Here is a 139,372-nt window from a genome sequence, read left to right as displayed (position 1 = left end):
TCAGAGCCGTTCCCTCCGGCTCCCTGAGAAGATCTGTGGGAACCCAGGGCTTGTCCACAGGGGACGAGCAGCAGAATTCAGCTGAATCGATAGTGAGAGCATGTCAGAGGCTTGTGAAGCCCACGTACAAACGCTGGGGGGATTAGCAACAGTGGCTTTCACTTCAGTCATGCCTGGCAGAAAATAAAACTTGCCCAAGCCAGGCACACCTCCACCTGCCTGGAGAGGAGGCTAACCCAGTCAAAGTAAGGTGTTTTTAATACACACATTTCATTAATTTAAATTTTTTTTTGAGTCTCTGCACACAGAGAAGCCCTCAGCAACCCCACCTCTTTATTACTGAGGAAGGACACAAAAACTTTAACACATTTCCATTTTTGTCTCTGTATTTTTCAAGTTTTTGAATACCAACAACAAGACACCCCCTCAAGCAAATAAGATAGAAACATTTACTGCCTGGCCAGGGCGGCTGCACCCAGACAATGACGAGGCTGTCACAACCAGGTCTGCAGCTACTGGGGGGAGAGATAATTACATTTCTCTAAGTGGAAAAGGCACCACGGTGAGAAAAAAGTGCCTACAACACAGCAATGACATTTTTTTTGTGTCAGTTATTGGAGCTGCCATAGGAAGAAGATCAATGCTATTACAAAGAGGCACAGCGCGCTCCCCTCATAGGCAGGCTCTCTCACGTGCGCAGCTCCGTCTCTACCCTAAGACCCCTGGCCGATGGCATGCAGGCACACGCAGGCACACGCGTGCACACCCGCACTCGCCAGCCGCGCACCCAGACCCCCCAGCCTGGGGCCACGCGTGCGAGCGGAGGTGGCCGAGCGCCAGGCGCAGCTCCCCTCGCAGCACCCACGGAAGGGCTGGGCTGGGCTGGGCTTGGCTCTCCGGGGCGAATTCCTAACGGCAGCGCCGGCAACCTCCTCCAGCGGCTTCGCGGCGCAGATGGGAACTTGGCTTAGGTTGGGTTCGGGATTTTTTTTGGTCTTCTTTCAGTTGAGGTAGCCGAGCCGTTGCGTCTCGGTGGAGCGCCCCGGGTGTGTGCAAACCCGCCTGCATGAGCACACACGCCTGCACGTGCTTGTCCACCCGGCAGGGAGGAAGGGCTGTCTCTGCAAAGAGGGAAGGACAACGAGCTCGCCAAAACCCCTGAAAAAAATTCCTGAAAGCTTTGTGAAAACACACCTTTGGGTGTTTTTTTTAAATTATTATTTGTTTGTTTGCAGTTTGATAAGAGAGGTTGATTCCTCACTTCACACGGGAGAAATGGAGGAGAGGGGCTGTGCTTCCGGCCATGAACCTGGAAATAGGCTAAGTTCAAACTTTACCTCTATCCCCTGACATATTTTGCAGGGTTTTCCTTAGGCTTTAGTGCTACTGGTGACCCACTAAGGCAAGCCATGACTGAGTGCCGTTTTGTTTATTTGTTTGTTTATTCTCTGGTGGCTAATATAGCCACTCCTTCCCTTCGTGGGATGCTACGCTGCTCGGCGTAACCACTTGTTACACAAAGCTTAGCCAGAACTCCTCCATGTCCATCAAAATGGTTGGAATGGGCAAATAAATGTGGAAGTCTTACTGAGACAGAACCTGCAATGCAGCCTTACCAAGGAGGCTGGCAAATGCCCACGTGAGAGCGTGGAAGGGAGGGAGGGGGCAGACGAGGCTCAGAGGTTGCATGACCTTCATTTTCTTTGGAAACTGGGATAAAAACACCCCCTAAGCATTGACTTCAGACAGGTTATCCAAGAATACCTGAAAGGTGATTGTAGCGAGGTGGGTATTGGTCTCCCCTCCCAAGTTACTAGTGATAGCACAAGAGGAAATGGCCTCAAGCTGCGTCAGCGGAGGTTTAGATTGGGTATTAGGAACAATTTCTTAACTGAAAGAGTGGTCAGACATTGGAACAGGCTGCCCAGAGAGGTGGTGGAGTCACCATCCCTGGAGGTACTCAAAAAATGTGGCACTTCAGGGCATGGTTTAGGAGGCCTGGGGGTGTTGGGTTGACAGTTGGACTAGAGGTTGATCCTAGAGGTCTTTTCCAACCTTAATGATTCTATGATTCTGTCACCACAGAGATCCGAGATCTGTTTGCCCAGGGGAAAAAATGACCTTCAGCTTTTCACAGTCTCCTTCACATGCGAGTCAACCCTTCCCTCCCCAAATAGTGCTCAACCCTGTCTCCACGAGACAACGCGTGCCGCTACCCCCAAGCCAGCCAAGGAGTAACCAAGGCACAGGAAAGAGGGCATCAAAGAGAAGTACAGACATAACACACCAGGAACCAGCTCCTGCCAGCCAAGGTGTGCATTTAAGGAAAGCTCACATGGAGAGCAACCAGCAGACCCAGCAAAAGGGGAGTGCCTCCTGAGCCACGTTTCCCTCAGCACAAGCTCATCCTCTGCCTCACTCTCTGTTTGGGAGCACCAGGAATGCAGCCTGTGACCTGGCGAGGTGCTACCATTGCTTTGCCTGTTGCACACACCCTGCCAGCCCTGCGAGACGTCTCTGCAACGGGCCTGGGACGGTCAAGGTTGTGTTGGTTGTGGGAAACTCTGAAACCTCCTTCTCTCTTGTCCTTCTGCCAACTGCCAGCTAGAAAGGCTTTCCCCAGCGATATCACCGCTGGGCACTCCTGCCTCCCTCCTCCATCACTCCCACTTCCCTGCCTCCACAGCGTGCCCCTGGCTGGGCTCACCCAGCGCATCTGGAAAAGCATCTCAGAAAAAGGAAAATGGGCTTTTCCATGTGGTTGCTGCTGTAGGGTTTTAAGCTAGACCCAGCTGCTAATGTGGCCCATGGCTAGGCTTTCCAAAAGTTTGCCGCCCTGAATGCATTCGCCCCAAGCACAAGAGGGGGGCAACTGCCCAAAGCAGAAGAGCAGGGCCAGGGCAGGGAAGGTGAGCGCTTCAGCAAGACCGAGCCCTTGGGAGGGAAGGGAGGAGAGTGGGAACACCTGAACTATCATGGAGGAAACTCAGGCTGTGAAAGCACAGCCTGCATGTTCCCTGCCCAGGCTTTTAGTCCCTCAGGTGATTAATGACAGTCTTGGGTAGAGGCGCTCAGCTTCCAGCCGGGGTGAGCTGCACCCTTCCACGGTGCCAAGGGCGCTGTTCTGGCTCACATCCGCTGTGCATCTGGCTTGACCTTGTTCTTGGCAATCCAGTGGCCTTGGACGCGTTACAAGCACTTACGCATAGGTCTTAATAACAGTAAACACACTGATGTGAGCAAAACTATTAGACTCAATTGAAATATTATCATTCCCACTAATTTTGCCTTTCATTTTAATCACATTCATTCAGCAGACAGATGAAAAAGATTATAACAAGGAAGGATCGGCTTCACACGTTTGGTTTTCCTCTTGCACTACGGACAGGGCTGGGGATGCGACCCCTGCCATCGCCTCGCAGCAACTGCTCTATAGGTCTTCTAAGCTCTACCTGGAACTATCCGAGCCTGGTTTTGAGACAGGAACTGTGATATCTGCTGAGGTTGAGATTCCTTGTGCCCCACCATCCTGCCTGGCAGCTAGCTGTGGCAAATGCTTAGAGATAAATGTACGGGAAGGAGTCAGGAATAAGCCTACACCTTTCACAATAAACCTCCCACCTTCCCGTTCATTTGTGGTTTAAGGAGTTCATGAGACAAAAGCAGCATCCAAACATCAAGGGCACTCCAGGAATTTGTGCAGTTCCTTTTTGGATCTGCCAGCAGGTTCAGCTTCTGTAGTACAAGGGGCAACGACTCCCACAACTCACTCAGACGTGGGGTGACCCGCTTTTTGCTTGGTTTAAGCTTGCTACCCACACACCCACCGGTTACCCCTGGGCTGTGGGAAATGGCAAACGATTGTTCCCCGACCTCCTTCAGGGTTCTGTGGACCTCGTGGTTTGCCCCATCTCCCCACCAGATATCCTTTTGTTTGATACGTTCCTAAGAGTGGCTCCTCTGCACCTCTGATGTGCTCATTTGGGCGGTAAGGCCCCGGACAGCCACTGCTGACAGGGCCCCTGCTTTTCGGGAGCGCCACCCAAGCCTCTGCCTGCTCCACAGCAGCCAGGGGGAAGCTCGCTTTAACGCGTTACATGGCGAAAGCGCCCCGAAAGGCTGAAGTCCTCCAGCTGAAGCACATCCGAACGGCCATCCGCCGCCCTCGCACCGGGGCGCTGGGAACACGCACCTCCCTCTGCCTGCGGGGAGGCGCCGGAAGCGCCCCCAGGGCGAGGCGTAACGCGGGCTCCAGCGCGGGACAAGCTGCCGCGCACGAGGCCGCACGCGGAACAATGAGGAGAAACCGAACAACTGCGGGGCCGCCTCCCGCCTCCGGCGGCTCGCCCCGTGCAGTTCGGGTTCTCTGGGCAAGGAAGGCGCAGGGCTGGAGGTCTGCGCGAAATAAATGCAAAAAAGAAGTATTTCCCGAGCTCAGAATAAATCTCCTTTTGTTTGCTTTTCGGCGCCCCGGCCGCCCCGGGAACGCGAGCGCGCGCCTGCAGCGAGCTCCAGCGGATCCCCCTCCGGGCGGGGCCTCCCGCGGGGCCGCGGCTCCCGAACCCCGGCGGGAAAGCCAGGGCGTCCCCGTGGAGACCACCCGCGCGTGGGGCCAGCGCCTTCGGCTCCCTTCCCCCCCCCCACCCCCGCCGCCGCCGCCGCCGCCGCCGCCGCCGCCCACAGGGCGCGGATCGAGCCCTCCCCTGCCTCGGCGCTCCCCTGCTCTGGCCTGGCTCGACTCGCTCGGCGCTCGGCTGGGGGCGGGGCGCGCCTCCTCCTCTCCCCTACCCCCTACCTCCCCCCCCCCCCCGCGGCGAGCAGGCGGCTCCGGCACGCGCCGCCCGCCCCGCCGGCGGCGGCGATGTCGGGGAGGTCCCGGGCGGTGCTGGCCGCCTCCGCGCTGCTCTCCGCCGCCACCGTGACAGCCGTGCACCTCCAGCAGCGGCGGGAGCGGGAGGTGAGTGGGCCCGCCGCGGCGGGGGGGGGGGGAGGGGGCGAGCGGGGCCCGGCCCCGCCCCTGCCCCTACGGCGGCTCCTGCGTTCGTGGCCCCGCCCCTCCGCCAGAGGCCGCGCCCCTGAGCCCGCCCCCTCACCTGCAGGCCTGGCCCCAGGTGTCCGGCCGGAGCCACGCCCCCACTCCTGGCGGCTCGGCCCGAGGTCTGAGGCCGGAGCCACGCCCCCTCGCATGATGCCCCGCCCCCACCACGCCAAGTCCCGCCCCCTTTCCCGTTCCCGCTTCGGACCTCGCGGCTGCTCCACGTGGCTCCGCCGCCCGCAGCGCCTTGACCCTTTACCCTCTGGCTCCTGCCCTTTTCACTTGCCCCTACCCCTGCGTCCTGCCCCTACCCACCTCAGAAGTCGGGCCCCTTGTTCCCGGTAGGCAGCCGCGTCCCCAGCACCTCGCCACCGTCTGCGTGCCAGGTGGACACCGGCACTGCAGGTGCTCGGCCATGCCCGGCCCAGAAGCCAGACAGGCACCTGCAGCGCAGTGCCCTCCCATCCCAGTGCCCTTGCACCCCAGAGCATGGCTTCCCCTGCTCTGCCCCCAGTGTTTCCCAATCCACAGACTACCCTTTCCCTGCATTTTTTTTTTGCCTTGGCACCTGCCTTTTCCCTGCTCATGTATCTGCACCTGCTCCCTTATCCCATCCCTTATCCCCTCCTGTGCATTCGCCGGCTGGGGCAAGTAGCAGTTAGGAGCTCCAGGGTGAGCTGCAATGGGCTCAGCGGAGAAGGTTTCCTCATCCTCTGTGTGTTACTTTGCAGGAAGGATGTAATCCTGCACCCTCTGTGCCCAAGGGCACCACCCTGGCAGCGTTCCCAGGGCTTTCCCCTGCCTGACCGTGCTGTCCGGCTGGTGCTTGTCCCTCCGGCGATGCACGTGCTCTGCTTTTCCTGAGCTCCAGAAATGCCTCCCGCTACAGGGCAAACAGCGCTGTTCTGTGCCATGCACCTGGCCCTGGCTCCTGTCTTGGTTTGACAGGACAGGAAGAGTGTAAGCTAACAAATACCATGCGATAATTAAACAGGGAAGTTTTCTATGCTACATTTACAGAAATCAGGTGATTCCTGGCAGGCACCCTGTGTGTAGGAGAGACCCACAGCCGGAAGTGTCAGGTCAGATAGTGAGTCCATATACAAAGAAATCCTGCCCAGGACTAAAAGTTGTGTGATTGCAGAATGGATAGGCTGCGCATGGCAGAGGTTTGGGCAGCGAGCGTGCAGGTTTAGACCCTGCCGATGCGGCAGGTGGGTGCTGCTAGGAGGTCACACATCTGATTTCTGCCCCCCTTGTCTCTGTCAGTGCTTGAGAACGATGGGTCTTGGAGGATGGGACTGATCTGGGTAAGGAAGGAGGCAGGTTAATTTGCTGCGCAGCTTGGAAAACATACTGGATGGCACAGGTAGTAGCAAGAGGAAGGCTTCTGTCTTGGAGTGGCGATGGGTCTTGGCTCTGCATTGCCAGAGCTGACACGTATGCTGCGTAGGTCACTCAAGCTCAGGTTTTTGCAGGTGGTTGCTGGCTAATTCAGTGTGCCTGCCTTGAGCCTCTGAAAACCTGTCAGGAATATGTGCTAAATGCTCCTAAACTACAGCTGAAATAAATGGGAGCTATACTTCAAGCATGAGCTGCAGGACAATACATGCTCTGGGAAAAATCACCCTTGGGTGTTTCAGTGAGACACCTAAGCTTAATGGATGTTTTTGACCTTAATCTTCAGCTAATCTCTCTCCTTCACCTCATAGAGAGAATGTGAAATTAAATTAACATTTACAGAATGTTCATATTCTATAGGGGTGACAGGCATAAAACAGTCTGCAGGTAAATGAGTAATGCCACAGTCAGAGCAGGATCTATGTATCATGAAGCAAGTAACGCTTCAGGCAACAGGCTGAACAAGGAATGTGAAACTAAACACTGAGTACCTGGTCAGGATCCATGCTGAGCAAGGCAGCGGTTCCCTGGTATGTAGAGACCTTGTTGTAAGTCATGTGCAAAACACAGGTGAATTAAGGGCACAGCTGCGAGTTTATTGTATGTGTTCTACCGGTGTATGAAATGTGGCACCATTAAAAGAAGTGGTGGATTAGCCAGTGAGTTGATATGGTTAATGCCCTCTGGTCACTTCATATATTTCTAATGATACCAGAAAAAAAAATAGGGACTCGCTGCCTTTTGCCTGTTCCCGTTGCTCTGTGCCGTAGTCATTGCTCACTTTGCAAAATAATGTTAAATTGTATTGGCTGTTACACCTGAGGTCGCTGCTGCAAGCTTCTGCCTGGGGAGCTCCTGGGTGTCCCAGATGAGACCGGGGTGGGCAGGTTTCACCCCCTGGGTCTGTTTTAACTTATTCTTCTGCAGCTGGAAGCAACTATTCCTGCGGAGGGTATCGGTGTTGCTGCTGTCGGGCTGCCAGCAGATAGGCAGTCTTGCTGAGTATCCTAGAGATGGAGGGGTCAAAGGATCCAGTTGGTCAGTGACAAAACCTCTGGGGGGTTTTGGGGCACAGATCCAGTGTCTATTCTTTGCTATCCATCCTAACACCCAGGTGTGGGCACGGCTTGTGAACTCTGCATGAGGAACTCATGACTTCAGAGGTGCGTGACCTGTACCTATGAGGATGGGTTCGCAAATCAATACTCTAGAATTAGAAATGATTGATCTCTCCAAAAGCTGGATCTGACGCTGATCTGTATATGATTGCAGGGATATAGGCATTCCTCAGGATGCTGCTGCTGCAGAAGCAAAGCCAAAATGATCAATTCTCATTTTTTCCAGCGATCAGTTTAACTCGCTATTCAGAAGCACTAAGGCTCAAAGCTTGTACTTCATAAATGAAGTCTGAGATTTTCTCTTTATAATTCTTCATCTTCAAGTCGGGGAATAATGGCTTCAGGTTTAAGGAACCCAGTTATTTAGATAATGTAAAGGAAATAAGTAACATGGATATTCTGCAGCCCCAGCGTAGGGATTATTTCTAGATTATCTTTATGCAAATTAATAAACTTTTGACTTTTATAGACTGATAGGCCAGGCACAAAGTGATTTGAGCTTGTGCACATTTATCTAAACTGATGCAGAAGACAAGCAGGCCTAACCTCTGAGAACAGAGGAAGGCAAGAAGATTAACGTTTTCATAGTTCTTTGTCACTCATGATACTCAAATTATAATGGTGTCTTTTGCAAACTGTGTGTTTTCAAAGTAAATGCATTCACCATCTGAAAGATTGCAGCACAGCTGGTTTTGTGAAGGAGAAAGTCACACTCTTGATGTAATTGTTCAGTTACATTGGATCTCCCCACATCTTTTCTTTATTGTTATGAACTAATAGTAGTTCATAATGAGTTTATGAGCTTTGTCTTTAACAATTACTAATTTGTAATCTGAGTTCAACTGATTGAAGCCGATGGGAAGGAAGTGGTTTTATTACATTAATTTCCAGAGAGAGTTTTGATTATTGGCTGACATATGCGCCTGTGCATTTTATTAACAAGATAAAATATTTCTTAAACTAAACCTTTCTATTTTAGTCTTGACAGGAGAAATAATTGCCTTTGAAATATGCAGTTATTGGCATTCTAGGTGAAGACTAAAACCTTGTGAGAACTTGCAAAATAATAATCACAAACACCTACAATGACTTCACGTTCAGCTTTCAAATAAATTGTTAGTGGGTGCATTTTGGCATCGTTCAAACAGGCCAAATAAATTATTAATCTTTTTATGCCATTAGGCTAAATAATTTATTCATATCTCTAGTATCCAATGGCTAACCTTGGTACCTGTGAAACTTTCTCATTCCTGTGTCCAAGCTGAGCGTGAGTTGGTAAATGAGGCAGGTGGATAATGCTTTAACTAAACATAACTTTGACTAAAATTTCTAAGTTTTAGTTGGGCTAAAACAGGACTGTGATCACATTGCTTCATTTAGATGTGAGCCAGGGTTGGCTCTCAACAATAATTTCATGGCTTTTACTAATTTATAGTATTTTTGTCCTCGTGTATTGTATTTTCTGATAAGCTTATGACTATTGCTTTGAAATTTAGTAAGTGTCTGAATATCTAAAAGCATATCTAAGAGCCTGCCCCAGGAGTTCAAGCCAAACCACCAAACTGGATGGGGTATCCCATGTTCTCCTTTGCGCTGTTGCTTCTCTTTGGTTAGCTAGTTCAGGGAGTTAAATCTGCGGAGTATGACTTCCTTTGTGAAGGAAGGAAAAAAGAGCTGTTTTCTGCTGTCTGAGCTGCCTGACCCTGGGGTGGGATGAGCAGCGTGGGGCTGGAGGGATGGCAGCAGCACCAGCTTTGGTTGGTTGAAGTTGCCAGGGAGCTGTGTCTCAGCTGGATGTCAGGTGCACAACTGATTAAACACTTCGCATGGTCCCTGTTTCTTTCCAGAGTTAGTGTCTGCCTTGCCACCTCCTTCGACCCGTGTCTGATCTCATCACCTTTCGCTCACATCACTCTGCTGCCTCACCTGTCCCCAGAGGTGCACATCTGGACTAAAGCAGCTGGTTCCCAGCTAGTCCCTCGCCTCCTTCTCCCCACCCCAATCTATGTCACCAGTTTGAGTTTCACTTAGTTTGTGTTCCCCTGGTGAGAGGTAAAGGTTAAACATTTCACCTAATTGTCAGAGTGAAAAAAAAACCCTCTAGGTGTGTGTGTGGTGGGGAGAGAGAGAGAGAGAGGAGTAAGGAGGAAACAAAAGCCAGCTAGGATTTTCTTAGGGCTTTTTATACCCATTAAAGGCCTTATCCACCACTTTGAAAATTGCTGCTCTGTGTTGCACATTTTATTTATAAGAAACATTTTAGGTAAAGGGGATATTTTTAAAATAAAGTGCCTTGCTTTTCAAGAGCCTGGCATAAGTAGGCTGTGGGACTTTTGTCCACCTTGTAGCAAGAGTTTACAAGGTCTCTTTTTTTAAAGTAAGACATGAGCAGAAAGAAGCAGTTGAAAACACATGGCAGTTTTTCTTAAAATAATTTCCAATTTGCCACCAAATTCTTTCCAAGCAGAATAAAAGTTTGGGGGAGATTAGTTCGATTTGGTAAAGATTTAGGGCAGAGGTAATAGGATCTTATAGATCATGTCCATCCTTCACAGCACAGGAATTCTGGGTGCATAGCATTTATTTGCTCGATAGCTTTACCATTTAGTAAACCCACCCATCTGAAGTGAGTATAAGTAAAGCACTTTTTGGTGTAGTACCGTCAGTGTATCAATGTTGGATTATCAGCTCTTGTAGTTTTACATTCAAACCATGTTCAGTGGCTGTGGCTATGGGTGGTGGCAGAGGACTTGCTGAGGCAGCAAGGTGAACAGCCCTGCAGGAGGGATTAGGGCTGGGTGGGGGTTAACCGCATTCAGCACCCAACAAGCTATGATAAACTCTTTCCCTTGTGTTTTCAGAGGCTGCACCGTGGAGTTCTCAGAGATCTGGAGCGTCAAAATCAGAAAAAGGAGAATATTCGCCTGCTAGAAGAGCAGATTGCTTTGACAAAGCATCTTATGGAAGAAAGAGATAAGGCGCTAATGGAAAAAGGGTCCCAGCAGTCCTAGGCACAGACCTGAGTCATTAGAAGCTTGATTAAAGACGTTTGGAGCTCATTGCTATTTAACTACATGCAAGTGTTTCAGCTAACAGAGGTAATCTGTGAAAGACTGTTTCTTTTGGATAGGTTATAATCCAGTCCCAAAAGCTATAGGGTGGACAGAAAACATTTCCTCTGTCATCAGTACTTTGTGGAGACTTGGCCAGCACATCCAGCGTGGATGGACTTGTCAATGAGGGGAGGAATAGCTCCTTGTTACGCAGACACTATCTAGAATGGCTAATAACGTACACATGAGTGGGCTGCTGAGCCGGCATGATGATGAAGCCACCAGGACCTCCACCTCAGAGGGCCTGGAGGAGGGTGAGGTGGAAGGGGAGACCCTCCTCATTGTTGAGTCTGAAGACCAGGCTTCGGTAGATTTGTCGCACGACCAGAGCGGGGACTCTCTGAACAGCGACGAAGGTGACGCATCCTGGATGGAGGAGATGTCCTACTACTGCGAGAAGTGTCAGAAGTGGATTCCTGCAAGTAAGCCTGCCTGTTGTGTTGCGTCTCGCTTGCACTACAGGGGTTGTTGTTTGCAAGGTGGTTACGCTGTCCTGTGTGCCTATTTTATGGGTTAGGTCTTGTTTAGCAGTATGCCATCCTATGTTGGAGGAGAAAGGCTGTCTCGGCGCTAGCCTGATGCTAGCGGTGTGCGTTAGGTGCTTTGATCCATGAACCGTACGGGTGTCCAAAGCTGTCGTTCCCTGTAAAGAAATGGGACTGTCTTCTTTAATTAGTAAAGAATAAGGGTATAACTTCAGAAACGTGCACACCCTCCCGAGTCTTGCTGCTAGTGTGTTTAAGGGACTTTGGCCAAGCAGTTTGGCTCACTCAGATAAAGGTAATGATACTTGTTGTAAAGCTCTTCCTGTGGAGGAAAAGGGCTTTGGGATAGTGTTACTACTTTATTTTTTTTCTTCCTGGACGGTTTGTCACATCTGTGGAGCATATGGCTAAATCTCAACCTTTATGGTTTCCTGATAATGTGAATTGAATTTAACTTTCACAGAAGCATGTCCAGCCTGTAGCAGCTAGCTTTGGGAGGAGTTTGGCGCAAGCTGCAGAACTTGATCCCTCTGCTACTGCTGCTTGGCGTAACGTCTGTGCTGTTAGCAATGTAACTGACTGACTTTACTTTCTAAATTTGGGATTATTGGATCTACTATTAGATCCAAAAGCAAGATATTGCTAAGGACTGTTTGGTTTGGGTTTGGGTTTTTTTGGGTGTGTGTGTGTTTGGTTTTGGGTTTGTATTTTGCTTTATTTGTGGCCAGAAATAGTGAACTTTTCAGGTGGCACCTGCCTTGCAGATATGTTAGAGCTGCCCTTTTTGCCGTCTTAGAATTTGCCAAAAGTTACTGTGTAGAAAGCTCCTCTCTAAGCATGTTAGTGTTTTGATGTTAATGTAATGGAACCAACATAGTGCTATTAAGGTATTATGCAGTTAAACGGATATATTAACTTGAAATGTATTAATAAAAAACAATGGAGCAGTGTTAAAGGTACCGTAAGATATTTCATCTTAGAGCACTTGATTTAACACTCAGTTTATTTTATTTTACAAAGATGTTCCTCTCTCTTGTTGTGGTGGAACAAATCCAAAGAGCAGGAAAAGCCAGTCACAGGGCAACAGTAACTAGATAAAAGTGTGCAAAGTAAATGAGCTGGAAGAGTGAAATACTGCTCTCTCTGCCAATTGTTCAGTTATACTTGTGAAAGTCACCAACAAGCTCAGACAAATGATCACTTTTTACATTGAATCGCCATCTAGAAGTTCTTTTAATCTACTAAGTGTGGGTGGGGTTTCCCCATCAGACGTAGGTGCAACTTTGATAGCTGGATTCTGCAATTCACTACAGAAACAAAGCATCCATATATTGCAAATGCTTGATCTGGTGTCGTTATACAGTAAAAAAGATGTCATACTGTTAGAGAAAGACCTTTCATGTGTGAATTTTCAGAAACGCTGTGGTCTTAACTGTTTCCTAGTCCTGTGATTTTATTTTTTAATTTTTCATATTTGTGTAAATTAAGCTCTGGTGAGTTTAGAAGTCCTGATTCATATAAGGCTTTTTTTTTTTTCTCTGCTGCAGAAACACTGAATTAGAGCCTGTAATTTTGGATGCATGGGGTTTTACAGGTGGCTCTATCCCAAAGGATTGCTTTTGTTCAGACAAACATTTATGCAGGGTTAGCTTTACACAGCAAAGCATATGCTGAAGTGCTTTGCTGATTTGGGATCTAATGTATCGAATGCACTCAAGAAAAAGTATTTGCTTATAATGTTGGGCTGTTCCTGTGGCTGTCAGTCTCAAGGAAAGAAGATCTTTTCCTGAGAGGAAAAATAAATACCATGAACACCTTGTCTGCTGCAGTGCATCCTGGAGGCTGCTGTAAACAAGGACTGACAGCCCTCCTTTAGTAACAGTTCGCAGGCAGGGAAAGAGAGAGCTGTAGAGACATGTAGCAGTGAGTGGAAAGACGACATGAAAGAGAAAGCTTGTGTATTCTTATAGCCTTTGCAGGAGCATACCTTTTTTTTTTTTTAAACAGGTCAACTTTTTTTTTTTTAAGTGGAGTGGGAAAACAGTTATTTATTGAAGCATATAGGTTATCCTGGGGAAGCAAAAAAGAATGAGAAGTGCAGCAGAAACAAGGAAATCCTTGGCTTTATACCTGCATTCAGATGTTAAGTAGAACGCCCCTTTTTTATGCCTGTGCTTTTCAGTTGGTCATTGCTGGCTGCTGCAACTGTGAAATGAATCTGCGCCTTCCATCGCAGCAAGTTCTGATGCTTCCTGGGAACCGTCTGGGTCTCTGGACTCTGGGAACAAGGCAAAAAGTACTTTTCTGCCTGATGTTGTAGGAAATACAAATCTCCTTTGCAGTACTTCTTTCCATAAAAGGATGAAGAAATTTATTTTTGCCATTCATTTTAGGTCAACTGAGAGAACAGCTCAGCTACCTCAAAGGAGATAATTTTTTCAGATTTACTTGCTCCGATTGCTCAGAAGATGGGAAGGAGCAATTTGAACGGCTGAGATTAACGTGGCAACAAGTAAGTAAAACATTTGTGCCAGCAGAACAACTACAGGACTTTCTAAAATTGTTTGTTGTGTATGTGCTACCTAGAAAAGGAGGATCAGGTATAGGTAACAACAAAAAGATATGCATGAACTTCAGAAATTAATTAGCTAATAATTAGAATTTGGGCATTTGGCAGGTAAATGAAAAGATAATCATACAAACCACAATTTTTTAAAATTTTTTTTTCCCTTCCCCTTATGTTGCTCATGAATTCATGGCTTCAGACAGGTTTGGAAAAGCAAAATGGATGCAATTTTACAAACAGAAGGCTTGCCAGCTCCCTGAACGCAAAGCTCCAACCTGACTGCTTACTCAATAGCAACAGTCCTTGCCGGAATTTGCTATTTCAGTCACTTGCACACCTGAGCAATCAAAATCCCTTGCATTATACAGCAGCCACCATATGGGTAGACTGATGCACATCATCTTGCCCTAAGCAGGGTGCTGGAGCATCAGGAAGCCAGTGCTGGCTGCCTTTGCATAAAATGAATTTGATCAGGCAGTAGCTGTTGCTCAGCTTTAAGTGTTTCCACATGCTGAGCATCAGGCAGTATGTGTGAGATGTCTCTTTGCATCCTTTGGGACAGTAGTGGTGTGTTGTCTCATAATAGATCATTTAAAACATCAGTTGTAACTCCTACAATGCTTTCTCATGGTGCCCAGTGCTGGGCTGTGCAGGAGAAAAGGCTGGCGTTGCAGTCTGTGGCTACCAGACTGGCAGAGTTTCAGCAAGTTACAGATCTGGAGAGCAAAGGCCGCTAGCATTACACCCAGGTCTCTTCAGAGTGGTATGAGGAAGGGACAGACAAAATCAAATGGGTGAGGAAGAAAGTTGGCTAGTGAAGAGCCTATCTCCCAAGGCTTCCAGCAGCCAGGGCTGCTGCTGCTTCTGGGTAAGTCAAATTGAGGGAAGTGGTCAAATCCTACTTCAGAAGTAGGAGAAATGGGGACAGGGATTTCTGGATTTTTTTTCCAGAGTATGTGGCCTCAACGGGTCCTTACCTTTAGGCAGTTGAAAAGAGAATTGCTTTTCAAGTCCTGAGACACTGTCCCACCTGACTTTGCAAAGACCTAGATAAATAGGTTTTTTTATCAAGCTACGAGGGGTTGTGAGGCAGAAATAGGGTACAGGGGCCATTAAGGCTGTCTGTGTTTCCTCATTTTTGCATCCTCACTGATGCATTCCAGAAAGCTATGGCCCACTGTGAGGAGACCCATCTTCCAAAGAAAAACACACTTCAAACTTCTCTGACAGTGAAAAATAAGTCCTTACTGGAAGTAGTATCCAAGTCGAGGCTGTGTGATTGTTGAAAGATGGTCCCAGCCCAGCTGGTTTTAGTTGTATTCAAATGAATTGGGTAAATGCAATTAACGGTTGGTCACTTAGGATTTACTTACAAAAAGGTGTGATATTTTTCAAACCTGCCTTTTAGTTTAGGCATGTAATAGGTCAGACGTGGATTTTGGTTTGTGAAGCACGTGAATGAGCTGTAAATGGATTGTGTTTAATGAAGATCACCTGAAGACAAATGTCATTCTTGTATACCCAGAACTATTAGTAGGTATAATATAATTTTACAGAGACTTTTCAGTCTGTTCAGCTTGAAATGTAACAGTAAGTATTTAGAAGGATCGTTGTCACTAGATGGATTATATAGTGAGATTACTTGTGACCATTTTTTGAAAAACTTTTCCCTACCTCCACACTACATTCAGATCCCAGCTGTGATATAATTCATTTATACAACTGCTGCAAAAGCTTGTATCTCAGCATAAACCTGCATAACTAGGCAGCTTGTTATTCCCCTAGGATGGAGAAATCTCTGGGAGAATGTGCATCTAACAATAGAAAGACAAGAATGGGCAGCATGAAAGTGGGAAGATGGATTGCAGAAGTTGCCTATGAGATGTTGCAAAACCAAGATATTTATGAGGGAGCAAAGATTTGTGTGTGTGTGGCAGCTGGGGGGGTACAGATCAGCAGATGAAATGGAAAAGATTCACTAGTATCAACACTTTCTGTTCCAGGTTGTCATGCTGGCAATGTACAATTTGTCACTGGAAGGAACGGGCCGTCAGGGGTACTTCAGATGGAAAGAAGATATTTGTGCTTTTATTGAGAAACACTGGACTTTCTTATTAGGGAACAGGTAAAGACGTGATGTTTCCCTTTGGTTGGTGAGCCAAAGGAATTAAAACCTATTATACAGATGGACAAGAATCCTGGTTAATTTGGAGATGTCTCTGTTGGGCCTCACTAGTGAGAAAATTGGAGGGCTTAATATTGAGAACCTGAATGTAGGCATGAGGGTTACTCTTGAGAAAGAATAAGCGTTTCTTAGTGGGGAAAAACAACCCTAAGAATGTCACACAGAAGTAATGTAAATGCATACATTTTGGGTTATTTCTTATCTCTCGGTAGGTAGTGTCTGAACCTGCAAAGCCTTTGAGTATTTCTAAATAGACACACAATGGATGGGCTAGTACTGATGTCACCAGGATTTAAAGAGGGGGAAAAAAAAGAGGTCCAGCAAAGTGCCATGTTACTTGATTATAAAGCTTGCACAGACCCAGTTTTCCAGAAAGAAAATTCTGCCTTGTCTGTTAATTTGTTTTGGCTCTTAATGAAATAGCTTTTACATAGCAGGCATTACAAACCACTGAAATGTGTGTGTAAAGAAAGGAGCTGTTGGAGTAAGAACCCTTCTCGTAAAGGGCAGCCTTCGCAGCACAGTGAGCTGTGTGCTGTAGAGGTGAACAGCACTTTTTTCCTGAGTGCGCTGAAGCTGTCAAACCCAAGTCTCGCTGTTAATACATGTGCTAGGGAGGCAGGAAAGGAACTGAGCAAGCCTTCACAGCTTCTTTTCTTCCCCAGGGATTTCTCTGTTGTAAGATCCGGCCTTTCCACTAACCAGATTTGCTCTTTGGCTTTGCTTTCATTGTTTGTCTGTGCCTCCTTGCTCTGTTCTCAGTTTGTTAGCATTTGTCTCCTCTGGAAACAACGGGGACCCTGACAGGAAGGCAGCTGGTGGCCCATTGTCCCTTGCTCAGGGAGCCATCACCTCCCAGGGTTTGCTCCTGCTTTTAGAGACCTGCCCTGGGAACTGGCCACTCCTTGCTCTGATTAAATTCAGGTGAAGTGATTACTGGCCTCAGACATAGTCACCCCACTTGCCTGGACAAGCCACTGATGGAGCAGGGACAGCTGAAACGTGTGTAGTGGTTCAAGGCATGCCATGCTTTACTTCCTTGGCATATTAAAGCACAGCTTATCAAGACTTACTGTGACGCTCTGAACTCTGATCTGCGGCACTTGAGTTTAATCCCCCACGTCTGAGGGCCAGTACCCCAAGATGTGTAACTGGCAACACTCAGACAGTAGCGAATACCTGCTTGGCCAAGCCTAGCCCAAGTACTGAAGTTTTTACCAGTGGAGGTGTGCAAAGGCAGGGAGGAGTCCCGAGATCCTGTGCAAATAAGGGTTTAGACTCTACACCGTGAACCTGATTCTCCAGTAGCCAAGGGATTACCTCCATTGTTGGGGCAATTTTTAAAGATTTATTCTTATGTCTTCCCCAAACAATGTGACTAGTTCTTACAGGAACAAAAATTGCACTGATGCCCAGTAGGTTGCACTGCCCTGCAGGGTAAAAGGCTTAAATGTGGCTCCCTGCCTCCCAAGTGGCCAAAAACGTGCTTCAAAAATAGTTCAGTAAGTGTGGCTGACTGGTGTGTTGACTAGTACATTGACTCTTCCCCATGCTGCAGGAGAAATTTTACAACAAGAGTCCCCAAGCAGAGATGTATCGCATGCATGTGTCTGTGGGACAAGGACACATACTCTGTTACCTTGCTGCTTCCTGCAGCTCCATTGTTATCGCAATTTATTTGTCAGACATCTAACTCTGCTTCTCTGCAGTGCCTGACAAGGCTGCAGCTATGGAGGGCAGAGTGGTCAGATCCCAACTCCCTTTGTAAATTCAGTCTGAGGGATCCTGTACTACAGCTCTGGGAGCGTGCTTTGCTGAATGAAATCTCAGAGTAGTCAAGGCAGGCATCTAAGTTAAGTTTGTCTTTCCTTCTGTGCAGAGTGATGCCTTTGTCACTACCTTTTCCTTGCTTCTGTCCTGTGCACCCAGAGTCCTGTTTGCCATCTTCAGTAATGGAATATGGCTCTGCAGTGTCAGGTCAACACAGCTATCGCTAGGATCCTGGTCTTGTATCATGAAATTGTTAATGAAGGTAGCAACGCCAGCATTTGAAAGCTGGGGGTTCCGGTGGCAGGATAGACCTCTCCTTTGTAGGCTCAGCGTATGGTGGCTCAAAGAAAAATTGTGTCTTGCTGTGCTGCATTTGCGTGGCATTTATGGAGCATGTGTACACAGCACTTTGTGCACCAGAGCCCACCAGTATGTTGGCGTTTTCCCTTCAGAGTGGTTCTGTTTGAAAAGAAATCAATTAATCTTTAGCGTCTTTGAGGATGGGGTGTAGGGAGTACATCATCCCCCTGCATCAGTGCCAGAGGCAGAAGCACTCTGTCCTTTCCGTCTTGGCAGAGGGAGGAGGCTTCAGGATGAAAGCACAGCTGGCAAGTGGGGACCTAAGGCTTGTTTTCCCCTCTCTCACCATAGGAAAAAGACCTCAACATGGTGGAGCACAGTCGCTGGCTGTCTCTCTGTAGGGAGCCCCTTGTTTTTCCGCTCAGGGGCACAGGAATTTGGAGAGCCAGGGTGGTGGAAGCTGGTTCATAATAAACCCCCAACAATGAAACCTGAAGGAGAGAAGTTGTCTGCATCTGCACTAAAGGCAAAAGGTAAATCTTTTCCCAGTGGCACGTAGGCTCCCAGCTGAGCCAGAGCTGGAAGACTTGGGAAAAGTTTACTTAAAACAGTGTGTTTATGTGTGTGGACAGTTATGGTGCACAAATTTTTTGTTTTTTCTTAGTTTAGCCCTGCTGTAATGCTTGATTTATGATAACAGCATGTTGCATATGCTGTAGTACGAGAAGCCTGTTATATTTTATTTTCTTTTTGCATTGTGCTAACCGATTTCAAGGCTTTTGAGTTTTGTTCAGGTTTTTGGTCCTGAAATCTACAATTTCTCTGCTCCTTTTTACCCTGGGGAGGGCTTTTTTAATGTGTTTTCCACACCAGATGCAAATTCCCTTCTGTGCAGAGGAGCAAAATTGGGGCTTAAATAAGGCTTTAATGGTGCATTGGCTCCACGTCCTGGAGTGAATTTCTTGTATATTTTGAAGATACATCTTCTAAGCTTTGTAGTGATTGTGTTTTTCTGACTGTAAAGTATGTACCCAGTGACTGCAGGAGCTCAGTGTTTGTTACAATAAGCAAACTACTTCTTTAGCAGCTTCAAAGCCACCTCTGGATCCCATCATTACTGTGGAAGGACTCAGGAAGCGAGTAAGCCGCAATCCAGTCGAATCGGCCATGGAGCTGAAGGAGAAGAGATCTCGCACTCAGGAAGCCAAGGATATTCGTAGAGCCCAGAAGGAGGCAGCTGGCTTCCTGGACCGCAGTACTTCCTCCACCCCCGTTAAATTCACCAGTCGAGGCCGTCGTCCCGATATTGTCCTTGAGAAGGGAGAGGTGATTGACTTCTCCTCCTTGAGCTCTTCAGATCGCACTCCTCTGACAAGCCCTTCTCCTTCCCCATCTCTGGACTTCTCTGCTCCTGGTACTCCAGCCTCACATTCAGCTACTCCCAGCCTTCTCTCAGAAGCAGACCTCATCCCAGATGTCATGCCACCACAGGCTCTGTTTCATGGTAAGAGATGACATGTTTTTTCTTTAATAATAAGCTATATGTAGTTGTTAAGGAAGATGTTTTTTAAAAAACAAAACAAAACAAAAACCCAAACTCAAAAAAAACCACAGAAAAAACCCCAAACTTCCAATGAGCTGCAGGATCTTTTCAACATAAGATGGAAAATAACTGGTAAAATTCTGTTTGTCTTAGTTGTATGTAAATCTTTTCTATAGCTGTATTGCCAGCTTCTAAGGTCAGAAAGTATCACCATTATCACCTTCCAGGGGATCCTGAATAAGCACTGGGTGGAAGATTTCACCTAGCAACTGCTGTACCCCTCAGCATAAGCATTTCACTTCAGCCCAGACTGTGCTGTTAGATAGCAGCTCTGATTCTGCCTCAACTGTTTCTTAAATGGGAGAAATTAGTTTTCATTATAATGTTTAGTTTTCATGGTAATGTTCCAGTAGTTCTATAAGTTCAAACAACCCAATTAACAAACGTTACATTTCAGTCAGGGGAAATTGGGGAAGCTGAGAATCAAGCACTTCTTGTTGGAAGGAAGGATAATCGAGTTCTGTAGAGGGACAAATCCCACGCTTCCGTGACTTGTAACTGCTCCCTCAGTTTAAACAGAACTTCTCGAGGGTATGCTAGCTAAAGATACAGCTCACCAGCCTGACCTTTTGATCCCCAGTCTTCAGGAATTTTCAACAATTGAACACTTGTCAAAGAGCATGAGCCATAGTTTTGGATGCCAAACTGCAAGACACCTTAGGAGCAGGATTGATTCTGTGTCCTGAAACCAGACTCCTGTCCAAAATCAGGTGGTCCAGAAGCATATAGAAAATGGAGTGTGTTGGTTAAACCTGCATTATTTCTCCTTAGCAGAAAAGTCCTGTGACAACCCTTTTTGAAGTGGGGCTTTGATGTTTACATTTTTTCCTGGAATATTTTGATCTGTTGAACAGATGATGAGGAGATGGAAGGAGATGGAGTCATAGACCCAGGAATAGAGTATGTGCCCCCTCCCAGTGGGACAGCTGGTGCTGGCACTGTGATAGCAAGTAGAAAAAAAGTGAAGACAGCCGAGCAGATCAAACAAGAGGTGGAGAGTGAAGAAGAAAAAGCAGAAAGGATGGAAGGTGACAGTGAAGATCCTGAAGAGTCAAGTGCATCGCTGCAGGTGAGGGGGCGAGACAAGAGGAAGCAACAGCTGGAAAAGGATGCTAAACCCAGAGCTCCGAAGCATACCTCTGTTAGCATCTATGAAGAAAAGCTGCTGCTGAAGAGACTGGAAGCCTGTCCTAATGCCATGAGCATGACCCCAGAGGCCCGGAGACTGAGGCGCAAGCTGATAGTCAGGCAGGCCAAGAGGGAAAGAGGACTGCCACTCTTTGACTTGGACCAAGTTGTGAATGCTGCACTGCTCTTGGTTGATGGGATTTATGGAGCTAAAGAAGGAGGTGTTTCCAGGTCCCCAGTAGGGCAAGCAACATACAGAACTACTAGCCAGGACTTTAGGATCTTGGACAGGTACCAGGTGAGTGTTTCCAGATCTAAGCAAGCTTTTGGCACTGGTTGTTTTAGAGCTTTTGGCGCATACAGCAGTGTCACCTTGAGGTTATCTGACTCCCAAAGTGAAAAGGATTATGTGAACAACTAATTTTAGCCTGGGGCTGCGTCCCCACCAATGCTCTCACAAGTCCCTTTCTTCTTGGGACATGCTTGTACAGCACAGTTGTCTGTCAGTGTCAGCACCACCAATAGCTATGTATTTTTACTCCAGCCCTGCCCGAACACTGATGGTGGAGGCCTGAAAGTACTCAAATAGGCGGTTGCTCCTTCACGCTATGTAGGAGGGAGTTCACTTGCAGCGCTTCTGAGTGATGCATGTGGCTCATAGGTTTGGGTGCTAAATCTGAGTGTGCACAACAAAGCCCTCTGAGGTGGGACTGTCATACTGTGTGTGTGGGTCCAGTCCATCCTGTCGGGTTGAAAGGCCTTTATTCTCTCTATGTTCATATGATTCCCCTGTGTTAAGTCATTGACTAATCTTCCTGTTCTGCATTTTTTTGTACATATAGACAATGCTGCCTGCCATGAAGGGATATCGACAGCAGACAACAAAGTTTCTGTATCGACTGGTAGGCTCAGAAGACCTGCTGACAGACCATAGTATTGTCAGTCCTTACACATCCCGTGTTCTGAAACCTTACATCAGGTACAGGTGGTCAGAGGTTGAGTTTGCTCTTGGCTTGTGAACGGACAGCCCACGGAGAGGACACCTTTCTTGGGCAGTGCTCCTCACTCATCCCTGAAGTACAACCCAGTATACTATGGTAACCCTGAGAGGATAGTGTTTTATTTAGCTGAGTAGTTAAACTGGTCCTGCATTGGGAAGGGGAATCTCCAAGAGAGGGCAGGGCAGAGAGGGAATCACCATAGTTGTTCAGTGCAAGTCATATCTGCTTTTGGGTCAGAACCATGATTTCCTTGCTCCTGCTGTACCGAGAGGTTGGCTTGGCATGCTGTGGATCTGGGAAGTGTCCTGGGCTCTGACACAAGGGTGATTTTGCTGAGCTGGGTGCTGTTTTCGCACAAGAATGGAAGACTCTGTTCTTTTGTTCCAAGTTGAGCATGTCAGAAAGTATTTCGTGGGCAGTACCCATTCAGCTGCAGTGGCAGTTATTGTTGCTCACTCTCCTTTTGTGTTTGCTTTTCATGTTACTGGCAGGCGCGATTATGAGACAAAGCCCCCAAAACTCAGGCTGCTGGCAGAAATCCGGGCGTATCCACACAGGAATGATCTCAACTGGAAGGCTGAGCCAGAAGCACCCATTGATTACTGCTATGTTCGCCCTAATCACATCCCTACTATAAACTCCATGTGCCACGAATTCTTCTGGCCTGGTAAGGTTCCTTCAGTACTTGGTTTTCTAAGAAGGAAGTGGTTCTGTTCACAAAAAATATTCTTGGGCCAAATTTTTCTTCAGTTGGTGTCTGGCTCGGTTCTTAGAAAACCATTATCTGATGTCATAGGAATGCAGTTGAGATGGAGACATGGGTTTGGTGCCTTTGTCTTTCAAGATCATTTAGAACTAGGCAATTAGGCCCTAATTAGCACAGCATTTATAGAAATAGGTTGTTTTGGGTAACACCATTGACACCAATAGGAGCAGCTGGTTACTAAAATTAAGCATCCAGTGAAACCTTTTGCAGACTCAAGGGCTGAAGTAAACAGTTTTGTACCAGAGATCAACTGTTCATTAGCTTCATGAGAAAGTTTCTTCCTAGCAGCCATAAGCGGGGTGTGTTGGCATGAAATTTGGGAATTGCCCTCACAACTGTAAGCGTCGCTGTGATGTCCTTTATTTCTCAGTATTTTCAAGGTATGGGAGAGCTTGGGTATCAATTTTTATGTCATTTCTTGAACCGTAGGCTTTTTGGGGACAGTGGCTGCCCTTTATGGGGGCAGTTATGAGGCTGTAGTCTTTTTCTGAAATAATAATAGTGATGTTGGTCTACTGCATGGATCAGCTTCTGATCAGCAAACAACGCAGGAGTCTAATTTAGAAAAGCCCAGTACAAACAGTACACACCTTTATTCCAAGTAACTGTTTGCTTTACGTTTTGATTTGCAGATAGTGATTCAACAGGGTTTGTAGTTCAGCAGTGCTCCTATGTTGTAGTCAGGATCAGAGCTCTTTGTGCTACTCATTGTACAATTTGGGGGGAGATAACATGGCATGCCTTCCCTTTCACAAGCTGTTTTGGAGCTAATGAGAGACACCTGCAATCCCAACAGAGGCTGAACCCCTTTGTCATAGTCTCTCCTCTGCTGATAATACATTTGAAGTTCTGGCCAAGTTGGGTCACACCTTCATTAAGTTCTTCAGGACTCACCCTGTTCTATTTAACATAAGGAGCGTGGGTGTGTTCCACCCGCCTGTGAACTGTTCATCATTAAATCAGAAAGCTGGCACTCCCATTGGTCTGCAAACAGGAATCAAAATCACTTCCACGGTGTAACTTTTCTGAGGCTGGGATTATATGATTTATTGCACCTTGGTTCTGTTTTAGCAGGAGAGTTAAGCAAAGAGATGATGCTTCAAGAGATAAAGCAGTGTCTTTGTGGACGCAAAGGGTTTAGCTTCAGGACTGAGGAGGGAGTGGGATGTGCAGCTGGGAGGGCATCATTAAGCTAGCGCTGTTGTTCAGAGAAATAGCTGTAATTCCACCTAAGTTTAGGCATCCAAAGCATGTGTGCTTGGGGGATGTTACAGTCAGTAAATGAGATCTTAGGTGTGCTCACTCCCATCACGTGAGAAGCTGCCTTCTCATAGTGATGCTCTCCTCGACTGAATTTTTAAGTTTTAGGCACTTCCCTGGGTGGGGTGAGCCCAAGCCTTAGTTCTTCCACCTCTCCAAATCCTTCCCGTCAGAGTTCTTGTTTTTCACAAGGCAGAAACAAGTTTGCAGGTAGTTACCGCAAATGAGCTGATGTGAAATAAGATTCCCCCTTGTTGTCTCTCACAGTATCTTGTGCCTTCATGTCCTAACGGGAAACCTCTCCTCAGCAGACTGAGTGGTAAACCGTACTGAGCTAAGCATCTTCCTACGTGAATAACTGTGCTGAGGGGACGGCACCATTTCATCAACGCCAGTTTGCTCAGGGCAATGTAGGGTTCCTGTACAGACATGCTGTAAGGCACTTCACAGTCAGTTGCAGCCTCAAGATAATTAACGTGTCTCCCTATTGCCAATCGATTCCTCCCACGTCTTACTCCACCCAGCTTACTCTCAAGCAAGAAAATAATTCACCCCCTTATTTGTGCCCTATGAAGTCTTGCATCTCATCAAGAGTGATAAACATTACTGGAAAACATACTCTGCTATTTTGTTATCCCACGTTCCAAATATATCTGCGATTGCCAATTTGAAGCTGAAACTAACATTTATGGCACAGCTCCGCTATGTCTTGCACCTCATTTAGGGCCTGTCCACACAAATTACCAAGCAGTCTTCTGTGCCTTGAACTGCACTGCTTGGCCCTAACATGCTGTGTGGATTCTCTTAGGCGGCAGCAGCAATGTGATTAGGCAAGGTAGCAAACTCCACTCAGAAGTCACCAGCCTCAGGTGTTTCTGTCCAGCCTCTGACTCACAGAAGCACCACTGCCTGAGAGGCTGCTTCATGCCCCAGGTTAGGGAATTTGTATGCTAAAAGCAAGTGTTTGGTTGAAAGCTGTGGTCAGGTTCACAGTGCAGCTCCACAAACAGTACACACAAGAGGAAAGAGCAGGAGCTCAAGGCCAGGTGGAGAAAAGAGAAAGGCCGGTAATGCTGCCAAAGCTGAAACCCAGTTTCACGTGTGCTGTGGCTGGAGAGAGTTTGCAGGAAAAACAGGATGGTTCACCCAGTGTATTGGGCTGATACACTCCAAACTGGCCCCCTTTGCTTGTCTGCAGGCAGGTACTTGGCATTTGCCAACTGGAATAGGAATGGTGTACACCAACCTGTTACTGGCCCAGCCCAGGTGAAATGAAGAATTAAACCCTTGGCCATTAATGTTTCTGCAGCCCTTAGGAGCCCCAGGGCAAGGGGCACAAACTTACTAGGACCCAATCCAGCAAACATATGCACATGCAAGTATCTTTATCCACATGCTTATTTAGAACTGGGTCCTTAGCAGAGTCTGCTAATAAAGCTCAGAATGCAAACCAAGGAAAGGTTAGTTGGGTGCTGAGATCATGTGGGGTTTGTTTGGTTTTTTTAGCCATTCTGTTTTAGAGAATATGCTTTTTTGAGCTTTAGTTTCATCCTTGAGTCATTTGGGGAGGAAGTCAGCTTTATTAATTTCTCCATGCAAGAATCCCCACTAGGAAGCAGGTCTCGTTTTCTCTGTGTGTTTTGTTGAAGCATCTCTTGATGTCAGAGCTTTGGAATAAAGGTAAAAGGAAGGGATCAAATGAGTGTTGGTAAAAGGCCTTTAAACCCTGAATTTCTGTGCAAGTGTGACACTTGGTTTGCCATGCTTTCAACTGCTGTTTCTCTCTTTCTCCATAGGAATTGATTTGTCAGAATGCCTGCAGTATCCAGACTTCAGCGTTGTCGTCCTTTACAAGAAAGTTATTATTGCCTTTGGCTTTATGGTGCCAGATGTGAAATACAATGAAGCTTACATCTCTTTTCTGTTAGTTCACCCTGAGTGGAGAAGAGCTGGGATTGCAACCTTCATGATTTACCATCTTATCCAGGTAATGAAAAAAGTCTCACGTTTCTGCTAAAGAACTAGCTCTCCCTTCTTCCTTGTGTGCACACATGCAAATATTAGAAAGTAATAATGCTTACACACCTGCAGAGATTGTCAGCAGCCCGTGTGAACGTTTATGGGGGGAAATCACTTCAAAAGAAGAAACTAAAATATATTTAGAAGAATAACCATACTGGACAGGTCCTCAGTTAGTGAGGTGCTGTAGGCTTTAGCTGTTCTGGGATTAACTTTGCATTCTCCAGTGGTCAATAGTTCACAACAGTAATACTGTAAATTTGGGGTTTAGAAGAGAAAAATGAGATAAGAGTGGGGAGATTCAGCTAGAATCTATCGCAGCTTTCTTGGCTACACCTGGAGGTTTATTCTGTGACCAGGGCTGTTACATTAAATCACTTACTGATCTTAATTGTTCACTTTTAATACTCTGGCTCAAATCCAGCTGAGTTGAATAAAAAGAATAAGCGTTTGCAACCTCATTCAAATTTGTTCAAACTAGCTTGTACTGGGCTTTGTTCCACAGGGACAATTGGGAGAATTAATCTGAGCTAACTAAACGGGTGGTATCAAAGTAGTTAACCTTCATTAAATCTCTTAATGAATGTCTGTTATTCAGGTGGCCTTAATTCCGTTCACTTTCTTGAATTAAATTGCATGAAAGCCAGCTTAATTTTGAGTAAGGATGCAGACAGATGTCCTTTTTGGAGCCCTCCTGTGCTTCTTCAGGGCCCGCACTTTAACCACTCCCTGAACTCTCTTGGCAGAGCTGCTTGTGTGAAACATTTCTTAACTTGTTTTAGTCAAGATGAGCTGCACTAGCAAAAACTCACCATTGAAACTCTTTTTCGTCATACTTGTTTGGCTGAAGAGAGGTAGGGAGTGCTGGCAGAGCCTTGGGAATAGTGATCTGTACCTTGGAAAGGCGGTTTCCACTGAGGATAGCTCTTCTGGGCCACCTCAGGGTAGCTCTTCTACCTACAAGGCTCTCTGCAGTATCCACGTCTCTTTGCTCTACGTGTTGACACAGGCCACTAACCCATCTACTTTAAATTCACCCCTTACATTTCCCAAGCATCTCTGTGTAAAGTGTTTAAGTAAATTGCTCTCAACTGTAGTCCGTTGATGTGAGATGTCAACACGTAGTGAGAACAGGCGTGAGCTATGTGCCAAGGTTTGCAGGGATCCAGCAGCTGGACTCGTGTCTCTCCAGCATAGTTGGGATATGTTGGCAAGTCAGCTGTAAAAAATCATCACAGCTTTCTGTAGGATGTATCACAGCCAATTAACCTAATTCTGCTTGCAGGTAGACTAGCATAAAGTTATCACACTGAGGAGAGCCAAGCAGGTTTGAGGCTGATTAGGCTTGCTAAGCAACGAGAGATCACCAGCATATTGTCAGCTCATGCAAGATTTATTCTTCTATTGCCAAGTATCTGTCAGTGGTGGAAGGCATTTAGTCATGGAAGAGAAGAAATGGTGGTTGTGACCTTCTGTTCCTGAATCGTCAGATTTATGTGCTGCTTTGCAGCCTGCTTGGGCTGACACCAGGGTCTGCTCTCTGTAGCTAGAATCACTTCCATACACTGGTTGGATTAAGGGTAATTCTCTGTCTCTTGGATCAGCGGTCCAGAGTTTGGGATGGATTCTTGGGAACAGCATAATCTAACAGCAGATGCGTTGATGCAAATGATGAGTTGGTTTTAGAAGTTACCCTCTAATGCATCCATCCCAGAGGACCAAGCTGCATCATCTTAAAATCTCATTCCAACTTCCTTTTCCCAAAAATTAATCCAGATAATTTGATTATTTTACCTTTTTTTATTATTTATTTATTTATTCAAAGGGAAAGATCTCTCAGAGATCTAAGGGGAGAGAAAAATCTACCATGGAAATTTCCTAAAGGATGTTACTGTTCCTACTTAGAGTTACAATACATTAAATATAAATAGAATGCTGTTAAAACACTAAATGAAAGCAGGAAAAAATTATTGTGTTGGCATCTTTGTCAGAGAGCTTCTGGTTAGAATAATCTGGGATCTTCAAAGTAACGTCAGCCCTGACATTTGCTGTCTGAACTGAATTCCCTGCCTTCCCAGGAGGCGAGTGCTGTGCCCTGAAGGATGGGAGAGGAGCTGGGTGGGATAGACAGGAATTCCAGTGTGACAGCCCAGAGGTGAGCTGGGGCTGCTCACGTGATCCCAGGGAGCTCAGCTCTGTTTGCTGACAGGAACGAGCGTGGTGCCTGATCCCCTGGCATGTTTTGTCTTTTCTTCAGGCCATTGTTAATAAGTATTTGAGATCAGTGCTGTACACAGAGATTAGTTTTAATTAACAATTACTTAGCAATTGACTATGGAAAGCTAACAAATTATAATCCAAAACCTGCTTTCACTGTCAGAGAGTCCACGTTTCCCAAAAACAAAGGCTCAGAGGAACGGCAGTGTTCCCTTTGCCTTTCCGCTGTTGCTATGTGCGGTAACTTCTGTGTCGAGGCCTGTGATTTTTCTCGCATTTCCTCAGTACCTTGAATACCTGAACTGGCGAATCTCTTCACCTCTGCATTCCCCCAGAGGCTGTCTCATTCTTTTGCTGTGATACCTTGTTGTTGTTTTTTTTATTTTTTCCCCTCTCCCCCTCCCTTGGCAGACCTGCATGGGCAAAGACGTCACCCTTCACGTCTCTGCAAGCAACCCTGCTATGCTGCTCTACCAAAAGTTTGGATTTAAGACTGAAGAATACATTTTGGATTTTTATGACAAATATTATCCCTTGGACAGCAAGGAGTGCAAGCACGCCTTCTTTCTCAGGCTGCGGCGCTGATCTGTTGGAGCTGTCTAGGGGTCTGCGAAAAGCCCAGACTGTCAAGCAAAGAACTACCACAGCTTTCAGCAGAAGACATTGGCTGGCATGTGAGAGCTGGATTGCACCGATGCCTTCATCCCTAGGACTTCAGATGTCAACAGTACTATGCTGTGTGCTGAAACTGCAGTCCAAGAGGATTGATTCCTATACTCCAAGGGGAGAGGCCTGGAAATCCCAACTGGGACATGCTGAAACCACAGGAAGACTGAAATTCTTTATGGGGAGTTTTCCTGCCACTGTTACTTTGGAGAGCCTCATTGACAAACAAAACCCAAACAAAAAAATACTTGTCACTTCAGAGGGGCCCCACAGATTTCAAATTTTGAAGCCTATCTGAAAACAACTGACAGGGTTTTTTTGTTTCTGTTTATGGGACATGAACATCTATGCTTAAGTCATCCACAGTATGTCTGTGTTTGGATTGCTTTGTTAGGAACAATATCTTGAATACGTGAAGGGAAATAAGATATTGGTGCATCTAGCTGGATGCTAACATTAATAAAGTTCTACACATGTCAGAACACCAATACTGGAACCATGTTTTAGGAATAATGAGAAGCGTGTGAATTCATGTGATCCCGAATGCAAGGCTCCGGGGAGATGTCTTTCTTCCACTCCTTCCCTACTGCCTTCCTTTCCCCTCGTTGACCCTGTGCTCAATGTGAAGTTCTTGTAGTGCGCAGTGTTTTGTGTCAGGCACAAGATGTCAAGCGAGTTTGTAGCTAGGCGAGGTAGGACATGACAGCTGCCAGATCAGCTCTTTGAAATCTTACAACCTACCTGCCAATTGTTGATGTTGCAGATCAGACCTTTGGGCACACCTCTAACCACAGAGCCAGCCTCACAGGCTCCAGCATCCACCTCCTGCTACAGATGCTCTGGCTAGAAGGAACCCAGAACAAAAGTCAGTGGTGATGTTTGAAATGCAGGCTTTGGTCTGTCTGTTTGCAGCTTGGAGGGAGGAGAGGGTAGAGGTGGGCCAGTTCCAGTACTTGGAAACATCTAGGCTCTAGGTATAAGTGAAGAGAAGAGCAAAGGATAAATGGAAATAACCAAGAATTAAAAAAATACAAACCCCAGTTTGTCTAGTAGTGGGGTCTTGTCCTTTTCCACAGTTCAGCAGCCTCTCTCTCCCCCTGACTTTTATTGCAGATGAACAACAGTAAGCTGGCAGTTTGTTCTGCTGCCTGACCGAAGGTCAGTCCGTGCATTTTAAATACAACTCACATCCACTGTGCTGTTCTTTTCACATCAAGCCCCATAGAGAGCTACACAACCAATGTGACTTTGTTCTTAATTCACTGTGTCTACCTGTTGGGTACCTGGCTATAGTAGTAGTTGCCCTAACGGCGTCTTCAGTTTGGTAACAGAAGAGAGATGGACACCAAGTATGTTTTTGTGTAGCCAATGTACATCCTCACCAAAACAAAAATAGTGTTACTGGCTGGGAAAAGGAACCTATCCAAGTGTTGTGTGCACTAACATGCTTTATGACTATGTGAATATTTTCAATGTTACTGGTGTTATGAGTTAGCTGTACTTGGAAAAAAATATGTCTTTATGAATGGAATTAAAGCCCTTCCCTTGGAAAAGCCTACTTGTAGTCATACTGTTTATTAAGCTGTCTCTCCATCATCTTATTTCATTGAAGCTTATCAAACTCTAGTATGGCTGATAGAGGATGCAAATCATGTGTGTGGCAGCAGAGGAAGGCAAGAAATACCTTATTTCTCTACTGGGCACCCGCACAGAAGCTGCACACATGTAGGCCCTAGCAGGCTGTTCCCTTGCCAGCCAGAATTATGAGATAAAAGAGAGCCTGAAGAAGATAAGCAGTTCTGTATCATATTCTCAAAGGTGACTTGGAAGATTTTTAGGAGCTTCTTGTCCTGTGCTTACGCCTCTGTGGCTTTGTCCCTCAGAGGGAGGATGCCAAGTGAAGGAGGTGTGAGAACAGCCCTGCTGTGCTTGCAGGCTGCTTGTTTCATCCAGGCAGTTCTTTTACCCCCAGATCCTCAAAGGCAATGAAGCGTCTTTGAGCCTTTGCACCTCAGCCATTTTGGATCTGTCTGTCACCTGGAAAAGTAGAAATATCAACATGTGCCTTCTTCAGGAAGAGTGGTAGGAATGAGTACATTAAAGATTGCAGGGGATGGAGATCAATATTGCTGTTCTGCAGGCTACAGAAACATGAAATTGCTTTGCAACTTCACAGGTCCACCAGCATTTATGTGGACTTAGCTTGTTGCTTGCTAATTTGCTTTAATAGGAAAATCAGCCAGTTAACTGCTGTACCTATTATATCCCACATACCTGGAACTGTAGGCTTAAGTTTGGATCTCTTGGTCTTACGGGGAGGACACTCTACACCCTCTTCTTTAGTGCTGCCTGTGAAAAATCTGGTGTGGCTTTGAACTGCTTTGCATGAGATCCTTCCCTGTTGTTCCTAAAGGCTTTGGTGAGAACAGGGTGCAAGTGTGGCTGGCTCGAGGATCACTTTGTTGATCCAGATCGTGCATAGTGAATAGCCACGGCTCAGAAGGACCTTCCTGATTTGCAAAGGGATCCCAACAAACCAGATCTGAAGGACGCTGGTGAAGGCCACGGTATCCGTGCATTGTTTCCCCTTGGCAACTCAAGCTTCTGTAAGAGACAGCTTGTTTTACTCTGCTGGCTATATGGGTGAGCACAGAGCACGGAGGCACTGTTCTGTGAGCAGGAATTCACACCCCCACTTTCAGCAAGCGTCTTCTGAAGACAGGGTGTTGAGGTCAGCCTCCTAGCCGGCACTATGTGAAGTTGGGTGTGCAATCTGATAGGGGCTGGCAGTCTTGGGGAAATGCACCAGGGTTGCTAAGGGAGCTCTACCTGTCCTCACTAGGTCAGCACCAGAATTAGGTAGCCTATGAAGTAGCTATAAAATAGCTGCTGCAGCCCCATTGGTCTTTTGTGGCTGCACAGGGACCGCTTCCAGCCTCCTCTCAAGAGAATGTTTCCTCCCCAAATTATGAATAATGAGAAGCCTGTATGGCCTGTAGCAGCTTAAGGCCATTGCTTGAATGATCACACACAGCTGGTTTTCTCTGCAACACATGAGGCTCCTCCAAGGCACGCAATGAAACAAACTGTGCTTTCAGTCCTCTGCTTGCCTCTTTGTGCCGTGGAGACCAGCCTGATGACTTATGTTAGCTGTGATTAGAAAGCCAGCATCCACCCCGCTTGATGACACAATTACTCCACGCTTCCCTGAGCTGCGCAGTAACTGTAGTGGTGACTGTGCTTGCCAAATGCAGCCCAGTTTAACAGAACAAAGTCTTCCTGGAGAATAAAGGTGGAACCTCACCCTTTTCTAAGAGCAGCAAAGCCCGAACCTTTCCATGTGCTTGTCTGAGCTTTGATACTTCACAACCAGGAAGCTGCCTGCTGTGGTCAGCTTATCACGCCCCGTGATCTACAGTAGCTGAGCTGGGTAAATACTGGGATCATTCTGTGTAGTAGCTGGTAATTTTGTACAGGTAATACTTTGCAGTTTACTTTGAAAGAGAAGTCTCTTTCCTGAGAGTCCTGATGTTGCACACACGTGCTGAACACTTCTTTTCAGAACCAGTCTCAGGGAAGAAGCAAAAGCCTGCCTGGTCCATTCATTGCCACCTACGGTGTGAGGATGTGTTTCTCTGCAGACCCACCCGCTTGTGGCGATAAGCTCTTAGTGACCGGTTGAGCTAAGCCATCTTTATCACTTGTCTCTGACTACTTTGCTTACACCAGCTTGCTCCAGGACGTAACCTGGCCCACGGGATTGCCTCCCTCCAGCCGTTGTGTTTTCTCTGGAGGAGACGCTCTCGGAGCAAACACTGCCTGCTGCATCAGGCGGTGCAGGAAACTGAGCCCCTGTCGCTGTGATGGATGTGTGGCTAGTTCTTCCCTGCAAAACCGGCTGCCTCCTGCCCCTGCGGCAGCGCGCCAGATCGCTGGGTCCCACTTCCTTCTCCAGGTAGGCAGCGTTAGTCAGGCGGGGGCGGCGCGCTCAGCCGCTCCTGCTGCCCGTGGCGGGAGCGAGCGGCCGCTGCCACAGCTCCGCGCAGGTCCTGCCTCAGCAGAACGCTTCCGGCTCTGCCCCTCTGCCGGCTCTGGCGGCACGGGAACGGCCGGACTACAGCTCCCGCCGGCCCTCGCGCCCGCCCCGCCCCGCTCCCGCTCTGCCCCGCGCGACCAACCGCCGCCGTTCGAACCGAGCCATGGCGGACGGCGCGGAGCTGGCGGCGGTGCTGCCCGAGGAATGGCGGCTCTACCTCGTCCCCACTCGCGCCGCCACCTTCCGCAATTGGCCCTTTACCGAGGGATGCGCCTGCACGCCCGAGCGGGTGAGCTCGGGGAGCGGTGGCGGTCGGCGGGTCGGTCGGCGGGTCGGTCGGCGGGTGCTGACGGGCCCTCCCTATTTCCCTCTGCCCGCAGATGGCGGCGGCGGGCTTCGTGCACTGCCCCAGCGAGAACGGCCCCGACGTGGCCCAGTGCTTCTTCTGCTTCAAGGAGCTGGAGGGCTGGGAGCCCGACGACGACCCCCTGTGAGTAGCGGGGGGTCCCCCCCGGTGTCCCCTGTCCCCCCCGGCCGGCCCCGGTGGCAGCGGTGGAGGCGGAACAGCTGCTGGTGGCTCGAGGTGCCAGACAGGGAAGAACGGCTGCCCGTGTTCTTGTGAGCTGCTTTTTAATCTTTTTTTCCTTCTTTTTTTCCCCCTTTTTTCTTTTTTTCTTCCCCTCTTTTCAGGGAAGAACACAAAAAACACTCTGCAGGCTGTGCTTTTCTCTCTCTTCAGAAAGACCCTACCAGCCTGACACTGCAGGAGTTCCTGAAGCTGGACAAAGAGCGAATGAAAAATGCAATTGTACGTACATATCTGTACTCTGACATTCTTCTACACCCCCGTGTCTCTGGAAGACTTCCTTAGTTTCTAGTCCTGGGATAGCTTAGCTGGCCTCCTGGTTCCTTACCGCAGTGCTGCCAAAGCGGCTCCTTGCTTCCTGGCTCCTGGTCCGCAGCCTTTGCCTTATGGGAGGCGTAGCCTGCTTTCCCCTTGAGGCTGAATGATGCTCTGTTGAGTGGTAGACAGTAATGCATTATTTTTGCTCTTTGCAGAAAAAAGAAATTTCTCAGAAGGTGACCGAGGTTGAAGATGCAGCCAAGAACGTGCGTCATGAAATAGAGAATCTGGTCTCCTAGGCTGCTGTAGCTTCTCGCTTGCCGGTGACATCTGCCTTGTACATGTGCTCTGGCACTGCCGATTTGGCTGGATGACTCTGTTTCCCGAGACTGCTTTCAGAACGGCTGTCTCTGCAAGAAGCAGACTGAATTCTTCTTCGCTCATCTAAGTCTGTCCGGGAAGTACCTGGGGTTTGATGCACTGCACACCTAATCTTTTTCTGCAGGGGTTCTCCTGTTCTTCCTGTTGGTTTAATTAAGGATTACTAGTAGTTTTATTTGTTCTTTATTTTTAAACCAAGCTGTTTCCATTTTGGAGATGCTGGTACCTCTGGCGCAAAAATTGTGTTTCTTGTAGGAGCTAGCGGGCACTTCCATTTTTATACTGAATATACCAATGCTTTTGTGTACTTTTGGAAATAAAGAGGCAAAGGAGTTTTTTAAAACTCCTTCAGGGATTTAGGATTGTGGCTAATAATGTCTAATGATACCAAATCTTAGTGTGCCTGGTATCCTTGCAAACTTCTGTTTGTAGTTGGCTGCTGCCTCGTGTTGGTGCATTTATAAATAAAAGTTGAAGGCAAAACAGCAAAGTAATTTTACTCAATTTTCTGGAGGGAAAAAACCAGACCTTTAATGCAATGATCCCCACTGAATGCAGTTTTAACTTCAAAACAGAAAATAAGCTAATCAAAGTACAGTGCTATTGCTCAAGTGTTGCACAGTCTTAAGCAGCGTTCATCAGGTCTTCTTAAAATGTCCTTGTGCCTTGGAAGGTTTGGTTGGTCCCTCTCCTTGTGCAGGTTTGGAAAGGAAAAGAAATCTTGCAGAATGGAGCGCAGACAACGAAGAATTGTGCTCCGACCCTGCTGGGAAGGAATGGGGGAATCTTGTACAGAACAGCTGGCTGTTACGGGACCTGAGATGATTGTATGGGGCTGTGAAGTCTGCAGACAGAACTGGACGCATGCGCTTAGGTGCTCCCGAATTCAAGGAACCTCCAGCTCCGTCTTGGGGCAAAGGCGGTTGCAATCAGACACTGGTGAAACCAACATTCCTGGGTTTTGTAAGTTTGTCCAATGTTCCCTGTCCAAGCTTACTTGCGAACAATGAAACAACTTCCTTATTTCCAGCTGTAACAGCCAAATCATAAGCTGATTGCCCTTTTGCATTCTTCTTTTTTATGCTTGCATTGCAGCTGTAAATGAAGAACAGATTGTTACTTAAAATCATTCCAAGTTACTGGGATTAGCGAAGTGGCCTGTAGGTAAATGTTGATGCAGAGTTACTTCAGAATTTCGGGGAGCCTCTTCCTGTGAGACACGAGCGCTGAGCCTTGGGCAGGCTCCGGCCCTTCAGTGTTGCCGACTAGATCTGTGCGAGCAGGCTGTGGGTAGCCTGTAGCTGAGCTAGAGGCCCGGCTGCAGTACTTACCGTAACAGGACTTGGATGCACTCCTCTCCTTCCAGTCCAAGCAGAACTGCCTCATGCAGAGCAGTGTTATTGTGCCTGCACAGGAGGAATGAGCAATATTTTGTTACCTAAGGAAACTGCCCTGGTATGTGAAGTGGTATAGCAAATTGAACTAAGGAAAACGAATAGGAGGATACAGAATATACTAGGAACCATCATGATTTCTGAAGGAGGGGTGGGAGGTTAATCCTCTCTTAAACTGGAGCAGAAGTGCTTTTTTGGTAAAAACTTCAAAAGCCCTGAGGCAGAGAAACAGTGCTCACTTACGGTCCTGACTGCTGGTCAATGTCAGCTCCTTTCTGCACGAGAAGGGAGATTGCTTCTGCGTGCTTGTTAAGGACAGCAACCGTGAGAACAGGTTGGTCCTCGTTGCTGATGCAGTTTGGGTCAGCTCCCTAGAAGGCACAGGAGAGGGAAGGTGAGCTGTCAAAAGCCATAAAGATTCTTCAGCTTTCACCTTGCTTAAATATTGCGCCAGTTGAAGTTGGCAAATGGACTTTATGCTCAAGGCAGAGAAATGTTCACATTGTGTGGTATTGTTTCTTCTGAAAATGTTTGTCTCCTAGCTCAAAGCCAGAGTAAATGTATGTAACAAGGGCAGTCAGGCTAGATCCCACAGTCAGGATGCACCTTACCACACAGCAAAAAGGTAGAGGTTATGCTTGGTTCTGCTATTCAGAGGACTTGACCCTAAACTATAAAATTAATATATTTTTCTTTCTGTACGGCCTTGACAAACCCAGAGCAGAATGCCTTACGCACTGGCCAAGCAGGAATTTGGGGAGAACATACATAAATGTAAAATAGGCTGTTTCTTCTCTAAAATGCTCTTTCAATCTGAAGACAGTAATTTGTATTGCAAGGATGTTGTCTCCTAAGCATAAAGTTGAAGTTGCATACAAGGCTAATATTCATGCAGTAAATGGCCAAAGAGTTGGAAAATTCAGCAAGTAATAACTTACTTCACTGAGCAGCTGTTCTACCACCGTGATTCTTCCTTTCCCATTTGGACCCAGTTCGTCCAGTAGTTTGGCCTCTGGCTGCAGAAACACAGAAAATAGCCAGTAACGTTTCACATGGTGAAAATGCAAGTAGGTGGGCCACATTCTGCCTTTGAGTAAAGGTGGAAAATGCACACAGTGGCATGAATGCAGTATAGCTGAGCCTCAGTATTACTAATCCATGACCCTTCTGTGGTAATGTCTTTCTGAATCTGAGCAAGCGTTGGATAACCCAGGCTAATGCCTCGCTGTTGAGGTCTTGATTCAGCAAGCGTAAAGCTAATAATTTCCAGGTACATCAATGCACCTCTCCAGGGCTGTACAAAGATCTGCTCAACACAGTAAAATTAAACAAGGGCACAAGTTCTTTGCTACAGAATTAAACTTTGAAGCTTCCAAAACTTGTGGAAGTATTTTATTTAACAAATGAATATGTTTTGCCTTGCAGAAGTTACTTAACTAAATCTTAAAACAACAAAATCTAAAAACTTTTTATTTTATTTCTTTCCACCAGCCTTCTACCTCCTTCCTCTCCCCTTTTGAAAGCCCAATCACTTGACCAAGCGTTTTTATCTCTGGACTCGTCACAAAGCTCTATAACTTCTTCCACCTGGTGAGCTGGCTAACTGACCCAAGCTTAGATTAATGCACGTTTCCCTTTTGAAATTTTCCATGCCATTACTGACAACCTATTTAGCAGGCATTGCTTCCATGATATTTGGTCCCTAGTGGAAATAAAGTCTTGCTTCTTGCATTAAACTTGTCCTTGGTTGTGCTGACATCTCAGCTTGATGGGGAAACTGAGTTGGTGTAAAAGCTTGTGTAGATCATCCCTGCCTGGTTCACAGTCTGACTGCAAACAGTAGTTCCAGTGCAGCCGAGGGTATGCCCTATGGAGTCAAACCAAGCAGTAAGGGTCAAGGGAAAACAATGATGCCTCCATCTGATGTTGCTTCTGAGAAAAACCTGTAACAAAATTATTCTGCAACAGTCTTTAGGCCTAAGGCTGTGTCAGTAAAACAGCATTGGACCAAAAATGTGAGCAACAATCCAGTTAAGATCTTAGTAGCAGCAATGTTTTGTTATTTCCAGTTCTGTAATAAACGTCAGCTACCCATTTTCAGGTTTTATGTTAAGTTGGACTTTTGTTCTCTCTCCCTCCCCATCCCCAATGACTGTTAAAAGCTTTCTGGTTTTACCCTTGGATGCCCTCCTTCATGTTAGTGCTGCTCTACAGGTAGTTTTTCCTGTACTGGCAGAATATACCTACAGGGAGCTTATCTTCTTTTTCTGTAAGTGTTCTTGATTTTGTTCTTTTTATTTTGCCTCTCGAATGGAAAAGATTATGATCTTCTTTGCCTACCAGAAAGAGAAACAAATGTTAATTCAAAGTCAGTATCCTAACAAGAGCCTGGGGGAGAGATCTGGAAATAATTTAGCCACAAAAATATTTTATTTTGTGTTGAAATGAAAGCAATATTTGTCAATTTTCTACAAGAGAAAGTGATGAAATATTTTTTGCACTTCAGACTGGTTTTAACAAAAGGTTTACACTCAGACAGACTTAAAAACTTGCTATTTTGAAATGAAGATTCAGTGAAATGTGGAGTTTGGGGAGTTTGAGTCTTTTTTTAACTGGCTGCAGCTATTCAACAGGCTTGACTCAGATTCATTAATTGTTTTGACTAAAAGCTTTACGATTTTTCAGTGCTGTTTAGCTCCCAAGTACTTCAGAAGACTAGAGGACCTTGAGTAGATAGGTACATCCATTATTTTTAAAAGACGTAATCAACCAATGCGCAGGAGGGTTGATAAGGAAGTGAAGTAGTATGTGGCAACCCTTTGAGCTGGTGCTACTAGCGTGCCTGGAATCAGTCACATTATGGATCCTCCAGAAAACCAGCTCCTAGTGCCGTGGCTGCCACTTGCCAAGTCTCAGATTAGAAGCACAAACTGGCAGAAACTTACACGTGAATTGAAGTATGTCAAATTGTATTATAGGAATTTCTGAATTCTAATGGTGACTTTGCAACTAGTTGATTTAATGAAAACCTAAGTCCAATATGAGATGCCTAAAATGCTGAGCTGTTACTGACACCAATGGGAGATGCAAGTTAAGCATCTCTGAAAACAAGGTCTAGAATGAATGTATTTCATCATTTCTTATCTTTGCCAAACGTGCTGAAGCTGAAGCCCCTGGCACAGCTCAAAAGTAGAGATAATATTGACATTTATAGCTCCTGTTGTAAAAGACTACGCAAAGCATCTTAAGTTTGATCACTACAATAAAGACACTGCTCTGAGCTGCAGCTGCAGTTTAGTGGCCTCTCGAGCTGTCCCCTAGGGATGAAGCATTCCCGTGAGCTTTTGGCAGAGTCTGTACATTGCTCAAGTCTGAACTCAGCCACATTTTGACACTTAAAGATCAACTAAAGTAGGCACAGAATGTGCCAGTATATTTGTTTGCCTGTCTGTCTAACCTTCCAAGCACTACTTCTGTGTTTTTGACTACTACGTGGTCTATCATAAAGACAGAGTGGGGGTAAAAAAATTCTCACCAGAACTAGCCTGGCCGCCGTCCTGTCCATGTCGGACTTCTCTTACAGTATTCAGGTAATGACTGCTGAACTTCAGTGGTTTATTAGTATGAATATCCTGTACAATCGTCAAAGGCAGGTGGTTAATCAGATTATAACAGGATTACGTGCTAATCTTAGTAGCACAAAACAGTGGTGTTGCATATGAAAAAATATTTAGGCTTTTAATACCCATCTCAAATTAGCACAAGACAAATTATTATATGTAGTTGAACTCTGTTCTGAGGTAAAATAATGTAGCACTATTTCAAACCTTGTGTTAGGTATTTGTTTTGATTTTTTAAAAAAAAGTGACACAACCTCACTTAATGAAATGAAGATGCTCAACCAAATGGAAGTGTGTCTACTACTTGGGAGATCTGATTAACTCCTCCCTTGTGAAATGTCGTGGTACACCTTTTCAGATACCTCTTGGTAAGGTAAGCTTTTAGAGATTCTGCACAAAAGATACAGTCTGAATTTTGGATCTTTGAAAAAGTAGATTTTGATCTCTGAAAAGCTGGAAATGAATATGTGGGTGGTTTTTGGAACACTGGAGGTAGGGATTTCAAGTGTTTGAATACAGTTAACAGGAGCTCTGGCAAACATCTCCAAACTATTGAAAATTAATGATTGTTTCTTAAGAGAACAATATGCAGACTGAAGAAAAGGAGGCTGTAAGATCAAGGGCTAAGGGGTGCTAGAGTGATGAAACAACATCAGCTGAATGAAGAATGTTTATATTAATAGCAAACTAATGAAACGCAAGATGATAGCAACATAACCATGAAGTCTGGCTTAATCAGATAAAGATACCTGTTCAGCCAGCTCCAACAGAAAAAGAAGAAGATTCCTTTCTCTGAAGCGATGAGTTAACACTCTCTCAACAAAAGAATTTCTTGTTTGGACCTGAATTTAAAATACATCAGCGTTACGCTGACTGGTGTAGCAACAGCTTTAGACCAGCTGTCTAACAATGGGCCTCAACACTCAAACTGACCTTGTTAGTAGCAAGAGCATAATTCAGTGTAATAGTGACTTCATAGTCATCCTCACGGATGGCAGCAGAATTAATCTAGAGGGAAAGAGCAGCTGTTAGTACCTCTTACAAAAAGTACACAGAAATAGTTTTAGGAATAAGTCCTGCTGACGATGTTTATTATGGAGCCAATACACAAAATCACGTGTGGCCTTTGCCTACTTGTGATATTGTACCAACACCTCCAATCTAACTCAGCAAGGGGCAGGTGGTACTTTGAGTAACTGGAAATATCAGAATGACTGAAATGCCAAATGAATCCAAAAGATGCAATAATGCTATGTTTCATGAAAGTTCATTCTCCACCCAGATTTTGCAGCTGCATGAAAGGCTGTGTTGTCCTTAGGGCTCCCTTCTCCAGGAGAACTGGTTGCTGCTTTAGTTGTACCACCTGCAGAGGCAGAGTCTCTAGTAAAACATGGGCAACTTTCTGTATCAATTCATTGGGAAGGCAGTGCTGGCAGGAAGACTATTGAAGTTACACATAAATCAGTGCAGATGGGACTATAAAGAAGTGGAACGAAGCTGGCAACGTTCTATTGCAGCAGGTTGAGAATTTTGAGGTAAGTTTAATTATATTTCTAATCTACAGGAAAACTGAAAAAGCAGCATTAAACCCAGATAGTTAGAAACGACTTTGAATCACTTCTGTTAGTTTTGGGGGCAGTGGTTTCAAGACAATAGGATGACAAAAAGCCAAGGCACAGCAGGAATAGCCTTCTCGTAGCAATTTAATATTTTTCTGGCATATCTTTTTGAATCCTCTAGCAAAGGAAACAAGTTGCAGTGGACCTATACTTCATCTCCATCAAGCAGATATCTTTAATATAATACTTTACTACAGCTTCTGAACATATCAGTGGACCTAACAGGTCTCAGTGGATATAGAATTCAGATGCAAAGTATCTGATGGAGCGTCATACCTACCTCCCGAAAGTGTAATCTGCCAAACAACAATTAGATTTCTGACCCCCAGAATTCATGAACTTTTCTGTAGTTGTTTCTGTGTGCTAATACTGGGTTTTTTTGACTGGTGTGTCACATCAGTCAGGACAGGCTAAAAAGTAGTAAGCTTGAACTGTAACAAAGTCAGACACTGGAAAAGAGCTTCCCAGCAGCTATGCCAGTTCCAGGGAGTTCCCAACCCTACCGCATCCCACTTCCAGCTGTGCACTGCCAACCTACTATGTACCACCTCTGATGCCCCTTTTTTCCCCTCCAGGGCTATTTGTAGCCTGGGTCATCCACTGATCCAGTCCACAGGATACTGTCACAAGCAGTTGTGCTGGCAGCACCTAGGAAGCAGTGTGAGAGGATGCAACTCCTTAACCCAGCAGGGCTGCCGAAGGAAGCAATACAGTACTGCAGCTGAACAGCAAGGATAATTGAGTGCAGAAATGGACTGCCTGGGGCAATTGTGAAATCTCCATTGTTGGTGAGTTTGAAAAGCTTCAAGGCAAACATGTCAGGAACAGTTTAGGCAGAGTTGAACCTCCCTCAGGACAGGGACCACATGATCTGTCAGTCATACCAGCCCGATCTTCTAGGACACTTTAGGAAGAATCTCCAGTTTCCACCTTCTTGCTATTACCCCTTCAATCATTTTAATGCAGTTTGGTGACATCCTGAAGACTACATCTCCAGTAAGAAAAGCAATACCCTGTTCCTATCATATTAGCATCGGTTATGCTAGAAGTAGACTATGTAGCCAAAGAGAATTGCTGCTATCTGCTGGTATAATCCAGCCTAGAGCAGAGGCGAGCATATCATGACATCCCATTTCTAGCAGGGCTTACTTCACTGACCAGCTACATAGATGGCAGTGATCTCTCCTTTTCCGTGATTGCCTGCTGTGGGATACTATAAAACCAGCTGAGCCAGGGCTTTCTGCCTTCTATCACTTCTCTTATAGCTGTGAGGTGAGAGAAGAATAGAGACTGCCATAGGACAGAAAGCAGAAAAAAAAATCTTCAGTGAAAGACTGAGCAAAAATGGAACAACAAACCAAAATGAATTACATGCAAGAACAGGTCAAGGTATAAAGAAAAGGGAGACATATATTTTTCCAGTGTTTATCTAGGAGCCACAATAATCTTTTCATGAGGCTGCATATGAAGGTATTACTCACAAGGTCCTTCCTACCTTTCCCATTTGAGGTTCTCCAATCAGTGCTCTGAATTCAAGGTTGTTCTGAGCATAGCTTCTGAGGTGAGCACAGATATGATCCAACTGTTTCCTCCAGTAACCTGATCAGAGAGAGTTAAGCAGGAGAAAAATCCCTGAAACTGTGATTAATGTTTCTTCTACTCATGTGGTAGATGATTTAAAAGATAGCATATTTTCACTGAGACAAAAAAATATCGGATTTTTCTTTAGAAAATTCATATGATCAAGAAGAGGAGAAGCAAGTTATAACCTAAAAAAAGGTGAAATACTTTCTTATCGATAGGTTATAATTCAGCCTTCGTGCACCCCTATACACAATTAAACCATGTCTTGGATTTGTCCTTTGGAATCAAAACTGTCCCCGTGTCAAGGAGAATCTCACACTATTCCACATCATTACAAAAAGTACAATATTACAACTAAGCAACTGTGCATGACTGAACTGACTTTTAGTTGATTTGAGATCACTGACAGGTAGCAATAAGCCAAATCTGAAAACTGCAGACATAGTAACTCAATCTATACAGCATTCTGGTCTATACAAATTATTCCCCAATAAATGCCTTTCAGTTATATATGGGAGAACATATTAAAAGCTTAACCATTCCTGCTCTTTTGCCTGTCAGGATCTCTGGGAGAGAGTCAGAATTTCTTTATGCTGGTACAGGGTATGAAACGTGAGGGGCTGAACGCGTCTGGATTCAAAACTCATCTTCACAGAATCACATAATCTTAAGCCATTTAGAGTTTTTGCAGTATTTCCCAGTATTTCTGCAGCAGTGTTCTGTTTTCATCATAGAAAGAAACAAAAGGACTTGTTCTCAGTCTTAGGTGACTATTATCAGGATCTGGCTACTTTTATTTTTGAGCATACTTATGGAAAGTACAGAGTATGATTAATTTTGTTGTAAATAAATTGTGTAGGCTTGGTCACCTTGTTTAACTTACACAATGAAGTTGCTCTGACCTTATCCTTTTCCTTCAAGCTCAAAACAGTGAAGAGAAACCAAATCAGAAGAAAAGTACTGCTCTGACTTTTACTAGAAAAGGCAAGTGCACAAGGATTTTTGTGCTTGGAGGACTGTTCCAAGATTGAACTGGTAGAAACTATGACAAACTAAAACAGCAAGTCTTATTTGTTAGGCAGCTTTAAAGGAATATAAAAAGACGGATCCTCAGAGCAACATGAATTGTTCCCTGCCATGGTCTCACATGCCAAAACTAATATAAGTTGAAAATAGTAATTAAAAAATTTAAGCTAACTACTGCTTGGTGAGTGATCCCTCCAGAAAAGTCAGTATTATTTGCAATAAACTCGTTCATAACTTGCCTAGATCCCCAGATTTTGTTTCAAAAAATCCAGATGGCTGGGAACATATTCTTGCACGTTTCACGTTTTATTACACCTAAAAGGATTTTTGGCAGCACTGATGGAATACTTGAATTCATGCTGTCAGTAGTTGATTACACCTATATCACACTGATTTACTGTTTGTTAGAGTAGAAAAGGGGAGGCTTCTTTGTCAAGTTTACCTGGTAAGTGACTTGGCCTTTGTTCAAAACAGACTGAAAGTACAGCAAAAAAGAAATACAGTACACATAACAGGATTAGTGTTTTGGTAGTGCCTTTTATTTCCTTGTCCTAACTGTTTGGTTTTTTTAATCTTCACAAAAGGAAAGAAGGTTAGTTAATGGCTGATAGGTCAAGAAATGAAAAAAACCAAAAACCAACCCCAACTTATCTCATCATTTGTATTTAAAAACTTTTATATCAATGTCTGATATTATTTGAATTGAAGAAAAAATTGACATATTTGGCATATATAAGCAAGATTTCCCTGGCTGATAGCATATGGTCTTGTTGATACATGTAGTTTCAAGCCATATGTACAGCTCAGCATTAAAGAAAGGGAAGAGCATGAAAGGCTTGACTTTAACAGACATTTATTGATTTGTAGAATGAAATATGTTCCTCAGTCCTTGGCAGGGTCTAGTGGAGAAATCATTACACAGTGTGACTTCGACAAAGTTACCTCTGCTAAATGGATAAAAATTAACATAGTTCAAAAGCAGTTCAGAATTTCTTCCCAACCTTCCCCAGTGAAAGGAGTTCTCACTCGCAAGTCAAGAGCTGTACTTCTGATAGAGATGTATGAATGTTCAGTGCTACTTTTTTTTTCCTCCTGTTCCAGGCCAATCCTTTATTATCTCTGAATAAATTAAGCTCCCTGACATGTTGAGTCAAGTGTTGTATTTCCTACAGTGATGTCTAAGAGAACATGCCACATTTCAGAGCAAAGGAGTAGGAAAACAGATTTCCATAGTGATAATTTTAAAAATAAAAGTGCATCATCTGGCTATTCGTACACGGAGTTAAAGGAGGAAATCCTAACATTCATTAATAACGTCTTCTACCCAATAGATAAATAACTCCAATAACAGCCTCTGATTGTAGGAAAGAGCTAGAGATGAGAAAGCGGATCAAAAAAAGTAACCATGGTTTGATGCTGTAGTGATTTAAAACTAACTTATTCTCCGGACTGCACAGCTGGACTGCCCTGTGAGATTAAAGACAGTTTTGCAAATTGGGCCATTTACTAGGTCCCTAATTAATACTGATGGACTGGCTTCAAGGGTTTGGGATCCAGATAGCTGATGTTGGAGTTTTCCCAGGATAGTAAAACTAAAATCTCTAAAAATTGCAAACTTTTTAATGACAGCCAACAGTCAAGTGATTCCACAAAGAACTAACTGACCAAACTAGGGGCTGTGAAACAAAACCATCTCCAGTGCTGATACAGTAGTCCGCATGGATGGTCTCTGCAATGAGTGATGTAGATGTACTGATACCTTTGTGGGGCTGGAAGATGGGGCCTACAAGAGCTCTTAAGGTTTCTACCAACCCTATTTTTTGTAATCCTGTTTAAGAATCCCTTTCTCTAGTTTAGTTTCCTTTGCTTCTGAAACTTCTATAATTTATTCCACAACAGCATCCCAAACAAGTTCTTCACATAGATAAGCCTCATCATATTCTTTAAGAGCTATGATGCCCTGTGCCTGAGAGTTCTGTTTAGCAATACTCCAGCAGGCACTGTCGCGGCACTAAGTGAGCATCAGGTTGCAGGGGGTGGTGGAGGATACTGGGAGGTGGGGTGGTTGTTCAGTGGTTTCCAATTCAAATATAGGACACCTGCCCTGATCTTGCAGGATCTGAGGAAATCAAGCTACTAGAAAATTAGTAAGGCTGCACAGGGGTCAGTAACCATAATTTTAATATTACTGATAGGCTTTCTTTTAGCTGTTGATGGAGAGCAGTGATCTGAACTCTAAGGCACTGCATTTACAAGTGACTGGTGGGAAGACAGACTTGTAAAGATATAAATCAGTGTCCTACTGATGTCACATTCCATAAACAATAATCTTTTCAAGAAAAAGCAAGGTCACACACTGCAGCTTTGTTTAGAAAACATACAGTCAAACTTCTAACCTTTTCCAGGACTAATGGCTGTCAGGAGAGGCTTATGATCACTCATCTTTTCCAGCTTTTCTTTTTGTGAAATCAGCTCAAGCTCCTTCTTTTCCAAGACTTTGCTAGATGGGTAAAAAAGTCCAATGGTTTGGGTTCCTTTATCTTCTCTTTCTTTTAGTTCTGCCCTTGATTTGGGCAAGGAAATAGGAGAAGGCTGCCAGGCAACTTGAGCTTGAAATTGTCTAGCCTGTGGGGAGTGGAAGGGAAGGAAAAGTGTAAGTAATATAGAGATAATTAAATGCCTTAGAAGCAGAAATTAACTAGACTAGTATACAAAAGTGTAAAGGAATGAAAAAGCTAGTGGGAAGAATCAGAAACAATTCTTGATTTTAATTACCAGTCTGTAACAATGAAGCAACTTATCACAAATATTCAAGCAAAAGCAAAACTCTTCATGACTGCCTGCAGAACGACATGTATGCTTTTGTAGGACAAAAGCTGGCCTCACTAAGTATTACAGTCTTTCTTAAAACAGAGGTTTCAAAGCACTGTTACATGTGCATGAAAGAATACCTTGTATCAGGCAGGGCACAAATAACTCACAAGTAATAAGATAAAAGTACTTAAAGAGCTAAAACTTTTGAAAAACTGATTGTTTCTCACTTTCCTAGTTAGAATAAGGCTGAATTAAGACCTTTGGCTAAGGCTACTTTTTGGCAGAAAGAAGTCCTCAGAATAAACATATCCCCGGTTTTGCCCTCACCATGCTCACAGACCGCAATGTTGTCTCAAAGAGGAAATGAATGGAGTTGTGCCAATCTCTACCTGCAGTGGACTAGCCTTTCAGCTGTGTTCAAACCTGGTTTCGTAATACTGTGTGTCTTACCTCAGAAGACCCCAGTGAGTCCCCAGCATCCATGAAACTGCTGTTCGAAGAACCCACCCCTGATGGGGGCTCTATGTAAACACCGCAGGACCCACAGAAGCGAGCGTATGGACGGTTGCTTGTACCACACTTGAAACAAGTAAAGTAGGATGGAGGAGGTCCAGGCTGGAAAGTTGAATGAAACACTCGTCACTACAGAAACATATGATGCACAGTTCAGGAAAGATAAAAGCAATGACATGAATTAAAATGAAGTAAAGTAGCACTACCTAAAGTTATTAGATTAGAAATATTAAGCAGGATACCAGAATGCTAACACATCGGCAGATGCAAGACAGTAAATCTTCAGCTATCTCAGCACTGTGCTATGAAGGCAAACATTTTTTCTGACAGATCTAGCATTTTGATATGTTATCTTTTTAACACACACTTTCAAAAATATTTCTTTTCTTTGGTAAAGCCCTGTCATTACTAGCGTGTGCTCTGATGTTGAATACTGACTGCAATTCTTTCCTGTTCAATTCTAACACTACCCCCACCACCCTGTGTCCCCTGGAACAGTACAGGACCAAGAGTTATGTATGCATACAGGGGAGTGTTTCAAATTTTATGTAGACTCAGCTCACAGAAAAAAACAAAATTCCCCAAGTGTGATCTTAGCTTGAAACACTATACTTATAAAAATATAAGCCAGAGGAAATTGTTTACATTGATTGTACCATGCAAAAGCTCTACTGTGCAGCAGTTAAGAGAAAGTACTTAACTTCAGTGAAGTTAATGAGGCCTTCAGCAAAAAAATGATTGCATGCATCATCTCATCTCTGGTGATTACCTGATCACAGCCCAGAGTAGATATGGAAAACTTGCATTAGGCTAGCCTATACTTTAACCTTTGATGGAGAAGTTACTTTGGCAGAGTACACAGCTATTGCATCTCAACTGATGCAATGAGCCGATGCTCATTGACCCATGGTAATTTGTTTAAATCTCTAAACCCTGAAGTCACTGACTGACGTGGGGTCAGGATGTCATCTAAGCCTTTAATTTTTCTTTATATAATCCCGTGTGCTCTAAGCAAGTATTTTGATAATAATAAGCTGTGTACTAACTGACAAGAATTTTGCAAAGATAAGTTTGAAATTGCTTCAGGTCACAGATGAGTAAAATCAGATTTGTCAACACAAACACTGAAAGCACATGCCTTGGCTCCACACCAGTCACAAAAACGGGCATCACATTGGTTAACATGATTGCATTTTGAGCACAAAACTGTCTTCCTTTGCTGGCTGGGATAAGGTGGTGGGGTATCTCCTCCAAACATGGCCTAATAAAATAAAAAAAGCATTAGGGAGAAAATACTTCTTACGAAGAAAAGTTCACAAGCTAACTAAGGTGACAGAGGAAAGCAAGTTGCTTCGATAACATACAGTAATGTTCAGCCTAAAAGAATTATTTCAACCTAGGATAAGCAACAGACTGACTTGGACCCAACCTGTAATTTTTTTCATTACAAAACCACAGTAAAATGTGGCATTAATTAACTTCTAAATATTTTTAGCAGAACTAAGTGTAAAGAAAATTATTTCCTTATCAATCATGTCCTTTTACACGGAGTATTTATTAATATGGCCCCACGTATAAGTAACTTGAAGTTAAGAGGGCAGTTTCTCTGCTGATAAACTTATATTTCAAACCCAGAATCCAACAGCTGTTTTTCTTTATACCTTTCTTTGCAGTAATATGGCACGGAGAGTATGTTCAGACAATGAGTTTTCTCTCAGTTTGATATTTGCTACATAAATTTTTTTTGCACTCTTTTACCTCATACAAGTTATATATTACCTAGCTTTCCCACTACAATTAACTTATATGGGTACGCCAGAGAAAACAGATTTTTCAGCTGAAACTTCTAGAGGTTAATTATAGATCCTAGTTAGGACAAACAGGTCTTAAAATGTTTTGTTAGGTTTTGCCTCAGGGCTTATGCAGTTTATTTTCTCTGCAAGTCAGGAATATGGATAAGGAACAGAACCCAAGAAAAATTATTTTGATCACAGATACTACAACAGCAAGTAAGCAAACACGAAATAGCCCTATTTTCATCTGTGGCCTGCACTGCAATTTGATCAATGTAACTTGGGGGTTCATTTGGAAGATAAGATTTACCAAAGCACAAGTCTAAACATATTCTAAATCTAAATTATTTAATAACCATTAATAGTTATACTAGCATTATTACTAATTATTAATTATTTAGGAATTACTATTGTTATCACTAATTAATCACTGTTACTAGTACAATTTCTGATAACTAGTAATAATAATTCAGTAAGCATTTAACTTTCTCTCTTAGCTACTACAGGTCTCACCATTCAAGCCATATGCCTAACTACATATGCAGCTACATATTAATATCTACATTCAGTGAAGCAGTTAAACATATGTTTATCTTAGGTAAGCACAGATTCCTACTGAAACTCACTCTGAAATGACACCTCAGTGGCTATACAAGAGACCTTGGCCTCTCGCCACTTACAGTTTTAGGACTCAGGATGTTGCCAATATAATCACAAGATTTTAACTTGCAAATCATTATTCTTCTCTCACTTCTGTATTTATCACAACCTGGAGCAATGAAGTGTACCATAAGGTTTTTATACAAGACTCATCTCTTTGGAAGTCAAAGTAAAAATCTTCTATGGAACCAAATGAGCAAGCTGAATGGGCAGTTGAAACAGACAGCAATTTTAAAGGGAACATTCGTTGTTGCTTTTCTCACCTCTGTGCAGAGTCACAGCAAAATACAAGCATAGTAGCTGTATGCACGTAGGGAAAGCAGCAAATGGAGATAAGAAAAATAATGTAAAAGAATATTTTATTTTCACAAAATAATTGAAATCAACAAGAATTATCTTCCTGATGTATATACTCAAGTTTTCTACTGAAATTGAAAATAATCTGAACACAAACAAGACTCCCTTGGAGCCAAGACTACCCATTTTCTAGGAGCCTTCTGAGCTTTCACGATGGCATTTGCAATCCTGACCCCCACAGGAGAAACCTGAAGGTATATGATACACTTATGGTTAGCTAGACATTTGCGATGGAGCATCTGGGGGAGCACTGGGCTTGAATATGGCATGGGGGAGGGATTCTCTGCTTTTGTAACATAGGCACACAGGGGTATGACTTCAGTTTTCCAAAGAAAAACAATGTTATGCTCTGATTTGATTAACCCTAGTGTGATTGATGCAAGAAGCCTTACCATCTGTATTTCAGGCAGTTTGCTTTCACAAGTCACACAGCGTTTGTGGTGAAGAGGATTTCCTGTGCCGCATGCCTGACAAATTACTTTTCCCTTTTAAATAGAGAAAGAATATATTTCACATGTCTTTGAAAACTATGAACAACAATAAAAAGAGGACTCGATCTTACAAAGTGCTGTGGTTATTCAGCCCTGCAGATAGAAGAGGTCCTTCAAGCCTGTGCTGTGGGCTTCAGACTTTAGTTAGGCCAAATTGCCCGGTCATCAAAAATCCACACATCTTGTTGACAATTTTTTTAAACTATGGTACAGTTCTCTCAGGAGATCCAGAATCAATACCTCCAGATCTTTTTATGTATTAGTGTGAGTTCTCTTAGTCACTGCACTCATAATAATATACCATAAGGGTGCCCTAAAAGATCTTAGCACAATCACTATCAACAAGTGAGTTTCCACCAGGGCTAAGAATAATGAGTCTGATATTTTGATTGTTGGCACTGCTTAGTTCAGGTCTGTCTTTGCACATACATGAAAGTTGTCATAAGACATTAAATTTGGGCCAACGTCTATAACCTGCTTTGACTTCAAGCTGATAAGTCCCTCAGATTATGAGTCTCCTTTGTTATGTGATAGTCTTCAGTCAATAGTTTCCTTTCAGCATCCTTTTCTTTCAAAAAATATTCCCTTGCAATTACCACAGAACCACAGAATGGCTGAGGTTGGAAGGGACCTCTTGAGGTCCAACCCTGCCCTGCTCAAGCAGAGCCATCCACAGTAGGTTGCCCAGGACCATGTCCAGACAGCTTTTGAATATCTCCAAGGATGGAGACTCCACAAGCTCTCTAGGCAACCTGTGCCAGTGCTCAGTTACCTTCACAGTAAGAAAGTGTTTCCTGATGTTCAGAGGGAACCTCCTGTGTTTCAGTTTGTGCCATCACCTCTGGTCCTGTCACTGGGCACCACTGAAAAAAGCCTGGATCTGTCTTCTTTACACCCTCCCTTCAGATATTTATATACATTGATGAGGTTCCCTCAAGCCTTCTTTTCCCTAGACTAAACAGTCCCAGCTCTCAGTCTTTTCTCCAGATGCTCCAGTTCCTTAATCATCTTAGAGTCTCTTTGTTGGGCTCCCTCTAGTATGTCCATGTCTGTCTTGTACTGGGGAGCCCAGAGTGGGCAATGTACTCTAGATACAGCCTCACTAGTGCTGAATAGAGGGGAAAGACCACCTCCCTTTATCTGCTGGCACCACACTTCTTAAATGCAGCCCAGGATATCGTTAGACTTTTTCAAGCAGATCCCTGAAGAGGCCGAAGTCTTCTCTTCTAAAATCCAGGGCAGTGATCTTGCTTTTTGCCCCTGCTCCTTCCTCTCAGGGTCCTGAACTCCACCATCTCATGGTCATTGAAGCCAAAGCTGTCTTTGACCTTCACACCCCCAAGACGCCCTTCCTTCTCTGTAAGTATGAGACCCAGCAGAGCACCCTTCCTCACTGGCACCTCTATCACTTGTATGGTTGTCATCAATGCTTTTGAGGAACCTCTAGATTGCTTATGCCCTGCTGTGTTGTTCCTCCAGCAGACATTGAGGTGCTTAAAGTCCCCCATGAGGACCAGGACCTGCAAATGAGGGCCTACTTCTAGCTATCTGTAGAAGGTGTCATCTACCGGTTCTTCCTGCTCAGGTGGTCTACAGCAGAAACCTGGTATGATGTCACCCATACAGTCATGCAAGCCATCCCTCCACCTCTCTGTGGTCGAATCGAGATCATAGCCCTGCAACTGTAGACAGATCTCTAATTCCTTGAGTTTACTCCCCATACTGCTTTTGTTAGTGTAAAGGAGCATAAGAGAGGGTCCTCAGCATGCTGATTTCACAGAAAGGGTCTGGGAGGGTTTCTCCATCATAATGCCTTAAGGCACTTCCTTGCTTACATGCAAATGCTTGAAGTGACCTCACTTAAGCCCTGTTTTGTTGATTAAGTGTTCCCTTTCACCCAAATCACCTAAGACCCTTTGCTTTGTCAGCCTTGTCCATCACTCCCTCACCAGGCTGCTGGTAACCCTCCCTCCCTGTATTTCTCATTTAAAATCCTTCTTACTAGCCCAGCTCTCCTGCTGGCAAAGATATCTTTGCCCTGTGGGGTGGAACCCATCTCTCCTAAGCAGATGTTGATCCTCAAACAGGGTCCCACTATCATAGAAACCAAAACCTTGTTGCTGACACCAGCTCTGCAACCAACTGTGACATGCAGTATCGGTCCTCTCCTCCTCACGCCCTTTCCCTTGAACCGGGGGCATCGAGGAGGGCCCCTACTTGGATGCCCATGCCCCTAGGTATGGAGTATTTTGTAGGGCAAATTTTGCCTAGTTAAGACCACTAGCACTTTTGGATCACTGATCAAGACTGCGCTCTAATGTTTTGGGCATACACCCACTGCCCAAGTCCTGCCAGCCCCTCTGTGCTAAACATTTACAATCGAATGAAGTAAGTAGAGTAATAAGGACATATTTAATAAACTTAAAATGCTTAGTAACACTAAGGCCATAAATCATGTAATCATAGAATATCACTCTGCTGAACACAGTGGGTGCATTCCTGTCATTCAGACTGCTTCATGATGTGCTCTTCAGCTTGCCTTCCTGAGCTTATGTGGTTTACCTTTAATGATTATTTCTATTCAAGGTGTTTTTAATCCTATTAACTCTTAAAGCTGACATAATGCAATTATGCAATCCCAAACTGGATCAAAATATTTGTAATGAAGTAATGTGTTAGAAAAATGCATGCCAGGAGGTAGATCACTATTTTGTTATATTTATTCTCAAGTACCTTTACGCAGTTGTTGGTTTGGGGCTGCAGCTGCGGAGCTATTGGCGACTCACATACAATGCAAGTAGGCGTGTTCATTGGCACGAGATGTCTGCATTCAAGACATGGTGCCATCTGAAGAAAAAGCCACATCACATCATGTTAAGGACCATAATGAGATCATTAAGGTTATTATGAGGTTTTCAGTATTTTCCTGGTCAGGGACTACATCAGCAGCAAAGTCACTGGCAACATAGCAACTGACAGCAACAGATGCTGATACTAATCCTGAAAGAGCAAAGGCCATTGAGAAAATATGAAGACAACTGGAAAGAGAATGCTTTACTGACTACTAAAAATATGCCAGAAAGGTACTAAGTTAATTTTCAGTATATTTAAAATGCTACTATAAAATATGTGCAGGTAGTTCATATCCTCCTAATTATGAACCTAATCTAAAGAGGTGCTGAATATTCTCAGTCATCACTTGAGCATTGCCCCAGACAAGACAACTTTCTGATGATACAGGAGAAAAAAATACACTATTGACTTGTTAGGTCAGGTTATTATCTCTTGGGAAGAGCTTAGAGAAGATGGTTACAGGCATCACTGTAAAAACTCGGTACTCTTACATATGGCCACACATGCCACCATTTAAGGTTTCAAGCATATTAGATGGATCTTCTGCAGCAATGACATAGGCACTAGTTACTAACTAACTGACTAACTGCACTAGTTAGCACTCGAATAAGGTGCATATGCAGGTCCTGAAGATGCAGTGGTTCTTGTTGCAGGATGAGGAAGAATCTGAATTTTGTTGTGTTCCTTGGTGCAAGTGAATAAAACACAATTTACTTTTTCATTGTTGTCCTTATTAAAATATATGGCACTTGAAACAATCTATGGTTAGCTTTGCCCATCATTTAAGACCTACATCGGGTCCACTGCTAAAGGTATCTAACAAAATAAAACAATCAGAACACTTCCCAGATGGAAGTGTGACTAAATACAGTTTTGCCAGCATTAAATGTGTAATTTGCTGAGGAAGCTGGTTTCTCCAAAGAGGATTTGTTGATTGTTATGATGTTTTGCTCACCTGTGCTCCTTCAGGGGATGGGAACCGATGTACTGGCACCGGTGGGAGAGGAGATCCACACTCCTGACAGAAGTGAGCCAAGGGGTCAGACAGGCGAGGTGCAGAACAGTGTGCACATCTGAAAATAAGAGGAAACTGGCTGAGCTTGTTTTGGTATTTTACTGCTGCATAATAATGATTAATCTGGAACCTGGTGTGACAGGACTCAGGCCGCTTTCTCAGTTGTAGTTTCCAAGCTATGGTTGTCCACCAGACCATGCCCCAGCATCCATGATATGAGGTTCCGAACTCTAAACAGCTTTGCAGGACAGAAAGCTCCCTGGCTGCTATGGAGTTTCATACTTTCTTCCTCACCATGTGAGGTAAACAAGTCTCCTGACACGCAATCTGTATCAGGCTTCACTGCTGCAATATGGGGAACCACTAATGTAGATACATAACCCTTTCAATACTGATAAGCACTAATGTTCTGTGAGACTAGTCCAGAGAGCAGTTTTCACCTACAGCAGCGAGGGCTGTACTCTAATTTGAAAAGAAGCTTTTCCTTTGATCCTATAGGTGGTAGGAATTTTTTTTAAAGGATGATGAGATAGTTGTTAACTATGTATGGTGAGATGTAAATATAACTATATGTAAGAGAAAGAATCTTCAAAGCCATACCTAGATCACATTCTCCAGTTATAATCCAGCCTGTCTTTGCTTTCCTTGTTTTTACAGACCCCTTCAGTATTATCAACTTGATTGCAAAAGGCAATTGCTCAGTTACTTTCCAAGGACAAATATGTTAAAAGGAGAAGTCACTTACTTGAGGAAATCTGTTTTCCTCTGGATCCTTGCCACCAGTGTGCTTGCTAAGCTTTTCCGGCTAGTCACTGCAGAAGAACTAGCAAACTGAAATAAAGGTAATTCTCTAGCCTTAGTAAGCAAATGTTTGCAAAATGCACATGAGAGTAGCAAATCGGCTAAAGATGCTATTTGAGACAAACTGCACTGAAATGCATTGCTTTAAGGAATATCTACCGCACTTGATTCCCACATTAGCTGCATTAAGGAACCACAGCTTCTTCCAACAAAAATAAATCAATGTCTTGCTATTTACTTCTGAAACAGCATTACTGAATATTAAGTTTTAAATACCAACTTGCCAACCTACAGCAGTAATTGTTTGCTAACTGCAGATTCAGTAATGTTTTAAAAGGGAATTAGTAGGAATGCAGGCATTGATAATTTGCTTTGCCTGGTTTTCTCCTTAGTGGTAATGGTGTACTGCTTTGGGCATTCCTATTCCTGTGTGACATTACCAGTAAATTTAAATTAGTACTCTATAATACAGCCAAAGTCATTAACTTCTGAGACATTATATGAGAATGCTCAAAAATCTTTACATCTTTATTTTTTTAGAGCTCAGTTCTGATGACAGCCTTTTACAGTTTTCCTCAACACCCCTTTGCTTACCTGTAACAACTCTCTTGGTGGTGCTGAGAAGGATTCCTCTCTGTAGTCTGTTGTTTCCAAATGACTGGCATGGAGCTGTGGTCCTTGCAGGGACCTGTTAGCAGTCTTTCTTTCTGTTTCCAAGCCTAAAATTATAATCCTGTTATTCGACTGTCATTCACTTCATGCAGTTAACATATATCTTAACATGACTATTACATACTCTCATTTTAAATTCCAATAGCTAAGCATATTTAAAAATGTATTTGACAACCAGATTTTGGGTTCAGATAAACTGCATAGTTACAAGAAATTAAATTAGAAGAAACCTCATTTCTCTCTGAAAGAGCTCACATTTTACTTCTCTATTTATGGTTTTCTTCTTTCCTGCGTGCTCAAAGAAACCACAGCTCCTAAGAGTAAATTAATGAGTAAACATTAATACGATTCCCTGCTCTTAAACAGTCCCATTGCCATCACCATGGAATAACAGGCTTCGCCTATAGATAAAAGCTTTCATTTTTGATTTGTGTATTTATTTTGGAATCTTACTGCAAGCAAACATCAGTAAAGAGCTCCAAATCCTTTGATTTGCAATCCTATCAATTTAACAGCATTTTCTGGCATGCAGGGAGACTGGACCTTGTTATGTTGCTCAGAAATGAATGACTTTTTAGTATGTTTTAAGAGGTAATGTGATATGTATGGAAGTTAATTTTTGTTCTCTATTCACAGTGTTGAGGAACTGAAATTGGAATTCCCAGATGATCTGTCTTCTGAGACGGTTTTGAAATTACCCATATTTTACCAGTTACCTAAGAGGAGCTAAGACAGAAGGCTATTTCAGTCTTATAAAGTAATACTATACCTTGAAATTCTTGGGGTGCTTCACTCCAGGCAGGCTTGATTTCCACATTCACTCCATTCTTCTTTGGTTTTGTAATAAACATCCCACCTTCCCTCTCCTAAAAAGTAATTCCATTTGAATTCCAAATGAAATATTTTGTTTTGCTCTAATCCTCTTTTCTATAGTTATTCACTATGATTTTAAAAGTACATGCTTATTTTCCATGCAAGCATTTGAAAATCTTAAATTATAAACATATTTTTAAAATATTTGACCCGAACTGGTAATGAAAGACCAGTGAAGTATTACAAAAAGGACTGAGGCAGCAAAGATGGGCAAACAGAGGTAATAAAATATATAAAAAGTATAGACAATCAAGGTTTAATCACTAAGTAATAGCATACATGCATCATTTTATATTCAGACAAGGAGTTAAATTTGCTAAAACTTGCCTGTGTGGTGATATCTTTTAGGAAATTCTTGTCATTTTCTTCAACAGAGGAGAGGATGCTTGGTTGCTTGTACTCTACCAGAAATACCTTTGTTACAACTGTACTCTCCCTGCAGTCCCTGAAAATCAATGTGCACGAAGCTATACACATGCCACAAACCCATGTGCATCAAAAAGTAAATCACTGATAAGCATGGCTCATTTGCTGGTACATCTCTTCCAAGCTTGTGAGTCATTATTTCAGTTAATAAGTATAATCCTGGGCAATACTCTCAGTAACTACTGCCTGGTTTTGTTCTTTTTTGAATTCATTTTCAGTTTAAAGTGTGTACACTAAGAAGTTACCAATAAAATGTGTGAATATTTTAATCCCTCAACATCTTTTGCAGGTGAAACTCTTGATACTCCTGTATCTGCTTTCTGGAGTAACTACTGTTTGCCAGCATCACAGAAAATAGAGGGGAGAGCAAGACTTTTCTTCCATTCATAATACCATATTCATTTTCCCAGCCAAGCAGCAGGTAGCATCCTATTCAATATAACAACTGTCACGATCTACCATTTATTAAATTACAGCAGTAACATTAAAATAGCTGTAAATGACCAAACCCTTAATTTAGGATTTATTGTCATTCTAGAGCATCTATTTAGCCCACCTGAAAATGTCTTAATAAAAACATACTGGAAACAAGTGTTAATCCAGGTAACAATATCAGAAAATACATATAGGCCTAGGTTTCTGGTGTCGCATTCCAGTGCAGACACAATCAAAGGCTACCTGTGGGTGCTAATAGTGGGGAACAGCAAGCACAAATCCCCAACTGGAGTGGAAGTTTCTGGTCCCTTGGAAATAAAAGATAATACAACGGGGTATGCATTCTCTGTCTATGTGTCCTCTCTCTGTCTCTAAGCATGAAGTAAGTTTGGAGAACGTGGCTGTGCAGCAAAATCCAGTTTTCTTTCTATGTACTATATTTTTACCTTACCCTTGTACTAACATTGTACTTAAGCTGTGAGGTTTAGCATTCTGTGCTCCTTCGGGAGAAAGTGAGCAGATTCCTGGGAAGACCAACTTCTATAAATCTGCTGAATCACTGGATGACCCAGAAAACACCATACTAGTTCCTCTGGCATTTTTTATGATCATGCTCAAAAGGCTGAGCTCTAAGTATAGTGTATTTTATTACTTTCTCACCCACAGCCTCTGCGGATCATTGGCCTACATCCACAGCCCAGGAGATAAACATCCAAGAGAGAATCCATCCGCACAAACACTTAATAGGTAAAAAGTGTTACAAGAAAGCAAAGTCAATGCAACCCATGACAATCACTTAGGTTGCACACTGGCTGGGGGAAGGGGCATCTCTTATTCACAAGGTATGGAGTGCTTTAACCAGTATGACTCAAAGCCATGACTGGGATATCTGTCCCTTGTCAAAATATATCTAAAATAAAACAGGATACTTACTTTGTAACTGCCAGTGCCTTGACCATTACTTTCCCAACTGGTAATATGATAGGACCCTTATACTTAAAAGTGTTATGCTCTCCACAGCCAGGTTTCCTAATCAGTTCTGGTTTACTTCCATCTAAAGTGTAATAAATGGAGACCTCAGGTGTATCTGAAAGACACAGAGAAAGTAATTAGCCAAACTGTATTCAACCTGTGAAAAACAAGCTTTAAGCTTCAAAGTACTCAGTACTGTGCTTGATTTTTGTCACATGAACAAAATAAAGCAGTTCCATAAATGACTGAATGCTTGGGACCAAAACTGTTTCTCCCATAAAAAATTAGTTACTCAAACACAATTTAATTATAAGCAGTATTTCTCTCCATAAAGTAGCTGTGCAATGGTTTTGTATGAAAACATTGCAATGGCTTGTCCATTCTAATGACATAAAAGCTATTTTCTCCCTCGGTGAAAAGTGGCATTTCAAAAATTGTAGGGAAAACCTTTGGGGTGAGCCCGGCCATGATACTCTCAAGCACTGGTTTTGCAGTCAGTGCAAAATGCAACAGCTTAAGAGCTTGATCTTGGAAGCAATTAACACTGCTAACATATATGAAATAACTCATGTCAATAATATCATTTGAATGAATAAAATTAAGTGCAAGGATATTTGGTGTATCAAAACATGTTGGTTAATTTTATAAGTTCCTTAAGGAAGTGGGCACTCATAAAAATCATAATTAAATGCAAACAAAAATATAGAGGCTAAAAGTTTCAAATGAACACATAAGAAAATGTTTTACATAGTCAAAGCTCTTATTCATACCTGATTTTATTTCTACGAAAGTATTTGTGTCTATTTCATGTTTAGACTTCCCTGGAAGAGGGATTCGAAGTGGTATGACCTGAGGAACTGAGACAGAGCCAGCTGTCATTTTTCTCAGCAGTGATCTTTAAAAAAGAAAAACAAAAAGGCAGACAGTAATTTTTCTAAACAGAAGAATGCACTGAGAAATACAGCCTTTTAATGCGATTCCTCATCTTCATTTGTTTCTCTTAAAAGACAGAGCACCATTCTTTAAACTGTTAGTTCTCATTAATGTTTGCATGATTTTCACATCGAAAAGGCGCAAGATCCTAATGACCGTCACATTTCCTACTTGTTCTCCTGCTTCAGAACTCTGAACAAAGCTTGAGATGAGCACTGTCACTTTCATTTCACTTTGGCCTTCCTTGCTCAAGTCTGATTTCCATGTATTCAAGTGAAACAGCTTTAGCATCATACATCAGTGATACATGGTAAGAGTGAGTGATGGTGAAGTATCTCAACCCTAACTGTGACAGATGCAGTGTCATTTTCTCTGCGGGAAGAACCAGCCTCTTGTTTAATCGTGGCCATCTGAATATATACAAGATGTCTTGAAAAGGACTAAAGCAAGACAGCTATTTCTAAAGCTTATCTCAGCTATCATATGCATTAAGAACATACCTATAAACTAGGTGCCAAAATGATTTATCATAATTTACATACTCATTATCATGTTACACAATTCAAGAGTGAAAACTTGCATTTGGATATGATAACACTTTACAATACAAAACGATGTATTCCTGATCCTAGGAATTGATACACAGGGCCAGGAAACATGTCTACACTGGAAGGATTTGGGTTTGTAACCAACCCTTCAATCCTCCAGAAACGTCTCTTAAGTTACTCATCAATGCAGACAGTAATGATTCAGCACGGGAGGTATTCGTTAGTCCACTCTCTCACTGGGGCTACGATGAGGTATGCCACAGTGCTGCCTGCAGCTGCCCGTCCCTTGGCTGGGTTGCCCGAAACAGCAGTTAAGGAGTGCGGGCAGCCCTCAGCCAGACTCCCTTGGGCTGCACGCAGCGGCACGGGAGACACAACGGCGAGTGGATCAGACCTTTACCTGACACGAGGGAGCAGAGAGTATTTTTCCTCAAGGACCCGCCTGCTCTTGGCACACCTGGACCAAAAGCACAGTGCCCTGTTCCAGCTTTCTGAGAGCCCGGCAGAGGTGGGAGACCACCAGTCCTGCCGGCATCCCCAGGGCGCCAAGGCCCTTGCCCCAGCATGGGCTCCGTCCTTGCCGGGTCAGGCCCTGCCTCCTGTCCCCTCACAGCCCACCCCACCCCACTCCCTCCCTGCCGTACAGCCCATGCACCCCGCTCGGTCCCACCGCACGAGCCTGACCACCTCACCCGATCCTGCCCCACAGCCCTGCCCACCCCACGCGGTCCCATGGCAGACCCTTGCCCACCCACTCAACACCCACTCGTACGGCCCCTGCCCACCCCACTCGACCTCCCCTCAGCCCTGCCCTCCCCGTTCGATCCCTGCTACTGAGCCCCTGCCCACCCCACTCGATCCTTCCTACTGAGCCCCACCTCCCCGTTACCACAGACGCCGCGCGCCCGGCCGCGCCCCCGCCCTCCGTCCCCTACCCCCACAAGCCTGACCGCCCATTGGTCCAGCGTCCCGTCGCTTAGCAACCGGCCTCACCCGCTTCCGCCGCGCGGCCCGGACGTCATCCCCCCGCGCCGTGTGTCTTTCCCGGCCGGCGGCCCGTTCCCATCACGCCGCGCCATGGCGGAGGTGAAGGTGAAGCCGGAGGCCCCTGACCCCACCGACATCGAGAGCAGGTGCGGGGTGGTGGTGGGGCCGTCGGGCGGGGGGGACCCGGGCGGGCGGGAGGTCGTCCCGGTGGGGGGGAGGGGGGTAGCGGTGAGGGACAGGATTGGGTATAGAATTATAGAGTCATTAAGGTTGGGAAAGACCTCTAGGATCATCAAGTCCAACTGTCAGCCCAACACCCCCAGGCCTCCTAAGCCCTGCCCTGAAGTGCCAGGTCTACATGTTTTTTGGACACCTTCAGGGATGGTGACTCCACCACCTCTCTGGGCAGTCGATTCCAGTGGGTTCCTCTGGGTACCTGCGGCTGCCCTAGTGCGTTTCTGTTCTTGGAAAGGGGAGTTGTATCTTTTCTTCATGAATTCATTTTTTTCCTAACAGGTATTATTTAATGGGTATTTGCATTCTCTGACTAGCTAGCTGCTCTTTCCCATCAGAGTCTTGTATAGCGAAACTTTACAGGGAGCTCTAAATCTATGTTGTTAATAATGAGAGGAACATAAAAGTAAAATAAAGCACCGTGTTCAGTGTTGTCACAAATAGCAACAATAGTTTGTCCAGCAGTTGCAAAAGCATATTTGTCAGCACAGGGAGTAGATACCAAGTTCCATCAACAGATACAACCAAGAAGCACTTCGTGGGTTACTTTCCCCCGAGTTGGTCTTTTCCGTCTCCTCTGTTCTGGCTCTAATACTGTTTGGATTTGGTTTTGGATGCCATAGAACATGATTTTAAACTTGCTTTTCTCCTTCCCCCAGGATTATTGAGCTGTGTCATCAGTTCCCTCATGGTATCACAGACCAGGTGATTCAGAATGATATGCCTCACATGGAAGCGCAGCAGCGAGCTATGGCAATCAACAGGCTGCTCTCAATGGTAGGGTGATCTCAGTTTCCTCATGTTACTTCAGCCAATCCAGAGCACTTCTTATGTGCACAGTCTACATGGCAGCAACCTGTTGGGCAGGGCTAGCAAATTAATTTTTTTTTATTTAGTGGCATTTGCTGTAATGTACTGTTATCATAACTTACTGATTGTTGTAAGCACTTATGATTGTCAAAACCGATTATGACATACCTCAGCATACTCTTTCCATTTTGTAATACAAAGTTGACGTGAATGTGTATATCCATGTGGATTTCTAGGTGAGGAAGCTACAACTGAGAAGTACTACATTTGGTTTTTTTGGTGTGTCTAGAGTTCTCTGGTCAACTTTTCCTTGTGTATTACTTTGTAAAGCAGAATGTGATACAAGGGTCTAAGTAACAGTCAGGTGTAAGTGTAGTTCCAGTGCTTCAGCAGGTGGTGTGGAAAGATGGCCACAGGTGATAACTGCAAGGTCCATTAATGATGGGGAGTGAAATAGCTAGAGATAAAAGAATGGATGTTAGCCCATGCTCTTGCATGTGAAGGTCTTCACCAAACCCCTCACAAAATCCTTAAGTTGTGGCTTACTCTGATAATGTGCAGGTAAAACATCTCAAGGAATTTTTTTGCACCTTCTGTAAATTTCCCACACCTCACTTTACTGTATTAGGAGTTAGCTGAAAATAAGAGTGAGGATCCCACTCAACTACTTCTGCTATGTGTTCAGGAACAGAGAGTAGCTGTTTAGTCTTGTTAGTTCAGCGTGGCGTGAACTTGAGTGTCAGCCGAATGTTTGGGGTCTTTAAAGACCAAGATTCCTTTTGGTTCCATAGGTAGCTGCTTCATGGGTTCATGGGCATGTGAAGTCAGGAAGTAAAGCAGACTGAGTGGTGCAGTCAAGAGAGCACTTTTGGAAAGAGGGGCACTTGCTTTCTCAGAAAGAGGGATGTTGGAAAGTATACAACTGAGCAAGGTGTGTGGTGTTTTGATGTTTTGCCTTTTTTTTTTTTTTTAATAACAGAAACTTCTTAGCTTAGACCATACTAGGTGGCAGCGGAAGTAATCTAATCTGTCTCTTTTTGGTCTTTCTGTTATAGATATGAGGCTTACCAATACATTGGATGTGAGCTTGTGTGTTTAATAACTTTTGAAAGGGCTGACCGGATTTCACAACAGGGCTTCAAAGACAGTGAAGTCTCTTGAATTTGTTTAAAACAGATGCCTTGGGGAGTGTGTGGGGAGATCTAATAAGTAGCTCGAATATGGGGGGAAAAACTGCAGTGGGAGCTCAGCCTTAATAAGCATCAGGTACTTCACTTGAGATAAGTTGCAAGTACTTGGTCTGTAGAAAAGCACTGAAGGGGATTATCTTGAGGTGTGAGCTCCAATCATCAGCATGATGCCAATCTTGGAGAAACAAGGCTGTAAGTATGGGGAAAGGATTAGCTGGCAATGAAAGAATGAATGTTAACCATAGCGTTGATACACAGTTATGCTCTTGGGCTTTGTCTAATTGCTTGCCTCTTCAACATAGGAAATAAGAATTTGCCTGGCCTAGGCACAGGTGTCAAGGGCAGGACAATGTTTCATGTGTGTGTAACTTGCCTCTGAGATGCAATGTTGATCCTGGCTACCAGTTTTCCAATGATCTCTACTTAGTAAAAAACAGAACTTTGCCTCTGGAACTCAGAATTGTTCCAAACTTGTTCAGCAGAGCTCCGACATGATTTCTCTGTAGCTGTGCAAATGAGCATTTTGGTGGAAAGGGAGAGCAAATGTGCTGGTTTTGGCTGAGAAGGGGTTAATTCTCCTCACTGTGGAGGTCGACTACGTTTCCAGCTTCCCACGCTCTGCCATGTGGCGGGGGGGAGGGCTGGGAGGGGCAGGGCCATGGTGGGAGCAGCTGACCCCGACTGGTCAGTGGCAGGTTCATTCCATACCATGTGACACCATGACCAGTATATTAAGCGGAGGCAGTTGTGGCTCGGGAGCGGTGCGGAGTCGGGTCGGCGGGCGGTGAGCAGCTGTGTCGCGTGCGGTTTGTTTTGGCGGTTTGTTCCCCTCCCTTCCCCCTCCCCCGGGGTTTTGTGCCTCTTGTTGTTCTCCTTTACATTGCATTTCTGTTGTTGTTTCTTTTAATTTTAATTATTAAACTGTTCTTATCCCAACCCACGAGTGTTACCCTTCTGATTCTCTCCCCCATCTACCGGTGGGGAGTGAGCGAGCGACTGTGTGGGGCTGAGCTGCCGGCTAAACCACGACAGTCTTTTTGGCACCCAAGGTGGGCCTCAAGGGTTGGAGATAATAACAGCTGCTGGTCACAGCACCATGTTGTCCTTTTTGCAGTTGGTGTTAAAGATTGGTGTTGGTTTGTTTAGTCTGCTGTGTTCTGCTGTGATTAGTAACGTTTTGCCTACAAGATTTGTTACGCAAACACTTGTTTTCAGATTTGTCTGGTATTTGGGGTTTTTGCCGAAACTGTTACTGTACTTCGGATACCACCTTGTTGAGGCAATTAGCAATTATACCTCCTCCTCGGAGAGATTTTACGTGGAGGAAATACAGAATGGTATCTTTGCAACTTTGTTGTATGATGTCTCTGCCTCTATTACAACAACCTTTTTGTATCTTAAACATCCTTGGGTAGTTAAGATCCACTTATTGTTAGTTTTTGGGCATGTTGTTTTGGTTTTGACTAAGCAACTTAAGAATATCACCCAGAAATCTGCCCCAAGGCTTGATAGTTACGAGTGGCAGGGCATGTGGGATAGCATGGGCAAACACCTAGGGCAGTGGGCACCCCCAGTGTTTTGGAGTTTGACCCCCGAACAAGTGCAGAATCCTAAAAAACTAGTAGAATATTTGGAGAAAGTATGTTGTTATGCTGGGAACTCCAGAGAGACACAGATAACTGCAGCATGCTGGGGCCTGGCCCATGCATACCGAGCCCTGCTCAACAGTATTCAGTGCTCCCAAGGGGAAGAGAATGTCTCTGGATTGAAGTGCAAAGTGACTGGCGCTGTAGTCACTCCAGCCCTGAGGACGGGCACTGCAGCCACTCAAACCCCCATGACAAGTACTGGAGCTGGCTCAGAGAATCAACCCATACCAGTACCAGTTGCTCCCATACACAAGACGAAATACTGGAAGCGGACATCAACTCATTTAGAATGGGATGATGAAAAAGCAGGGCCGTCACGGGGAGAGGAGGAAGAAGTCATAAATGAAATGGAGACCACCCGATCCTTGTCCTTGAGCGAGTTGCGAGATATATGAAAAGATTTCAGCTGTTGTTCAGGTGAGCACATAGTCACCTGGCTGCTCTGATGCTGGGATAATGGGGCCAGTAGCCTGGAACTAGAGGGAAAAGAAGCCAAACAACTGGGATCCCTTTCTGGGGAAGGGGGCGTTGACAAAGCAATTGGGAGAAAAACACAAGCCTTCAACCTCTGGAGGCGACTCCTGTCTGCAGTGAAGGAAAGGTATCCCTTTAAAGAAGATGTTACATATCGCCCAGGAAAATGGACAACTAAGGAGAAAGGCATCCAGTATCTATGGGAATTAGCTGTGCTTGAGGTGATTTATGGTGACCTGGACAATCAACCGTCATCCAAAGATCCAGATGAAGCTGAGTGCACACGACCCATGTGGCGGAAGTTTGTACGGAGCGCACCATCTTCACATGCAAACTCATTGGCAGTAATGTCCTGGAAAGATGACGAGACACCAACAGTGGCGGAGGTGATTGATAGACTCCGGGATTACAAAACAAATATCTCTTCCTCGCTTGTCTCTGCTGTGGAGAAACTATCCCAAGAGGTCCAGCAACTCAAAGAATATATGTCCTGCTCCCCACCTCTAAGGAGTAGTGTCTCAGCTGTTAGAAATAAGCGTCCTTTGGCTCAAAGGAGGGGATACACACCATGGGCCACCCTATGGTTCTACCTGCGTGACCACGGAGAGGACACGATGAGGTGGGATGGCAAGCCTACCTTGACCCTACAGGCACGAGTGCATGAACTGCAAGGAAGAACAGTCATTCAGGGAGGCTCTTCCACGAAAGCTGCTGCTCCAGTTTCCAGTGAGCAAGTCCCCAGACAGTGGAGTAGAAGTGCTGATTTTATTTCGAAGCGTAATAGAGGGACTCCTGATTCACATTTACAGGAAGTGAGTTGTGACTGCCATGATCAGGACTAGAGGGTCCCTGCCTGCAGCCGGGTGGAGGAAAGGGATAACCGGGTTTACTGGACTGTGTGGATCCGATGGCCTGGCACATCTGACCTACAGGAGTATAAAGCTTCAGTGGACACTGGTGCACAGTGCACCTTAATGCCATCAAACTATAAAGGGGCAGAACCCATCAGCATTGCTGGAGTGACAGGGGGATCCCAAGAGCTAACTGTACTGGAGGCCAAAGTGAGCCTCACCGGGAATGAGTGGCAAAAGCACCCCATTGTGACTGGCCCAGAGGCTCCGTGCGTCCTTGGCATAGACTGCCTCAGGAGAGGGTATTTCAAGGACCCAAAAGGGTACAGATGGGCTTTTGGTGTAGCTGCCTTGGAGACGGAGGAAATTAAGCAGCTGTCTACCTTGCCTCACCTCTCAAAGGACCCTTCTGTTATGGGGTTGCTGAAGGTCAAAGGACAACAGGTGCCAATTGCCACCACAACAGTGCACTGGTGGCAATACTGCACCAACCGAGACTCTCTGATTCCCATCCATGAACTCATTCACCAACTGAGGAGCCAAGGAGTCATCAGTAAGACCCACTCACCCTTTAACAGTCCCATATGGCCAGTGCGGAAGTCTAATGGAGAGTGGAGGCTAACAGTAGACTATCGTGGCCTGAATGAAGTCACTCCACCGTTGAGTGCTGCTGTGCCAGACATGCTAGAACTTCAATACGAACTGGAGTCCAAGGCAGCCAAGTGGTATGCCACAATTGATATCGCTAATGCATTCTTCTCAATCCCTCTGGCAGCAGAGTGCAGGCCACAGTTTGCTTTTACTTGGAGGGGGGTCCAGTACACCTGGAATCGACTGCCCCAGGGGTGGAACCACAGTCCTACCATTTGCCATGGACTGATCCATAATGCTTTGGAACAAGGTGGAGCTCCCGAACACCTTCAATACATTGATGACATCATTGTGCGGGGCAACACAGCAGAAGTTGTTTTTGAGAAAGGGGAGAAAATAGTCCAAATCCTTCTGAAAGCTGGTTTTGCCATAAAACAAAGTAAGGTGAAGGGACCCGCGCAAGAAATCCAGTTCTTGGGAATCAAATGGCAAGATGGACATCGTCAGATACCAATGGATGTGATCAACAAGATAGCAGCCATGTCTCCACCAACTATCAAAAAGGAAACACAAGCTTTCTTGGGTGTTGTGGATTTTTGGAGAATGCATATTCCACACTACAGTCTGATCGTAAGCCCTCTCTGTCAAGTGACCTGGAAGAAGAATGATTTCAGATGGGGCCCTGAGCAATGACAAGCCTTTGAACAGATTAAATGAGAAATAGTTCATGCAGTAGCTCTTGGGCCAGTCCGGGCAGGACAAGATGTAAAAAATGTGCTCTACACTGCAGCCGGGGAGAATGGCCCTACCTGGAGCCTCTGGCAGAAAGCGCCTGGGGAGACCTGAGGTCAACCCCTAGGGTTTTAGAGTTGGGGATACAGAGGGTCCGAAGCCCACTATACTCCAACTGAAAAAAGATATTGGCAGCATATGAAGGGGTCCGAGCTGCTTCAGAAGTGGTTGGTACTGAAGCACAGCTGCTCCTGGCACCCCGACTGCCAGTGCTGGGCTGGGTGTTCAAAGGAAACGTCCCCTCTACACACCATGCAACTGATGCTACGTGGAGTAAATGGGTTGCACTGACCACCCAGCGGGCTCGAGTAGGAAACCCCAGTCGCCCAGGAATCTTGGAAGTGATTATGGACTGGCCAGAAAGCAAAGACTTTGGATTATCACCGGAGGAGGGGTGACACGTGCTGAAGAAGCCCCGCTCTATAACAAACTGTCAGAAGATGAAAAGCAGTATGCCCTGTTCACTGATGGGTCCTGTCGTCTTGTGGGAAAGCACCAGAGACGGAAGGCTGCTGTATGGAGTCCTACACGACAAGTAGCAGAAACTGCTGAAGGAGAAGGTGAATCGAGCCAGTTTGCAGAGGTAAAGGTCATCCAGCTGGCCTTAGACATCGCTGAACGGGAAAAGTGGCCAGTGCTCTATCTTTGTACTGATTCCTGGATGGTGGCAAATGCCTTGTGGGGCTGGCTGCAGCAGTGGAAGCAAAGCAACTGGCAGCGCAGAGGCAAACCCATCTGGGCCGTCACATTGTGGCAAGATATTGCTGCCCAGGTAGAGAACCTGGTTGTAAAGGTATGTCATGTGGATGCTCACGTCCCCAAAAGTCGGGCCACTGAAGAACATGGAATAACCAGCAGGTGGATCAGGCTGCCAAGATTGAAGTGGCTGAGGTGGATCTGGACTGGCAACATAAGGGTGAACTATTTCTAGCTCAATGGGCCCATGACACCTCAGGCCATCAAGGGAGAGATGCAACATACAGGTGGGCTCGTGATCGAGGGGTGGACTTGACCATGGATGTTATTGCACAGGTTACCCACGAATGTGAAACATGCGCTGCAGTCAAGCAAGCGAAGCAGGTAAAGCCTCTGTGGTATGGGGGACGATGGCTGAAGTATAAATATGGGGAGGCCTGGCACATTGACTATATCACACTCCCACAGACCCGCCAAGGCAAGTGCCATGTGCTCACCATGGTAGAAGCAACCACCGGCTGGCTGGAAACATCTCCTGTCCCCCACGCCACTGCCCGGAACACTATCCTGGGTCTCGAAAAACAAGTCCTGTGGCAACACGGCACCCCAGAGAGAATGGAGTCCGACAATGGGACTCATTTCCGAAATAACCTCCTAGACACCTGGGCCAAAGAGCATGGCATTGAGTGGGTGTATCACATCCCCTATCACGCACCAGCCTCTGGGAAAATTGAATGGTACAATGGACTGTTAAAAACTACACTGAGAGCAATGGGGGGTGGAACATTCAAGCACTGGGATACACATTTAGCAAAAGCCACCTGGTTAGTCAACATGAGGGGATCTGCCAATCGAGCTGGCCCTGCCCAATCAGAACCCTTATGTACTGTGTAAGGGGATAAAGTCCCTGTAGTGCACATAAAAAATATGTCGGGCAAAACAGTCTGGGTTCTTCCTGCCTCAGGCAAAGGCAAAGCCATTCGTGGGATTGCTTTTGCTCAAGGACCTGGGTGCACTTGGTGGGTGATGCGGGAGGATGGAGAAATCCGATGTGTGCCTCAAGGGGATTTGATTTTGAGTGAAAACAGTCAATGAACTGAATGGCACAATGCGATAATATTGTGTGTCACCTCTGTGTTGTATCAATGATATCAGAGAGTGAGCCTCCCAACCCATGGAAGATAGACTGTGAAACAAGCAAAGTGCAGCAGTGATGGAACGATGACTGACTCGGCATGCAGCAACCCAACGCCACACACACTATCTCTCCCACCCTGAAAGACTGATACGGCAGATGGAGCCCAGAGTCATGGACTGGGTGAACTCAATGGATATTTTAATGGACACTTTACAGGGAAGGCCCATGAACTAAGGGAATGATGTCTGTGATTTATGTTAAAGGATGGGAAGGGGAGGGGTGGTGGTTGGTAAGGTTGTATTGCATCATATGGGACCTGGGCATGGTGTAAATGGTATGGAAGAAGGGGTGGAGAATGTGCTGGTTTTGGCTGAGAAGGGGTTAATTCTCCTCACTGTGGGGGTCAGCTACCTTTCCAGCTTCCCGCGCTCTGCCGCGTGGCGGGGGGGGGCTGGGAGGGGCAGGGCCATGGTGGGGGCGGCTGACCCCGACTGGCCAATGGCGGGTTCATTCCATACCATGTGACACCATGACCAATATATTGAGGGGGGGCAGTGGCAGCGCGGAGGCGGCGCGGCGTCGGGTCGGCGGGCGGTGAGTGGTTGCGGCGCGTGCGGTTTGTTTTGGCGGTTTGTTCCCCTCCCTTCCCCCCTCCCCCGGGGTTTTGTGCCTCTTGTTGTTCTCCTTTACATTGCATTTCTGTTGTTGTTTCTTTTAATTTTAATTATTAAACTGTTCTTATCCCAACCCACGAGTGTTACCCTTCTGATTCTCTCCCCCATCTACCGGTGGGGAGTGAGCGAGCGACTGTGTGGGGCTGAGGTGCCGGCTAAACCACGACAGCAAAGTATACAAGAACTTCTTGTCCCTCGTGCAATAGTAGAACTTAGGAGAAATAAAAGGAAGTGCCTAAATGTTGTGGGAAGGGTAGGGAATGGTATTTGTTGTTTCTGATGGCTGATGATAAGTGGATACTCAGAGGGGAAAAAATATCCTCAAGGGTGGTATTGTTTCCAGTGGTTAGAAATATTAGTTTTTCCTTTTCTTTATTCAGTTGACATGAAACAAGTTTTTTATTTTAGAAGTTTGGAAGATTCTTGCCATGTTCTGAAATGAGTTATTTGAAGGAAAGTAAAAGCATTGTGCCCATCTCTTCTAGGGACAACTGGACCTTCTCAGGAGCAATGCAGGTCTCCTATATAGAATCAAAGAATCTCAAAATGCAAGGTAAGCCTCGCATTTGCTGGATAAATATTTTCAGAACACAGTTCTGCAAATCACGCACAGCATTGCTGAGAAGACACTCAGCAGTGTAATATCGATTCTGTAACATGGATGTTACAGGACATAACTGCTTGTTTCAGGAGGGTCTGCTTAACGCCCCTGAGCTGATCCTGAAAACTGTTTTAAGTACAGTGGTTTCTACTGAACAGGGGATGCCATGGGACTGTAGCTCTAACTTGGTAGCAGAGTTCCTGGTCCCGGTGACAGCAAAGTGATCTGTCTGTACATATGTACATGCTCAGGTAGAATACAGCCGAAGCCTGACCACACCATCTGCAAACTGTGGTTCTGTGGTCTTCCTCACTGCTCATGTCACAGGATCAGTGCTGATATTTACAGCTGTTCCAGGAGGCCATTTGAACTGCTACTTATGCTCTTTGATTTATTAAAATGTACCTTCAAACCATGTCATGTGATGCCTATGTAAATCTGGGTAAAAGATGCCTTAGACACACTTTGGGGAAAGAGATATCCTTCAAAATTGTCCTCAGTACAGGTGTATCATCCTGTCTTTCAAACGCTTTAGAAAAAGATTGCTGAGTTCAGACTCTCTCAGACCAGTGAAAAGGCGTGTTTTAGAGTTGGGAGCAATCTCCCATCCCTTTGTAGGTGTTCTGTCTAAAGACCAATTATCCTAAACTATGCTCCGTGCTGTGTTTGACTTTCCACAGTTGCGTTAATATGTGACTCTGAATTCCCCGTTGTTATGACAAATTGAGTGACGGCTGCCTAGTCACTTTGCTTTCATACTGTGCTTTTTTCTCTTTACTGTGGCTTTCACTGGCAAGCTTGGCTTGATCCAGAAAGGTATAGTGTCATGTATAATATTTGCCAATGGCTGGCTTATTGTGTGGGGTTTTGTTGTTTGGTTTTGGGCGGGGTTTTTTGTGCATTGTTTTTTTTCATAGTACTTGTTTTCTGTTTTTTGAAAAAAAACTTTTCAAATTTTAGCCCTTTCAAAAATCCTGATGTCTCTCTTATTTTACAGTAAAATGAAAGGCTCTGACAATCAAGAGAAGCTGGTTTACCAAATTATAGAAGATGCAGGCAACAAAGGTAGTTTAAATAAATTGTAATTGTGAATGGTGCTAATTCTGTTTACTTAAGGAACTGTTCCCGTCCAAACTTTTTAATGCTTGTCCAAACAATACAAATATAAAATCTAGAGTCCCCACTGCTAGTGACTAGGCTTTCTCAGCAGTCATTGCACACTAGGGTTGAGAGATGCAAGGTGGAACTGGCTGCTGTTTTTTGTTGAAGCAAACACTAGTTACCTAAAAATGCAAGAACATTTCTGTGATGTATTCATGTTGGCAGTGAAATGGGGTCCACTTACAAGAGCTCTTGGAGGAGAGGTAAAGGGGCGGAAGGACAGTGGGGTGGTTGTGGGATGCATTTCTTTTGTCAGTTGTTGTCTTTTTTCCTTTTTTCTTTTCCCATCCCCTTCTGTCCCTTCCCTCCCTTTTGCTGGGAGTAGTAGGATTGAGGATACAGCCTGTGGTTGGCAAAGGAGTCAAGCGATGTTGTGATGTGAGTTTTGGACTGGGAGTATGTACAGAAACAGATGGCTTCTTCTATTAATTTCCATTCACTTCTCTGTTTTAAATCAGGTATTTGGAGCAGGGACATTAGATACAAAAGTAATTTGCCTTTAACGGAGATCAACAAGATCCTGAAAAACTTGGAAAGCAAGAAACTAATTAAAGCAGTTAAATCTGTGGCAGTGAGTATTTTATGACTTCTTTTTTAACCATTTCAAATGTTTGCTGCATGCTGTGTGTATTTGAACAGGAGACTGGGAGCAGAGAAACGTTGTTCTGCCTCCAGCTTTCGCACTGACTATGCACCAGTGTTTGACTCGCTGCCTTTAGTGTGCAGGTTTGGGGTGCAACAGATATGAGAGGCTACAATGTTTATTAAATAATCAACATACTACTAACAAACTGATTAACTGATTAAAAAAAAAATCTAATAAGCATGTCACTATTCATATGTAGTTCTGTCACTCTTCCCACCACTACTTATTACACACCATTACTTGTCAAATGGCAGTTTTAGGGCTCTCAACTCTTTATTGCACCTAACTGTTGTTAGTTCTGTTACTCTTCACAAACCCCTCACACTGCTCACTACTAATTTGCACTTCTTTTTTTACCATTTTCTCTGCGCTTCCATACCTGATCTTTAGGACATAAACCTAGGGGAGAGTCTGGTGGGTTTCCCTCCAGCCTACCAACAGGCTTGGGTCTGCAAGTCAGCTTCTCTGCTGTTCGTAGGTGTCCACACTCCTGCTGTCTGAAGATCCTATCCTCTCTTGTTCTTTGATTTTTATACCTTATTCTCTTAACTCTCTTTTCTTCTATCCTTTTCTCCTTTCTCTGCTCAGGCTCCTCCACCCAAATAAGAAACCTGCCTGAAATTGCTTTTTCCTCCATTGGTCCCACTGTTGCTGTACCACAATTAGATATTTCTGATACTGAAGTAATCTCAGCCTTTTATGTGGGACTAGCAATATGGTTATCTAGCTGCAAGTGGCCTTGCAAGGCTCCTCTCTGCCAGAGATCCTGAAACTCCCTTCAGTTATCTGGTTCATACTGGATTTGTATTGTTTACTTTAAACAATTTCTAAGACATTTGATTCTGTTTTAGTTTTGGTTCCCCTACTTTGTTCTAGTTACTCAAGTACTTTCTTATCACAAACAGTTGACGTAGCAGGGTACAGCTTATCCTTTTCCATACTTTTTCTCACTCTGTTGTAATGCTTCTGCAGTGTCCTGCTCTCCCTTACCTGCTTAATTACAAATCATTGGTGTTAGCGTGTTCTTTGGACATTCTCATGGTTTCCAGCAGAGATTCTGTCTTGTTGCAGGGCCTGGTACACCAGGAAGACCACTTGTCTGTGAACTCTTGGAAGTTCTATGTTGTGTGCCTTTTCTATGTGCTGGTCTCATCTGCACCTTGGAGGCAATATCTAGGCTTGCGTGTGTGCGTTTTTGGGGGGGCAGAGGTGGAATTAGTGGTGAGAGTAACTTCCTAAATAAAAATAAAATGGAGATAAAGAAGTTAGATGTAGAGAAGCGGTAGCTTTTTTATGTTTTTGTGAGAGGTGTTGGCTTCATCTAGTCATACAGGGGATGTAATGCTGCTAAAATTGCTTCAGCTGTTGCTGAGTAGTCCTTTGGACGACCATTGGCCTTTAACTGTCTGACCACTGATACCAGGACTGAAGCATTGCTTCCATTCACCCCGTTTAGGCTGGGCAGTAAGGAGTGGGCTCACAAGGGCTAAGTTTAGCTGCAGGGTTTAATCATGTAAGGGTCCTCCTATCATCAGTGCACAGGCTGTCTGTTGCAGAAGCAGTTGTAAGCCTCTCTGTTAAGTCTGTCTTTGCTGTCTTCTAAAGACACTTTCCTGCCCTCCTTTGACTGTAGAGGGGGATTAGTGCCAATAGGTTAAAATTAAACTCCAAGATCTTCACTGAGGTTTGTATTGTGTACATACTGTTAGTAGCATTCTCTCCTCTAACACGATGTTACAAAACTATTAGGAATCTGAATGCATTGGTCTTTTCTTTACCTCCATCTTATCTGTGGGTCAAATGTGTTAGTGACAGCTTGAGTCAGCTGGATTGCTGTGCCCAGGTTCTAGGAGCAATGAACTATCTCTTTTGCAGATATCTTCTTAAATCTTCCTTTCTTATTGGAAAACTTTCAGCTGTTAACAGCTGTGCACTTTTCTCTAACAGGCATCCAAGAAGAAGGTGTATATGCTGTATAACCTGCAGCCTGACCGGTCGGTGACTGGTGGGGCTTGGTACAGTGACCAAGACTTTGAGTCTGAATTTGTGGAGGTGTTAAATCAACAGTGTTTTAAGTTTCTACAGAGTAAGGTGAGTGCTACTACAAAAGTTACTTTCCATTTGTTTTGTGCAAATAATTCTTTTCTTTATAAAATTAGTGACAGGCAAGGCTTAAGTTTTCCATAGTGTTTCCCGTAACTGTTGGCCATTTTAATCACTGCATTGGCAAATCTGTACTGGATTGTATTTGTCACAGCAAGTGTGGTGGTGTTGCATTTTAATAATGCATATATTCACACCTTGTACAGGGAGTGAAGCCTTCCCTCACCGAAGTCCAATGACAAGCTAAGAAGCAAAGAACACAACCAAAAAACTTAGCAGAAGTCACTGTTTTCCCTGCAGAGCTCCAAACTTCTGAGAGGGTAGAAGGCGCTAGTCAGTCAGCTCTGCTTAGAAGATCATTTTCTCTAGTATAACTGCAGGAGAAACCTGCTCTCTGTTAAATAAGTCCTATGCAGATAGCAGTATTTCTTTGTTCCATTAAAATATATTTTAACTGGCACTAGGTACAGCAGAAACTTATTTTGTGTGTTTAAAAAAAAAACAAAAACCACCAAAAAACCAACAACCAACCCACACCCCCCCACGCCCCCTCCAAAAAAAAACACCAAAAAACTCACCAGAGGCTGATATTCCTTCCTATTAATCTAAATCACTGTGTAAATTTTTTGTCATAATTAGTGTAAAATTGTTTGGTTGTGCACTGCATTGTCTCATGTACATCAGTCTTAAGGACATGTTCCATAAATTATTTGGAAATTAACTTTTATGCTTCAGTCTGCCTGAAACTGAACCACAGAGGCGGCTCTTGGCAGAGAGTATTGACCATAACTCATCTTTGCTTTTCCTCAGGCAGAAGCAGCTCGAGAGAGCAAACAGAACCCCATGATACAAAGGAACAGCTCGTTTGCCTCATCCCATGAGGTGTGGAAATACATCTGTGAACTGGGCATCAGTAAGGTCAGAACAGATTCATCTTACTACTCAGAATTCTCAGTGTGTGATTAGCTGCAGGGGTTGGGTCCTACAGGTTTGGTGAGGATTTGATGGGTTGGGTCCTACAGGTTTGGTGAGGATTTGATAAGTGCTACAGTTACTGTATTGGAAGTGAGCTTTGCTGCTTTATTGCTTTTTGGGGAGGGTCATTGGTGCTGCTTGGGGTTCCAGGGTAGTTTGTACATGTGCTTTGTCAAAGACACATAAAAGAATTAGCATTCACATCCTTGTTGATGGGACCTGGGGTAAGTTTTCCTTTAACAATCTCAACTGGAATGTATTTTAGAATTTCTCTCAAGTTTGTCTATGCCCTTCAAGCAGTTTTAGGGGAGGGGAGAAAACTAAAAGGAGGAAAAAAAATCCTGCAATTATGGGTCACCATCAACAGGCATCTCTTCAGTAATCTGTCTTCTTTCATGATCGTTTTCCTGTAAAACTTGAAATGTATCATGCTAGGATGGTGTAGACACTTGAAGTGCATAGGGAAGCTCTTTTTGGTAAGCTAAGGCTAGTGTAGCCCAAAAGCGCTTGGAAGGTAGGAGGTATTGGTATTTGCTTTTCTTTTTGTATCTTTTGTATCACAACCCCATGAAGTGCCCAGCAAGAGCAGTGCCTTTGTCTGGGCTAGGTTAGAACTCCAAAGATTTGTTGCTCATGGTGTTTGCTTGTTTCCTCCTTGCAGAACTTATTGGCATGTGTCTTTTCTAATAGTTATTTTACAAATTTTCTTAGGTAGAGTTGTCAATGGAAGACATTGAAACCATTTTAAATACACTAATATATGATGGAAAAGTGGAGATGACTATTATTGCTGCAAAGGAAGGGACAGTAGGCAGTGTGGATGGACAGATGAAGTTGTACAGAGCTGTTAGTCCTCTCATACAACCCACTGGATTAGTCAGGACGCCCTGTGGACTCTGCCCCGTAAGTAACTAATTCTGTGTACAAATAAGTGGGTGCGTGCACACTTTGAACACAGTCGTGCGAACAGCCAGCCAGCACATTGCCAGTTATGCCTGTGAGTGATCCTCAAGGCTTTCTAAGCCAACTGTGCTTATGATCGTTATCTTTAATGCTTTAGCTATGGTGTAAGAGGCAGGTTCTTCAGTTTAGACCAGGATGTTTCCCACTTATATCCTGTCCCTTTACTGGACTGTATGTGAAAGGGTGCTGTCAAGTGTAGCCCGTTCCAAATTATTACATTTTCTGATCCAAGTTTGCCTATTTATTTTTAAATTTTGAATAATTATTTATTATATTTTAATTATATTCAATATAATAAAAGTTTTTTAACAAGCTAACTTATTTCTGTCTAGCTCTTGGTCTCTCCTGCTTGGATTGTAAACTGATACATAGATAAAACTTGCCAGTGTGTCCGTTTGCATCATTTACTACAGCAGAGTCTGTTTTGCTTCTGTTCCTCAGAGCTGATGTAGGACTTTCTAGATCTTGGCCTCTGTTAGACTTCTGCTTTTCTATGGCAGGAGGAGCAAAAACATGTGAGCATGTTACTTCCCGTAAGATTATATACAGCATGCTCTATATAATAACTGACACAGGGCTTTCTTTTACAGGTTTTTGATGATTGCCATGAAGGTGGTGAGATTTCTCCATCAAACTGTATTTATATGACAGAGTGGCTGGAGTTTTAAAGTGAAGAAAAACTGTAAGCTGGATTCATACTTCTCAGCCAAAGTGACAAAGCAGCTTGCTTTTTTTCAAAAGTGGACTTCTAAATCTGTGAGCAACTTCAGGACATGGAGTGACTTTGTTTTTAATGAAACATAAAGCAGCAACATGTCAGTTGCGTGAGCAGTCTTGTGAGCGGACTGGAAATTGAGTCAGTGCTGAAGATCAAGGCTGAAGTGGAAATGTAGATCCATTCTTGTACCAAAAACTGGTGGTGACTTGAAGACTGCCGTAGAACAGCTGGGTGGTGAAATGTCACTTCCAAGGATTGTGTCGAGTACTCCACAGATGTTTATTCTGAATGAGAGAAAATAAGTCATTAGCTGATCCAAACAGTTGCTACTGAGTGTTGCCAAGAATGAGATCCCAAACTTTGCTTTCAGACTAATGCTACTGGTGGGTGCTTAAAGCTGACACTTTTCTTCCATGATAGCTACCATCTAACTGAAGTCTAAGAATCCGATGTGGAAAAGATCCTAGATAGATCAAACAGAACTCACTGATTCTTTATCTTTCTTACTTGCTAATTTATCATTAAAACCCTGGGGTTTTTTTCTCATGTACGTCTGTGCTTCATTTCCTACATTGCTGCCATTGCCTGGTGATGTGTCTGTTGTATTTATTCTTTCATCTGACAGCTACAAGATGATCATCAAACGTGTTGGTGTGTTCTGGCAGCTGCATCATGTACATAGATATGTCAGCTGAAATGTTGACTAGTGTTCTGGGAAGATATGTTTTCCAGAATAGAAAGAGTTCCTCTGGCCTGATGTTACAGGGGAGATATTTACAGATTATCTGAATATCCTTAGGGTTGAAAAATATGCCAATGACAGTTGTTTGTACATAAACATGGCCTCTGGCCTTGGTTTGTGATTGGAGACAGGCATGATACTGGCCCATCCTCAAAAAGCACAGTCTGCTCTTCCTTCTTCCTATGATGTGGAGCCAATTTGTGTTTCTCTTAAGTGTGACCTCTCTGGCTCCTTCTCCATGTGACTCCAGACTGATTTGTGCTTGTGTATTGCCCCTGTATTGGCAATAACGTATAGACTGTGGTGGTGGTGTAAGCCTCATGCCCAGGGTGTGCTTGGCCACGGACCTCTTGAGCGCTGTGTCTAGTTTCCTCTGGCTATTGATGTCCATCTGGCAGCATTAGAGGGGCTATACTGTATTTGGACCTTTGTACGTTCAAATCCCACTTGGTGAACAGATTTTTGTACCAATGATGTTATGCCAATGAGTTACTGGATCTCTTCCTTAACCTATAATTAATCAACCTTTAGGAAAAAAAAGTCATGTCCTTTTTTCATAAATTAGAATATTGTGCATATATGGTACAGCCAGCGCTCTGCCATCTGGTGCAACGGAGGCCTGGAATGAAGTACTAGCAGGCAGGGCAGTGGAGGCACATGAACTGTCCAGAGGCAGCGTGATCCCAGTACAACTTGCTGCCTGTGGCTTAGCCTTGCTGTGACCAGGCTGGATCTCTACACAACTACTCATATCTTCATGATAGCCTCCTAGTGCTAGGAAGCGATTAGTGGGTCAAGTGCAATACTGGACCTGTTGCATCTAGCTGTTTTCAAAATTCCCTGTCTGAAAATAAGCTCTCCTGGACATTGTGTTGGGAGGGCAATGGTCAAGCACCTCTACAACTGACTTATCAGCATGCCAGGTAATCTGACCACGATTAGTAAACAGTGGCCTAACACAGAGAGATTTTGGAAGATAGCTTATCTAATAAGGGCGGGAGACTTTACATCAGCTATTTCAATATCGTCCAGGAGTTTGTACCTTCTAAAAGCAGTCTGGATCCCACAGAAGTGTTCAAATCCTGCTCAGTTCCTGTTTTCCTACTTAACAGCATGGGTTGTGGGCAGGCAGCTAATGGTGGTAAGTGCTGTACAAAGAATAATAAAAAAGGTTCCCGTCCTATACAGGCACGGTGCAGATACAGAGGCAAAGGCTCCTTGTTTGCCAGGAGGCATGCTGTCTCCAACTGGAGCAAGCAACTCGTGCTGATAAGCTGGCATGTCCATGGAAGAAGGGGCTTGATTGTATTAGCTCCTGTGAGCACCAACAGTACGCTTTTTTGTTTGTTTGTTTTTTTGCCGCGTTGTCTGGAGGTGGCAGGGATGCATATCTCTACAGAGGCACAAGAGCTCTTACAAAAGAGATGTGGGAGTGATGATGAGATGTTTGTTCTTTCTCTGCCTCCTTTAACCACTCAGAACACTGAAGCCTGAGGAAAATGCTGCTCACTTCACTGGGGAGAGCCTTAACCTCAGCTTCAGACACCCCTTGTGTGGCCAAAGGTAATCTCACTGAGGTGTGGGGCTGGGGTTGCCTTTGTCTTCCTGTGTTCAAAGAGGACCTAACACAATGGGTTCCTCAATCCTGCTGCTGCAGAGATAACACATTTGTTTGTGCTCTACTGCAGCTAGAAGATAGCTTTCAGGGAAACAACATGTCTTTATTATGCAGGTATGTTGCTTTATGCAGCATAACCATATTCACTGGCAATAAGAAAGGAGAGAGCTTGTCATTAGTGAACAGCTTTAGGAAGTAGAGAGCTAGTTTATGAAGCTCTCTGAATTCTGGCTCGTTTGTATTGGGTTTATCTGGCTTAGATGACCTTTGCGGTCTCTGAAGCTTCTTAGAGTTATAACTGTAATGACTTCTCAAATTGGGCAAAAACATGCCTATAAAGAAAAGTAAAGCAATTTCACTTTCCTGTCTGTAAAATAGAAATCTGTCTGATCTATTTCTAAATGAATTAGAGGAATGATCTGTCACTCTGGTTCTTCCTGAACCTGGCTAATCTATCAGCCTGTAATTCTTTTTTAAAAAGGGAGTAAATGTTAAAAGATAACATTAATAGGCTTTTTTTTCCTCCCTGAGTTCCTTCAGTCTTCTATCTAGCAAAGCTGTCCCCTTTACAAACTGGTATGAAATGTAATGTTCTGAGGAAGCTGTAAGACTAGCTCCAGTACTGAATATGAAAATGCTGATGTGTAGAAAGCTGAAAGCTGAAGTTAACCCTCAAAAGGTGGATGACCACTTGGAACCATGATCCACTTATTTTTTATGCAAGCCTCACATAAGAGGTCACAGTTCAGCTGCTGCAGGACCATGAGGGACCTCCTGGGTCGGAGAGCTCAGCCCTGTTACCGTGAGCCCTGGGGTGTGCAGACACTCCTGTGACCTACAGGCTACTCTGAGCGGTTTCATTACTAGTGGCAAATGACTGTGCAAAAGCCAGTTGGAGGATGGTCACACCCAGATGCCATTTTCACATGGAATCGAATGCAGGAGTGCTTTTTATTTCAAAGAGAAGCATTAACTATGGTTACCAGGCTGCTGTGAACTGAGGGAGAGTACAGCTAGCAGGTACTGTTTAACATGTCTAGCCTTTACTGTCCAAAGTTTAAGATATTAACATTAATGGCAAACTTGAAGCTTTGAGAATGAAAACATTTACCCCCTTCCTGAGTGGCTGTTCAGTTTTTACTTTTTTTTTTTTAATCACTGATTATAACTCACCCCTGTGCGGCCTGTTAAGTGTGATAGTTGTTCATCTGGTGCTGTTCGAGTGCCATCTTCTGTCTCGTCCTGGTATGGCTAGCCTAAGGCTCAAGAAAGAAAAGAGAAAGCTCTTAAACCCTGTTCTGGTTTCCTGTTTTGCATCCACGTGCAGAGCAGTTTTTGGGAGGAAACCACAGCAAGTGAGGCCAGCTGGGTCTTGTATTGCTGCCAAACACTTTGTGCTTTGAAACAGGATATAGACACCTTAAACAGGGCAACCCCACTGCACACAGACCACCATTCCCTCTTGCTTCACGTGGCTGGGACTTTGTCATTTCATCTGTGAAAAATGAGTAGCCAGGCCCTCAGCCGTGCTAAACCCAGCTTAGCCTGTGGCCCAGAGGGGGCAGAAAGGTATTGGGAGAAGCTCCATGGATGGCATCCAAGTTCTTGTTGGAAATGTTCACCTCCTACCTGAGAAAGTCGATTATTGCACTTTGTGCACTCTTCAGGAGATCCTGGGTGGAGTGGGGAGGAGGGGAAGGAGAGCTCAAAGCATTTTCCTCTTTCAGCTGTTAAGCCCCAACTTGTTTTGTGTTTATGTATGTAGCCTGTGTTTTTCCCTTTCTCACTTTGAGCAAGCTTGTGATTGTTCCCGGAAAACAGAAGAATGGGAGAGCTTTTACTTCAGTTATTTGGTCTAGAAACACAGGGCTGTAGGATTTTGCTCCTCTTGCAAACCTGAAATAGTTGGTCAACATTTTAATTACTCTAATGCTAACAGGGTGGGCACAGCATGGCCTTGAAGCCCTGGGTCCCAGTAAGGCACTGTGCTTTCCTTTTGAGGCACAGCAATGTGAGGAAGATATAAAACGAAGGACGAAGTAACAACTCCAGAAGAGCAGATTTGCTTTGTCTCTTACTGATATTGCTTGGAGAGCAAGTCCTGGGTCTGAGGATGTTAACAACAGTTGTAATCTGAATTTTATACACTTTAGCATATAAACATAGGTAGTATTCTTTTTTAATTCCAGCTGAATCTGTGATATTTCTGCTCCTATTCAGATTCTACACCAACAAATTTAACCACAGCAAAGCACACAATGTGTCTTATGTTGTTTGGAAGCTGAGAAGGCAGTATTAATGTTCAGCATCTTGGTTTGTTTTGTTTTGGACCTGGAACATTGCTCTGTACCATTAGTTGCTTCAGTAGAAAATATACCATTTTCTGCCCTGGGAAGAAGGAATGAATGGCTTTTGGTTAAAGCAGTTTCCTCAAGCATTCCCTGGATAACACCAATCTCCCTGTGAAATTCAGTATTCTGAAAATAGCTCCTCTCCGTGTACTTACGCAGTTCTGCTCTGTATCTGTCAGCCAATTCCTTCTGTCCTTTCCAGGGAAGGGAAGAAGGACTGCTGATGGATTCAAACTCTACAGTAGTCCAATGGCAGTTTTGTTGGATCTTCTTCCACTGCCAGGGTCTGTTGAAGTATCTTGAGGTGGCCAGAGAACAAAGCTGAAAACCTTGCCCTTCTCTCCTCAATGGTTTTTTAACTTCTTGCTATTTCTAGTGTAAACAAACTGTTGTTGGTCGCAACAGAGACCCTCTACAGGCAATCTAAGCTCCACAGTTTGGCCACGTTTTGTGTTTCTTGTGCTAGTTTAACTGGTAGGAGGCAATACTACCTGGATCAGTAGATCCCCATACCATCGGCTAGCTGCTTTTTTTTTTTTTAATTTTGCCATATCAGAGGTGTAGGCATACACCAACAGACTTTAGGCTTTCTTCTAATCTATTACTTTGTTTTGAATATTTCATATTTTTCTTAGACTTCTGTTGCATTTAAAAGAAAACAAAAGACTCCAAAGCCTGACTGCATGCTGAGTGAACTTGATCACAGGGCATTAATTTCCTTTAAGCAAAGATGGAGTGATGCTCACACAGAAGCCTGGGGAATATTTATAGGCTGACTACTACATGAATTTAAGACAAGCACCCAAACTGTCAGAAGCGGGTCAAAGTACCACCTTTGCCCCTAGAAGCTTACGGTGTTCAGAGATGGATCCGCATGCGTACATTAAGACAGGGCAAATCCAACTTACATGGAATTACATGAAGCTGCAGTGGAAGATTCATGTCGTCAGGTCTCACTAGGAACAGGCTTTGCCTCTTTGGCTTCGGTAGAGACTGTGGGAAGCAACAAAAGGAGGAAGTAATGAAAAAGGGAGCATACTTGCCTAGTTTTGAGGCACAGACAAGTGTCCGGGGCAAGGCAGACTTGGTCAAACCTCTACCGCACATCCATGGGCAGTATGTCGCATTCCTGGCCATCCCCAGATCTCTCCTCAACAGAGGGTCTGGGTGCTGGGGTTTTCCCAGCTGGTTTGGATACAGGTTTCCTCAAAGATTGACGAACCACTGTGGCTTCAAGCCAGCTGTGAGGGTAAAGCTGGCTCTCTTCTGGGTGTGGAGAGGGAGGAAAATCCAGTTTACCAGGGTCAGGCCAGCGAACAGGTATGGGAATTGAGGGAGATGCGCTGTCGAAGGGTGCCTGTCCTCAGGACAAACCAAACGCAACAAACATTGTCTGGGTCCTTTTCAGTTTCCAGCCATGACTGCTCTTCGGGCATCCCCACAGCTGGCCAGCCATGCCTCACAGAAGGCCTGGGCGGCCTCAGGGCTTGGCCTGCTGTGCTTCCCGGAGCCAGCGTGCCCGGGGAGGGTGATCCCGGCCTGACGAGGGGGGCTGAGAACTGAGGCAAAGAGGAAGCCACTTGAGGCTTGCAGGTTTTTTTTTTTTTAAGTGTCTGTATTATTAGTAAACTGTAATTGATAACCTTTCCCAGGAGTTTCTACATTTACAAAGATGACCCTTCCAGCTGAACGCAACAGCACCCTCCAAAGCCGCCGAGCACCCTGAGAGAAGAGCTGCCCCCCGCTCCCCCCCACCCCGCCGTATTTAGTAGGGGCACCCCGTTTCTCTCAATTCCAACGCCGCAGCTGGCGCCCTTAATCAAGATGGCCTCCCTGACGCCGCCGTCTCGCCACGTTTGGTAGGGTCACGCCGCTTCCCCTCCTTCAGAACAGCGCGTAGGGTGCCCTTATCCAAGATGTCGGCGGAACCTCGGCGGGGGAGGGCGGGGCGTGCTGGTGCCGCCATCTTGCCTGCGGGCACCCTGGTACCGCTGAGCTGGCCTTGCCGGGCGCGCGGGGCCTGCCGGGAGAGCGGCGGCGGCGGGGAGCGTCGGGGCAGCGGCACGGCGTGGGCAGGTGGGCGCCGCGGGGGATCCCCGTCGGTCCCCGTCCCTTGCGGCCGTGCTCGGGGACTGCAGGGGCTGGTGTCCCCTGTAGCGAGGCGGGGAGCGCAGTGGCTTCCCCTGTGAGGGGGGGCTGAGGGGGTCTGTGGCGTCCCTTGGGGGAGGGCTGGGGAGGGTCGGCGGTGTTTCCTGGGGGGGGTGTCGTCGTCGTCCTGTCCCTCCCCTCCCCCCCTCGGGGCAGTGCCGGGGGCTTTGTGGCCTGGCGGCGTCCCAGAGGGCGGAGCTGGAGTCAGCCGTGTCCCCCGGGCTGTGCTGGGGCAGCGATGCCACCTGCAGCAGTGCTGGGGGTCGGTGCTTTGCCCCATGGCAGTGCTGGGGGTCAGTGGTGTCCTCTCTGTGCTTGCTTATGAAGGGCCAGGAATCCGTAAGGTCCCCTATAGCTGCCCCAAGCGCAGCACCTGGAGGATGTGTGGCATTACCTATAGCACTACTGGGAAGTGGCAGCATTTCCTGTATTCCTGCTGGAAATAGCGGAGGTAAGCAGTGTGCCCTGTAGCAGATCCCATACTGAGGCTGCAATACTACTGCCACTTGTCTGTTGAGGCTTTGGAAGAGTCCATCCCCTCCTGGACGGGGGCTTTGGGACCTCCCCACCACGAGGACGGGCCTGGAGGTGGCTGCAGGACTAGGGCTGGAGGGCCCTGTGCTGGTGGTGGGGCTGGCACACTGGGCAGGCACCCAGCCCTAAACCTGGCCCGACACAGCCCTAGTTGGGGTGGGGGCACCTCGCCTCCTGCTGTCTTGACCCCAGAGCAGGGCCACAGCCCATGCCAAAACCAGCCAGGCAGTTGGGGCTTAGCCCGGGGCAGGGGAGTGGTGCTGGGCTGCAGATGGAGGAACATGGAGTTAAACTTGCACTGCAGTTGCACTGCATACCTGAGATGGCAGGTGTTTATCCTGCGGTTCTGATGTGTGAAATGTTTTACAGAGAGGCTCAGCTCTGACTTTTGTCCTGACAGACCCATTTGTGGTGGGGATGTGTTGCTGAACCCTTCTGTTTGTCTGTCCAGAGGTGGGGGTGGAAATCCAGGGCAATGCCCATGAGCTTGATTTACATCCTTCATAGCAAGGACGAAGAAAACCGTGAGGGAGTTTGGAGCTTTGTAGGAAAATGTTGCATCGAAACTTCTTTGGTGGAGGTGATGCTTCTGATTTCTCATGCCTATGGCCCTCCTGAACATCCTGTCTGCAGTGAGGATGAGGAATAAGGTAATCCTGGAGCATCTGCAGCCGCAGGTGAACCTGTGTATTTCCTCAGCTGGACTGGGTCATGGCACTGCTGCTCTCGGCTCTGTGAGTTGCTGCTAGTGCTGTGTGATGTTTGTGGGCTGGATTCAATGAGTGAGTTTTTTGGTAGGCTTGTCCTTCCCTTTCTCAGAGACATCAAAGGCAACGATGGCCTGGGAGCTCTTGTTCGTATCTTACTCTGAAGAGTTTAGTAAGACAATAGAGTGACTTCTCTGATGTGCTGGGGATATTCTTCCTGGAATAGCATGTCTTTTCTGAAGTCTACTGGACTCTCAGTTCCTCCCTTGCTGGCAGTGGGACATGGCACCATGCCTAGAGGGTGTCTAAAATCACCAAAGATCTTTTTTGACCTTTTTGTCATGTGATCCTTTCCATCTGTAAGCAGGGGATGCTGGAAAACAGATGACATTTGTGATGAGTGTATTGGTTTCAGACTTAGCCTTTGTTTCTCCCCGCAAGGTTTCAGTTGAAGGCTTCAGGATGTGTTGCAAATCTGACCTGTTTTCCTTTACCGACCCAAGTCAGGCCTTGAGGCCAGCCTGAGGCTGAGTGGGCACTGGGATGTCAACTGTGAATCACAAGAAAAAACACTTGCACTCTGGCTTTGATGCCCGATTTTCTTGTTTCTTCATTGGATTTGGTGGGGTTTTAATTATCTGGGATGCTGATGAGAACACTGGACAGAAGAGATTAATGTAGTCACATGGTTCCTTTGATAATGGGATTAACTCATTATAACATACTGGCTTTGTCCTGCAATGTCTTGTACCTACACATAGTTGATCTGCTGACGTCCTTTGCAGGACTATTGTCGAAACAGGTGACTGCTGTCTGAATGTGCGTTGTTTATATCCTTCCAGAGCTTCTGCAGCCCCATGGCGACATACCTGGAGTTCATTCAGCAAAATGAGGAGCGTGACGGAGTGCGTTTCAGCTGGAATGTGTGGCCCTCCAGCAGGCTGGAGGCCACAAGGATGGTTGTCCCCCTGGCCTGTCTTCTTACGCCGCTGAAGGAGCGTCTTGACCTGCCGCCTGCGCAGTATGAACCAGTGCTTTGCAGCAGGCCGACCTGCAAAGCGGTGCTCAACCCACTCTGGTATGAGTTTCTTGCCTGGGGATGTTAAGAGAGGCTGGATAGTACCTAGTTTTTATCTGACCTTCACTACTTCCTTTTTCCCCTTTTTCTCTGTCCAGTGCCTGGCAGCTTCTTCCATTTAGATGTGGTGGGTTGGTTAAAATCCATGTGTGCCTAATGAGATAACGTTGAATGCTAGCCTGTTACTAGAGCTGCCAGAAACAAAGGAGAGAGGAGTGCCTTTGGGGGGGCCATTAAGGCAGAGGTGATATGGAAACAGCCAGTCCTTTTATCATCCCAGAGAATTTTGTGGTATATGATGAAACTTAAAATAAACAACGATGCTGATTATACTGTGATATTGTCCTCTGGGCTGTGATGTTCACTTGTTTTCCTGCTTCCCACATATCCTACTGCTTGTAGGTCGGTTCCAGTGTGAGCATCAAGGTTTTCTTTACAGTCTTCCTGAGAATGTAAGATGAATGATCTCAGTCCCAAAATCATGTGATGATCACACATACTCAGAGCATTGCATTGGGCTGAGAAAAAGCAGGGAAGGTCAGTAAGAGGAAGTAAGGAGAGATCAAGCCCATGAAATAAGAATATGACCAGGCTTTACTGCACCAGCAGTTACAGGATGTTGTAACGGGCTGAGGAGAGTAAACTCTTTGGGGCGGGATCAGCCTATTTGTTCAGTGTTTGCGCAGGATCTGGGTGAATGGCTCCTGCTGCTCTATGACCGGAGTACTTGTGTGCTGTAGCTGGACAAACAATAAGATGACTGAGATAAGCCCAAGTATAGTGAAAGAATGATTAGACCCAAGTATTTGCCTGCCAAAGGCTAGGCTCCAGAGAGCTGTCAGTGGTCTGTCCTGCTGACAAGCCTGGAAGTGGCAGGACTGGATGAGCTAATGGACTTTTTGGCAATAGAACAAGAGTCTGAATCCCTAAAGCTCTTGTCGTTCAAGTGGGAGTGTCTGATATTCTGTTTCTTCCTCAGTGCTGTGAACCAGCACACAAAATTGTGGAGCTGTGCTGTAAAATTGTTCCTATAGTTATACTAATGCCTAGTCTTTCCCCTGCAGCCAGGTTGACTATCGGGCCAAGCTCTGGGCTTGTAACTTCTGTTTTCAGAGAAATCAGGTAAGTTGGAAAAAGCATCAGCCCTTCCATCTTTTCAGTGAATATTTTATTGATGGCCTCCCCTGGCAAAGGATGTTAAGCATGGATTCCAATTTTCTAGATTCCTTCCCTTGGCCTTTTTCTCTTGTTGAACCCAGGCCAGAGTACTTGTTAATGGGCTTGTTTTACCTGACATCTGGTCTGTTTTCAGTTCAGCTTTGCCAGTGTGTTTACCACCATGCAGGGCATAGGAAGGAGATAAAAATGCTATTTTGTCCCATGTGTTTCCAGCATGTTTTTTGCACTTGATATTTACTGTTCTTGCTGAATATGAAATTCATTAAATGCAAATAGAGTTTTGCCATCAGAAACTGTCACGTGGCTAAATGAATTTCAACTAACGCATAGTTGCTGCTTTGGTCCTACCTTTTATTTACACTGGATTGAGCAGCTGTCCGTACTGCTGGCCCCATGTTGTCTGTGCTTAGGAAAAGAGCAGCATGAGTCTCTTGTTGTGAATTAATCAGGTTGGTGCAGTGGCGGTAAATAAAGAGTTGAATAACCACATCATGAGCAGGGCAGCGTCTGTACTGCAGAGGATGGCCCTACATTTCTGTCCTGCAATTTCCTTGTCCTAATTTTTTGTTCTCTTTTTCAGTTCCCTCCAGCATACGCAGGCATATCTGAAGTCAATCAACCAGCAGAGCTTATGCCTCAGTTTTCAACAATTGAATATATAGTGCAGGTAATGAATCATAGGCATGTTTGAAGCCCCCAGAATTGTCTTGTTTGTGACAGATTATGTATGTTTTAGATTTACTCAAGAGAATGGAAATAAATAACATTTCTACAAGGTGCTTACGATAGGCCTTAGTTTATTCTTTGCCTGGAGGCATTATAAAGTGTCACCTGCCATATGCAGGGATAGTAAATCCATCTCTTTCCACATTAGCGAGGTCCACAGACACCATTGATCTTCCTGTATGTTGTCGACACATGCTTAGAAGAGGAGGACTTGCAGGCACTGAAGGAGTCCCTCCAGATGTCCCTAAGTCTTCTGCCTGCTGACGCTCTGGTGGGGCTTATCACTTTTGGCAGAATGGTCCAGGTTCACGAGCTGAGCTGTGAAGGGATTTCCAAGAGCTACGTGTTTAGGGGCACAAAGGACCTGACAGCTAAGCAAATACAGGTATGTTTTGCCATCTCTTAGACCAGTGGCTTGTTCCTGTTAGCTCTGTTGACACCACTGCTGGTCTTTCAAGCTCTGGGCTCTTTGTGGGGAAAGGAGGGTTCAGTGCTCTTAACTGTTAGCCTGTTTCCCTTTCAATATCTGTTCTGTCTTTTTGCTTTTTTTTCCTTGGAAGCTTGTCTAAGATAGAGTTTGTGTATCTCACGTAATGGACCCATTGATCCATTCCTAATGGGAGTTCAAAGATTAATAATTTCACAGATTTTAATGTATTAGTGCTACAGTATTGCAGGCCTTAGGACATATTGCTTGACAGCAAATAATATGTTTAGTGTTTGAATAGTACATCTCCTCTGCCTCCTCTTTACTGTTCTCTAGGAAATGCTTGGGCTTTCAAGGCCAGCTGTCCCAGTTCATCCAGGAAGACCTCTTCAAACACCAGAGCAACATGTTATTTCAAGCAGGTAAGCTGCACCAGCACAGCAGAAGACCAGAGCAGATGTTTTATGCCCCTTGGGGTCACACTTCTAAACCTGGGTTTCCCAAGAGGAGTCTTTGTAAGACGATTCAAATGTCTTTATTGTCTTGTCACAGTTATTTCCCTAAATCAAGTGATATGTGTGGATGGGATTTACTAGAGCTGCAGGCAAAGTGTTAGGCTTCTGTAGTATCTTGGTATTGCAGTTGCAAGAACATGATGGCCATTCAGGCTCAATTTCTACTTGGAAAACAGAGAGTAGCTGTCTTTCGAAAACACATTGCTCAGGAGTCACTTGGAGCAAGGGCCTGTCTTTTCCATTGACCAGCCAGCCAGTGGGGGGTCTGCTCTATGCGTAACAATCCTACACACCACCTTTTACCCCCTGACCCTGCAAATCCAAAAAGTGATTGACAGGCAAGCAGTGGCCCCTGAACAGTAAAGCTGTGTTTACCTCTGTTAAATATAGTTTTTTCTTTCTCAGCTCTTCTTTTTCATTGACATTTTGGTAGACTAAAACACCATTGAAATTCTTTCTGTGCTTTATGTGACTTTGCCTTCTTGTCAGTTCTTGATATCTTGCTTTGATCAAATTTTTTATTTCGAACAGGCCTGTTATCTTGAAAAGTTCGTATGTAAGAAGGGAACATGCCATGTGACTTTTTGCTTCTGATAACTATCTCAGTGCAATTTATGCGTGCCAGGAACAAAGAGGCACTTTCTTTCTACTCTAAACTGAAAGGACTTAAAAACAGGAAAACATTTTATTTTAATTTTTGCAGGTTTCTGCAGCCAGTACATAAGATTGACATGAATTTAACAGATCTGCTTGGAGAACTGCAAAGGGACCCATGGCCAGTGACCCAGGGAAAGAGGCCTTTACGTTCCACTGGAGTAGCTCTTTCGATTGCTGTTGGCTTACTGGAGGTACACTTAGTGCTGTTGTTTGAGATGAGCTGGTCAAAGTAAGCACGTGGCAGTCTTTGCTGAGACATGTGTGGGCTGCAGAGGTGCAGTTTGTCTCTACTGACATTTGACATGATTTAGCACCAGCTGGTGTAGAGTGGGCTAGGAGTTTACATCTAAATGGTAAAATATGCAGGTGTTTAAAGGCCTCTTGATTCCTGTGTGTATCGCCATGTGGAAGTGATACTATGCACTGGGTTTATCTGAGGGTCATCTAAGATGTAAGTAAAAAGAACAGAGACTGCCTGCTTCCTGTTACGAAGACATGAAGCTTGTCGTAGCTTGAGTCTAAACTTGAGAGTTGCTGTAACGCTCAGGAAATGCATCGCTGTGTATCAAGGTGGCCTTTAGCAGAGACAGGTCCCTAATGATGTTGAAGAAACACATTCAGATGCTTCTCTCAAGAAGCATTGTTGCCATTTAATCAGTCTTTCAATTTTTTTCCCCCCTTTTTTTTCCCACTCTCTCTCTGATATATCTTTATTTTAGGGCACATTTCCAAATACAGGGGCCAGAATAATGCTGTTTACAGGTGGGCCGCCAACACAAGGACCAGGCATGGTGGTAGGAGATGAACTGAAAACACCCATACGTTCTTGGCATGACATAGAGAAGGACAATGCAAGGTTCATGAAGAAAGCCACCAAGGTAGGTGCTAGTGCCTGCAGTGTGTGTTTAAAAACAAAAACTGAATTTTGTGTAAATGAGGGGAAAGCGCATAACACAAACTTACGTTCACTGCTGTGTTGACAGTTGTCCAGTGTCCTTCCCCAGCGAACAAACATGTTCCGTTCTCACGTTGTGGGAGCAGTATGTCCAGATGCTTGCTTGGTTGTCTTTGAAGTGCCTGAGTCTTCTCTGCACGTTAAATTGTGAGAGTGGTCAAGAGAAGGGTAAAAAAGACTTCCTCCTCGTTACTTCACACCACAGTCTTGTGAATTCTCAGAGAAAAAAATATTTCAGTGTTGTTTCTTAGCTGATGGTGGGTGGAGAGTTTATTCATCAACGTCATTGTATCTCCTCCTAGGGAGGAAAAAAACCTGTCTTCCAAGAATTGGTTGCTTCCAGAAAGCCGTGTTTGTCTTCCTGGCATATGAAACAACAGTTAAAATAGTTAAAGTGTCAGGCATGAAATGTGCCTGTTGGCTTAGAGGAAGCAGTGTGACACCTGTTCTCTTAACTGTCACCTGGAACATTTGGGTTTCCACTAGGTTATCACAGAAAAAGATCCCATGCAATTCATGCACTCTCTGTACTTGTAACATGCAACTCAAGCTCATCCAAGTGCAAGCATCCTAGGAGGGAGAAGTGTGCTCCAGCAGAGCAGTAAGAGTAAACAGCTGTTTTCTTACTACAGCAAATTGCTTCATTTGTACCCTGTGTTTCACTTGTTGGCCTCACCTGGAGAGCAGAAGAAAAAATTGCCCATTGCAACATCCTAAACACCATGTATGTTTTCCCCAGCACTACGAGACTCTGGCTAATCGCACTGCAGCCAACGGGCATTGCATCGACATCTATGCATGCGCCCTGGATCAGACTGGACTGCTAGAGATGAAGTGCTGTGCAAACCTTACTGGGTATGTTCATTGCAGGAGAGCACAAAGTTGGCATTTGTTTGATGTTTTCTTTGTTTGTTTGTTTGTTTTGAGGGGGAGAACAGTTCAGAAAGCAGTTAAGCTTGCTGTCAGGGCAAAAGGGTGAGATATTTATCGTTCTGTTCTAAACTGTGGTTTGAATTTGCGAGGAATTATATGGCAAACCTCCCGTGATCCCAGTCCACATTTCTGAAGTCTCAAAGCAGCATGTGAATTAGCAGTGCTGGTAGAAAACTCAGTGTCCTGCTTTGAGAAAGGTATTCTAAAGCATGGTGCAACATGTCTTTTGCAAATGCCTTCTGCTTCCTTGGGAGATAGCAAGTATCCTTTCCAGAATTGATGGGATAGGGACGCTGTGCTTTGTGGTGTCTGCATGACTGAAGCACAATCAGAAGAGCAGAGCTTCAGGCATGGTGGGTAGAAGCTTTCCTTGTGTGGGCCAGATTTTCTCTGCTTAACAGCTCACTGGCACTTTCTCCAGGGATTCTTGGCTTTCCTGGATCTAGCTTTAAGTGACATCTCTAAGAGGTAAATGCCCATGTCCCATATTGATGAAAACCTTAGGATCTCTGCGAGGAAGGCTGTGTGCTACACTGGGCCTTTTAGGTGCTGTAGTGTGGGTGGTTCCAGCTGTGCACCCAGGCCTGCCTGGGGAAGCAGGCTGAGCAAAGCTCTCTTCTGGGTTAAGATGATTCTAACAGGAGTATTTTTAGGGCAGCTGGAAATAGAGTTGAGAAAGCAGGCTGACAAAGATGGAGCATTAACTTGTGTGGCTTTGGAGGAGGCATCCATGAATCTGTGTTTCCTGATGTGAATTCTACCTATGCAGAGGCATGCTTTAAAACAGTTTCTGCATGTGTTTGCATGCGTGAGAGTTAGAGGAATATATCCTTTGTGCTTTACCTTTAGTTCCCACTTGCTTCAGTTTGCGTATTGTTTTTTCTCTCCCAGAGGACACATGGTGATGGGAGACTCCTTCAACACTTCTCTCTTCAAGCAGACCTTCCAGCGGGTATTTAACAAAGGGTTCAATGGGGAATTTCGGATGGCTTTCGGTGCAAGTTTGGATGTGAAGGTAAGAGATTAATTGCATTGGATGACATTAACTGGGAAATACAAGTGCAGTTCATTCAAAAGGTGATTAAGTATCTGGAGTATAGAAAATTTTACATGTTTGAGGTCAGCCATAGTGCCTGTTTTGGGAGAAGCACTGTACTGGAGTGAGTGGAGGGATTTTTGTTTGAAAGCTTATTAAAGTTGTGGTTGGTTTTTGGTTTTGTTTTGGTTTGGGTTTTTTTTGAAAAAAAAAAACAAACCAAAAACAAAGCCTCTGAGCTCAGCCTCTCCTCACCCAGCAAGGAATATTTCATACTGTCTCGTAGTCACTATAAATACACCTTCATTATTAAAATGTGACTATGTAGATTCTCTTAGGTTCACTAATTGTAGCAGTAGTGATCTGGGAAAGTACTCAGATACTTTCCCTGACAACTGTGTTGATGCATCATCTGATCAAAGCTGATTTGGTCTGTGTGTATTCTGTTTGACTGACTTGATTTTAAAAAAAGACTACAACAAAACACAACTTCTCTTACCTTGTTTTAGACCTCTAGGGAGCTGAAGATTGCAGGAGCTATTGGACCATGCATATCCCTGAATGCTAAAGGGCCATGTGTCTCTGAAAATGTAAGTTTCTGACATGGAAATATTTTTAATAAAGAAGTAATTGAACAGTGCAGAGTTTCTGTCTAGACCTACAGCTCAGCTAGAATGTCAGAGTTTTCAAGAAGAACAGTTTGGAAACATCCCTAGGAAAAGACAGTCTTTCCTAGACTAAATTCTTGCCCCATAAGGCTTTTTTTTTTAACTATATGTCCTTCAGTAACTTAATTCACACCCAAAAGATAAGAAATCTAGAAGGCCTGCTGTAACTTGTACCTCTGATCAGAATTTAACATAAGCTTGCCTTACGTGCTGCTAGAGACAAAAATGCTGCTTTCTTTTCAATTCTGTGTAGGAACTTGGAATTGGAGGAACATCTCAATGGAAAATTTGTAGTCTGGATCCCAGCACAACTCTGGCCATTTATTTTGAAGTGGTAAATCAGGTGAGTCCTGGCTTTTTTTTGTTGTTGTTGTCTTTTTTACACACTGAAATATTTGTTTGTAACAGGGCCAGGAAATGCAGCCAGGAATATCCCCTGTGTTGCAGATGGATGATTGCAAAGCAACCAAGTGTTTTGTGTCAAAGAAATAAGTCTCAGAGGTTGTTTTCATATGCATAAATTGCCTAATATTTTTGTTCTCTACAAAACCTGCAATCTTTCCTTGTCTTCTTCCTGCGTATTTATTTAACAAAGAAGAAATAGTCTTTTTGCCAGTAGGTGCTGTGGAGAATAAAAGTATAAATAACTTCAAATTCTTGGAGAATTGGTACTCCCAAGTTGTAATAACTTGATGGCTCAGAAGCAACTTTTGGCTGAGGAAGTTTCTGAGCATGTGGCAGCTAGAAGCCAGGAAGGCCACCCCAGAGGAATTCTATTCCACATGTGTGTCTGTGTCTTCTCTCCTGTGTGGGCTTGTTAGTGTTGGGAATAGGATGGTGGACTCACAAGACCTAAGCTCAGACCTTGTACCGCCATTCATATGTTTATTGCTATAGAGATGACAAGTTGCAGTTGTCCTTTAAGGGACAAGCTGATAAAATGTCAGGCGCAATATTAAATGGGCCCAGCACCACTTGACTCTGAGGGCTGCTGGAAAACACAACGCTAACAGACGTGCCTCTCTTCTCTGGTCGATCTCTAGTTTGTACTTACTCTATGATTGCTCAGATGATGCCCTGGAGTTCTCTGTAGTGGTAGCTTACAAAGTTATGGAAAAGCTAGCCTGTTTTGAAGGCTTACCTTGTTTCATTTGCAGCACAATGCACCAATACCTCAGGGAGGCAGAGGGGCAGTGCAGTTTGTCACTCAGTATCAACACTCCAGTACGCAGAAACGCATTCGTGTCACCACCATAGCCAGAAAGTGAGTATCTCATGCCAGTTCTTTGGCAGAATGGCAAAAACTTAAGCTGCAGCCTGTGCTGGAATTTTTCTAGCTTTTTGTTGCATATATTGGCCGAAGAGCGTTTGGCAGAGGGAGGCTGAATCTGGTTTGAGTTTTGCTGAAGGTGAATGCATGTAGCACTAACACTTTACTAACCCTATAGCTGGGCAGATGCACAGAGTCAACTCCAGCATATAGAAGCTGCGTTTGACCAGGAAGCAGCTGCTGTGCTGATGGCACGACTGGGAGTGTACAGAGCTGAATCTGAGGAGGGACCTGATGTTCTGCGATGGCTGGACAGACAGCTGATCAGACTGGTAAGACCAACAGACTGCAGTTGGGTGTGGTCTTGATTTTAGTAAAAATGGTCTCTGGAAATGAAAACACTGTTCTTTTTCCAGATTGACTTGCTTTGTTTGTGTTCTGATCATGGTCATGTAGTTGTAGTACCCAATAGCTCAGAAACCAGTATGCTCAGGGTAGGTAAACATCCTATCATGCTGAAAGGGTTAAACCTGAGATTAAAGAAGTGATAGTGAAACACAGAATAATGTAGGTGGGAAGGAACTTCTGGAGGTCTCTGGTTCAGCCCTCCTGCTCAAAGCAGGGCCAGCTTGAAGTTAGAGGAGGTTGCTCCAGGTCTTGTTCAGTTGAGTTTTGAAGATCTTCTCTTGCTTCTCTTGGAAACCTGTTCCAATGTTTGATGACAGTCACTGTGATTTTTCTTCCCTTCTTCCACTTCCTCTTTTCTTCTTTTCCTCCCCCTCACCTCTGTCAGAATTTCCATTTTTCCAGCTACCCGTCAGGTAGTAGACAGCGATACGACTCCCTGATCCCACTCTTCTCTAGGCTGAACAAACCCAGCTTCTTCAGCCTCTCTTTCTCTACATGAGATGCTCCAGCTCCTGGCCAGCTCGATGGCTTCTGCTAAACTCACTCCAATATATCAATGTCTGGTTTGCACTGGGGAACCCCAAACTCGACACAGCATTCAGATGTGGGCTCACAGGTGCGAAGTGCAGGGTAGTAATCACTTGCACCACTTCATACTATTTCTTTCTTTGAGTTTCACAAGCCTGAATTGCCTAAATTGGTTCTGGCTTTGTCCGAAGTGGACACGCAGAGTTGATACTAACAGATATGGCACATCAGACACTGAAAAAACAGGGCCAGTATCAAATAAAGATTTGAGCACCAAAATGCACATGGGCACACTGAAATGATTGTGGAGTCATTTATAGTTAAATTGTTAAAACCATTAATAGTTCTTATTTTCAGTGAAGCAGTTGGTGAAATGCCAGGCTGCTGCTGCTGCTCTAGAAGGAAGTAGAGTTGCTGCAGAAGTGCCTCATAGCATACAAAGCAGCTTAGATATAACATAGTACCCCTGATTTGATGGAAAAAATTGGGTAGTACTAGAAGCACTATTTCTTTCATTCTTAGATGAATTAAAATCTAGGTTTAATATATATAAAAATAGCTGAACAGACTGAGTCATCGTTCTCATTGCTGTAAGATATAGAAACCACTGACTTAAGGAAAAATAAATTTTATGTATACTTGTTATTGTCACTTTCATGCCTTGGTGATTTTTTTTTAAAGTAACCAAAAGAACACCCTTTAAAAAAAAGTGTTAATTCTAAAAGAAAAAAGTGAGAGATAACTAAAGTATCCATTTTGCTTCCAACAGTGTCAGAAATTTGGACAATACAACAAAGATGATCCCAACTCCTTCAGATTGTCAGAATCATTTTCTTTGTATCCCCAGGTAAGAACTTCACTTCCCACAGCCATGGGAAAAGTGTGCAAGGGTGAGTGACGGTGATGATAGAACATCTTGTACCGTTTATGAAATTCAAGAGGGGAGGAACAGATGCTTTTTTAATTTGGTGGGCTGGTCCTGTGGTTCAGTCCTGCATAAGGACTTATCAGTTCCTGATAAGGGAAGGACTCTGGGAAGTTAACAAGGGGTAGACTTCTTTTCAAAGAACTCGCTGTTCAGAAAGATTGGACTTGGGTGCAGAAGTTTTGACAACTTGCTGACGTTTCTCTTCTTACTCATCTTTCTGGTGCAGTTCATGTTCCACCTGCGCCGGTCCCCGTTCCTGCAGGTCTTCAATAACAGTCCAGATGAATCTTCTTATTACCGTCACCACTTTGCTAGGCAAGATCTGACCCAGTCTCTCATTATGATCCAGCCCATCCTTTATGCTTATTCCTTCCATGGACCTCCTGAGGTGAGTCCCTGTTTAACAGGAAGAGGTGGATCAGTCCAAAGTAATGAGTATTCAGAGTAACACTATTTCAGCAAAAAGGTCCCATATATATATTTTCAGTAAAGGTAGTTATTAAATGATGAGATAGGGTAATGTAAAATATGAGTTGTGTTCTCAATAAGTTTACAGCTTTGACCAAAAAAACCACCTCAAACCACAAAAACTGCCCCAAAAACCAACCTCCCTGCCAAGCCACAGCCCCTGCCCCCCAGCATCCAGCGAATATTGTGGCTGTCAGTACCGCTTTTCTTCTCTGCCAGAGGCTGCCATCTCCACTGCATAAGTCAGCAAGCCTTGGCCCTTCCAGGTCATAATCTCCCACCAGCTGCTTGTTTTTAGTTGTTTATGCAGCAGTGTTTAACTATGTGCAAGGATTTAGTGGACAGACACGGATTCCCTTATACTGACAGCTTCCTTGAAAGGAGTGTCTGCAGGAAAGGAACACAGGAGGTGCTGGAGTAACACTTTGAAACCATCTTGGCAGCATTTGCCAGAGTTCACATGTTACTCCTTATTAACTTTTGTTCGAGATCATTTCGAATTAAACTTGGATAGCCATAGAATTTGCTCTCTCGCATCCTGCGCTGCCTACAGCAGCCGATAACCTCCTGCTCCATTCAGCGATGTTACAGGAGGCTGACTGCGCTCTGCAGGTCTTTCACGTGGACTGAGCAGCCAATGGTGAAGTTGTGTCTATACGGACGGGGCTGAGCAAGCTGTTCAGCCAGCCATGAAGGTTAACAGTTAACACAGCTCTGAGGGATTTGTGGTGCCTGACTTTCTTCTTTATTTTCCGCAGCCAGTGCTTTTGGACAGCAGCAGTATTCTTCCTGACAGAATCCTACTGATGGATACTTTCTTCCAGATAGTTATCTACCTTGGTGAGGTACAGTGAAATATGTTCTCTTTCTCTGTTTGCACTTCCTCCCTCCTGCTATGCATGCAGACAATGCCACTATTAGTATAAAAAGAGCCCACACTAGCATAATGACATCGTATACATGCTGCCAGTTGTAATACAATTACCACAGTCTGACTTAACAAAAAAGTCCTACTGGAGTCACTAAGGAGGTGTTCTGCACTGAGGAATAGCTGTCATGTTAGCTTGGTAATGAAGATGGTCCCTTACTGTACCTGGAAAAGGACAGAGAAACTTGAAAATAAGCAGCTGCAGTTTGATTTTCAGGTATGTGATGTATTTGGTTGCTGGGTTTTGACACTTAAATACTGCTGCTCTTAAATCAGTTATGAATTTTTCCAGTTTTTGCTTTTAAATATTGGACATTTTTGACAGTTGCTCCTATATTCCTTCCCTGACCAAGCTAGGTGCTTAGGTACTGGACACTTCTGAATGTCCAGATTTATACCAATATCCACAGCCTTGGCTTTCCAGTGCCTCTTCAGTATGCAGACCTATAGATCTGTACTTCAGTCCTGTCAGGTTTTGTGAGGGAGTGGTATGCTACTGTAGCTGCAGAATGGAAATTTCTCACACCCTAAAGTAGTTACGGGGTAAGGGATGAAGAGGAAGCTGGCTTTCCACTTTTTTTCTCTGGAAATCTCCCTGTTCTTTGATGCCTTTTTTTCCCCCTCATATCCTCTGTAGTCCTGCTTGGGGAGTAGCCCTCATCCAATTTCTTCTATCTAAATGTGGCATCAGATTGGAATAGTTTAAATAAACCCATCTTGCTTTATGGTCCTTTATGGTTTGTGGTTTATTCCTATCAGTGAAAACTTTTTGGGAGGCGTTTTAACTCTTCCTGTTGTTTTTGAACTAAGCTACTTCATTTAACGGATGCTATTGGAATGCCTGAAGTTTGGCATGGTAGTTTGCAGCAGCTCCATTATTAGCTCCCGACTGCACTCTATATAGGATTTCTTCCCTTTGAGAAGTGAGTAGGGATACCTGATTGATATGAACAGGAGTTGAATGTTTGAGTCAACAGTGACAATCAGAATCATAGCATCATTGAATCATTAAGGTTGGAAAAGATCCCTAGGATCAACCTCTAGTCCAACTGTCAACCCAGCACCTCCAGGCCTCCTAAACCATGCCCTGAAATGTCACATCTACATGTTTTTTGAACACTTCCAGGGACGGTGACTCCACCACCTCTCTGGGCAGCCTGTTCCAATGCCTGACCACTCTTTCAGTAAAGAAATTTATCCTGATATCCAATCTAAACCTCCCCTTGTGCAGCCTAAGGCCATTTCCTCTTGTCCTATCACTAGTAACTTGGGAGATCAACATCCACCTCACTACAACCTCCTTTCAGGTACCTGTAGAGAACCATAAGGTCTCCCCATAGCCTTCTCTTCTCCAGACTAAACACCCCCAGCTCCCTCAGCCACTCCTCATAAGACTTGTTTTCCAGACCCTTCCCCAGCTTTGTTGCCCTTCTCTGGACACACTCTAGCACCTCAGCGTCCTTGTTGTACTGAGGGGCCCAAAACTGATAAATAATAATATAAATCTTCCCAATAAATCTTCCAGAGTTAACTTAAACAGTTTCTACCTGCTGTTGCAGTAAAATTTAGACAAAGGAAGAGCTAATTGTGTGATCTGTGCACGCACAGAGCAATTGTTAGGTACCTTGAAAATACTGTAAGGCGATGTCCGCTTCATTTAAGACCAAGTCAGATCAAAATGTCAGTGATTTATAAATGCTTTGTGTTTCTGTGTTGGCGCAGGCTGAAACATACAGGCTTGAAGATCACTTTCACTTAATTGCTCTTATACTGCACAAACTGCTACGAGCTTTTGTTTTGAGTGCCTGTTCTTAAATTCAGGAACAGATGGAAACTGAATAATGCTATTGCCGGAGTAGTGAAAGTGTGCATTTGCCCCGTGCTCTGTACGCAGAGTACATGTAACGTTCTGCTGCCTTAAGGCATGCAGGTTAAAAAGGGGAGGCTTGCAGACATCTCTAATGTTTTTTCATTTCATCCCATCAATAGACTATCGCACAGTGGCAGAAAGCTGGTTACCAAGACATGCCCGAATATGAGAACTTCAAGCACCTACTGCAAGCCCCACTGGATGACGCCCAGGAAATCTTGCAAACTAGGTTCCCAATGCCGCGTTACATCCACACAGAACACGGGGGCAGTCAGGTAAGGAGGATTATTGAGGAACTTCTGTTGTTGCATAAAGCAAATACCTGTCTCTTTCTGCTTTACTAAAAGGGGGTTCTGTAAGTTAAATACAGCGGTAATTCAGCTCTTCAAAGCATAAAGCTTGTGTATTTTCTCATGAGCTCTTACTACAATAGCGTCTTCTAAGAAGTCAATCACTCGCTGGATATGCATCTGAAATCTGAGGATGGAAAAAAACCTGAGAAAGCCAGCTTAATTATCTTTTTATTCCCCAAAGAGGTGGGAAAGAAATAATTTGGCTACGTATCTAACCTTACCCAAGACAGGGAGTGCAGTTAGCTTGCTACGACAGTAAGTTACACTGAATGATTGACCAACTGTTCCTTTATTCTCAGATGCCAAATGAGGATATAAAATAGTTCCTATTTTTGCTCTTCCAGGAATTGCAGTTGTGCAGTGTTGTCTGTCTGGCTTGTTTGTAGCAGTGAAGAGGCAGGAACTGATGCTCCAAAACAAAAATTTTTGTAAATTAATAAATGTAAAACAATTAATTTCTGATGCGACAGTGTTGACACTGGGCACGCAGCAGTGCTGGCGACATGCCTGTGTTGCGTGGAACTGGAGCTGTCCTGCCAGGCGAGCGCCCCTTGCTCTAGCAGAGCACTCCGTACCCCTGGGAGAGAGTTGGGAGATAATGTTTTCCCTTTCCAAATGGAGGTGCCCATGGGGTACTGCCACCACCTTGTGGTAAACCAACTCCAAAGTAATAGTAGGGAAGGGAGTGCAACCATCAGGAATTCCTGCACTCATTTTGAGAGGATTGGAAGATGCCCAGAGTTTTTAACTTGATTCCCCCCTTTCCCTCCCACCAGGTATCTTCCTGAACCTTATTCTGTTATAAGGTTCCTGAATATTGTTTCTTGCAAAGCAATTTGTAAAATTACAAGGCATTTAAGCAATACTGTTGTCTCTGCCCTATGGGAGCCACAGTGGAGTAGTAGTACCCCTTGCAGAACACATGACCATTCAGAGTAAGCAGATGCTTGCTCCTAAGTCCAGCAAAAAATTGTCGGTGGAGCAGGGCTGTTTCTGGACTTGAAACCTGTTGAAGTAAAATTAAGACTTGTAAAAATAGAGGAATATAGTGTATCTAAGGCAGTAAGAAGTCTTGAGGGAGCCAACAGGTCTGTCATTTTACAAATCTACTTTCTCTGATGTTTTGTCTTAATAGGCCCGGTTCCTCTTGTCTAAAGTGAACCCTTCTCAGACCCACAATAACCTCTACGCGTGGGGACAGGTAAGCAACAGAAGAACTGCTCGTGTTTGGGTTTGCTGTAAAATGTACACTTATTGTCTATGCAGTAGCCGTCCTGTTTCAAGACATGGCCACAAACTGTGAGCAGGTTACATTTGTCTTCTATTTCTCATCTACAAGATTTTTGCAGACATACGTGACTGGATTTGAAAATCTCACAGTGCTTTGCGGTGCAAGGAAACAAGGCTATTTTTGTGTACCAAAGGATCTGATAATGGCATTACCATCTGAGACTGCAATAATTTTAACATTTTAAAAGACAAAACTGATTTATTAGATTTGTCTCTAAAGCTTAGGCAGGTTAGATTTTTATTCAGCCTGTTTATTCAAGTCCATGGTTGTTGATAAGATAAACGGTATTGGTGGGGAATGCTAGATGACAAGATGATCAGAATAGAGTTTTCAAGCCTGGATGACTAAACTCACGTTCCTGTTCTTGAACTGAAACCCCCCACGTTTTCAGCAAAATCCAGTTAACTTCGGGGCTTTTTCTCAATGGATCCAAGGAATGGCTGTCCAAATAAAGGTGCTGCCACAACAGCTCACTATGTCAGCTGCTTGATGGCTGGAGATGAGTGGTCTCCACAAGGCGTTCTTTGCTCCTTGAATCTCCCATCCTGTATCCCAGCTGCACCTGGGGCACAGGCACTGGGAGAATTTTCTGTAGTGGCTGATACTGAAGGAAGCAGCTAATTTGATGTGGCATACTCTTACAGGTTTCTGATGACCTGATGTAGAAATTTGTCTTCATCTTTCTCTACAAATATGATTTAAAACTCTCAGGTCACAGTTGTATTTAGTATTCTGGGAAAAGTAAGTAGCATGTGGATACATATAGATCTAACTTATCTGAGAACACTAGACTTTTATATCCTCTTTCTTTACCTTGTTTGTGTAGAGCTTTGGGCAGCAAAATTCCTAATGCTTTAGAAAGAAGAGACTTTCTTTTTTCCAGTAGTTCAGATTGCACTAGAGGGTAGTGTTAGTGCTGTTGCCAAAGAGTAGCGCCTTCCCACTAGGTCTGTACTTTGCAGAAAAGAAGGTGGTTGATTCAGCAAGTGCTGATATCCGATTTGCTTTCAGTTAGTCCCCAGTGTTAACAAAGCTATTTTAAGCTAGTTCTGTATTTTTCTGCAGGAATCGGGAGCTCCAATCTTGACAGACGATGTTAGTCTCCAGGTATTCATGGACCATCTGAAAAAGCTGGCAGTTTCAAGTGCATCATGACTTTGATCTGAGGAGCAAGAACAGAAGGGTTATGTGGATGATGCTGATGATGGAAGTGGAGCAATTTATTTACGTTTCCTTCTCTCTCTTTTAGACTAAGGTTTTTAAGTATGAAATGAAATAAATATTCAGGGAGAGTTTTGTACTTGGCCCTTCTAGATAGTAATTTATTTGTATTCCCTTTTATCTATGTTCTATTTACATTTTTCAGGCATTGTAATGCTAAAGAAGCAAAAGGATGTTTTAGCCAATACAGATTTTAACAGTCTTTAGTTTAATTTTTAATGTTGGGTGTTCTTAAGTGTCTTTTAGCAACCAGGGACTAGTATGAATGACAAATAAAACTGGGCATGAGCATTACTGTTCAGTGCTATCCCTAATTCGGGGTGGAACATCCCCGAATGTCCCGCTGGTCCCTACCACCTCACACCCCTCCCCGCGTCCGGAATTCGGCCCTCGGCCGCCACCGTGTCCCGCCGCGACCCCCGGAGGTCGCCTCTTCCCGCCCACCGCGGCGCATCTATCCGCGCCTCCCGCCCCGCGGCCAGGGCGCATGCGCGCACCGGCCTTCTTCCGGCCGCCCGATTGGCTGCGGGTCCTGACCAATAAGCGCAGGCGTTGTTGCGTGGGGAGGGTCAGGGGGACGATGCGGCCGTCGTTGGGGAGCGCGCGGGCGGCGTTGTGGAACACGCGGGCGGCGCTGCTGTACTCGCTGGGCGGCTGGACCGTGCTGGGGGCCATGATCCACTACCACTCCAGCATCGGCGGCGGCGGGCCCGGTACGGGCTAACGCGGCCGCGAGGGCGGGGTCACCTCGGCGGCGGGTGGGTGGGGCGGCCGGTGGCGGGGCTTGTCCGAGGGGGCGGGGGTTGGGCGCCCCCTGGAACCCGGCGCAAGAGTATGTGCTTTTATCCGATGACAAGAATAGGGTCTGGACCCTTTGCAACTTGCTGCTTTCATTTGCACTGTGGGAATGGTTAGAAGCTGCGCCAGGGCAGGTGTAAACTGGATATTAGGAAGCATTTCTTCACCGGGAGGGTGGTCAGACACTGGAACGGGCTTCCTAGAGAGGTGGTCGATGCCCCAAGGCTGTCAGTGCTTCAGAGGCATTTGGATAATGCCCTTAACATGCTTTAACTTTTGGTCAGCCCTGAAGTGATCAGGCAGTTCAGCTAGATGATGGCAGCATGTCTCTTCCAAATGCAATATTCTATTCTACTCTATTCGACTGTATTTTATTCTATTCTGTTAGCTGTCTGTGTTCCTCTTGCTGTTCCTCAGCAGTCTGCTGCTTATTAAGGTGTAGTAAGGTGGAACCAGCTGTACTGTGGATAACTTGGAAGCCAGTTGTTACTGCTGGTACTGTAGTACTCATAGTAGGCCAGTACCAGTCCAGCAACCTACCTTGCCCTAGTAAACCATTTTTTCTGTCTACACAGTCACCATATCTTTGCTGTCTATTTCTCAGAATTTGAGAAGAAGCAAAAAGAAGACTGAATGCCTGTGTGGATGCTGTTTTGCCATGATGAAGGGATAAAACCTTTTTATTGCTATGCTCTTTTTCTTTTCTCTCCCCTTACCCTCCTATTCCTTAGAGAATGAAAGCGGTCCTCAGGCAAACCAAGGAGCCAACCAGGAAGTATTCACTAGAGATACAGTTTTAGGAATACAAGTGACAACAGTAGTAACGTACAAGGATGTTCAACCACCTATTACTCGACTGCTCAGGCATGTGAAATCATTCTTTGATTCTAATGACAGCCCTCCGTCTGAAAATTGAGTAGCCTGGAAGCTCAGAACTTTGTGCCGGAGCTGGCTTGTCTGAGAAGGTCATCCTGGTGCCTGGCACCAGACCGTCGGTGGAAAACTTTCTCTTGCGTTGCTGAAATGACAGCTCCGTCTCTGACATAACTTCGCAGAACTCGCAAAGCGTCTGATCTGCTTGGATCACTGCTCTTCTTTGCACGTGTACTCAAATTATTAAATGCAGACTGGGTTTTGAGACGTTAATGAATCTCCTGCCTGGTGTCCCGTGTCTGTCGGTCTGACCAGGTGGCTGCTGCAGCTTTTTTGTGAAGTTGTGTTCCTAGCTGGCATGCAGGACGTACCCGGGTGATCTGCGATCCCCTCCTCGACTGATCAGCTCTGGAATGGGTACTTCAAGAATGATTAGTAAATGGGAAGGAATGTAGTTTAATCTTTGGGGTACGAGAGTTGTTAATTGTCCTTCAAATAAAAGCTTACAGAAGATGAATTACAAGTGCAGAAATATGCCTGTAAACTGAAAACTGACTTAAGTTTTCTGCTCCAGGCCCTCCACTGGGCCCTTGTTTCTATAGGGGTTTTCCTGATCCGTATACATGCTGTCTCCCCTTGTGGTACTGTCCCCCAGCTGCTGTGGCTGCAGCTAACTTGCACTCTATAGGGTTTTCCCTAGTCCTTGTGGACATCACCTCCTTTCACAGGAAGCTGCTCCTGGCTGCTGTTTTCTATAGGTGTTTCCCCGAGCTTCTCTGGCTGCTAACCTTCATTGCTATAGGGGCTCCCTGCAGCCACCACTGCCACTTCTAGATGGTTTCCCCCGGCCCCTGCTTTCTACAGGGGTTTCCCCCAGTCCCTATAGGCACTGCCTCCCTTCAGAGGAAGCTGCCCCAGACCCTGTACAAGCAGCCCTTCCTTTCCGTAGGGGCTTCCTCCTGCGCCTGTAGATACCTCCCTGCTTCTATAGGAGCTGCCTGCTGCCTCTAGTCTTTTCCAGGACATCCCCCCCCTGCCCTGCCACTGGACTCTATAAGGTCTCCTCCCAGTCCTCGCAGACACCACCTTGCTGTATAAAAAGCTGCCTCCAGCCCCTCTCCCACATACCCCAGCTTCTGTAGGGGCTTTTGTGCCACAACAGCCCCAGCCCATTCACCTACAGACCCACCTCCTGCAGTCCCTACAGCCACAACCTCCTTTTCCAGAAAGCTCCGCACCCCTGCCCGTGTCCCTGTAGGCATTCAATGGAGGACGTGGGCCCGGTTACCTGTATTTGTGCCTTTCTATAGGCGCACCCCGCCGAAAGACCCTATAGGCACCAACTCTTTTCAGAGGAAGGGACACCCTCCACACGCAAACCATCTGCAAACACCTCGCCTGCCTTTACGCGCACCATCCCCGTTTCTACAGAGGTTTCCTACAGGGGAAGCCCCTGCGGGCACCGCCCGGGCCTACGGTTGCTGTACGCGCTCCGCCGCCCCCATAGCGCCGCCGGCGGGGAGGCTGCGGCCGCACCTCCGGGCCGCCAGAGGGCGCTGTGAGCGGCGCGGGCCGCGGGGAGCGGCCGCCGTTGCCTGGCGCCGCCGGCCCCCCCCCCTCGGCGGCGGGCCTGCGCTGCGAGGCCGCGCCACCATGAAGGCCATCGTCCAGCGGGTGGCCCAGGCCAGCGTCACAGGTCAGTGTGCCGCCGCCGGGACGGGGGACGGCTGCCGGGGCCGGGCCTCCCTTCCCCGCCTCGCTCCTCCGCCGTGGCCACGGGCCGTCCCCTCCGCGCCTCGCCTGCCTGTGCGTGGGCAGCATCGTCCCCGCGATTTCCTCCACGGCTGACGTGCGTGAGCGGTCGTGTTACCCCCCCCCCCCCCAAACTCGTCGCCCCTCTACGGGGGCTCGGCGGGGTTCGGCTGGCTTCGCTCGTGGCGCCCGCAGCACCGGCCCAGCCGCCTACCCCCGCCGTTTGCGTGGGTCGGCGGTGCGAGGGGAGCTGCCTCCTTGCGCTGCCTGCGTGGGCGGCGGCCCGCGTGTAATCGCCTCCTCGGGCGGCTGGGCTGCCTGCGTGGGCGCTGCGGTCGCGGTCATCTTGCTTCACTTGCTCGTGTTGGCAGGGCTGTCCCGATGATCGCCGTGCCTTGTCCTGTGTGTGTTGGCAGGGCTCTCCCAGCTGCCTTGGAATCACAGAATCGTAGAATGATTAAGGTCGGAAAAGACCTCTAGGATCATCAGGTCCAACTGCCAACCCAACACCCCCAGGCCTCCTAAACCCTGCCCTGAACTGCCACATCTACGCGTTTTTTGAACACTTCCAGGGATGGTGACTCCACCACCTCTCTGGGCAGCCTGTTCCAATGCCTGACCACTCTTTCAGTAAAGAAATTTCTCTTGATATTCAATCTAAACCTCCCCTTGTGCAGCCTGAGGCCATTTCCTCTTGTCCTATCACTAGTAACTTGGGAGGGGAGACCAATACCCACCTCGCTACAATCACCTTTCAGGTGATCTTGGATAACCTGTCTGAAGTCAATGCTTAGGGGTGTCAGTGGAGCCATCCCAGCTGCCTCCTCGTGTGGCTCTCGCATTCTGGCACTGTGGTCCCGGTTGCCTCCGTGCGTTGCTTGTGTGCATCAGCAGTGCAGTTTTGATCACCTTCTCCCATGGCTTGAATTCATCAGCACTATAGTCAGAGCTGCCTCCATGCGTTGCGTCTGTGTGTTGGCAGTGCAGGTGCAGTCACCTTGTTGCATGACTCGTGTGTTCTGCCACTACGGTCACAGTCATCTCCTTTCATTGCTTGTATGTGTTGGCAGTGCCATCCCAGTTGCCTTCTCCTATGGCTTGCATGCATTGGCACTACAATCGCAGCCACCTCCTTGCATTGCAGGCGTGTTGGCAGTGCAGCCTGACTCACCCTTTCTAGTTGCTTGCGTGTGTTGGCAACTTTGTCCCAGTTGCCGCCATGCATTGCTTTCATGGGCCAAGGGAACCAGTGGTAGCCATGGTGCTTGCTAAGCTAAGCTGCCAGTAGGAATGGTGTGTCCTGATGGTATGTCCTTGCTGTTGGACCTTCTGTGTTCAAGATGCTGAAAATCCCCAGGAAGTTTGCACACGAGGCAGTAAGTGTGCCTGCTGTGGGGTGTAGGGGCAAGGTGGTGTGCGCAGGATAGCCTGACTGGTAAATAAAGAGCTTCTGCTTGCCTGTGGCTGGTCAGAAAGCATTGGAAGAGCATGCTTGTGAATAAGTAAGGAGCACAGCTTTTGTGCACAGTGGGTACTGCAGGTATGATAGTGGTCAGACCCTGTCAGCACTGGGATTGTGGCTAACTTATTGCCACATTTCTGGGTAGAATCTAAACTGCTGTTTCTGGCTGTTGAAGATTTTTGAGATGTCCCTCTGTGAGGGAGATAGTGCTGTGCTTAGCAGGAGGATAGGTTTCTGAGCTGGAGGGCTCATACCAGGTTGGATGGAAAGGAAGAGGTTTTGGGAGGGGTTTTTCCCCTTGGTTTGCTTCTGCTCATTGGGAATAGCCCAGATCTGGCCACTGGTGCCCAGACACAAGCTTTCGACTTTTGTTGGGGGCCTGCTCTCCTTCCGTTTTACAGGGTGTTTGGGGCTTTTTTTCCCAGTTGCATAAGCCTGGATATAGTTTTAACAGCTGGGTAGCTGGTGCTTATCTCAAGTTTTAAGACCTCATTTAAATCTTATACAATCATCTCAGGCTCAACCATGTTAAGATAATTTAAATTAAGATAATTAAGTTAAGATAATTTAAAACATTTCTTAGGAAAGCACAATGGATCTGTGATGGTTTGTATTTTATTGCAAAAGTCATTAGTAAGGTTGTCTTCCCAGCTAGGAGGGTAGAATTTGAAGGTTGTTAAAAGTCTTGTTTCAAAAAATCCATGAGGCCTGTATGAAGTAGAAATTACCTTCTTGCAACTAATACAAAGCATGTAGGGAGCGGTGGGGCAGAGAAATTGAGTGCACTGGTTGATATCAACCAGGTGGATAATTTTTACAAGGATTGGAGAGAGCTCTGCCACCTGTCTGGTTAGCACTCCTGATCCAATTGTAGTAAAAAATCTTTATACAGTGTTTTTAAATGCTGGAGTAAGCATCTTGAGCTAGTCCCTCACAAATAAGTCATGACATTGGGAAGACTTTCGAAAGAGGGCTTCTGCGTGATCTTTACTTTCTAAGAAATTTAAGACAGAAGAAGGGTTTGGAATGATATTGTCTTTGGTGATTGTACAGTTGCCAGCTGAAATCACTAGCTACCTGAGTCATAAAACGAGACAGAGCATTTAGCCTTACTTTTCTTTTTCTCCTCCTTCCCCAGTGGGTGGTGAACAAATAAGTTCAATAGGACGAGGACTCTGTGTGCTGCTGGGCATTTCTTTGGAAGATACGCAAAGAGAGCTGGAGCACATGTAAGTCACATACATTTTTTTTTCTCCGTGTACTCTTTTATCTGTGTGTTTCTGACACTGAATCAGTGATATCTATGCAGTAGTCAAACAAATGGGGCACTCCTGTTGGGAAACTCAGATTTGCCTGTTAGTTCCTCTTCAGATTTTGCCGTGAATACAGGTGTCTTAGTTAGAGTTTTCTTTTTAAATTCCATTGAGAAAAATCTGTTTCCGATCCCTGTCTATGAGGTTTTTATCAAAAAGAGACTCAAACAGGAGGAATCAACATGTTGGGTTTTTTCTCATCTCTCTTTTTTAAATGTCTGTCTTTTTTACTGTACGAATATAGCCCGAAGGACTCCATCCTTCAAGGATGGGATGTATCAGAAACCTCAGACTCTCATTTAATCTTGCAGATGAAAAATTTTGTTCTTCCAAAAGGCTGGATAGTCCCGCCAGTTACTTTTCTGTAAAAGTGAATCAATTTTGGCAGCGTGGAGGTCTGGCTCTGGCCATCTGTTCCATGGCCACAAAATATTGTGCTTTCTCAGGTAAACAAACACATGCAGGAGAGAGTTCTCCAGGGCCGCCTTCTGTGTCCTTCGGACTGCTCATTGTTCTAGGGCTGACCTCAATTCTTATGAAGGCAAAGAAGAAACAGGTAATAGAGCTAACTGATGTCAAAAACAGGAAAGGCTCAAGCAGTGAAGAGTGTGAAGAATGTGAGTGAGGGTGAAAACAACCCTTAGCAGATGTGCAAGAGAAAGTAGAGAGTGGGATGTGAACTAAAGGCCACCAAAGATCTCAAACGTGAAACTTGTAGAGAATTGCAGCAAAGCTGAAGGTGATTTTATGATTACATGCTCCATTGGCTTGCCTTATTGTTTGCTTCCTCACTGTGTAACATTTGCTCTATTGTTTTTTCTCATTCCTGTTTTGGTGAATGTGAAAGATGTTTCTGAATATTGCAAGTGGGTAATTTGTAGCAACTGTGCTGTTAACACCAGGTTGTCTGGATGACTGAGGCAGGAAAGGCAGGAAGCCAGCTTCTGAAAAAAAGGAATGAAAGAAATCAGCTTAACCAGGCTCTTCAAGTCCTATTAAAAGAAACTTTAGTAATCCTGTAAATGAAACAACAAACATCTTTATCATTAAAACACAGCAATGATGATGATTTGAGCCTATGCGCTGAGGCCTTCCAAGGCTTTTAACCATCCACTTCATTCAGGACTCAATTCCATTTGTCTTTGGCAGGCACAGATTGGCAAGGATGGTTTTTGTGACTGCCTAGGGGAGGTTGGACTAGATGACCTTTAAAAGTCCCTTCCAACTATTCTATGATTCTATTCTATAAATATAATAAAGTCTCAGCTTTGTTTTATACTAACTGCCTCACCTCTGGTGCAGCGTAAAATGTCTGGCTGATGGCTGCAATTGAAATGCTTTGCACTTTATATACTCCCTTGTTTATAGATGCTGCAGATTTGTAGAAGCTAAAAGAAGAAACCAAAGACAGGAGTGTGGCATGCATGCAGTCTTGTTATCAGCCAAAGTCCATCCATAGACTGGGTTGCAAACCTGCCTGCTGCCTTTCAGGATTCGTTTGTGAAAGTCTCTTTGTGCTCTTTGACTATTCAAACTGGTTAGCTTCCCCTGACAAATACAAAAATCAGCCTTAATATGAATACAAACAAGTCCCGGTCACCACTTTGCTGCCACCTGCAGTTCTGCACTGTTCCTTGCCTTTCTCCTCTCATCTGTGGCCAGCAGGTCAAGGGAGGTGATTCTGCCCCTCTACTCCGCTCTGGTGAGACCCTACCTGGAGTGCTGCGTCCAGCTCTGGAGCCCTCAGCACAAGAAGGACATGGAAATGTTGGAGTGGGTCCAGAGGAGGGCCACAAAAATCAGCAGACGGCTGGAGCACCTCTCCTATGAGGACAGGCTGAGGGAGTTGGGGTTGTTCAGCCTGGAGAAGAGAAGGCTCCAGGGAGACCTTATTGTGGCCTTTCAGTACCTGAATGGGCCTACAAGAAAGATGGGGACAGACTTTTTAGTAGGGCCTGTAGGGACAGGACAAGGGGTAATGGTTTTAAACTGAAAGAGGGTAGATTCAGACTAGATATAAGGAAGAAATTTGTTAGGATGAGGGTGATGAAACACTGGAGCAGGTTGCCCAGAGAGGTGGTAAATGCCCCATCCCTGGGAACACTCAACATCAGGTTGGACAGGGCTCTGAGTGACCTGATCTAGTTAAAGATGTCCCTGCTCACTGCAAGGGAGGTTGGACTAGATGACTTTTTAAGGTCCCTTCCAACCCAAACCATTCTGTGATTCTATGATCCTGATGAAAAAGTCCTGTCCTCATCTGGCTTTCAGGGCCAGGTTTGGAAAGAGTGCTAGGAGGTGGCAAAGCTGGAGGGATGGGTGTGAATCGTGTTTGGAAACAACCATAGTTTAGGATGATCTAATTTCTTACTGAGTGTTATTTCCCAGTGTGGTGGGAGGATTAAAAATTCCCAAAGCTATTCACATGTTAAGTAATGTTGTGACACATAAAATCAGATAGTAAGGAGTAAGCTTTCTTACTTCCTGTGCCATCTGTATGTCACCCTGTAACTTGCAGTTATCCTGTCCTGGTCTGCTGCTCTGTAAAATGATGATGTTAATTAATGGTCTGACAGTGTTAACGTGTAAAGGCTTTCTTGGTTATGGCTCTGCCTAATGTGACAAGTTTCCATGGTTTAGGAAGGCAGGGACAAAGAGATATCTTGTTACATGGAGGTGGAATGAATATACATCTGCCTTCCCTTTTATCTCATCCTGTGGAGGCATTAACTTGTACCTGTTATTCCTGCATTGGACAATTTAGGAATTATCTTTTTGTCCTCCTAGGGTTCGAAAGATCTTGAACTTGCGAGTATTTGAAGATGAAAGTGGGAAGCACTGGTCCAAAAGCGTGATGGATAAACAGTATGAAGTCTTGTGTGTGAGCCAATTTACTCTCCAGTGCATCCTGAAAGGAAACAAGCCTGACTACCACATGGCAATGCCCACAGAGCAGGCAGAGTGTTTTTACAACAACTTCCTAGAGCAGCTAAGAAAAGCCTACAAACCAGAGCTCATTAAAGGTAAGGGCAAAAGGTTGGTAAGGTCCGTGATGTGACCAGTGGAGCTTGTTTGTATATGCTCTTCCCTGATCATTGCTTTCTTTATTCTGTGATTTTCTGTCTGTGTTGCAAAGGAGCTGTCTTTCCACGGCAGTAGATGAGGGGGCGTTACAGTATTTTCACTAGCAGCCCATCAGGGTGATCACTCCCGTCTTCCTCTAGCCAAGCCATTTCCTGGCATTCCTCTGGAGTAGTTTGATATGTAGATGTTCTTGTATTGTTATTGGCTGTACAATGTGAGCAATGACCCTGAGAACATAACTCAGAGAGGCTGCAGCCATGAGAACAAGCTCGGGAGTCAGGCTCCCTCAAAGGCTGGGTGTTTTGTGCTGTGTAGCTAGATTAACCCAGGAGGAGCATTTTTTCCAAGGCATATGTGGTTAGTCAGGCTCAAAAGCATCACCAGTGTGTGATGGACAGCATAGCTCCATCTGTCACTTTAATTTTACATTCTGTTAAATGTTAATGATGACAGTGGTAGGTGTAATGTGCTGCTTGAGAAAAGCATTTGATTTAGACTATCTTTTCTCAACTCTATGCCATGTAAGCAACAGTTTTCTCTTTACCAGGAAATGCCTGGCTTCCCTTTGTGTTTGTGCTCTGTCTGACCGTAATCTTTTCAGTTTGCTTTTCTGTTTACTTTCTGGCTGTTTTCATATTAGGACTTGAATTTCTGGTACACTTGCCCAGAAGACAAGTGTCTAGAAAAGACTGTTTTTTAAATGGAGGCTATTAATAGACCAAAGTAGAAAAAACAGAGATCATGATAATGGTCAACCTTACTTCCCTTATGAGGAAGAAGAAAGGGGAAAAAAAGCGGAAAATGGGTAGCTGAGGAAAGGTTTAGAGGTTAATCTGTCTATTGACTGTAGATGAAAGATAATTGTCCCAGGTACCCGTATCATGAAGCGCTTTCCAAAGATGTGCAGTGAAATGCACACATAAAATGTCCATCTTGTGTCAGCTTCCCAGTAGCTTGAAATATTCTTCCAATCAACATCCATTGATGATCTGGAATGCACTTCTGATACCCTTTCCACGTATCCCTTTTGGTCTGTAACGTAGAAGACTTCTGTTCTAATGAATTTGGAGTATGTGCCTTTTGAATCTTTATCTTTGTTGAGTTATGACTAAGTTAGAACCCATTCCTGTGCCTCTGAAACTGATAACAGAACTTCCTGGCAAGTCAATGAGAATAACATTTGCTCTAGTAAGATTTGATTGAGTTGGACCCGTATGACTAGGTAAACTAAAAGCAAGTATGGACTTGCTTCTTCCGCTTAAATGAGGAGCAGAAAAAATTATATATCTCTGTATATCCACATCTTTGTCCTTGGACTTTGGAAAATGCTCTGTTTCTGAAATACAATCAGTTTATATTTTGACAGCAGTTTTTTGAACTTCTCTTTTCAGCGGATAAGTGTTACACACCTGAAATAAATAGCGGCTGCTGTGAAGTGCCCATATTTCGGTGCTCATTTGCCAATGCTTCCAGCAAAACCCCCTTTCTCTTCTGCATATTTTTTTTCATGCTGAAAGCATAGATTCAGAAACCCAAGAGTGGCTGCCCGTGCTATTGTGTCAGATAACGCATGCGTTTGAAACTGCTGGCAGCACGGGAACCACCTGTTAGTTTATAATTTTGCTTTCTTTTTAGGCTGGGCCAGCCTGCATTGTGCTGCATCCAAATCTAATAGACTCTTACATTTGAAGTTTCTGTTGTGCCAGTTGCTTTGCCAGTGGTCTTTTGTTTGTTTGTTTGTTTGTTTTATCTATTTATTTTTGTGAATGCAAAGTTTCTGAAGCTTGGTGGTTTCATGGATGCCCGCTAAGTCCTGTGGTTACATCGACAGTTTACAGTTTCCCTGAGCTGAGGTGAATTAGAATACAGAGCCTTTATACACTGGCAGGCTGTGTGTGAGCAGGACTGCTTGAGTGTGAGTACAACTTTGTGAAGCTGTAATACTTGGGCTATGATTTAATGTGGCATGCAAACATACTGAATTCTGCCCTGTAAAAGTCCTACAGAAATAAGAACCTGCCCTGCTGGGGGTGGGGGGGAGGTGTCCCATGTGCTACTGTGTTACAAAAGGCGATGGGAGGACCCTGGGAAGGAGGGCTCATAAATGAGCTGCTGTGCTATTAAATTAGGCTTTGTGTATCAGCATGAGGCTCTACCTTCTATCGTCCAAATCTGTACTCATGTATTTGCCCTGCATATACGCATACACACACACAGTTGTAGTTATTGGGAGATGAGAGTTTGATTCTCTGCATTGCTGTGGGTGCCCTTCCCTTTGGTCTTACAAATTGCTTAATGCATTTTAGAAGAATCATTTAATCATTTAAAGTGGAATTTGTGTACCTGAGTCAAAGACAGATCAATAGATATATTGCCAGATGGCTTAAGAGCCTTGTGTTTTCTAGTCCTTATGTTTTTTTCAGTAAACTACTTTGGCTGTTTGAAGTTGAGCTACTACATGTGCCACTGTTGTAGGTGCTGGGCAGGCAGCTCCTCTGTCTGACGTCTGTTCTATCTGGAGCTTGCCAGCTAGGAGCTCTGAGTTGTCAGTGCTCCCCAAAGAGAAGCACAAGCCATTCTTCACACTCGGAGCAGGGGGACGTTTGACAAACAAAATCTTGGAGAAGGCTCAGGGCCATGGTTCCTAGTTTCACACATATGTCTTCAGACTGCAGATGGACACCCATGTCTGGGAAAGAGAAGGCTGCATCAGAAATCCTTGCTTGTCTTGCTTCAGTGCTTTCTTGTTGTGAAATTCGTTCCTGAACACCTCACTCCACTCTGAGGGCTCTGTTGCACAAGCTAATATCCAAAAACTGGGCCTACCAAGGGTTATCCTTGTGTGTCAGGGCCTTTGCTCTCTGTCTTGAATGTGGTTTCAGTCTTCTGAGGCAGTAAGAATTAGCACGGCAAAGAGTGTGAAATATCTCACTCCCTTAATAGCAGTATCTGTGTAAATATAAGAGGACTGTTTCACATGTAGGAGTTTAATTCAGATTAAGGTTTGGTGAAAGATGAAAGCAGAATTATTCTCTCTGATTAGTTCCCTTTGTGAGTGTTGTCACTTTGGAATGCATGCTCTTATCTGGAGCAGGAATACCTGCATGGGGTTAATTAGGATTAACCTTCCAAATAGAGAAGCTTAGAAGTAACTTCTGAATAAAACCAGTGTGAAGTTTCTAGGTCATAAGGCTTGAGATTTATCAAAAAAATATTCTGACAGTAAATTATATCTCATTTTTCAAGTCTTTACATCTCAGATGTGGCTTTTCAGTCCCACCTAGATAAAGATCATCTTTGCCTCTGAAGAGGGCGTGCATGCCAGGTTCTAAGGGAAAAGGAGTTCGAAGAGATGGGTGTCCAGCAGAACAAACTTGTCACTTTAATTATACTTGTAGGATCCTATTTTATTGCAGAGGATGTTGCAAGGAGGTGTCTTGATCAGTCAGGAAGTCATAAAGTGGGGGAAGGTACTTACTACACTGAAAAGCATTGTGGTATAAAAAGCAGGAAAAGAAATAGTATTTAAGGGTAAGTTGCTAGTGTCTCCCGTAAACAGTACAGGGTCATGTGATAAATTTACCCAAAGCTGCTGAGGTAACAAGCAACATCCAAGGAGGGTGGGTTTTTTCCCCTCCTTTCCTTCTGACTGAAAAAGGAAAGTCAATCCAGACAGACTCTTGGGACAGAGAAATGGAAGAGATGATGTCTTCAGATTCCTTACAGTCCTGTGCTGAAGAGGGATTTGTCTGCGTCAGAGTTTCATAAGTTGCATTCAAGGGCAGAACAATCAACTCCTTTGCAATCTATCTGCCCCAGCACCGCAGAGGTGATGTGTTCCACCAGTGTGCTCTTAGGTGAATGCAAAATGCAGTGGTACCACAGCTGTCAGTCTGTGTTAGGGAAGTCAGGCTCGTCTCTCTTTTTACCTCTTCAGGAAACCACAACACAAGTGAAGAATGCCTTTTTCTGAAAGGTTATATGAATTGCCATAAACTGAAACTACAGTAGGCACTGGGGCAAGGGAAGGAAGGCAGGAACATCTTTTTAAGGCAGGCAGTCAACAGGGGGAGATTCTGCTGAAGAAGCGTCTCTTCCTAAGGAGGAAATAGGCATTGATTTAAGAAGAAATTGTGAAACTGGATTTTAGCGTTCCCTTGTTGTTTCAGGCAAGACCAGACCCTGAAGCTGCATAGAAAAAAGCTGTGTTACAGTGAGAGCAGTTCTTGAAATGAGGTGTGAGGACCAACGGACTGCTAGAACCCTTTGGTTTTGTTTTATCAGGGAGCTGCCAGCATAAAAACCCAGAAGCATCCTGTGAGGAAAGCCCATACTGTGCAGGGACCAGGATCCCTGAAACTGTAGGACACATCAATTTGCGATAAGGGAGGGTGGCCAGCTGCTTCCGACAGCAACATCACCTTTGCAATATGTTTGAAAGCTTGAAGATGAGGGTGTGCGGTGGTCCACAAGACATTTTGCATTAAGACCAGTAAAGGGATGTTGGAATGTGTGAAGAAATTCTCCCTCATTTGGCTTTTTAAATCCTTAGAGAGAATGAAGTTGCTGAGACTGAAACCTGCACTGCCTTTCATATTGTGGTGGTTGCAGGGTGCTGAGACCCTTCCTGTCTTTGAGAGGAAGGTCTGGAAGAGAGAGGCTATAGAGGAGGGCAGCATTAACAGACATTTCTGTTTTAAGTACTGTTTCCATTAGCTCTAAATTTTAAACATTCTGAGCTGTGGTTCACCTTGACCTGGGGTGACCTTAGGTCAAAAGACTAGAAGTTTATGTACGAGGAGAATGGGAGGGAGCTGTTTTAGAAAGATGCCGCTTGTCAGTAGTTCTGATGCCAAAACAATATAGAAAGTGCTTGTGACATGGAAGTGCTTTGAGTGTTCTGGTAAAGGTGGGGGGTTATCAGCCCTTGAAAAAAGGGGCCTGTGAAGTTTACTTTTTTTTTAGGTCCTTACATGTATGGGAAATGCAAAAGGCAGTCCTTTTCTGTGAGCAAAGCACAGCAGAGGGATGATAGAATCATTAAGGTTGGAAAAGACCTCTAAGATCATGAAGTCCAAAGTCCATGATGTGATGTGTAGAGAGCTATTTGAAAAGTTATGTTCCCACTAATAAAGTTTAAGATGGTATTTTTTTTAAAGAAAGATGTGTTAGTTTTGACTGGTTTATGTGATCAGCACTTAGATACATCTCTTTCCATATATGCTGTAAATATAACAAAAACCCTTCTAGGAGCAGCAGCTCAAATGGTGTCTGCTTGATCTTCCTAAAGAAGCAATATACTTTGTAAGCAGGTCAGTAGATCCTTCCCTCTGCATGAAGGTATAGTCTCTTGTTTTATTGTGCTTGTCAGATGCAGAAACCATCTGTTTCTGTGCAGGAAACAATTCTGTGAGATTCCTGTGCTGTAGTCGGTATTTGTCCTCTAAGAGACTCTTACACATGATAGCTAGACCTCAGGTGTTCGGGTACAGCTAACCAAGAGCAAGCATTCTTCAAGCTCTTATTTCTCAGCTGAGAGTCATTTATAGGCATCTCTGAAAATGTGTGCCTGCATGGTTCACCAGTGAAACCATAAGCTGCATGTTTAGGGAAAAACTACCTGGGTTTTCACTGCAGGTTCTCATCTATCATGGGTGGCAAAGGGTTTGACAATTGTGCTGGAAAATTATAATCGCTATTTCTTTGATTGCTGATGTGTTTTCTCACGGGGTCCCTTTCCATGTTCCAGGCTCCTGCAAATTTATAAAATGAGAACAGATCTTACTGATTTTTTTTTCACTTGCTTTGTAATACCTCTGTAAATTTTCTGTTATTTTCTGTTATTATTTAGTAAAGCTCTTCTTTTTTTCTTGTGCACCATTAGCTGTCATTCAGAACACACTGGTGCTTTCCTGAAATACCGAAGCTTCATGGTATCTCTATTTAACTGATTTACCCAATTAAGTCAGCTGTGCCTTTTTAAAGCAATGACTGTTGATGTGCCAGTAACTTGTGATGTGCCATTCTTTGATGCTACCACAGCCTCAGTTGCCCCCTCCCGCCAGAGGGTACTGACCATACAGCGGAGTTGTCGGATGAGATGATGTTTTCACTCCTGCTGTAGGAGTTCCTCTTAGGTTATTTGATGCAAACTGGTCTGCACACGGACGGAGCACAGAGGCAGGCAGGGGTACCCAAATTCTGGACTCAAAGGATCACGAATGCTGTCCGGGCCCCTCCCAGGGCTGTCCTGGAGGACCCTCAGTCCCATGGTCCAGGTGTGATGTCCATCCTGGGGAGTCAATGGGAGTGGGTCTAGGAGTGCCTTACAGGCTGAAGAGGGGGGTCACTCCCTGGAGATACAGGACACATGCAGGAGGAGAGCATTTCAGGGTTGCACAAGACTTCTGGGATGTTTAGGTGAGGAAGCAGAGGCAGGGGAAGGGGTGGATCTAGGTGATTTCAGCAGGAACCAGCATGAGAAAATAAAGGGATATGGGTATAAAAAGGGCCAGCCACATGCAAGCAATGACTGGTCAGTATGCTCGTGGTCGTGCCCTGATCAGCACAGTCGGCCATGTCTTCTTACTAAAGTCCATTTCTGACTGTTTTCCTGGGTGAGGGACCCACTGTTTTGTGTGCATGTGTGTGAATGGGGGTCTGAGTGCAGCAACTGGAGCGAGACCATGGGCCCAAGGCTTGTGTCTGTGAGTGAGTGTGAGTGTGCAAATACACAGCAGGATGAGCTGGCGAGGAGCTGCGGTGGCCAGAGCTGAGTCTGGGTGTGTGTCTCTGGGGGTGAGACCACAGGAGGAACTGGCTTCTGGAGGGACTAGAGGAGTCCTGGCCAGCTGCTGGAGAGACTGGGGTCTCTATAGATGAGACCTCTGTGTGTGCATGTGTCTCTAAGGGTAAGACATGGTGGTAGCCAGCAAACTGCCAGAGAGCTGGGGGGAGGTGTGTGTGTTTGTGCATGTGTGTGGGGGGGTCTCAGGGACTTGTATTCCCAGGTGCCCGCATCTGGGGAGGCCAAGTAACATGGGCAGCTACTGGGCAGACTGCTGGAGACGTTCACATGGTACATATGTGCATATTTCCCACTAATGGATCTTCATCCTGATCAGCCAGTGAGAGGGTCAAGGTGAGGCTGTAGGTCCTGTTTGTGTTTGTGGGAGTGCTGAGTGTATCTGTGTTGGTATTGGCGCAGCTGGCTCTGTGTGTGTACATATATGTGTGTGTGTGTAGCATACATGTGTTTATGTGTGTGTGCCTACTGGGAATACATGCTCAGCCTTGCTACTGTTTGGACCTTGAGGTGTGCAGCTGTGGCAGCCATGCCTGTTTCAGGTTTCTAGATTCAGCACCCGTAACATTTCTCAGCCCACATGAAACATTGAAGAAGGTTGATTTGATCAAAGGAGCCTCTAGAGATGGAGAGCTAGGACACTGGGCATGTGTCCTCTGTAGGGCAGAAAACATCTGAGGAGCATGGCTGGTAAAATTTTGGAACTTTCTGTTCAGTAAATCACGTTACTTTTCATAGAAATGCTTCCTCGAATTATGATCTTGCCCCCTTAACATTGGTGTTCCAGTTGCAGTGACTTTTCAGTGATTAGTCCAGGAACCTGTTCCTTGGGAACGCTGGGCCATTTCCAGCAGACTTCTGTGCAGTGCTGTTGTTTTTGGCTTTGCCAGAGCTTTTATCTCTAGCTCATGGGGTGGCTTATGGCATACAGCTTTTGGAAGAGCACTTGGCCAGTAGATCTGTTGTGATATGGCCCATATGTGTTGGGACGGGCCTGAACATGCCTTTTCTTTTTCCTTTTTCTTTTAACCAAATCCCTGACTTCTGTCTGACTTACAGGGTGCAACAGAGAAAGACTGAAAACTCTTGCAGAGCTATTTGTCCCCATTAACACGTTTGTGAAGAATCAGGACAGCTTGGTTTGACCTCTGTTCAGTCAGGGACATGACACGTTGCCATGGAAAGCTGCTGTGTAGCTATACAAAGTCTCATGTAAATATTCCCAGTGGGTGGTTGCTCCACTATGGCTTTCAACAAGTTCTTGCTCACTGTCTGAAGTGGTACTGGAAGCGGTTTTGGTGGTGTTGCTGAGCAGGCTCCAGGCCTGCCTTCCCAGTAATTGGGACTGTTCCAGTCTTGGGATAGCTGCTGCAGTACAGCTTTTTCTCTTCCATGCATTTGTATTGGTATGGTAGCATCTATTCTTGCTGCTCTCCCTACAGGAAGGTCTAGAAAGGCTACTCCGGTGTACAGGACAGGAGAAGAGAATATGTGGGAGTGAGCAGTCAAGTAGGCTCAGCCCAGGGTGAGTTTGAGGAGTAGAAATCTGGACTGGAAAAAATGGAGTAAGGGAGTTTCCACAAAGAAAAATGATTTGTGAGGAGAAGACAGCATACAAAGGGGTGGCTTTTGTAGACTATACAGCATAAAAATATCAGGGGTCTGTTGTGATGGAAACTTCTCAAATGCTTACCACGAATGTGGTCTGTGCCTCAGCTGGTGTGCTAATAAATGCCATTGATGACAATGACATAGACATTTGTGGTTTCAGAAGTGTAGTCCTGTGAAGTAGGCAGGGTTGAAGGAATAGAGACTGTCTTTTTTTTCCTGCCCTTTTTGCCAAACTCTGTCAAAGAACAACTAAGTTGCAAACAGGAATGTAGAAGTTGCTGTAGAAGATTGGGACTGAGTTGCACACTAATGTCCTCTGCTCCAGAGTATTTAATGTCAAACGCTTCAGAGTAGTCTTCAGGTCTTTTTATCTTTTGCTTGTATATAAGATTTATTCAAAACATCAACTGGTTAGCTGGACTGGTTCCCTAGGTTTAGCTGTTACATCCTTTAAAATTTCATCTCCTGCTTGTGAGAACTATCCTGCCTATCCTGAACAGTGATCACCTTGGTAATCTGTAGACTTGGTTTGTTTTGTGGACATTTCTGTACTTAGCTGCATATTTATCATCTCTGAATGTCAGACCACATAGCTGGGTGCACATGGACTGTTTTTTTTCTTAGTAGCTTTCTGCAGTTTGTTAGTTGGCTGTCTTTTTATGTATTTTTTTTTTCTTTTTAGTAGTACATTTGGTAAAGATTTTGGTATGTTATCCTTCCAAGAGCCCTTAGCACTTCTTGTCTGTTCCCTTCACAGATGGGAAATTCGGTGCCTACATGCAGGTACACATCCAGAATGATGGTCCTGTAACAATAGAATTGGAGTCCCCGGCTGCCACTGTTGACCCTAAACAGGTAAGTGAGCCAGAAGGTCTGTCTGGAAAGGGTGGATGTATAGGCTGTGCCGCCTCTGCAGATTTGTAGCATTCTTGTTATGAAGGAGTGTAGCTTTCCTTAGGCATGAGGACCTTGTTCGTCCAGTGCAGCCTCTGAAAAGTTAAATAATTGCATTGTTTTCTTCAGTTCCCTGACCTTTTGATAGCTGCCTGCTGTCCTGGTAAAAGTCATGCATGTGTAATGCAAAACAGCTTTTTTACAGTTTATTCTTCCTCATCATTAAAGCTTGTGTTTAATCATGACTCATTAACTATGCTTTTAATGTGTCTGGACCCCTCTCTTTTGTTTAGTTAAGTTTCTTGACATATAGGGGCTTTTGCATGGAGGTGGCTGGATGGAACTGGAGAGCTGTCTCTTGGTCAGAAGCAAGAGAACAGCAAATTTAAGTCCTGAGCTGAAAACCAAATGCAGTGGTGAGGTTTTCTTATCCTTTAAACACAACAGTGACCAACTTTTCGAGACTGAAAGAGAAGGGGGAGGGATTGTTATTACCAGCTTTGCTTCAGCAAGGCCACACTAACCCTATTTGTGTAACACTTCACTTTGTTAAAATTGTTATTGCAGCTTATAAGAAGGGCACGAGGGAAGAACCAGGAAACTACAGACCTGTTAATCTAACCTCAGTACCTGGAATAATTACGGAGAAGATTATTCTAGGTGCTGCTGAAAGGCATTTAAAGGACAAAGGAGTCATCAGACACAGTCAACATGGGTTCATGAAGGGAAAGTCCTGTCTAACTCATTTGATATCCTACTACAATAAGGTCACCTGCCTAGTGGATGAAGGGAAAGCAGTGGATCTAGTTTTTCTGGATTTTAGTAAGGCTTTTGAAACTGTCCCTCACAGCATCCTTCTGGACAAGTTGTCCAACTATGGGATGAGTAAGCTGATGGTGCACTGGGTGAAGGACTGGCTGAAGACCAGAGTTAAGGAAGTTGTAGTGAATTGGGCTGGGGACCAGTCACCAGCAGCGTTCCTCGGGGTTCAATTCTAGGGTCAGTTCTGTTCAATGTATTTTTCAACGGTCTGGGTGCAGGGGTTGAATGCACCATTAGCAAGTTTGCTGATGATGCCAAACTGGGAGGTGCTGTTGATTCTCTCGAGGGATAAGAGGCCTTGCAGAGGGATCTGGATAAATTGGAGCACTGGGCAATCGTCAATGGTGTGAAATTTAACATGAACAAATCTGGATTCTGCACCTGGGATGAACTAACGCTGGACACAAGTATAGACTGGGAGAGGAGTGGCTGGAGAGCAGCCCTACAGAAAGGGATTTGTGGGTGCTGCCTGGCAGCAGGCTTAATGTGAGTCAGCAGCGTGCCTTGGCAAGAGGGCAAACCACATCCTGGGGTGCATCACACACAGCATAACCAGCCATCAAAAGAGCTTATTATCCTACTGTATTTAGCATTGATGTGGCCTCACCTTGAGTACCGTGTGCAGTTCTGGGCCCCGCAATTTCAGAATGATGTGAAGGTACTTGAATGTGTCCAGAGGAGGGCAACAAAAGCTGGTGAAAGGGCTGGAAGGAATGTTCTGTGAGGAGTGGCTAAGGACTTTGGGCTTGTCTAGTTTGGAGAAAAGGAGGCTGAGGGGCGACCTCATGGCTCTCTACAGCTTCCTGAGGAGGGGAAGTGGAGAGGGAGGTGCTGAGCTCTTCTCCCTGGGATCCAGTGAAAGAATGTGGGGGAATGGTTCAAAGCTGGGTCAGGGGAAGTTCAGACTTGACATAAGGAGACATTTCTTTACCAAGAGGGTGGTCAGACACTGGAACAGGCTTCCTAGAGGGGTGATCGGTGCCCCAGGCCTGTCAGTGTTTAAGGGGTATTTGGACAATGCCCTTGATAATAGGCTTTAACTCTTGGTCAGCCCTGAAGTGGTCAAGCGGTTGGACTAGATAATTTTTGTAGGTCCTTTCCAACTAGAACTATTCTGTTCTGTTCTGTCTTTCTAGCTGCAGTTTGTCCCATCTACAGTGATCCTACCAAATTACCTGACCAGTTGACCAGCAAGATAAAATCACTTTGCTGATCAGGTCTGTCACTGAGTTTCCATCTGACCATCACTCTTCTGAATTAAAAATACATTTGTGTTTTTCAGCCAGCCATGTACGTTTGTACCTGCCCTTTTGAAGACTGCTTATAGGTTCTGTGATAACTGCAGTGCAACTGGTGGCTGTAATTGGTGGGAATTACACATCTCCTGGGAATCCTGCATATCTCAAAATATCATACTAAAGGCATTTGGAGCCTACTGGGAAAAAAGTGTGGGAAAGCCTAAAGAAGCATTTCTTGTTGCCTTAAATAGCTAAGGTATCTTGGTTTGGAGTCGGTTTTGATTTTCCTCCAAATTCTGTTCTGTATCATTTGGGGATGTTTTAGCCCCTGGAAGAATTGCATCTGGTCCTGTTCTTTCTTTCTGTACCATCACAGCTTTAGCACAAAGAGTTCTCAGCCCAAATTGTGCATAATTAGCAGCAGCAGCTCTATCCTTGGAGTGAGGAATGATTGTAGAGGTAAGCACTCACATCCATACTTGGAGGAATTGAGCTGCTGCCTGATTTGTCTGGGAAATAGAATCTTCAGAGAACTGCATAGCAGAGAAACAGTGCTTAGATGTCCCTTTGGACTGTTCATCAGCCCTCAAGGGAGTTACAGCCCACTGTTTCCAGGTGCCATGTTTATGGCATAGACTTGCTAAGGCTGAGGTTTAGTTGTGGTACTTGTGGCAGAATTGACTCTATACTTTTGCCACTCCACCTCTTTGTGAAATAGGAAGAGACATGTTCCCTCCATGCCACCAAGCAACATTTACTCTACAAATTCTCCATGCTCTTGCATGGCTCTGTCTCAGGTGCAGGTGGCCGTATCCCTTCTATAGCAGCGTTTATTGTAGCCTGCAGCTGAGGGCATTAGTGGCAGGATGGATGGCAGCATTTTGTTCTGCTGCCTGTGACAATGAGATGGAGCCCCATGGTGTCTTGGTCTCTAGGGCAAAGCTGGTGACCAGTCTTTTTTGCTCAAGCAGTCTAGTGGGAATCATTAGTGTAAGGGTAGGTGGATCACTGAAGGAGGCACAGTGCAGTTTCTGACTGAAATGGAGAGCACTGAGAGAGCTTTTACCCCTGGTGTTACACACATGGGTGTAAAATAACCCAAGAGCAATCACCAGGGCACGCTGGATTTTGCAAGTTACCACCTCTTTCCTGGGCAACATTGGCTTGTTTAAGAGTTTTGCCCTCACAGTTGCCTGCTTCTCCCATCTGACAACATCTTCTGGTGGCCATAACATGGGCTAAAGACTGGGAAGTATGCTGGTTTTCAGACTTTGTCTGGCATGAATTCCCTGTTTAATGTGAATGATTCTGCTTCAGTCTTGCCTGCTGATTGCCTTCCTTTCCTCTAACCTCATTCTTCATCAGCGAAGATGAGGCTTCTTGTGCAGGATGTGCTTAGAGCACTGTCATTTATCCGAAGGTAAGGTTACACCAGGTATCTTCTTACTGAGTCTGTGTCTGGACCCTATGAAAAGGAGGACAGGTAGAGTCGTTTTCTGTGCTGAGTGGGTTCTGGACAGTCCTTATACGAGAATAACAGTAATGTAAGTTTGCTTACCTTCCTTCTGCAAGGTGTTGTCCACACACATTTCATGAGCCACCCTCAGTTCCAGCTCGTTGCAAGTCCTGATGTGGGGGATTCTTTTTTGTCACAGAAATGGATGAGCTCTTACAGTGGCACAGACACCAATAAAGCAATATAGCCGTGTGTGCTTTGGATGAACAAAGAATTTAATCTATGCCACATTTCAAAAAATCCCATTTACTTGAAAACTGGCAGCTGTTTTAACTGTTACTGAGTTCTTTTCCGGCTCATATCAGGACCTTAACACACACTGTTGGAAGCACTCCTGTTTCTGGCACTCTTAAGCATCCTTTCCTGATATTATTCGACACGTGTGCCATCATCTACTACCCATCATAGAAGACGTGGGATGAGGAGGAACTAATTTAAATTTGTCATTCTCTTCTCCCTTTCCTGCCTGTTGCATCGTACCATCTGTTGATTTGCTTGTAGCATGGGAACTAAGGGTTAGAGGTGGTGTGGTTTTTATCTTTTTGCTTTCTGCTTTAGCAAGAAGAGGTAAATAAACCGTCCTGCAGTGTTTAGTGTGATGTTAATGGAAAGAGATCAGACAAATAATTGCTGTCATTGGATGTGACTGTGAAATACCTCTTTTTTTTTTTTTGAGTGGTTTTCTGTGGTTGTAAGTGGTAGTCTGATCTTTATAATTCCTTAGCAATGTAATAAGTAAAAATGCATTTGGATTAATTAATCAATATTCCTTGTACTAGAGGGGTATAAATAAATCACATACAGAATTAATAAAAAAATTAATTAAAAAAAAGTCCTTCTCATACAACAAATATATATGTGAGTGTGTATATATAAAAAACATATATGCATATATATATATAAAAAAAAGAATGTCCCAGCTGTTCGTGAAACCCGAACAGGGAAGCTACTACAGTTCAGTTTGTTGGGTACTGTTCCATTCTGTTGTCATTTGATTTAATAGTAAGCAAATTAATTGAAAGTAGGAAGTAAATCAGAAGACTCTTACACCAACAGTAGTTAGTTAGGGCCTTTTCTGTGACTTGTGATTATTTTGGTATTTGGACATGTGAATGGAATAATAGAAAAAGAAAAAATAGCTGGCATTTAAATGAACTCTTAAAGCACCCTTTTGGTAAGTCTGATGTACAAGAAATTTTGCTTGAAAGGCAACATAAAGCCACAGATTATAAACTGGGTAAGAAACATGAGAACAAAAATGCATAAAATTGGAGACAGTCAATGTATGCATGCAGTGATCCTGTTCTGAATTCAATAATAGGGATTACATTTCCTACATAGCCTTTGAGAGTGAGGGTAGGTCCAGTATTGCTCTTCACTCTTGGCTGTGGTGCAGGAAGCAAAAGGATTTTTCCTAGTGTTCTAGTAAAATCACAAGCATTGTACTTTCCAGCTTTAACCAGTGAAGCAATTTTGATAATTCCTTTTGAATTTACGTGCATCCAATTGGATAATTGCAGAGGTCAGTGCTAAGAGTGCAGCAAATTTCTGTGCTGTCTTGATGAAGCTTGTTGTGATTGTTGCTCAGATTAGGTTAGCTATGCCCAGAATGCTTTGTACGCTTATATCCTGCTTTGCGGAAGGTTAGAAAGAGGTACTTTGTATTTTTTCACAGGAATTTTTAGCTGGTAGAAGTAGCCAGACAGAAGTGGAGCAAGAGGAGGTTTTAGAGTGTGCCTGGGGAGGTGACATGGTGACAACTCAAAAAAAGTCCCTTGAACTTTGAAAGCATTATGGATAATTATGGAATTCAGAATGGAAATATTCTGTGCATTTTTATTTCTTCTGCTAGGGGAAGTGGCATAGCATTTTCAGTGTTCAATGCATATATTCTAATTAGATGCTGAGCTGATCCCTGTGGGCCTGTTTGTTCCATTAATGTCCAGAAGGAAATAAACTACATTGCATTTTAAACTGTATTTTGGAACTGGACACTATAGTGGGAAGGATGAGAAGAATGAAAGCATTGGAGCAGATCTTTCTTACTGAACCTGCCTGTATCAGTACTGTAAAGCTGCATGCACATATTTCGTCGATAGTAGGAGTAAATAATAATGTAATGCCCCTTGGAAATGTCAGTGTTTTGAATGAGAGAGGAACTTCTAAAGACTGACATTTAAGTAACTTATATTTTTAAATGGCAGGAGGATCTTGACTATAAAAAAACTGTTAAACTAATTCCACATAAATATTCTGTTATTTAGGCCTTTAAAAACTTCTTATAACTGTATAACCAAAAGTGATTTCTCTGCTAAATGTGGAAAAATCCCAAATCTAGTACTTTAACTTTTCTATCACTTTTCAGTTAGAACATTTTAATATAACGTAGCTGAAGATGTTTTCAGTGCCCCAAGTATGGTGTCGCTTCAGCTTGCATTTTCATTTTAGAGAGGGATGGGGATTCTCTTGCAGTTGTGTGATCAGTAGCACAGTCCTGATGCAGCTGGTGTCAAGTATTTTATGATGGTAAATAACTGTACAGTGAGGGCCTCCATCTGCAGCAAATGGATTTTTCCTGTTGTCTTTGAATTTGTTTTTTGCCACCTAGAGTTTCTTCCTTTCCATGTGAACATATGCACCGTTATGAGAAATAATTTACAGTCCTCTCCTTGGCACTGTCAGCTGACATTTTTTTGTAGATGCTGTGTTGCCAGCTTTGATGTTTCTCTTCTTCTAGTTGTGCTGTTTTTGAGCTTACTTTGAAGAAACAAATCCAAAACCTGTGAGTTCATTTTCTTATACTGGAAGTTTTGGTGAGGAAAATGAACCAAAGGGAGCTCAACTGGTTATCTATATTGCTGATGGTAAAGAGCAGTTGAGGAAAATGAGTGGGGCGGCCATGCAGCTGATAAACTGCTTGGCTAGGGAATTTTTCCAAGACCCTGAGCAGCGAGGTAGACCAGGCTAACTGATGAAGGGCTGGTAGCACTTTTCTTGCCTCAGGCTTTGGCCTATATAGTGTAACTTCAATGTGTGCTGCTCATGTTTCTTCTAGGAACAAAATGAAGTATATAATTCCTTGCATGAGCTGCTCATTGTCCAAAAGGTTTGTGTCATCTTCTCAGAAAGAAAAAAGCTCTTAATAACACTTTGATTGTAAATCTAAGGTATAGATATGTGGAAAGGAAAAGGAAAAAGTCAGGTGATCTGCCACCTCCTTAGCAGATTATGAAGACTACCCTTCTCTCATGACATTTGCATTGATTTATTTCTGCAGTAGACCTCTGATAATCATTTCATCTCAGTGCTATCACTTGCTTAGTGGCATTAGTATTAAACTGCTAGATATATAACGCCCTACGGCAGTTTGAGGGATTGGTTTCTTCCTGAAAAGTAACCTGTCTCTTAAAGTTGTTGTGATTTTTTTTTCCTAATGTTTGATATTGTAGCAGCTTGGCACACCACTACTGAAATTTAAAACATACATTTGTACATCTTCTTGTGGTTTGAGGTTCCAGAAACATGAATACTGCCACGGATTTTCTGGCAGACAAAATAATTCTCTTGTCATTCACTCTTCCTGGTGTTATTCATGGCTATCACAAAAGGTAAAGCTGTCTCTAGAGCAGCAATCAACCTCTGTGTAAGCACTGATCACAGAGAAAAGGGAAAACAAAGGGTATGTTTGTATTCAAGAAGGTAGAGCTTCAGGGAAGGCTGACACCAACGTATTTCTGAATCTCGGAAATTAACTTCAGCAAAACAAACAACCTGGAGAACTATAGCAGTTTCAAGTGGGAGACTTGGTGTGCCAGTTTGTTTGCATATTTTTGCTACAGCAAATTGATTGCAAAAGTGATGTGATGTAGTAGTACAGCTGACATAATGGCAGACATTTCTGCCTTGGTGAAACCTTTCACAGTGCAGTCTAGCTTTCCACTGTAAATATTCAACTTTTAGAATTTCCTGTCTGTGGTGTACTCTTAAATTGTATCAGGCTAGAATTTGTCTAAGAAGCTATCAACCCGAATGTAAATTTTGACCTTTTTCAAAACTATTACTCTAGATGTTGGTCAATCTGTTGGGAACGAAGCAATGTCCACATAGTTTGAGATGATAGTTCATTGGTGATGTCTCAGCAATGTAAAATATCTGAATTACAATGGGAGAAAAGTTGCCTTCTGTGGACTGAGGACTCTTGCATTTTTATGTGTGGTCAGGAGGGAGATGGTCTTAACACCTAACATGTTTCTAGACTTTTCTGACTTCTTTCATGCTTCAGAAATCCAGCAGTTGGGTCAGACCAGGCATTGATCCCCAAAGCACAGATTTTGACTGCTGGCAAGGGACCATAAAGGACTTCTGAACCGCAGCTTGGTTTGTGGTTTTTGGTTCTGGCCAAAGTTGTTACAGAAAGTGATTTCAGGGTACTGTGGCTTCAGATAAAAGGATTGACATCTATAGGTCTACATGATTTTCCACATGAGTTTTCAGGCTTGGTTACTCCTGTTACGTCTATAGTTAAGACTGTCTTAACAGATTGAGGGGCACTCATTCTAATCCTGTGTATGATTTTTTGCCTATATGCACGTCATAGCTCAACGTGCAGGATGTCCAGTCTTGTGTTAGAAATGTGAATATTTCAGTGCTTGTGCAAATGTAACCGCTACGCGCTGCTGAGCAGCCCAGCATTACAGCTGAGGCACACACAGTACTTCTGCCACAAGACAGTGCTGCTTCCGCTGCAAGATGCCCACACTTTGAACCCTTAGGAGCCTTCCAAGGCATCTCAGAAAAGAATTAATTTTGGTTTATAGATGTAAAGCTGAGTTAGACACTTCCTGTACAGGTGCACCACCTCCACAGAAGGCCAGCTCATATTTCTGCAGATGAGACGATGAATATGGAACACACTCTGTGCTTACGTGGAAAGCATTAAAGACATGTTTCATTGAACCAGATTTGTGTGTCTGAAGTTTTATTCACTGTAATACTGGGAAGTTAACTGTTGTAACTTTTTTCAACTCACTGGCAAGTCTTTTGTGGTGGAGTGTACTCCTGTAACACATCCTTTTGAATTACTCGAGCACCTTATAAGCCCAGAAATGAAAAAACTGAGGGATGTGTAATTCTTTTGTTGCCTGTGTAATAACAATGAGTCTGTATTTGAGTACAAAGAAATGCATTTTAATCTTTGTGTCTGAACTTTGGTTCATAGACTGATCACGGCATATGGACGGATTGGAGACCATGCATGCGTGTGTTTATGTCCATAGGCACATACAAATCCTTACCTATTTCAGTATTATTTGAGTTTTAGATGGATGAAAAGTTCATAAATGAACTTTACCTTTAATTTTTTATAATTAAAAAAAATAAATCCTGTTCATATGAATCATGGATAAATATAGCTTATCAAATTATCCTCTCCCGTCATCTAAATGAACTTTTTGTGTCATTTTTCTTTGAGCTGCGTGAATACTGCTGTCAGATCATGCCAACCTAGGAGTCGTTCTAAATATTCCAAGGTTATTTCTTTCCTGTTTTTTCCTCCATCTATTATAGACGTTGCCCTGTGAAAAATAGATATAGTTGAATAGTTATGAGTAGAGCTTTGGGTCTGCTGCAGAGTCAGATGTGAGGACGGACTGGATTTATCTCTGCATATCTGCTGTTCGTTTGCCCTCTGCACTACATTGTTCTCAAACTAGTTAGTTACAGAACTACATAACTTATGAGGTCCTTTGTGATAAATATACATGTCATAACTTTGGAAACCATCTGTTACATACTGTTTACTCTAGGGTATGAATGCTACTCCTATTTCTACAGAGAATATGGTCGCCTTGTACATCAGACTATATGTACACATATATATGTATTTATAAAGTTACATATAACTATATATACTTCAAAAGTTTTAGTGGGCATGCTATTTTCCCCCAAGACCATGTTGGAAAACAGTGAGTGTAGGCATGTTTGCAATGGTAAGATGACATGCTGTCATTCATTGAGCCATTTCTGCCTCTAAATGTAAATCATATATAAGCAAATATGCGTTATGGGTGTGACTTCTGTATTGCATAACACAAGGTTCACAGCATTAATATACTACTGTTTTTCATGTTTTGAAAAGCCAGGCTTAGCTTTATTGGGTTAGCTCACAGCCCTCTCAAAGATAAAGGTAACTCAGTTTAAACTATCAGTGTCATGTGTCTGTGTTAGGCTTTTTCTTCTTTCAAGTAATAAGAAACACTAGTTAGAGAAGAGGGGTATGTCACTCAGTAATCACATTGTTTACAGAAACAATGAAGTTTCATGGAGTTACAAGTTACAGAACTACAACGTAATGGAAGTTTTTTTCAGCACCATTGTTGTCGGAAAAGGGTCACTGCTAGGAGCCTCGATGCTGTGGTAAAAGAGAGGGGTACGGATTGCAAGAGCTGTTTATAGGTTTGTTGCAGCAGGTTTGACTGTGGTTTGGCTTGGTATTGAGGGGTAGTTTTGCGATTACTGACTGCTAGGTTGAGGGCCAGTGAGGACTGATGAATAAGCTCTAACTGCTCATGTAGTTATTCAAATGTGTACAAATCTGTATTTTGAAAGAGAGGAACTGTGCTTTGAGGTCTCTGCAGCCTGCAGCTAATGTAGCATGCCTTCCCTCTTCCAGTACATTGTTGTACCATGAAGATCATTGAAACTCCAATTCTGACATTAGCAGCTGGATGACACCAATACCGTTTGCAAAAATAAAACCCAACTGCATAGAGACTACGGGAGTACCATTAATTGAACTTGAATCCTTTTAATACTTGTCATGGTTTTAGCTGGGATAGAGTTAATTTTCTTCACTCTAGCTGGTATAGTGCTGTGCTTTGAAATTAGCATGGAAAAAAAACCTGTTGAGATAACACACCGATGTTTGGGCTGTTGCTGGGTAGGGCTTATACTAGTCAAGGACATGTCTAGCTTCCCATGCTCTGCTGGGTGCACAAGAAGCTGGGAGGGGAGGGGATTCACCAAAGGGATATTCCATATCATGTAACGTCATGCCCAGTATGTTACCTGGGAGGGGCTGGCCAGGGGAGGGGGGAGCAATCGCGGCTTGGGGACGGGCAGCGCCAGTCAGCGGGTGGTGAGCGGTTGTATCGTTCGTGTTTCCGTGGTTTTTTTTTCTTTTTTTTTCTTTCCCTTCCTTTTCCCTTTTATTATATTAACATTATTGTCATTATTATAATAATCATTTATCATTATCATTTTATTGTAATCATTAAACTGTGCTTATTTCAACCCACAAGTTCTTTTGCTCGTCCGATTCTCTTCTCCATCCCACAGGAGTGGGGGGGAGTGAGCGAGCGGCTGCATGGTGTACTAAAGGCTCACAGAATTTTGTTTCCCTTCCTGCAGATGCACCCACTTTCTCAACTACTTTTAACGTTCATGTGCTGTGTATATAGGCTTGTTGGCATTAGGGTAGTGTGCGTGTTGTCAGACACGTGAATTAAAGTATTGCCTGTATCATGCCCAACACATTTGTTACATCTATGCACGTGACTTGAGGACTGGATCATGCTAGGCAAACAGATACATCATACTCTGCCATTTCACATAGTAAAAATAAACTATTTTTAGTTTTGAAATGGCCAGCTAAGAATATCCTGTGTTGGGCTTGAAGTCCATGTGTGCAGGTATTCAAGGAGGGGGTGTATATGTGGGATAAGGTGCAAGGGGATGCTGCACATCCTGCTGAGGCTCTGTGGTCTGCACTCTTAGCTCTTGCTGACTTGGAGCTCAGGTTTACGTCTTTGTATGCATCTTCCATGAGCCCATCTAATTCATAATCATCACACGTAACCTGTCTTATTTTAATATATGAAGATTTTACCTTAGAAGAGATCTTCTGGCCATGAAATTATGATTTATGACTAGTATGCTTTATCTTGGGGAAATTGAGGAAGCAGTAGAGAAATCAGTAGATTACAGAAATTATCCAAATGGATAAAGTGCACAAAGTGTAGTGCCGAGGGTTTTGTCCAAGCTGATTTGAAAAGCTTATCTATATCATAGGTGATGCTAAGGCTCATATATCTCTTTCTCTGGTTAAAGAATAAAATAAATTTATTCTTGTGTGCTGGATGGCTGAACTTGGGATACATCTGTTGTCAGCTATTTGGAAACTACAAAACTGCCTCTTAAAACCCAAAACAGAAGAGGAGTTTGGTGGAAACCAGCTCCCCCTTTTGGGCCTTGTGTTTTATTCTTTTCCACATTTGCAGATTGCGTTGGGTGGAGGAGGAGCCCTGGAAAGCAGAGGATAGTCCTTTGAATATGTGCACTTCTCTTGTGTACTCGGGGTGATCATGTTAGCATATGATGATAATTCACTGTCTTCTCCAAATTTATGAAAATCTAAGCCTCGGGTTTTTTTCTTCTTTACTGTTTTGTTGATCTATGTATTGGTGTTGTGAATCTGATTTACAAGTTTTATACAAATGCTTACGTTTAAAATTTTTTAGAAATAGTCTTCTGAAATTATTTTATTCCATGAAGTGTTTTCTTGCTCTCCTTATTTTGTGAATAGCTGACAAAACTTGAAAAACAGCAACAAAGAAAAGAGAAGACCAGAACCAAGGTGCCCTCTGAGTCAAGTAGAGAAAGAAATGCCCCCCGTAACAAGGATGACCCCAGCGCAAGCAGTGGAGCAGAAGGAGACGTGTCTTCAGAAAGAGAGCCGTAGCTCATTGGAAACAGGCCTCAGGTTTGGCTTTCGCACTCCTCTGTAAAGCTGTGTCCCCCTGCTTGGCAGTCTCTAACCCTGAGTGCTTTAGTGAAGCAGCACATGCAGAGTGTTGTGTTAGAAGTGCTGAAAGGTGAAATTCAGATTATCTTGCTGGTGGGTAACCTCCGCTTCTATCAGCAGTGGGCACACCAGAACGTAGAAGTGGGTGAGAACCTCTTCCCAGCTCTGTGTTTGGCTGGAGGTGTGTATCTATGAGTCTGTTTCCAGGTGGACTCACAAAATCTAAAGTTTTGGTCTTATAACACAGGAGTCCTGCTTTGTACACTTCAGAGTGGAGATACATGGTTGTGTTTCTCTCTCTGTCTTTACCTGGAAGGCAGGTGACTCTGGAACATCCCCACCATTTGTAATACCCAAATAACACATAGACCCCAGCAGTGGGAAGTGGAAAACGTTTCAGAAGCTGGATGCAGGCCAGAACTGCAACTTTCTATCATGGTTCCAACCCCTCCGTCCTCAGTTTGTTCTTTCCCAGGGTGACTCAATAACCTTCACTGTCTAATGAGAACATTAGGCCAGGCATTGAGAGCCAGACTTGCTGCTTGAATGCAGTATGAGAACTGGGATTTTCTCTCCCTTCAGGCACTTGATCTGTAGGATATGCCTGGACATGAGTGAGTGGAAACAGACTGAATACAGACTGGAATCCTTTGTCATGGATTATCTACATGTGTAGATATGTATTTGTTATACTCTTCCAGTCAGTTTTAAGTCATCAAGACATGGCTTTCATTGCCTTCCATCCCCCCACCCCCCAAAAAAGCTACACTGCTGATTTTGAACTTTCAAACACGTCTGAAATCTCAAGAAAATATTTCCCTCATCTCCACACTGAAGTCCTGAGCTGGCTATGCAGTTTAATTATTAACAGCTTTGCAAAGTTAAGGCCTAACCTTTCTATTGTTTTCCCATCCCTAGAGCTCAGTCTGGCTTGAGATTTATACAATTCAATATCACACATTGCTCTGAAAGGAGCTTTTTTTAATTAAAAAAAAATTTCCATAAATTTCCCTGATGGTCAGACATTGGGGGTGATTTCTGCTTTACAGAAGCCTGTATTATCTGTGTGGTACTAATATAAATGAATTTGCATAAGGCATTGAATAAATTTCTGGAAATATGCTAATTTGTTTTGGATTGACCTGGAAAAGGGATCAAAGAAACTTTCAAGTCCCCAGGCTTTTCTACGCTGGCCTCATGGAGAGAAGCTTCAAGACTGGTGTGAAATGTTTCTGTTCATTAATTGGGTTGCAGTCAAAACTGGATTGTCATATTGTACAACAGCTAGCTGGAAAGGAGTTCTGCTCCTTTCAGCTTTATACTCGGTGCACCTCCCTGTTTTAATACTGGAGATGAGCAGGCACACTGGGAAGGAGAACATGCTCTTAGAAAATAAAATGAGGGCGTACTATTTCTCAGCAACTGCTGGCCTTGCTGCTATGCCACAGGAATGCAAGGTTTCCCTCACTGTTTCTGAGTTGTGTGTTGAAGTAAGAACATTTTAGAGAGCAGGAGTTTGCAGGCCGTCTAGAGTATTTTGGCCAGCATGACCTTTCCAGTAGCATTTGAAATTCTAGGGAGCTGAAGATTTCTGAAATGTGATATACTGAGAACCTAGTATTAATTTTCATGCTGTGACAATAAGTAAAGATACTTTTCTTTAGGGGATTTGAAGAAATCATACTCTATTTCTCCTCTGCTTATAGTAATGTTCCTGTTTTCTTGGCTTCCACAGTTTCTCGTACAAAAGATACACTGGATTCTTGAAGAGAGACCCCATGGACATTCACCTCAGCACCACTCTGGAATGACTTTGGAAAAGAATGGGAAATGGGAAAACAGAACTAAGACATTACAAACCTATATCTTTCTGTATTGAAACAACCAAAGCAATGCTATCAGATCCAGTTGTTAATGTGTAGTATCAGTAGTAAAAAGGACTTGTAACATTTTTGTGTATGTGCTTTCATATGACTGCTGAATAAAGGGTGACTGTAGGCAGACTGTAGCAGAACATTCACTCTCTGTACATAAGCTCCATTTCAAAGATAAATCAGGGTTTTTCCTTAAACTTACACTTGAATTCTGAAAATTATCCAAGCAGGCTTGTATTTTGATTCTTATTCTATGGTGTCATGTGCTACCTGTTTCCATGGCAGCGTGTAGATCTGTGTATAGTTTGGTATATTGTTCAGCTGCTATGTAACACCAAGTTAGGCAGTCCAGTCTTTCTGCATGGATTAAGTTATTAAAAGGAAAGATCAGCCGCTAGTTGTTTATCATGTGGAACACATCTGTCTTGTAAACTTTTTTAAAAACAGAAAAGACTTTATTAAACAATTGATGCTAGGTGAGTGCCTGTTGGTGTTGTGTATTGCGTTCCCTAAGACACACTGATGTGTTTAACAATGTGAGTGACACAGAGCAAAAGTTACAAGCCAAGAAACGCCTAGTAATGTAACTCATCCACTTCTCCTTTGGAAGTTCGGAAGTCAGGTTGCTGACCTGAAATCTTTGCTCTTTCCAACGCATCTAAGTCCTTTATTTACATTATGGTGACCATCAGAATGCCGCAGCAGCTGCTCCACATACTGCATCGTGCGCCTGCTGGCGTTTTTGTCAGATTCTTCAGAGGCAGAGCAGCATTTGGAAGCTGCCGGCAAACAACAGGAGCTGAGAAGCAGCTGCAAAACTGCTCTCCTGTGGGTGGTAAAGCCCGGGAAGTCTCAGGGCAAATGAAAGACTGGATCGTTACACCTTTGACTTCTTTCAGAAGTGGTGGTGGTACCTTTTGTACAGGGTGTTCTCCAGGCCTGCCTTGGCCATTTGGTTTTCACTAGCCATCTGCTGTGGCCACCATCAGAACCAGGTTGCTTACTGCATGGCTGTCTTTACCTGATTATAGGGCTAACGCACTGATGGTAGTTGTTCTTAATCCAAATGCATATTGTATTTACAATACTGCAGACTCTGCAACCGCTGTGCTGTTTTGGTTTTTGGCTTTTTTTTTTTTTAATTTAACTTTTCTCTTGTAGCTTTTTGATTTTGACCACTTATTTAGTAAATTATCGGTCAAACCAAGACAAGAGAGTTTCAGAACTGCACCCTGACATGGCTTTTTAAAATACATGAAGCTTAAGTAAAGATTTGGCAAGGCACACACCTAGCATTTGTCAAGAATGGTGAGTAGCCAGGATAGGTTGAAATGTTACGCTTAGTCTTGCCTTTAAGAATTTACGTCATTTTCATCTGGCCATTACATGCAGTTTAGCTTGCCTGAAGTCACAGCCTTGATGCAAGCAGTGCTTCTTCACCTCCAGGTGCACGTGTTTTTTCTTGTCCCTTCAGAAGCTCCCTCACCTGCGACTAGAGCCTGATGGGCGGTTGTCAGATTAGAGCTTAACTGCCTGCAAAGGGCAAATTCAGTCAGGAAGACAGTGAGTGCCTGCCTCTCAGGTGGTGATACGGTCCTTGGCCAACCAACCTTCAGACCTGTCTCCTCTAGCTTAAGTGTCCTGCTTGCTCCAGCACATTTGAAATCTTGTCTTCTGCTTTGCAACTTGTTCTTAAGAAGATAATGGTGTGAAGGAAGCCCCGTAGTCTCTTTGTATCCTGAAAGGTAAGCTGATAGAAGCCAAACTAAAAAAATAATATAGGTAGAGAAGAGCTTTTGCTGTCTGTGAGATAGATGAGGTTTTTAGTTGGAAGGACTGTTACTTATTTTTTCCTAAATGCTGAAAATAACCTTATTTAATAAAAAGGCATGTTTATTTCATATATTTATAAAATGTTAAGGGACTATCGATGAATGAAAAGTAACTGCTCATTATTACCTTTCCTGCAGATTTAGACTTAGAGGCTTTTCTCCATTTTCCTGTCCCAGCTCACAGAGCAGTTTTGCCAGAGTTCACCTCTTTGTGATTTATGGGCTAGAGTCAGAAGACAACCACCTAATATTTGCTAGCTATAATAAAGTAGCTCCTGATTCAGAGACTGCAATGCCTGATCTCCAGCTGCATGATGGCTGCCCTTGGGTTGAAGCCCTGCAGGCAGAACCTACAGGGTGGACATTCTGGGGAGCACCCCAAAAATCAGTATGCTGTGGCCACTCGTCTTTGTGATAATGCTTCAAGGAGCCTGGTCAAATCTTTCAGAATCCTTTCTGCTTCCTCCTTGTTGGTGCTGGTCTCTTTGCCTTGTGTTGTCTCTTGAACTCAGGCAAAAATCATCCTCTTCGGTGAAATGCCTGGGAAACCTCTGAGTGTCATGGAAATAATAACGATGACAAGTCAGTATTATAGTCCTCAAGCAAAAAAACCCACGTTAGTGTATAATTTTGTTCTGGCTTCAATTATTCATGATTCAATATATTTTTTACAGTCTCTGTCCACCTGTGGTGTGGTCAACAAGTTATTCTGCCTTTACAAATGCGCATAACATTACAGAAAATACTTTTGGTAGGATTTCTGCAAACACCTGGTAGTGTTTGTACGTGAGCGAGGTCTGCAGGAAAGGCATGCTGGGTTTTCCCATTTGAAATTCCTGGCAGGCATCTGGGTGACAATCTAAATCTGAATACAGATATTTTCCGTAACTGTTTAAAGTACTAGCTAACAAGGGATTGTCCGCAAACCATTTTGTGTCAAAACTCTCTTAGATGCTCCACTGCAGGTCCTATTTTACTTCCAACCTTATTTTCTCAACAGAAGACAGAAATCTCCCTGGTAAGCACAAATTGTGCTAGGACTCCTTAAAAAATTTACTGCTAATTTTCATTGACTGCTATAACCAGAAAAGACAACAATTACAACAGCAAAAAACTGTTGTGTAGGCATTTTGCAAACATCTCCATTCAGATACTGAATATATGGACTTTGTTGCTTTAAAAAGTAGGATTTTAAGAATGGAACTGTCAAAGTAAGTGATATTCCTACAAAGCTATTTGGAAAAATGGATAATTTTAATTTGGTGTGTAAATACAAATGAATCAAAGACAAAATATTTCACTACTATTGATGTAAATAGTCAATGGATAAGATTACAGTTTCCAGTTTTAGAAGCTAGTGCAGATGAGGGTCTGATTTACAGAGATGCTAGTTGCTGGAGAATCCTTGTTTGAACATGTTGGCGGTCACTCGCTCTCTGCTCCAGTCTGGTGTCTGTGTGGTGATGGGTTTCAGTCTTAAAATAATTTACTGTGCTTTGCTAAAATATGCTAAAATACACCTTCCTATGATTTCTCCACAGGACCGGGGGAGTCCCAGTCCATTGCAAACCACGCTTCAATAGCATGCCAAGAATGAAGTTTAGCATGGCTGGGTGGTGATGCGGGGAAAATACTCGGGTGCTTTTAGGGGCTTCCAGTTCAAGCAGATCTGCAGTCCTTTCAGTGATCACAGTGCTATTAACTGAGCAGCGAGAGATGGAGTTTGCAGAACAGGAAGGAGGGCAGAAGTACCTCTTCATGGTGTGGTACAGAAAAATATAGGGCTCTAAGGATGAGGGAAACCTGCTCTGCAGGCAGCCCAGCTGTTCCCGTTTGCCACCCAGCACCCTCGCTCTGACTAATGGAGTTGCCATCTTGCAGCACTTGCCCAGCAATGGGAAGCCAGACCTCCCGGAGCAGGTTTTCAGCTGGTGTGAGGTGTCTGGTCTTCCCTGGCTGTCAGTTCGTACCAATCATTTCCACACTATCCTTAGAAATGCCCATTTTCAGTTGATTTTGTGTTTGTGTGGTTAGAAACTCCTAGCTAGCCATCAACTCGGCTGCATGTAGCTATGGACCCTGCAAGCAAGAAAGGTTTGCTGAGAATTAAAAAAGGGCCTCCTAGACTTTTGCAGGTATCTGGTTGTAAGTGAAAGTGAGATGGCAGACCCCTGGCAGGAAACAGAACAGATGATGTGAAAATACAAACTAGTCTGAAATAAGGCATGAAATTCTAAGGCTGGTCACTTCTCCATATTCTGGAATAGCCATTCGTTTCCATGCCAACTTCAGTTTTACTACAAGTAATGCTATTCCCAATGCCATAAGAAGAGAGCACCCTGTCTCCTCTCCTATCTGTGGTTTGCTAGGCTAAATAAGCCATGTCCTAATTCTTCCTGTGAAAACTCGCCTCCTGTTCTTTTGTTCAAACTGGCATGAATAGCTCCAAGCTGAGGTCTTGTAAAGGGATGAGGAGTAAGGCTGAAGCTTGAGGGATTGATGACAATCTCCATGTCCCTGAGAATGGATCATGGAAATGCTGAGCTGTGGCTGACCTTGGATTCCCACACCCAGCATCAAAGGGCTGATGGAGCAGGTATAAACCCAGCCAAA

The 139,372-nt window shown here is 44.5% G+C and overlaps 8 protein-coding genes and 1 long non-coding RNA gene across 13 annotated transcripts; 7 read left to right on the top strand and 2 right to left on the bottom strand.

Annotated features, from left to right (window-relative positions):
• Positions 1-4,803: 4,803 nt before the first annotated feature.
• LOC104041360 (protein PET117 homolog, mitochondrial) lies at positions 4,804-10,569 on the top strand. Its single transcript, XM_064446490.1, has 2 exons — positions 4,804-4,957; positions 10,416-10,569. The coding sequence occupies exons 1-2, from the start codon at positions 4,862-4,864 to the stop codon at positions 10,563-10,565; spliced, it is 246 nt and encodes an 81-aa protein (XP_064302560.1). The 5' UTR covers positions 4,804-4,861; the 3' UTR covers positions 10,566-10,569.
• A 22-nt stretch (positions 10,570-10,591) lies between these two features.
• On the top strand, positions 10,592-30,191 carry KAT14 (lysine acetyltransferase 14). Of its 2 annotated transcripts, none has more exons than XM_064446489.1 (10): positions 10,592-11,089; positions 13,546-13,664; positions 15,722-15,843; positions 18,325-18,506; positions 19,061-19,477; positions 20,431-21,002; positions 21,547-21,683; positions 22,197-22,372; positions 25,528-25,718; positions 28,379-30,191. In XM_064446489.1, the coding sequence occupies exons 1-10, from the start codon at positions 10,834-10,836 to the stop codon at positions 28,550-28,552; spliced, it is 2,346 nt and encodes a 781-aa protein (XP_064302559.1). In that variant the 5' UTR covers positions 10,592-10,833; the 3' UTR covers positions 28,553-30,191. The 2 variants fall into 2 exon arrangements, with proteins under 2 accessions (XP_064302559.1, XP_009498910.2); XM_009500615.2 differs by having other exon boundaries at positions 19,058-19,477.
• Positions 30,192-32,789: 2,598 nt separating this feature from the next.
• Positions 32,790-34,384, top strand: BIRC5 (baculoviral IAP repeat containing 5). Its single transcript, XM_064446488.1, has 4 exons — positions 32,790-32,958; positions 33,050-33,159; positions 33,360-33,477; positions 33,729-34,384. Exons 1-4 carry the CDS (start codon positions 32,833-32,835, stop codon positions 33,810-33,812), a joined length of 438 nt encoding a protein of 145 aa, XP_064302558.1. The 5' UTR covers positions 32,790-32,832; the 3' UTR covers positions 33,813-34,384.
• Positions 34,385-34,479: 95 nt separating this feature from the next.
• On the bottom strand, positions 34,480-59,884 carry DZANK1 (double zinc ribbon and ankyrin repeat domains 1). Of its 2 annotated transcripts, XM_064446487.1 has the most exons (21): positions 59,694-59,884; positions 58,583-58,707; positions 57,774-57,927; positions 56,307-56,424; positions 55,876-55,972; positions 55,029-55,153; positions 54,379-54,464; positions 53,574-53,691; positions 52,499-52,612; positions 49,667-49,759; positions 47,603-47,725; positions 46,402-46,566; positions 45,534-45,762; positions 42,023-42,126; positions 39,842-39,916; positions 38,824-38,920; positions 37,536-37,624; positions 36,227-36,304; positions 35,532-35,659; positions 35,226-35,300; positions 34,480-34,989 (listed from the first exon to the last, which is right to left on the bottom strand). In XM_064446487.1, the coding sequence occupies exons 2-21, from the start codon at positions 58,689-58,691 to the stop codon at positions 34,824-34,826; spliced, it is 2,343 nt and encodes a 780-aa protein (XP_064302557.1). In that variant the 5' UTR covers positions 58,692-58,707; positions 59,694-59,884; the 3' UTR covers positions 34,480-34,823. The 2 variants fall into 2 exon arrangements, 1 of the variants encoding a protein (XP_064302557.1); XR_010372073.1 differs by lacking the exon at positions 35,532-35,659 and having other exon boundaries at positions 34,979-34,989.
• A 437-nt stretch (positions 59,885-60,321) lies between these two features.
• On the top strand, positions 60,322-77,092 carry POLR3F (RNA polymerase III subunit F). Its single transcript, XM_064446485.1, has 9 exons — positions 60,322-60,426; positions 61,174-61,291; positions 69,865-69,932; positions 70,978-71,045; positions 71,600-71,712; positions 73,735-73,878; positions 74,701-74,808; positions 75,577-75,768; positions 76,419-77,092. The coding sequence occupies exons 1-9, from the start codon at positions 60,371-60,373 to the stop codon at positions 76,494-76,496; spliced, it is 945 nt and encodes a 314-aa protein (XP_064302555.1). The 5' UTR covers positions 60,322-60,370; the 3' UTR covers positions 76,497-77,092.
• Positions 76,603-83,253, bottom strand: LOC135312507 (uncharacterized). Of its 3 annotated transcripts, none has more exons than XR_010372071.1 (4): positions 83,036-83,253; positions 82,166-82,250; positions 80,080-80,168; positions 76,603-76,830 (listed from the first exon to the last, which is right to left on the bottom strand). It is a non-coding gene; the product is annotated as an uncharacterized LOC135312507 (long non-coding RNA). The 3 variants fall into 3 exon arrangements; XR_010372072.1 differs by lacking the exon at positions 83,036-83,253 and adding an exon at positions 82,352-83,024; XR_010372070.1 differs by lacking the exon at positions 83,036-83,253 and having other exon boundaries at positions 82,166-83,024.
• SEC23B (SEC23 homolog B, COPII coat complex component) lies at positions 83,214-102,379 on the top strand. Its single transcript, XM_064446484.1, has 20 exons — positions 83,214-83,333; positions 85,489-85,724; positions 86,789-86,846; positions 87,484-87,570; positions 87,778-88,014; positions 88,393-88,478; positions 89,275-89,419; positions 89,948-90,106; positions 90,923-91,038; positions 92,008-92,131; positions 92,662-92,742; positions 93,074-93,163; positions 93,978-94,084; positions 94,269-94,422; positions 95,796-95,873; positions 96,181-96,342; positions 97,181-97,267; positions 99,340-99,495; positions 100,709-100,774; positions 101,930-102,379. Exons 2-20 carry the CDS (start codon positions 85,504-85,506, stop codon positions 102,017-102,019), a joined length of 2,304 nt encoding a protein of 767 aa, XP_064302554.1. The 5' UTR covers positions 83,214-83,333; positions 85,489-85,503; the 3' UTR covers positions 102,020-102,379.
• Positions 102,380-102,629: 250 nt separating this feature from the next.
• Positions 102,630-104,273, top strand: SMIM26 (small integral membrane protein 26). Its single transcript, XM_064446483.1, has 2 exons — positions 102,630-102,798; positions 103,615-104,273. Exons 1-2 carry the CDS (start codon positions 102,666-102,668, stop codon positions 103,797-103,799), a joined length of 318 nt encoding a protein of 105 aa, XP_064302553.1. The 5' UTR covers positions 102,630-102,665; the 3' UTR covers positions 103,800-104,273.
• Positions 104,274-105,305: 1,032 nt separating this feature from the next.
• Positions 105,306-135,402, top strand: DTD1 (D-aminoacyl-tRNA deacylase 1). Its single transcript, XM_064446482.1, has 6 exons — positions 105,306-105,452; positions 108,109-108,199; positions 111,071-111,306; positions 120,541-120,638; positions 132,835-133,011; positions 134,789-135,402. Exons 1-5 carry the CDS (start codon positions 105,410-105,412, stop codon positions 132,988-132,990), a joined length of 624 nt encoding a protein of 207 aa, XP_064302552.1. The 5' UTR covers positions 105,306-105,409; the 3' UTR covers positions 132,991-133,011; positions 134,789-135,402.
• The last annotated feature ends 3,970 nt before the right edge of the window (positions 135,403-139,372 follow it).

This window comes from Phalacrocorax carbo, chromosome 3, assembly GCF_963921805.1.
Source record: "Phalacrocorax carbo chromosome 3, bPhaCar2.1, whole genome shotgun sequence".
NCBI lineage: Eukaryota > Metazoa > Chordata > Aves > Suliformes > Phalacrocoracidae > Phalacrocorax > Phalacrocorax carbo.
Note: the sequence above shows the minus strand (reverse complement) of the source record. Positions and strands in the feature narration are given on the sequence as shown.

Bases quoted from the DNA above. Each gene is read 5' to 3' on its own strand.
- POLR3F (XM_064446485.1), top strand. From the start codon at position 60,371: ATGGCGGAGGTGAAGGTGAAGCCGGAGGCCCCTGACCCCACCGACATC. The intron at 61,292-69,864 runs GTAGGGTGATCT...CATCTCTTCTAG, and splicing joins TCAACAGGCTGCTCTCAATG to GGACAACTGGACCTTCTCAG. The intron at 75,769-76,418 runs GTAAGTAACTAA...TTTCTTTTACAG, and splicing joins CGCCCTGTGGACTCTGCCCC to GTTTTTGATGATTGCCATGA.
- KAT14 (XM_009500615.2), top strand. From the start codon at position 10,834: ATGGCTAATAACGTACACATGAGTGGGCTGCTGAGCCGGCATGATGAT. The intron at 15,844-18,324 runs GTAAAGACGTGA...CTCTCACCATAG, and splicing joins ACTTTCTTATTAGGGAACAG to GAAAAAGACCTCAACATGGT. The intron at 25,719-28,378 runs GTAATGAAAAAA...CTCCCTTGGCAG, and splicing joins TGATTTACCATCTTATCCAG to ACCTGCATGGGCAAAGACGT.
- SEC23B (XM_064446484.1), top strand. From the start codon at position 85,504: ATGGCGACATACCTGGAGTTCATTCAGCAAAATGAGGAGCGTGACGGA. The intron at 85,725-86,788 runs GTATGAGTTTCT...TTTCCCCTGCAG, and splicing joins GCGGTGCTCAACCCACTCTG to CCAGGTTGACTATCGGGCCA. The intron at 97,268-99,339 runs GTACAGTGAAAT...TCCCATCAATAG, and splicing joins TAGTTATCTACCTTGGTGAG to ACTATCGCACAGTGGCAGAA.
- BIRC5 (XM_064446488.1), top strand. From the start codon at position 32,833: ATGGCGGACGGCGCGGAGCTGGCGGCGGTGCTGCCCGAGGAATGGCGG. The intron at 33,160-33,359 runs GTGAGTAGCGGG...CCCTCTTTTCAG, and splicing joins GAGCCCGACGACGACCCCCT to GGAAGAACACAAAAAACACT. The intron at 33,478-33,728 runs GTACGTACATAT...TGCTCTTTGCAG, and splicing joins AGCGAATGAAAAATGCAATT to AAAAAAGAAATTTCTCAGAA.
- DZANK1 (XM_064446487.1), bottom strand. From the start codon at position 58,691: ATGACAGCTGGCTCTGTCTCAGTTCCTCAGGTCATACCACTTCGAATC. The intron at 54,465-55,028 runs GTAAGCAAAGGG...CCTTTATTTCAG, and splicing joins CACCAAGAGAGTTGTTACAG to TTTGCTAGTTCTTCTGCAGT. The intron at 42,127-45,533 runs GTTAGAAGTTTG...CTCTCTGATCAG, and splicing joins AGCCATTAGTCCTGGAAAAG to GTTACTGGAGGAAACAGTTG.
- LOC104041360 (XM_064446490.1), top strand. From the start codon at position 4,862: ATGTCGGGGAGGTCCCGGGCGGTGCTGGCCGCCTCCGCGCTGCTCTCC. The intron at 4,958-10,415 runs GTGAGTGGGCCC...TTGTGTTTTCAG, and splicing joins AGCAGCGGCGGGAGCGGGAG to AGGCTGCACCGTGGAGTTCT.
- DTD1 (XM_064446482.1), top strand. From the start codon at position 105,410: ATGAAGGCCATCGTCCAGCGGGTGGCCCAGGCCAGCGTCACAG. The intron at 105,453-108,108 runs GTCAGTGTGCCG...CTCCTTCCCCAG, and splicing joins GGCCCAGGCCAGCGTCACAG to TGGGTGGTGAACAAATAAGT. The intron at 108,200-111,070 runs GTAAGTCACATA...TTGTCCTCCTAG, and splicing joins CAAAGAGAGCTGGAGCACAT to GGTTCGAAAGATCTTGAACT.
- SMIM26 (XM_064446483.1), top strand. From the start codon at position 102,666: ATGCGGCCGTCGTTGGGGAGCGCGCGGGCGGCGTTGTGGAACACGCGG. The intron at 102,799-103,614 runs GTACGGGCTAAC...CCTATTCCTTAG, and splicing joins CATCGGCGGCGGCGGGCCCG to AGAATGAAAGCGGTCCTCAG.